A 114,381-nucleotide genomic window follows, 5' to 3' on the forward strand; every position below is an offset into this window, starting at 1 on the left:
GGTGAGTAATCATTCTTATTTCAAAATTCTATAATTGAGATAAACCTTGAATTCAAATTAAGGTAATTTTAATCATGATTCATATCATATGCAATACATCACATAAAAAGCATAAGTATTGCATGCATTATTTTAGCAACAAATCATAGCATTTCATCACATGGCAATATATCATCAAGTAAAATTACGATACAAGTTCTTGATATCTTAACATGATGCAAACATGGCATATGGCAATCATAGCATTTCGATTATCAGTTTACCATATATTTCGATACAAGCTTCTTTTGATATCTTAACATAATTCAAATTCAAATATGACACTTATAGCATTAATTCATATATTTCTCATTCAAATATGGCACTTATAGTATCAATTCATATATTTCTCTCCCTTTGTCATCAACAAAAGGAGAAGTAGCTCTAGCTATTTTAAAAGATATGTAAGTTTTTGTAACATGAAGCTAGATTTTCATCACAGCATATAAGCACAAAAGCATAGCAATATTCTTAAGTTCAATCATGGCAATTCAACACTTGCTTCTTATGCAAGATTGCACTTTTCTTTTCTTTGCATGTTCTAACTAGCAAAAGCTTTCTCCCCTTTGTTTTTGTCGAAAAGAAGGGAAGAGTACAAGCTAGCCAGCATTTGCCTTGAGCTAGCAATCTTTCTCCCCCTATGTCATTACCGAAAAGAAGGGAGAAATCAATGGCCAAAAAATTTTAATCATTATACAGGCCATATTACAAAATCATGTCATGATATCAAGGAAATTCAAGAAGGACATGATTCATTCGACAAATCATTTTAATAGAGCAAACAAATTATACAACCAAGGATCATGATTAAGATATATCAATATCATAGATCAAGTCATGATTCGTGATTCATCATAAAGCAAATTAATTTTCAGTCATCACATAAGGCATTTAAAGAATTTTTGAAACATAGAAGAATGATTAATTTAAGCATGCAATGTTTCAATCAAATTCAAGTCATGAATATGTTGAATCTCGGATTTTGATTATAAAATCAATTGATGGGTTAATTGATCTAATCCATATTATTGAATTAAGTGTGCAGGATGAACTACGATAACCAGAAAACACAAAGCAAGGATACCGGAGTCAAGTTCGACGGACGTTTAAGAGTCCGACGAATCGTCGGAGATGCTGCCGGAACCAACCGAGAAGAAATCGGGAACCTGTCGGAATTTTCGGAAGTTCACCGAAGAGATCGTCGGAGGTTCACGGAGATCACCGAGAAGGCTCGGCTACTCATTAAAGTCATCACAAGTTCGGGAGCTTGCTAGGAGCCTGTCGGAAGAAGTTCGTCGGAAAGCTCGCCGGAACAAGACTCGACGTTCGCAGTTGAAAAATTGCTTAGGATGTGTTTTGTTATGTAGTTCACTTGTAATTAGGATTAGGATTAAGAAATAATCCTATATCCTAGTTAGGGGTCAACTAGGCCCAAAATTAGACTTGGTTTGGACAAAATTTGATGCCCAAACAAGTGAACCGAAGAGTCTAGCGGTTGCACTACCAGATTGGGCGGTTGCATCGCCTAGCACCCGAGAGCTGGGCGGTGGCACTGCCCAGTGCCCGAGAGCTGGGCGGTGGCACTGCCCAGCACTGTCAGCGTTAGAAACTGACAGGCAATGGCACTGCCACTGATAGGCGGTGGCACCGCCAACATCGGGAACCCAACGAAATTTCAAATTTGGAGCCCAAATTTGAATCCTCTTGAGGCCTATAAATAACCCTCAAATCTCAACTGAGATTACAACTTTTTTAGCAGCAAGTGTTTGAGAGAAAGGCCTTAGAAAAGTGTTAGCTTGTCTTGTTTTCAATTTGCTAGTGTTCACCTCCTCTTTTCTTGCTGAAAATCTGTAAGAGAGTGAACCGCTTGTAAAAGTTGTAAGAGGCGTATTCACCCATCACTTTCAAGAGACTTGCTAGTGGAAGGTGGGAGCCTCATCGAAGAGGGGCCTCGTAAGTGGATGTAGGTCACTTGACCGAACCACTTAAAAAACGACGTAATCTCTGGTTTGCATTTCTTATTGTCATTTACATTACTACAAACTTTCTTACTTGCTTTGTTTCATCATTATCTTTGCTGCTCAACTTTGCGAATATGCTTTCAAGTTAATCACTTCCGATTCCGATTTTTATCGTACGAAAGATTTATCGAAATCAACGTTTTAATCTGCTGCACTAATTCACCCCCCCCCCCCCTCTTAGTGCCGCTCCAATCCTAACAGAATACTAATACTTTCATATTGTGAGTATAATTCATGAATACCAAAAGATATTATTTGTAATTCCAATTTTGCAAGATCAAGATTATGATTTAGATAAAACTCATTCAAATCAAATCGTTAACTTGAAACTCATAATCAAGTCATCAAAATCAATTTTGAGATTCATAAAATATCATGAAATTATTAATCTCGATCAGATGGGAAAAGCATTTTTTAAGTGATTCTTTTTCATCTAAGTATGCCTTAGTCTTTATATGCCAAATCAAGATAAGCATAAAAGTTCAAGACGTAAAGGCAAAATCTTATAAAATAACTCATCAAGTAAGATTTTAAACATCCATTTTCAAGCCATATAAAGAGTAAGTCAAGGATTCAATTATCTCATGTCATGAATTCCAATAGGCATCTCAAAATATCAATATCACATTAAAAAAATATTTTAAAAAGATATATCAATAAGTGATTCATTTGTATCATTTCATTCATTCGGAAGATTCTCCTCTTTGGTAAATAAATGTAGGAGAACAAATTGAATTAAGGAGATGTAACATGATTGAAGCATTGAACATGATTCATATTTAAAATGTGTCTCATGTCATAAGTATGAATCAAGCATTTGTAAAATCCGAAATCATCCTCAAAGTCACATTCAATAAATTCATACATGATAAGCATAGATTTATTGAAAAGACGATAAGATAGAGGATCACATTTCATTTTTATAAATTTATATTCATGTGATTTGCTTCTTATAAGTATGCCTTTACCTTTAATAAAACAAGTGTCAACATTTAATACGGAAAGGTAAAAAACAAATCATCAAGTATGATTCCATGATAACATCCTTTTAATATCTTGATATTCATCATCAAGTATGATTTCAAAAAGTATGTTAAAGAGAAATCATTAAGACCAAATGCATGATACACTCATTTATTTTCAAAATATTCATCATGTTTATTTTTATGAGATTCACAAGATTGGTAAAATATATTCATTAATCTCAATATGATAGAAAATTATTTCCATTTCATACAATTGATTTCATGTGAGAATATTCAAGTCTTTTGTGAAAACATGTATCATCATTTAAAATCGAAACATAAGTTTCGTCATGAAGCCGTCAAGACCAAACACATCATGATATCACATCTATCATCAAAAGACTATCAAGAAATTATTACATAGATGTACATGCAATATGTCATCTTAATATGTTATGAGAATGTCATCTTAATTCGTCATAGAAACGATTAGACCAAAAACATATTAATCTAAAATGAGAGTTTCAAATCAACATTTACTTCAAAAACTCATGCATGATACAAAATCATCAAGATACACATACATGGATTAATCCTAAGCATTATCACATATCATATTATCATCCCTAATGTTAAATACATCATTCAACATTTCCAAACATAACATGCATGAAACCTTAGCAATATACTTTTCATGATCAAATTTTTAATTTTTCAAAGATGCTAAAAAGAAAAACATGATATAATTTTTGAAAAACAATTTATTTATTTCCTATTCCTACTATCTAAATTAAGCACTAATGAAGGACTTCAAGTAATTTCAAAATAATTCAAGAGAGTTGAGTTACTTATTTTGTAGTCGAAGCTCGTCAAAGCCCAATTCGTCGTTTCACCTTTGGAAGTTCTTGATTCATCCTTTTGCCTTCCTCTTCTTTGGCCTCTTCCTCTATTCAAGTTCATTGTTTATTTTAGATTTTTGTTTAATAAACTTATTAAGATTTAGTGTTCGAAGTTCAAATTCATCATTGTCCTCATCACTTGAGTCATCACTAAAGTGGTATTCATTTGTCCAGGATTCCAAATCCTTCATGGTTTTTGGAAGCTTGTTTTGTTCATCATGTTCATCATATGCATTGTGCACCATTTCATATGTCATCAACGAACCAATTAGTTCTTCAAGTGGTAAGTTGTTTAGGTTTTTAGCTTCTTGTATTGCAGTTACTTTTGAATCCCACTTCTTAGAAAGAGAACGTAAAATCTTGTTTACGAGTTCAAAATCTGAAAAACATTTGCCAAGAGCTCTTAGATTATTGACGACATCCGTGAAACGGGTGTACATGTCACCTATAGTCTCGCTTGGTTGCATTCAAAAAAGCTCAAAATCATGCAATAAAATGTTAACTTTCGAGTCTTTGACTCTACTAGTTCCCTCGTGCGTGATTTCAAGTGTTCGCCAAATATCAAACGTCATTTCACATGTAGAAATCCGATTGAATTTATTTTTATCCAAAGCGCAAAATAAGGCATTCATAGCCTTTGCGTTTAGAGAAAAATACTTCTTCTCCAAATCCGACCATTCATCCATTGGTTTAGAGGGAAGTTGACAACCGTTTTCAACAATATTCCATAGATCCAAATTCATAGAAATCAAGAAAACTCTCATTCGAGTTTTCCAATAAGTGTAGTCCAATCCATTAAACAACGGTGGACGAACAACCGAAAAACTCTATTGAAAGTCATGAAGAGCCATTTCTCTCGGGTGTAAATACGAAATGAGAAATACCGGGCTCTGATACCAATTGTTAGGATCAAGAGCACTAAGAGGGGGGGGGGATTAGTGCAGTGGAAAACTTTCAATGATTAAAATTGCGTTCGTACGTTGAAATCCGATTCTGACGTAAAAGTCATTTCGTGCAGATAATAACTTTGAAAGCTTACAGAAACATATTTGAAGTAAAGTAAGGAAGGCAGTTTGCAGTTAAGATAGAAATCAGAATGTAAGCGCAAACTGAAATATGATGTTCGTACGATAAAACTGATTTTCGTCTTAACGCTGATTCGGAAAATACTTAACTAAGAAACATATTTATAAATGAGCAGAAGGCAGTAAGCTATTGAGGAGGTTTGCAGTAAAGATAAGATGCTCAAAATAAATGCAAACCAGAGAAGACGAGAGTTTATAGTGGTTCAATCAATCGTGACCTACATCCACTCTTCCGATTTCTCTTCCGTCGAGGCCACCGGCATCCACTAACGATCTTCCTTTACTATGCGAAGATCAATCTCCTTCTTACACCCCTCTTCTCCTTTTACCGGGTTTAGGAGACAACCCTTACAAGCACTCACTCTCCTCTCTTAAATAGAATTCTAACACTTAAGCTAGAGGAGAGAAATTCTAGAGATTGCAGTAGCGTTTCTCTCTTTTAATCTCTCTATGCTTGTATATTTTACCCAGGGATGGGAGGGGTATTTATAGGCTCCAAACCAGTTTGAATTCTGAAATTAAAACTGTCATCTCCCGGAATTCCGGGGTATGGCGGTTGCACCGCTTGACTAGGGCGGTTGCACCGCCTGGCAGAGCTCGGAGACTGAGCCTTTGGGCGGTGCCACTGCTTGGCAGAGCTCGAAGACTGAGCCTCTAGGCGGTACCACCGCCTGACAAGGGTCGTTGCACCGCCCAATCTCGCTCGAAGACTAAGCCCTGGCGGTGCCACCGCTTGTCAAGGGCGGTTACACCGCCTAGTCTCGCTCGGAGACTGAGCCCAAGCGGTGCCACCGCCTGCTTGGGGCGGTTGCACCGCCCACTTTTCCTAGGAGACCCTCTCCTGGGCTGTGCCACTACCTAGTTGGAATTCTAGTCCGAATGAGTTGATCCATTCGACTCAATTTAGGTCTGTCAAGGGCCCAATTGCCCCCAGATTAAGTTAATGGGATCACCTCCTATTCATAACTTAATCTACATGCTAACTACGATAATTCTTAAGACATTTACTATAGCTTGCTCTGGTGCGTCAATCGCTTCTTCCGGCGAGCTTCCGACGAACTTCCGGCAAACATCTGACGAACCTCCGGCGATGCTCCGACGGACTTCCGGCAAACTCTTGGACTTGCGATGATCCACTTGGCGAGTTCCGACGAGCTTCTTTTGGCAAGCTCCTGGACTTCTCGGATTTATTCCCGCAGAACCTCTAACAACCGTCCGGACTTCCGTCGAGCTCTCGAACTCCCAACGTGATGATAGTCTTGACTCCGGCGCAACTCCTACTGCATGTCTTTCTTTCATCGTAGTTAATCCTGTACACTTAAAACAAAACTTCGATCGAGACAATTAATCCTAAGCAATTAACTAAGTTGTCCGGCATGTCATTGGTCCCTCGACGCTTTGTCCGATTCTTCGGCGCATCGTCCACTCCTTCGGCCTATTCCCCAATCGGCCAATTGACTCCGCAACTCCGATATGCTTGGGGCAATACTCGCTCTTCTTGGCTCGATGCACAAGTCCACGGCTCGAAGCCTTCTATCGATACGTCGACCGATCCATCGGCCCGACGTCTAATCTTCTGATATGTTCCTACGACACAACATGATTTTTCCTGCTTTAATTGTCTCATCCTGATCGAAGCATCCTGCATCACTCAAAATGCAAATTAAAACATAAACACATATCAAATGATTTCATCGTAGATTCAATAGTATTCATCTTATATCCAAATGGGTTGGTAGAGTTAAATAATGGATATAAAAATTTATATTACTTCATTTAACATAAATTACTAATCAAATTATTTAAGTTAAGATTGATAATATTATATACTCTTATAAGTGAATATTAATCTTTTTCACTTTTATGATACTAATCAAAATATTATATTAAATGATAAAAGAAGTTAAATCATATTTTTACAGTAAAAATAGAACACCAATTATTACCACCACATGACACTAATCAACAAAAGATAGAACACCACTTATTGCATTAATCAAGAATAGGTTATTTGGTTCTTTAACCTCACCACCTTTTACTCTATCAAAATAAATTATTCCCTTTATCTTATTTTTAAGCACACTACTCAGATTCGTCTTATGACTATGTGAAAAATGCGTAAAGTTTGATCATGAACAGTTAATTAGCATTAGGTGGCGTTAAAAGTAATAAGCATACATCCCTGATAGTCAAAGCCAAATGAAATACCAATAACACAAATAACATGCATATGTCACTTTATACAAGTGGCTCTAATTGCAATGTCATTTTGCTTACGGATTGTTGTCCAGCTATATGAATTGGGAACGATCCTCTTTGTAGGAGAGGAATTCCACACTATAAATCTGGATGGAAACCCCCTCTTATACCACCCCAAGCTCAACCAGTCTTCCTCGTCTCATAGTATTCCACCATCACGTGTTCTGCAAACTAGCTAGCTAGCTTGTAGTATGGCATCCACCAAGAGCATCCAGTAGCTGACGCTCGAGGAGGAGGCAGGCGCGTGTGCCTTACAGCTAGCGAGCAGCTGCACGCCCTCCCCTTCACCATCAAGGCCGCTATCGAGCTCCGGCAACTCGACATCATCGTCGAGGCCGGCCCGGGCGCCATGTTGAGCCCGGTTGAGATCGTTGCCCGGCTGCCGACCGAGAACCCGCAGGCGGCCACGATGGTGGACCGAATGCTCCGCTTGCTCGCCCCCGACACTGTCGTCAGCTGCACCGTCCAAACCGGAGCCGATGGCCGCCCTACGAGGAAGTACGGCGCACCTCCCATCTGCAAGTACCGGAACAAGAACGAGGATGGTGTGTCCATGGCTGCTTTGGCTTTGTTGCTGCAGGATAAGATATTTGTGGATACATGGTAATTTAGAAGTAGGAGGATAGATTTGAGATCTTCTAGGCACATTTACTGTAGCTTTTCTCCTAGTGATTGGTAGCAGCTAAGGCTAAGTAGTCATCATGCAAAAACACCAAAACAATCAATCTCAGGCACTATTTGAAGGATTCAGTCTCGAGGGCGGCTTCCCTTCTAAGGCTGCCTACGGGATGTTGGTATTCGATTACACGGGTTCTGATCCATGGTTCAGCAAGGTGTTCAATGAGGGCTTGAGAGGCCACCCCAGCAGTATCGTCAAGTATTTACTCCGTGTCTACAGTGGCTTTGACAACATGGAGGTGCTCGTCAATGTCGATGGCAATGACGGCGCATCATCCCTCCAAATGATCAAGCACCCACACATCAAGGGCATCAACTATGACCGCCCTCATGTTATCTCCGGTGCCCAACGCACGCCAGGTCCACCATGATCTTGTTCTTTGATCATAAGTAGCAACCTAGCCAGGAAGAAGAAGCATTATCTTATACGTTCATGGCATGGTTTGGTTGCAGGAGTTACATCAGTGGAGACATGTTTCAAACTGTTCATGGTGGTGCCGCCTTCTTGAAGGTCATGTCTCCGAATCACTGAATGCCCCACACTAATTGACATTATAAACTGGAAACTATAATGCAATCTTTTTTACTCTTTTTCTATATCTTATTAAATTAATAGTAATTACATGCCTCAATGGAGAAAAAATAATTAATCATCAATAACTACATTAGATATTGATAATGAATTTTTTTAGAGTGAGACGAATGTGATGGTAAGAAGAAACAGACCAGACATAATATCACAAAATTTACTTAATTTTGCACAAATCGAAATTATACTCATAGTGTAAAGAAATTGAAATTTTCTACTATGTCAGAATAATAAAATATATAAAAAAATCTCTCTCGATTGACTAAATCTATACACACTGACATATGCATGAATACTAACAAAAAAAAGGTTCTTCTCACATCTAACCTTAGTTATAAATAATACTTAAAAAGCAACCAACTTTTAATTTTAAAGGACCTTTTCTATAAAAAAAAAAAGTTATTTTCAAACATGAATCACTTATCCTCCAAGTAATTACCTTATCCTTTAAATAATATATTATTAAATTAAATATTTTTAAAAAAAATTCTTTTGAGAAAAAGGAGGAGATTGGTTTCTCTTTAGCTACCGTATACCCCTACACATCAATAATTATGACAAGAGAACTCATTCGGCAACGAATAGTCCTCTTCGAGAACAAGATTTCTCTACACAAAGGAACATATATAGTTTTATTAAAAGTAATTAATTACTCCATATGGCAGAAGGTTCAAAAAAAAAAAAATATATTGTGTTTCCAAAGCTAACAATGTCAGTGTTTTGTATGCTCACCATGATGTTTCATCAAAGGATACCAAGATGAAAATGAATCCTGACAAATTTATTGGGCAAAAGCAAAAGCAGAGTGGAAAAACCTGCAAATGCCCTAAAGCAGAGCCAAGCCAAGAGGGGCTAAGACAAGTTATACTCTATCTAAAGCCACATTTGAAAGTGCAAAAAACAAATTATCTCGAGTGGATGTTACATTGGTAAGGGTGACACGCCCAATTCTCCAAAGCATCATTTTCAGCAGAAAGAATGCCAGCATAATTCACCATTTGAGGGTCTTAACAAACATAGTAGCACAGGATTAAGATCACATAGCAACAGCTCTTCCCAAAGATGTTTGTCTAAGCTGACTGACAGTATTGACTGTTGTCTGGGACGCTCAGAGAAGGAAATAAATGTTCTCATGGAGGCAGCACCACAAGGTGATGGGATCCGTCATTTAGATGTGCCAGCTACATTTAGTGAAATTGACCAAATGCCAACTACATCAAATCAGTTTGGTCAGAGGCAGATTGACGCTAATTGTGAGAGTGACACCACTAAGCACTCCAAGGATATATTCAGGAAGATCTTTCCGGTGTAGGTATTGAAGACTATCGATGCACAGAACCGAATATTGAAAGTCACAGAGAAGCTAACAGCTTGAGCAGTAATGGATCTGCAATACAGAAGTGACTCCCAGTAGGGAGGAAAGATTTGATAGCTTCTGATATGGGCAATTTAGACTGGTTAAAGGTTTCTGTCATGGATGAAACAGTCTCTTGATCATTCATATCCAAAGACTGCTCAAGTGGAGGATGTGAATAAAGATGGAGATATCTCAAATTCTGAAGCTAAAAAGTTGGCTAACAAGTTGAGCACCTACCCAAATTCAACTGAAGTTGATGTACATGCTGTGATCAACTGCCAAACACACAAGACAGAAGAAGACAAGGAATTTATTGGTTTTGAGACCGATTTAGACAAGATAGTAGGAGCTGTTAAGGATGCCTATGAATTGCAAACTGGAGTAGAAAGTGTTCAACTGGTACCTGGCAGTCCGGTTGCTGACTTTGAGAAATTTCTTTTTTCTGCTGCTCCAGTTATTGGACAGAAGCTGCAACAGTTGTTCTCATGAACGACTCAAAGATAGCTGGCACGAGATTCCTAACATCTCCTTGAAAAGCATTTGGCAATGGTATGAAGAGCTTGGTTGCTTTGGGTTGGAAGTGAAGACACAAGCTTTTTACAATTCTACAAGGCTGCGGAATGGTTGTCATGAATTCACTGCATACTTTGCGCTGCTGTGCAATTATTTGGAATATCGAGGAGTACTAAATATTGCAATCTGAGTGGACAGTCAGCCAGAGATTATGAGGGGAACAAGACAGCAAAATCTGTGTCTTCTTTGGGTTCTCTCTCAATCTTCTCAATGTTACTGCCCCAACCTACCAAGGAAGGACAAAGGTGCATGCTTATCAGATTCATCGTCTTCTTCTGCTAAAGTTTTCTTTGATAAAGGCATCCACGTGGATCATGAGGAGATTATATTTGAATATTTTGAATCTGAACAACCTCCTTGGCGGCATCCATGATATGAGAAGTTAGTAATCGTTTCATTATCTTTTGTGTGTGTGTTTTTTTTTAATCTGCTAATTGATATATCTTGTTACTTGTTATATAATATGTGATTTTGGCTAAGCTTCCTTGGCTTCCTTAGAACTCTTTCTTATATCATCAGAATGCTTAACACTATGCTTCCTCTGACTTCCTCAGGATCAACTTATGAAGAAAATGATATTATTATCGTTTCCCGATGGAAAATTTTCCACTGAAGTTTTTTTTTTTTAACTAGGTGAGATTGGTCATTGATAGAAGATATATTTTTATAAAGTTTATTGATATGTTCTCCCTATTTATCTAAGTTAGGAGAGAGAATTTTTTTTAACAAAGCAGCGAGACTTGGTTATGTAGTTGAAAAAATCTTATCTACAATAATGCTCTCACAAGATGGTGCTCTTATCAAGGATCCCAATCTTGGACCAATGCAATGAAAATAGCTTACGGGCGAGGCTTCATAAATGAGTCTGTTAGTTGATCAACCATATATACATGAGAAATACATAGTCGATGTCGGACAACTTGATCTCATATAAAGTGAAAATTAATGATAATATGTTTCATGGGGGAGTAGAACACTAGATTGGTGCATAAGTAGGTAGCTCCAACATTATCACAATATATTGTAAAAGTAAGAGTGGAGTCGATGTTGAGTTCCTTGAGCCGATTCGTGACCCAATTGAGTTTTGCAATAATGGTGGCGATAGCACAATATTCAACTTCAGTTGTAGACCGTGTGACTATCTTTTGCTTCTTAGAACTTCAACTGATTGGATTAGCACTAAGGAAGACAATATACCCCGACGTGGATATTCTATCATCAAAGTTTCCTGCTCAATTAGCATTAGTAAAGGTATGAAAATAAAGTGGAGAGTGTTTGCGGAGAAATAGGTCATGATTGAAGGTCCCTTTAAGATATCGTAGGATTCATTTGATTGCAGACCAATGCGTAATAGATGGTCGATGCATGAATTATGATAATTTATTGCAAACCAATGCGTAATATTTGGTCAATGCATGAATTAAGATAATTTATTGACCACAAATAAGATATCTAGATGAGTAAGAGCTAAGTGCTATAAGGAGCTAACTACTTATTGGTATTAAGTGGGTTCCATAGTAGGACTTCCATCACATAATTTGAGTGATTCACTAGTAGAGAGGGGAGTTGTAACCTCTTTTGTGCCCTAGATTAATAATAAATCTTGAATATATTTTTTTTTGTGATAGGAAGAGGCCTAAAGATATATATATGTTGCTTCTACTTCTAAAAAGTAACTTCCTATATCTTTAAGGAAGAATCGATTTGTCAATTGCTTGATGAATGCTTGGATCTCTATAGGATTATTATTCATGACAATAGTGTCATCCACATGTACTAGAAGATATATTGTGTCTCTATTTTATCGTCAAAAAAAATAATAAGGTATTAGACTTGGAGTTGATAAAGCTAGTTAAAATAAAAAATGAACCAAATTTGGTGTTCTAGGCTCTTGGAGCCTAACGAAGTGCATAAATAACGTTTTGTAGTTTGCAAACATGCCTTGGACACTGAGAATGGATGAAACTAAGATGTTGCTATTGAATCTCAGATTTTGATGATAAAATCAATTGATGGATTAATTGATCTAATCCATATTATTGAGTTAAGTATGCAGGATTAACTACGATAGCCTAAAAACATAAAGCAAAGATACCGGAGTCAAGTTCGATGAGTGTTTTAGAATCCGAATATTCATCGGAGATGTAGTCGGAACCAACCGAGAAGAAATCAAGGACTTTCGGAAGTCCGCCGAAGAAATTATCGGAGGTTCGTGGAGATCACCGAGAAGGTTCGGCTACTCGCTGAACTTGCCATAAGATTGAGAACCTGTTGGGAGTCCATCGGAAGAAATCTGAGGGTGTATCGGAAGTCCGCCAGAAGATCACCGGATAGCTCGCCGAAAGGAGACTTGTCATTTGCTGGTTAAAAAACTTGCTTAGGACTATGTTTCCAGTTGCATAGTTTGTATGTAATTAGGGTTAGGGTTAAGGGATAATCCTATATCCTGGTTAGGGGCAACTGGGCCCAAATATGACTTGGTTTAGGTCGAATTTGAAACCTAACCAATGACCGGTAAGGTCGGGCGGTGGAACCGTCAGACTAGGTGGTGGCACCGCCCAGAACTTGAGGATCGAGTGGTGGTACTGCCAGATTGGGCGGTGGCATCACCAGTATACTGTTAGTGTCAGACATTAACAATCGGTGGCACCGCCACTGATAGGCGATGGCATTGCCAACATCGGGAACCCAAGAGAATTCAAAATTTGGAGTCCAAATTTGAATCTTCTTAGGGCCTATAAATATCCCTCAATTCTCAGTAGAGAATACAACTTTTTGAGTAGTAATAGATTGAGACAAAAGCCTTTGTAAAGTTTTTAGCAAGCCTTATTTTCAATTACTTGAGTGTTCACCTCCTTCCTTTTCGTTAAAAATTTATAAGAGTGTAAACCACTTGTAAAAGTTGTAAGAGGGGTATTTGTCCTTTCCCTTCAAAGTGATTTGCTAGTTGAAGTTGGGAGCCTCATTGAAGAAGGCTTCGCAAGTGAATGTAGGTCATTTGACTGAACCACTTTAAATTAGTGTGTTTCTTGAATGTATGAGTACTTACCTTTCTGAAATTATTATTTACACTACAACAAGCTTTCATTTTTATCTTCTCACTTTACTCAAGTTATTATCGAATCGAAATCTCCTCGCATTTACGAATTCGGTTTCAAACTTACAAGTTTTAATCCGCTGCACTAATTCAACCCCCTCCCCTCTTAGTGCCGCTCTGATCCTAACAATTGCTACATAAAAACATCTTCAATTAGAGTCCTATATAAAAAGGCATTGTTAACATCAAATTGTCATAATTGCCAGCCTTTAGTGGTGGCCAAACTCAAGATAAGTTAGATTGTTGTGGGTTTAACAATAGAACTAAATATCTTAGTAAAGTCAACACCAGGTCATTGATGAAACTCTTTGGCGACTAGATGTACTTTATATCTAGCAACAGATTTATTTAGGTTCTGCTTAACTCGAAAGATCCACTTACACCCGATGATATTGTGTGTGTGATGAAAAGGTACAAGGTTCCATGTTGAGTTATGGAGGAGTGCATCATATTCTTCATACATAGCTTTACACCAATATGGAGATTTTTGGGCTTGAGTAAATGTGGTGGATTCAATAGTCTTAAGTAAGGATTTTGTGATAGTATATAGGTTAAGGACTTGACATAGTTTAAAAGTATCACTTTTGGAATGTGTTGTCATTAGATGTTCAGATGCTATGGAATTGCAAGATTGTGTTATTAGTATAGGCAGTGGAGAGTCATTGACACGAGATAGGTTAGGCTGAGGTGCTTTAGTGTCATTGGGTCTAGAAGGAGGTCAAGACAATGGTTGTGTTTCTGAATGTATTATCTCATTAATGAGGGAAACTTAAGAATGGAGTGGAGAAAGAATTGAGAGAATGGGCAACTACTGAACTATAGTAGCAGTAGAGTGTGGATCTTGAGGGGAAGAACTGGACGGTGTCATGGGAGGCTCATCTGACAAGATCAGAGTTATACTCTAGTGCTGAATGTTTGTTGGAGTGGCTTGCACAGTAGGAGACTCATGATTTTAGGAAGGAAAGGTAGACTTGTGAAAGCATTATGTGTTGGGAAATCATGGGGGGCGACATCATATGCGCAGCGGAAGAACAAGAAAACAAAAATCCCCGATTCCCAAAAAGATGTTCGTCGTCGTGCGAAGATTGGTGCGCAAAATCCGCAAAACACAAAACTGCGTATAGAGATTGTGTTACCTAGGGAGATCGTATATCCCTGTTTCCTTGCAGATCCTCAGGAGAGGGTGAAGGAGGTCAAGCGTCCTCCTCTCTAGCGGTGATCCACACAGCAGGGTTGCGACGACGCTCCTCAAAACTCCAGGCCTACTCTGAGGTGGAGAGGGAGAGGAGAATAGGAAGGGCAAGCAAAGACTCTAGCCTATGAGGCTGTGAATCCCTCCTATTTATAGAGATCCCGTGTCAAAACCCTAATGGGTCCTTTTCCCTAGTGGGTATTGGATCTGCATCCAATAAGACAAGGGCTCCGTCGGATATCTCATATCCGAACCTCTACTCATCGCAATGCCTACCATATGTGTGTGACCCTCTAGGCCCAATATCGAGCTGGCCGTGAGTCATACCTGTCAGAACTCCTTCTAACTAAGTGAATTATTATCTCTGTAATAATTCACTCGACTCATCGACTACGGAAGTACTAGGCCACTACGCCGTAGTCCCCAGACGATACAGGGGAATCCAATCCATTGGACCTGTCTGTCCTCAGTTACCATGTACCTATAGTCCCTCATCCATCTAATATCCCAGAGACCGTATATCGAGCATGGTGCTGTCAGACCCATACGGTTTCTACTTGAGTCTCGCTCTAATTGGATTCTCCCGGAGAACTCTTTCTCTCTCAACCCGAATGACCCTGGCCAGGGATTTGTCTGAGCAAGAACACATGGGATATTCCTCTCATGATACCGAGAGTGGATGATCCTCTATCGACACTCAATAGCCCTCGTAAGGTCGACTACCACTCCCAATGACCAGCTGTACTAGATCTGGGAACAGCCAAACCTATAAGTCTGGTATCAAAGAGTGGAGCACTCATACAGGACATCCTTGGTGTCTCAAGTCTAAGAACCAGATACACCACTAGGACTACGGAATCGTTGTCTGACAATAAGGCATCATCAACCATCCAGCATTCCGTAAGCGGATCAATCAGTGAACTCATTCTCCAATGAGCACCTGTACTGTATCCCTAGTGTCCCTACACGAGCAGCTATGAGACCAACTGCATCCATCATATGGACGGGTATACAGCACACCAGTCTATCCGGTTATCACGATGTCCTTCTCGAGTAACCTATGACCGGGATTATTTAGGATATGTGTTTAAAGGTGAATCGATCTCATTATCGTGATCTCATCACGATCCGATTCCCATTGCACAAATCCAAGGACATCACTATACATATGCATTTATGCAATAGTTATAAAGTGATATACGCCAAAATATAATAAGCAAAAAGATTCTGTATCAAGTCACACGTGCCATCACTCACGTGATTGGCTTGCTGGGCACCTATGACTAGCAATCTCCCACTTGACCTAAAGCCAATCACCTATGTGTTTGATCCCCATCAGACTCCTGTGACGCTCAAAGACAATCTGAGACAACGGCTTTGTCCATGGATCTGCAATGTTATCTTCGGGTGGAACTCTTTCCACTGCTACATATCATCGGGTTACGATCTCTCTGATAAGCTGGAACCTCCTCAGAACACTTCTGATGAGACCCGGGTTCCCTTATTTGAGTAATCACCCCATAGTTGTCGCAATATAAGGAAGTCGACTTGTCGCTATCTGTATCGACTCCCAAATCTGTGATGAACTTCTTCACCCAGACTCCCTCCTTTGCTGCATCCGATGCAGCAATGTACTCCGTCTCTGTGGTCGAGTTAGCAGTGGTATCTTGCTTGGAACTCTTCCAGCACACTGCTCCTCCATTCAAGGTGTACACATACCCTGAATTCGACTTGCTATCATCGACATCAGACTGAAAACTTGAGTCAGTGTAGCCTTCAACCTTAAGGCTATTACCTCCATATACTAGTAAAAGATCCTTAGTCCTTCTCAAGTACTTAAGGATACACTTTACTGCTTTCCAGTGCTCCAAGCCTGGATCCGCCTGATACCTGCTCGTGACACTCAGAGCATGCGCTATATCAGGCCTAGTACATAGCATGGCATACATGATATACCATATTGCTAAGGCATAAGGTATCATATCCATGTTCGCCCTTTCTTAGAATTTTCAATGCCAAACATTTTGACAATGATTTCTATGTACCTGGACTGGGACAAGCCAAGCATCCTCTTGGATCTATCTCTATAGATTCTAATCCCCAAGATATAAGATGCTTCTCCTAAGTCCTTCATGGAGAAGTGTCTAGATAACCAAGCTTTTATTGTGGATAGCATTCCTATGTCATTCCCAATGATGAGGATGTCATCCACATATAACACCAAAAAGCTAATAGCGCTCCCACTTACCTTTCTGTATACACAAGGCTCATCTTCGTTCTTAACGAAGTCATAAGATCTGATTGCCTCATCAAATCTTATGTTCCAACTTCGGGAAGCTTGCTTTAGTCCATAAATGGATCTAAGCAACCTACACACCTTATCTGGGCAGTTCTTGGACACGAATCCCTCAGGTTGCATCATATACACCTCCTCCTCCAGGTTCCCGTTGAGGAATGCGGTTTTCACATCCATCTGCCAGATCTCATAATCATAGTGTGCTGCAATAGCCAATAGAATTCTGATGGATTTTAGCATTGCTACGGGTGAGAAAGTTTCGTCGTAGTCAACACCTTGCCTTTGACGATACCCCTTAGCCACTAGCCTTGCTTTATAGGTCTCTACCTTTCCATCTACTCCGATCTTTTTCTTAAAGATCCACTTGCAACCGATGGGTACAATACCTTCGGGTGCATCAACTAGGTTCCAAACCTTATTGGAGTACATAGAATCCATCTCAGAATTCATGGCTTCTTTCCACTTCCCGGAGTCTATACTCATAATAGCCTCCTCGTAGGTCTGAGGATCAATATCCTCTACATCCTCTGCTCTAATATGTCCCACATATCTCTCAGGAGGATGGGATACTCTATCAGACCTGCGTAAAGTTGAAACTTGTGTATTAGATACCTGAACAGACTCGGGCTGTAGAGTGGTGCTTGAGCTTGGTTCTCCAACCTCGCTCAATTCTATCATTCTCCCACTGTCTCCGTCAAGAATGTGTTCCTTCTCAAGGAACACTGCTCTCTTAGCTACAAAGACCTTTTGGTCCTCGAGATGATAGAAGTAATACCCACAAGTTTCCTTGGGGTATCCCACAAATTTACATCGCCCTGTCCTTGATTCTAACTTATCGGGGTTGTGTCTTTTAACATGGGCAGAGCAGCCCCAAATCTTAACTACTTTAAGATCAGGCTTCTTCCCTTTCCATATCTCATATAGTGTAGACACCACCGACTTAGTTGGAACTCTGTTCAGAAGGTAAGCTGCGGTTTCTAGGGCATATCCCCAGAATGAGATGGGTAGGTCAGCGAAACTCATCATGGACCGTACCATATCTAATAATGTACGATTTCTCCTTTCAGAGACACCATTGAGCTGAGGTGTATAAGGAGGTGTCCATTGGGATAATATCCCATGGTCCTTGAGGAAGTGAGTAAACTCTGTACTTAAGTACTCACCTCCTCGATCTGATCGAAGAGTTTTGATACTCTTTCCAGTCTGGTTCTCCACCTCATTCTTATACTCTCTGAATTTCTCAAAGGCCTCGGACTTGTACTTCATTAAGTACACATATCCATACCTTGAGAAATCATCAGTAAATGTAATGAAGTAGGAGTAACCTCCAATGGCATGAGTTGACATGGGTCCACATACATCACTATGTATGAGTTCCAACAACTCAGTGGCTCTCTCTCCAGTTCCACTAAATGGAGAGTTGGTCAGTTTTCCACGAATGCAAGGCTCACAAGTTGCATATGACACATAGTCGAATGGATCTAGATATCCATCATTTAGCAACTTTTGAATCCTTCTTTCATGGATGTGACCTAGCCTACAATGCCACAGGTATGCACTGTTCAACTCATCTCGTTTCCTTTTGGACATATTTATATTCATGATATGTGGAGTGGTGTCTAACATAAATAAACCATTATGCAATGTTCCTTTTGTGATGATCTTATCATCTAATAATATCGAACAACCATTGTTCTCAAAAACAAATTTATATCCACTAACTGTTAAACATGAAATGGAGATAATGTTTTTGATAATAGAAGGAACAAAATAACATGCATCTAATGCAATAAAAGCTCCACTAGGCAGATGTAGGGCGACCTCGCCAACAGCTAATACAGCAACTTTTGCTCCATTACCCATCTTGAGGTCCATCTCGCCTCTCTCTAGTCTCCTAGGCCTTGCCAGAACCTGCAACGAATTGCATATATGATAAGCACTACCGGTATCCAATACCCATGTGTTATCATAAGAGTCTGACAAATGGAGACTGATCATGAATGTACCTGAAGCTTCATCAAGCTTTTGTTTCGCCCTTTCTGCAAGGTACTCTTTGCAGTTTCTCTTCCAATGCCCATCTTTACCACAGTGGAAGCACTGGCCTTTGTCCTTTGCTGGGTCTTTCTTAGCAACCTTTGCTTTACCTTGTTTGCCCTTGCCCTTTCCCTTCTTAAGGGACCTTTCTGCTTTCCTTTTCTTTCTGGTCTCACCAGTGTAGAAAACTGGCTTCTCTTTCTTAATAGTACTCTCTGCCTCCCTCAACATATTGAGGAGCTCTGGGAGAGTCACCTCAAGCTTGTTCATATTAAAGTTCATTATGAACTGTGAAAAGGAATCTGGTAGGGACTGAAGCACAATGTCCACACACAAGTTATCCTCTAGGACCATTCCTAGACCTGTGAGTTTCTCTATCCACTCAATCATCTTTAGGACATGGTTCTGAACCGGTGTCCCCTCAGTCATCCTAGCGCGGAAAAGGCTCTTGGATATCTCATATCGTTGAGTCCTTCCCTGTTCCTCAAACAATTTACGGACATGTAGGAGAATGGATCTGGCATCCATCTTTTCATGTTGTCTCTGTAACTCTGGAGTCATAGAGCCCAACATATAGCACTGAGCAAGAGTGGAGTCATCAATGTACTTCACGTAGCGAGCGATCTCATCCTCGCTTGCCCCTTCTTCGGGCGTAGGCATCACTGTATCAAGGACGTACACGATTTTCTCCGCTGTGAGAACAATTCTCAAGTTACGGAGCCAGTCCGTATAATTTGGACCAGTGAGGCGGTTGACATCAAGTATGCCACGTAAGGGATTTGAAAGCGACATTTTCTGAAAATAAAGATGTAGCAAAAATGAATAACATGCAGATTTTGCAAGAAATAAACAATCAAGATATGGACTTCTATCTTAATATGCTCCCACTATTTTACTAACGAGTCACGCGACACCCTCAGCACGTGAAACGGAAGTCTCCGGCAGACTTCTAGTGGGGATCAGGATCCAATCAGCGTCTTAGTGTAACCTCGAGGGACTCGACCAATCACACTAAGCCTAAAAGGTAGACAACTCTTGCCGATCACAACTCCTTGTGATTCCCGTCTTGTTCGGCCTCCGAATCACCATGGCCTCGAGGGACTCGACCAACCATGATGCTCGGTTAAGTCAACACCTTCGTTACAAGATGAGTCTGATTTGATGATATACCCTCGAGGGACTCGACCAAGCATATCATGCCCTCAGGTCACCGGTGACATCTCTATGTCGTAAGCAAGATAGCGAATCGCGATATAGGTGAGTCTCGAGGGACTCGACCAACTCAACCTACACCGGGATTCGGTTCCTACTCATAACGATGGAAGGCCACGTGGGTCAATCTAATTGCCTCACGTTTACCGACTTAATATTATCGAGAGATGTTTCTATGATTTGGTCTCCTATTATGACATGTCACACATATACATATTTAATATATATCTACATCGCATGCAAATATATATACATATCTAGTATGTGTATAAGCAATCACACCAGATGATCATGGACCACAACCTAATATGATTAGGCCCGAGCCAGTAGGCCTAATCACTCACATCAAGATCTATGTGTGCAACGGTGCATCTCCATGCCTTGTGATCGTCCATCTCGTCCTCGTTGGTTCCGTCGACATCTTGATGCATCTTCATGCATCACGATCGTCCGTCTCGTGGGTCCCGCTATGGCTTCCACGCTCCCGCTGCGCCTCCTCATGTGATTACAACTTAATCATAGGCACGCAGGCCCGACAATAAACGAGAAATATAATGGAGGTTCGCAGACCTCAATAATAATAATCACAAGTACACACATCACACGGTCCATGATCATCCGTCCACTCATCATACATCACATGTATAAATAATCGTCATTATGTAGGACTACTAGATAATAAAAATAATAATCAACTAAACCTTTTAATTAATTAATATTTTCTGAAATCAGGGATATATAGGGAATTTCTCAATTCCTAAGGGTATTTTCGTAATTTGGACAAAAGACAGAAACTGGAATTTCTCAAATTCCGAGGGGCAAAACTGTCTTTTGCGTAGAAAACCCTAATACCCTTTCCCCTTTTCGCTGCTGCACCGCCGCCGCCGCCACCCTGCTGGTGGCGGCCTGTGCGGCGAGGGCGAGGGCATTGCCCTCGCCTGCAGGTGGCACGCCCGCTGGGGTCGCTGCCGCTGCAGGTGGGCGCCCCCGCGGGCGCCGCCGCCTTCGCGGGCGGTTCTGCCCGCGAGTTAGCGCCCGCAGGTGGTGCTGTCTCGCTGGCGGCCGCCCCTGCGGGGTTTCGCCCGCGGGAGCAGCGGCGGCAGGCGTCGCGCATCGCTGCCCTACGGCGGCAGGCGCCGCTTTCTTTCGGCGGCAAGCGCCGCTGCCCTGCGGCGCCTCTGCTCGTGGGTTGCCAGCCCCGCCAGCAGCAAGCCTGCTGCAAGCAGACCGTCGGCCGGCTGCTGCAGGCACAGCGCTTGCGCATGCGCCGGCGCTGTGCTGCCTGGCTGCGGCTGCGGCTGCCGCTGCAGGTGGCTGCAGGCATGCAGATCGAGGGCAGCAACTGTTGCTGCCCTTCCTCACTTTTGCGTCAACGATTTTGACGTCAATATTCTTCCTAAACACAACACACGCAGTTCAAAAACCAATCATTCGCACGAACAACCTGGCTCTGATACCACTGTTTGGGAAATCATGGGGGGCGACATCATATGCGCAGCGGAAGAACAAGAAAACAAAAATCCCCGATTCCCAAAAAGATGTTCGTCGTCGTGCGAAGATTGGTGCGCAAAATCCGCAAAACACAAAACTGCGTATAGAGATTGTGTTACCTAGGGAGATCGTATATCCCTGTTTCCTTGCAGATCCTCAGGAGAGGGTGAAGGAGGTCAAGCGTCCTCCTCTCTAGCGGTGATCCACACAGCAGGGTTGCGACGACGCTCCTCAAAACTCCAGGCCTACTCTGAGGTGGAGAGGGAGAGGAAAATAGGAAGGGCAAGCAAAGACTCTAGCCTATGAGGCTGTGAATCCCTCCTATTTATAGAGATCCCGTGTCAAAACCCTAATGGGTCCTTTTCCCTAGTGGGTATTGGATCTGCATCCAATAAGACAAGGGCTCCGTCGGATATCTCATATCCGAACCTCTACTCATCGCAATGCCTACCATATGTGTGTGACCCTCTAGGCCCAATATCGAGCTGGCCGTGAGTCATACCTGTCAGAACTCCTTCTAACTAAGTGAATTATTATCTCTGTAATGATTCACTCAACTCATCGACTACGGAAGTACTAGGCCACTACGCCGTAGTCCCCAGACGATACAGGGGAATCCAATCCATTGGACCTGTCTGTCCTCAGTTACCATGTACCTATAGTCCCTCATCCATCTAATATCCCAGAGACCGTATATCGAGCATGGTGCTGTCAGACCCATACAGTTTCTACGTGAGTCTCGCTCTAATCGGATTCTCCCGGAGAACTCTTTCTCTCTCAACCCGAATGACCCTGGCCAGGGATTTGTCTGAGCAAGAATACATGGGATATTCCTCTCATGATACCGAGAGTGGATGATCCTCTATCGACACTCAATAGCCCTCGTAATGTCGACTACCACTCCCAATGACCAACTGTACTAGATCTGGGAACAGCCAAACCTATAAGTCTGGTATCAAAGAGTGGAGCACTCATACAGGACATCCTTGGTGTCTCAAGTCTAAGAACCAGATACACCACTAGGACTACGGAATCGTTGTCTGACAATAAGGCATCATCAACCATCCAGCATTCCGTAAGCGGATCAATCAGTGAACTCATTCTCCAATGAGCACCTGTACTGTATCCCTAGTGTCCCTACACGAGCAGCTATGAGACCAACTGCATCCATCATATGGACGGGTATACAGCACACCAGTCTATCCGGTTATCACGATGTCCTTCTCGAGTAACCTATGACCGGGATTATTTAGGATATATGTTTAAAGGTGAATCGATCTCATTATCGTGATCTCATCACGATCCGATTCCCATTGCACAAATCCAAGGACATCACTATACATATGCATTTATGCAATAGTTATAAAGTGATATACGCCAAAATATAATAAGCAAAAATATTCTGTATCAAGTCACACGTGCCATCACTCACGTGATTGGCTTGCTGGGCACCTATGACTAGCATTATGAAGGTAGACTCATGGTTTGGGGGTTATAGCATCGGAAAGCATTATTCTCAAGAAAGTATCTTATGAAGACGCAAGGTTTAAATCTTGATGTTATATTATAGGAGGCATAGAAACGTAACCATGGATAACATAGACAACTAAATATTTGTAGTTTCTAAAGGTTTGGAGGTTTATGAAATAGTATTTCAAATGAAAATTGATATTGTAGGACTGAAGTAAGCATACGATTAATAAAATAGACATAGAGGCATAGAGGCATAAAGGCCTAATATAGAAGTGTGAGATCAGTTTCAATTATAAGCTAATGTTTATATTCGGTAGAGCCAATTAGTTGAGGAGTATATGGGAGTGACTTGAGATATTATATACTACAAGTTGAGAGACAAGATGTCAAGGCTTAATATTCACCTCCACCATTAGAGTAAACTATTTTGATTGTAAACTAAAAGTAGTTCTTGACCAACTTTCTAAAGTTGATAAAAATTATGAAAACTTTAGATTTATGGTGGAAAGGATATAGCATATGTACTTAATGAAATAATCTATAAAATTATTTAAAATCTAAATTTGTAAAATAAATGGTTGGGGCAAGGCCCCAAATATTAGTATAAATAATTTCAAATAGTTTAGAGTATGATATGAAAGATGTGCCAAAGGACAATCTATGACTTTTGTTGCTAAGACAAGCATCACAATGAGTTATAAAGCTACTTGATTTAAAAATGAGAAGAGAATAATGAAAAAGTAATTTCTACTGGATAAGAGACAAGGGATGAGCAATACAACAATGCCACACATCAATTGGAGTTGCAATCGAAGAATGAATAGTGGGTTGGTTTATTTGTGGAGTTGACAACTATTCATAAATATTGCCTCTATTCTGACCTTGGACCAAAGATGTCCCCCTACTCAAATTCGTGACAAGAAAAGAGTCAGGAAAGAATTCGATTGAAGTATTATTGTATTTGCAGAATTGAGAAACAAAAATGTCGTTTAATGTGAGGTACATATAAAACATCATCGAGTGTAAAAGTTATAGTATGTGAATTAAGTATTATAGAACCAGTATGAGTAATAGGAATTTCTTTATCATCATCGATGATGATACCTTCATTTCCGCCATAATTATTGTGGATGGACAAGTTTTAAAGATCAGAGGTGATGTGATGAGAGGCATTAGAGTCCACAATTCAACTAGATTAACTAGTAGTCGAAGTAGTCATGAGATTCGCCTAAGGCCACCGTGATAGAGTAGGGTGTCTAGGTCAAGATGGATGAACTTTCGTGGAGTGTCCGACTTTATCACACAACTGACAAACAAATATTTGCTGGCTTGTGAGGTCAGGACGCCAAGGTTTAAGGTTTTTGGAGTTTCCACCTTGATAGAAATGTTGATGATATGGATAAAGGAGGGTTTGTTTGGGACCCATAAAGTTAGGAGACATCTTGGACAAACCTTTGTTGACATCCTTATTGTATTGGTTGCTCTTCCACTTAGACTTTTGATTGACTTGAGTTGAGATGGTTAGTCCGGGCAACTTGTCCTCGCACTTCAAATACAATTTATAGTCAATCAACTTGTCATAGAGTTCTTAAAATGACATTGGTGAGTTGCGTGCTTGAATTGTGACTGACAATTCCTTGTACTCGTCTCGTAAGCCTTTAAGAGTATGGATTATGACTATTTCGTCACAAAAGGAATGGCTTATCAAAGCCAAGTCATCGATGATCTTTTATATTATGTAGATAATCAATGATGGTACTTCTTTCTTATTTTGTCTTCATTAGACTGGATAAAAGACTGAGCATGTGTGTACGCGAATGATTTGACAAGGTTGTTTACTGCTTGTGTCATGCTTCTATAGTAGTCACGCATGAAGATATCAATGGGGCGACAGATCTAGCAATTGACTCTTCTCGTAAGGGATGATGGCAGTGTTGTTCCTTGCTTCTCTTTACACTGAGGGAGAAGAAAGAGGGATGCAGCACTAAGGGGAAGGGGTCACCTTGTGCATGAACGCAGGTTATTGGTCATCTAACACCCACTTAGGAGAGGAGAGGAGAAGTTGGGGGAAAATCTTCTAGGGGAGGAGCCTTCGGCAGTGGAAGTGTTTGGCCGTAGTCCACCATGGCTATCACTGCAATCTATGAGAGATCTGTTGGGAAAAGCCTGTTAAAGCGAAATATTCTTTTCCCTCTTTATGTATCAAAATGGGTTACTCATCAAAATATCAACTTGATATCCAAATAAAATATCAACCAGCACAGCATAAACAATAGAGCATAAATCAATCACACAGTGAGACCAAATCTTTTTAACATGGAAAACCTAATGTGGGAAAAATCACGGGACCGTAGTCCACCTCAAACTTCCACTATCAATAGTAATGATAATAGGTTTACAATCGGTCTTCTCTAGAATAATCAGAAGATCACAATAACATCAAGATCATAGATCTTAGCTCAAGAATAGATATCTTCATCACATAGATGGATCTCCTCGTAAGGGAATTTTAGGTCTCACAAAATAGATATAGCAGGAAAGTACTTTAGAGAGGGTAAACTATAGATCGACACTATTAGGATTGTAGAGTTTGCTGCAAGGATTCTCCACATAAAATTTGGGCCAAAACTGAGAACATTTGACCACCGATCGTTAAGTAGAAATCTCTAAAACCTTACTTTCTCTCTCTCTTCTTTTCTCTATGTGCGCCGTCGCTTGTTGCACGCTCACACACGCACGCTGCACTCTCACCAAACCCTATCTCTCTCTCTTTTTAATTTTTGCCTTCAATTATTGATTTGGGCTTAATAAGCCCAATTGTCTAAGCCCACATATGGGTTGGACCCAACAATTCTCCCCCTCTCTGGACATTTCTTCTTTTGCTTTCTCTCTTGTAGGACATTGTTTCGAATGAAGCTTGAAATGACCTACAAGTGGAGAACAAACTGCTTTGGCTTTACTCATGTTGAATCTTTCAAGAACCTTTTCAATATAAGTCTCTTGAGATAGCCAAATCTTTCTTTTCTTCGTATAACGAAGAATCTTCATGCTAAGTATTTATTTCACCGATCCCAAGTCTTTTATGGTAAAAACCATACTTAGCTCTCTTTTAAGCTTTCCAATTTTTCCAACATCATGACCAACAATCAGCATATCATCCACATATAGCAGTAAAATAATAAAATCATCATTTGAAAATTTCTTCATATACACACAATGATCAGATGTGGTTCTATTATATCATTGGCTCATCAAAAAGGAATCAAACTTCTTGTACTAGTGTTTAGGTGCCTGTTTGAGTCCATATAAGCTTTTCTTAAGCTTACACACTAGATTTTCTTTTTCCTTGACTTTGAAACCTTCTGGTTGCTCCATGTAAATTTCTTCTTCCAAATAACCATGAAGAAATGTTGTTTTTACATCAAGTTGCTCAACTTCTAAATTCGAGCGGGCAGCTAAACCAAGAACAACTCGGATATAGGACATTTTCACAACTGGAGAAAATAATTCTTCAATGTCAATACCTTTCTTTTGACTGAATCCTTTCATAACTAGTCGTGCCTTGTATCTTTGTTGTGAGCTAATAGTTTTCAGTCTTCAATTTGTAAACTCACTTATTCTTGAGAGCTTTCTTCTCTTTAGGTAACTTTACCAAGTCATAGGTGTGATTCTCAAGCAAGGATCTCATCTCTTCTTGCATGGCTTTAACCCACTCATTCTTATTCTCATGTAGAATAGCTTGGTAAGTTCCTAGCTCTCCCCCGTCAGTAAGCATAACATACTCATGTGGAGGATATCTATTAGATGGTTGTCGCTCTCTAGTGGATCTTCTCAATAGAATCTCAACTGGTGTTGGAAGTGCTTGTTCAGTTGGTTCAACATCATCAACAATAGGTGTATCATCACTAGTATTCTCACCACAATCTTCTTGTTCATCTCCCCAATGATCATCATGAACTACAGGTGAAGGAATTGGACCCAGACTCTAAGGATTTTTACTATAACTTCTTCCACGTCTTTCTTATTTTTCAATAACGAATGCCCTAGAAGAAGATTCAACCTGTTCTTTCCTTCTAGCATCTTCATTTAGCAAACTGTCTTTAACCATATCTATAGTTAGAGTTCCCTCTGGCGTGGAGTTGCAAATAGTCACCACATACGTTTCCCAACTTTCTGGTAAAGAGTTGAGAAGTAATAATCCTTGCATATCATCATCTATATTCATTTTCAAAGCAACCAACTTGTTTGCAAGATTCTGAAATCGGCTTATGTGCTCAATAATGTTACCACCACCATCTTTATACTTCAAATTTACAAGCCTTCTAAGGAGAGAAATTCTATTTCCCACAGTCTTTTTCGCAAAGAGATTTTCTAACCTTTGCCAAACAACATCAGCTCTTGTTTCATCTGAAATATGGTCATGCAAGTTTATATTCATCCATCTTCTAATATAGGCAATAGCTTTTCTATGTTGAACTTCTCATTCTTCATTGTCCATAGCAGAAGGTTTGTCTTTAACCTTGATGGGCTTATACAAATCTTTGCAATAAAGCAAATCTTCCATTATACGCCTCCAAGTGGAATAATTTGATGAGTTCAATTTAATCATATCATCTGACTGCTCCATTTCAATTACACAAGAAAAACTAGCACCAAATAACCTAATGCTCTTATACCACTTGTTGGGAAAAACCTATTAAAGCGGAATATTCTTTTCCCTCTTTATGTATCAAAATGGGTTCCTCATCAAAATATCAACTTGATATCTAAATAAAATATCAACCAGCACACAGCATAAATAATAGAGTATAAATCAATCACACAGTGAGACCAAATCTTTTTAACGTGGACAACCCAATGTGAAAAAAACCATAGGACCGTAGTCCACCTCAAACTTCTATTATCAATAGTAATGATAACAGGTTTACAATCGGTCTTCTCTAGAATAATCAGAGGATCACAATAACATCAAGATCATAGATCTTAGCTCAGGAATAGATATCTTCATCACATAGATGGATCTCCTCGTTAGGGAATTTTAGGTCTCACAAAGTAGATATAGTAGGAAAGTACCTTAGAGAGGGTAAACTATAGATCAACACCATTAGGATTGTAGAGTTTGCTGCAAGTATTCTCTAAATAAAATTTGGGCCAAAACTGATAATATTTGGCCACCGATCGTCAAGTAGAAATCTCTAAAACCTTACTTTCTCTCTCTATTTCTCTCTCTCTTCTTTTCTCTATGTGCGTCGTTGCTCGCTGCATGCTCACACATGCACGCTGCACTCTCACCAAACCCTATCTCTCTCTCTTTTTTTAATTTATGTCTTCTATTATTGATTTGGGCTCAATAAGCCCAATTGTCTAAGCCCACATAGGGCTGGACCCAATAATTCTCCCCCTCCAACACATATGGTGGGTTGTACCAAGCCCGCTCTTCGCCTACATGCTTCAAGCTTCTCCTTAGGCAAAGACTTTGTCAACATATCTGAACCATTCTCATTGGTATGCATTTTTTCCAACTATAATTCTTTCAACTCAAGCACATCACGAATCCAATGATATCTCACATCAATATGCTTGGATATAGAATGGTATGTTGAATTCTTGGAGAGGTGAATGGCGCTCTAACAGTCACAGTAAACAGTATATCCTTCCTATTTCAAGCCTAATTATTGTAGAAACTTTTTTATCCATAAAGCTTCCTTGCAAGCTTCAGTAATTGCTATGTATTCTGCTTCTGTGGTTGATAGAGCAACACACTTCTGTAACTTAGATTGCCAAGAGACCGCTCCTCCTGCAAATGTCATCAAAAATCCCGAAGTGGATTTCGTGGAATCAGTATCACCTGCCATGTCTGCATCTGTGTAACCTTCTAACACAGGTTCATCACTGCCAAAACATAAACACAACCTGGAAGTACCTCTTAGATATCTTAATATCTATTTCACTGCTGCCTAATGTTCCTTTCCATGATTAGAGAGAAATCGGCTGACAACTCCAACTGCATGAGCTATATCTGGCCTAGTACAAACCATAACATACATCAAACTACCTACTGCAAATTAGTAAGGCACTCTGGACATTTCTTCTTTTGCTTTCTCTCTTGTAGGACATTGTTTCGAATTAAGCTTGAAATGACCTACAAGTGGAGAACAAACTGCTTTGGCTTTACTCATGTTGAATCTTTCAAGAACCTTTTCAATATAAGTCTCTTGAGATAGCCAAATCTTTCTTTTCTTCCTATGACGAAGAATCTTCATGCTAAGTATTTGTTTCACCGATCCCAAGTCTTTTATGGTAAAAACCATACTTAGCTTTCTTTTAAGCTTTCCAATTTTTCCAACATCATGACCAACAATCAGTATATCATCCACATATAGCAGTAAAATAATAAAATCATCATCTGAAAATTTTTTCATAAACAGACAATGATTAGATGTGGTTCTATTATATCATTGGCTCATCATAAAGGAATCAAACTTCTTGTACTAGTGTCTAGGTGCCTGTTTGAGTCCATTAAAGCTTTTCTTAAGCTTACACACTAGATTTTCTTTTTCCTTGACTTTGAAACCTTCTGGTTGCTCCATGTAAATTTCTTCTTCTAAATCACCATGAAGAAATATTGTTTTTACATCAAGTTGCTCAACTTCTAAATTCAAGCGGGCAGCTAAACCAAGAACAACTCGGATAGAGGACACATTTTCACAATTGGAGAAAATATTTCTTCAAACTCAATACCTTTCTTTTGAATGAATCCTTTCACAACTAGTCGTGCCTTGTATCTTTGTTGTGAGCTATTGTTTTCAGTCTTTAATTTATAAACCCACTTATTCTTGAGAGCTTTCTTCTCTTTAGGCAACTTTACCAAGTCATATGTGTGGTTCTCAAGCAAGGATCTCATCTCTTCTTGCATGGCTTTAACCCACTCATTCTTATTCTCATGTAGAATAGCTTCTTGGTAAGTTCCTGGCTCTCCCCTGTCAGTAAGCATAACATACTCATGTGGAGGATATCTGGTAGATGGTTGTCGCTCTCTAGTGGATCTTCTCAATGGAATCTCAACTGGTGGTGGAGGTGCTTGTTCAGTTGGTTCAACATCATTAACTGTAGGTGTATCATCACTAGTATTCTCACCACAATCTTCTTGTTCATCTCCCCAATGATCATCATGAACTACAGGTGAAGGAATTGGACCCAGACTCTAAGGAATATAAACAGAAGTTTCTGACTTCTCAATATTAGCACCATCATCAAACAATTGGTCTTTAAGAAACACAACATCTCTTCTTCTAATAATCTTCTTGTTCACTGGATCCCATAATCTGTACCCAAACTCTTCATGACCATATCCCAAGAAGATACATGCTTTTGCTTTACTATCAAGCTTGGACCTCTCATCTTTAGGAATATGAACAAATGTTTTACACCCAAAGACTCTTAAGTGATTATAAGATATATCTTTTCCTTTCCATACTCTTTTTGGAATATCACCTTTCAGAGAAACTGATGGAGAAAGATTTATCATATCAACTGTAGTTCTTATAGCCTCCCCCCAAAATGACTTTGGTAACTTGGCGTGGGAAAGCATACACCTAATCCTTTCTTCAATGGTTTTGTTCATCCTTTCTATTATACCGTTCTATTGAGGAGTTTTAGGAACTGTTTTCTCAAGCCTGATACCATAGAACCTGTAATAATTCTCAAAAGGACCCCTATACTCGCCACCATTATTTGATTGGATACACTTTAGCTTTCTGCCAGTTTCTCTTTCAACACTAACATGAAACTCTTTAAAAACATCGAGTACCTGGTCTTTAGATTTCAAAGCAAAAGCCCACACTTTTCTAGAATGGTCATTAATAAAAGTAACAAAATAAAGAGCACCTTCAAGAGTTCTAGTTTGCATAGTATAAAAATCAGTATGAACTAAATCAATAACATTTGATCTTCTAGATAATGGATATGTCTGAAATGCAACTCTATGTATTTTTCCAACTGAGCAATGATCATAAGATTTAAGAGATGTACCTTGCAACTTTAGTAAGAACTGTTTTCTAGCAAGAGTTTGAAGTCTCTTCTCGCTGATATGTCCAAGCCTCTTATGCCAAAGATCTATAATTTCACCTTTTTGAATTGCATTAATCTCTCCTTTATGTAGTTTAGCTTCCATGACCTAAAATGAGTTAAGTTTCTTTTCTCTTATCACAATCAGAGAACCTTTATTGAGTTTTCATTTGCTTTAACCAAAATAGTGTGCAAAGCCCTCATCATCAAGTCTACTTGTAGATATCAAGTTAAGACAAATATCTGGAACATGTCTTACATCTTTGAGTATCAATTTGCTCCCAATACTGGTCTCTAAGCAAATATCTCAAATACCCACAATCTTAGATGTACCACTATTTCCCATTCTGACATTACCAAAATCACCAGCAATGTAAGATCTAATGAAATCACCATAAGAAGTAACATGAAATGAAGCACCATAATCAATTATCCAATTACTCTCTTGAGCTACAAGACTAACACAACCTTCATCACAAACAATAATGATATTACCTTCAGCAGCAACTGTATTTGTCTCTTTCTCATTTTTCTTTATTTCATTCTGTTCTCGCTTCTAAAACCTACACTCTTTCTTCATGTAACCTGGCCTGTTATAGTGAAAACATTTGATATCTCTTCTAGACTTGGATCTTCCTCTATAACCATGTGAATTTCTGCTATGACTTCTTCCACGTCTTTCTTGTTTTTCAGTAACAAATGCCCTAGAAGAAGATTCTCCCTATTCTTTCCTTTTGGCATCTTCATTTAGCAAACTATCTTTAACCAAATCTATAGTTAGAGTTCCCTCTGGCGTGGAGTTGTAAATAGTCACCACATACGTTTCCCAACTTTCTGATAAAGAGTTGAGAAGTAATAATCCTTGCATCTCATCATCTATATTCATTTTCATAGCAACCAACTTGTTTGCAAGACTCTGAAATAGGCTTATGTGCTCAACAATGTTACCACTATTGAATCTCGGATTTTGATGATAAAATCAATTGATGGGTTAATTGATCTAATCCATATTATTGAGTTAAGTGTGCAGGATTAACTATGATAACCAGAAAACACAAAGCAAGGATACCGGAGTCAAGTTCGATGGACGTTTAAAAGTCATAAGAATCGTCGGAGATGCTGCCGGAACCAACCGAGAAGAAATCGGGAACCTGTCGGAATTTTCGGAAGTTCGCCGAAGAGATCGTCGGAGGTTCACGGAGATCACCGAGAAGGCTCGGCTACTCATTAAAGTCATCACAAGTTCGGGAGCTTGCTGGGAGCCCGTAGGAAGAAGTTCGTCGGAAAGCTCGCCGGAACAAGACTCGACGTTTGCGGTTGAAAACTTGCTTAGGATGTGTTTTGTTATGTAGTTCACTTTTAATTAGGATTAGGATTAAGAGATAATCCTATATCTTGGTTTTGGGCCAACTGGGCCCAAAATTAGACTTGGTTTGGGCTAAGTTTGAAGCCCAACCAGTGAACCGAAGGGTCTGGCGGTGGCACTGCCAGACTGGGCGGTTGCACCGCCCAGCACCCAAGAGCTGGGCGGTGGCACCGCCCAGCGCCAGAGAGCAGGGCGGTGGGATCACCCAGCACTGTTAGTGTCCGATAGTGACAGGCGATGGCACCGCCAGCATCGGGAACCCAAAGAGAATTCAAATTTTGGAGCCCAAATTTGAATCCTCTTGAGGCCTATAAATATCCCTCAAATCTCAGCTTAGATTACAACTTTTTGAGCAGTAATTGTTTGAGAGAAAGGCCTTAGAAAAGTCTTAGCTAGTCTTGTTTTCAATTTGCTAGTGTTCACCTCCTTCTTTCTTGCTGAAAATCTATAAGAGATTGAACCGCTTGTAAAAAGTTGCAAGAGGGGTATTCACCCTTCCCTTTCAAGAGATTTGCTAGTGGAAGGTGGTAGCCTCATCGAAGAGGGGGCCTCGCAAGTGGATGTAGGTCACTTGACCGAACCACTTTAAAAACGGCGTAATCTCTGGTTTGCTTTTCATTACTGTAATTTACATTACTGCAAACCTTCTTACTTGCTTCATTTCATCATTACCTTTGCTGCATAACTTTGCAAATACGCTTTCAAGTTAAGCACTTCCGATTCCGATTTTTATCGTACGAAAGATTTGTCAAAAACTAACGTTTTAATCCGCTGCACTAATTCACCCCCCCCCCCCCCCCCCCTCTTAGTGCCGCTCCGATCCTAACAATTGGTATCAGAGCAAGGCTCACTCTCATATTTGGTTTAATACCCAAGAGAGATGGCTTACTCCGGCATGCATGAGGGTCATTCTATCACATGTCCACCTTTCTTTAATGGGTCAGATTATACTTATTGGAAGACTCGTATGAGGATCTTCCTCATTTCCATGGATTTCGAGCTTTGGACTATTGTTGAAAATGGATTTCAAAAATCTTCTCTTCCGATGAGCGAGTGGAATGAATCGGAGAAGGTTTTTGCTTTAAACGCAAAGGCTATGAATGCCTTGTTTTGTGCACTAGACAAAAATGAATTTAATCGTATTTCAATTTGTGATTCAGCTTTTGATATTTAGAGAACACTTGAGGTCACTCATGAAGGCATTAGCCGAGTGAAAGAGTCCAAAATCAACATCCTTGTGCACTCTTACGAACTTTTCCGAATAAAACCAAGTGAGTCCATCGGAGACATGTACACCCGGTTCACGGATGTCATCAATAAACTCAAAGCTCTTGGTAAAGATTTTACTAACTTTGAACTAGTAACTAAAATCTTAAGATCCTTCCCTAAAAGTTGGGATCCAAAAGTTACGACAATTCAAGAGGCCAAAGACCTTAAAACATTCCCTCTTGAAGAACTTATTGGGTCTCTAATGACCTATGAAATGACATGTCAAGCTCATGATGAGCTTGAGAACCCCCTTCCAAAGAACAGGAAGGATATGTGTTAGAACCCTTGTAGATTCTAAACTTTGGGTTGATCTCTTTAGGGGATCGGCCTTCTTGGAACTCTATAGGGGTTCCTCCCTCTAAGTTGCTGCTCAAAGGCAGGTGTTAGAACCCTTGCAGATTCTAACTTGGGGTTGATCTCTTTAGGGGATCGGCCTCCTTGGAACTCTATAGGGGTTCCTCCCTCCAAGTTGTTGCTCAAAGGCTGCAGAAAAGATTCATCTATTGCTTATGAAAAGAGGAGGAATACATGGCTATTTATAGGGTTTCTAAACCCTAACTCCTAATAGGACTCCTACTCAAGACTCATACTTCAAGACTCCGTCTAACCAACTCCTAATAGAACTTCTAATCAAGACTCCTACTTAAGACTCCTTCTTCTAACCAACTCCTAATAGAACTTCTAATCAAGACTTCTATTTCTTTACAACTCCTAATTTATCTCTAAGAAACAATCTCCTAACCCTAGCCGGCCTCTTCACCTCTTTAATAGGGGTCGGCTTAGGTAGGTTTTACATGAATGTCCCTCTCAATTAGGACTCTCCTAGCTAGAGTCCTAACAGACCCGCCCTCTTCAAATCAGCCTTGTACTTGAGGCTGATGATTCATGAATTTTGGGAATTTGATCTTCAAGTCGTCATAGTTCTCCCAAGTGGAATCTTCTGTTGGTAGGTTCAGCCACTGTATTAGCACTTTAGTAGTGGGTCGTTGTCGTCGAGTCACGATTCGTCGATCAATAATGGCACTTGGTTGGGTCTGGAGTTCTTCTTGGATAATCATATTTGGTGGATGGCTTTGGGCTGTCTCCAAGCACCTATTTACAACTTTTGTCTGACCATTGATTTGTGGGTGATATGCCATACTCCTTTTCAATTTAGTACCCTGCATATGGAATAACTTTATCCAAAATCTGCTCGTGAAGATGCAAGTAGAATTTATCACAAGCACAATGCGTCCTTTATAGTATAATTTTTTTGAGTCCCAATTGTAATGAGCCGCGGAGCTAGGTGCTTCCTCCAAATTTTTTATAATCTTACTAGTCTCTGAATCTTCTTGGCATTCCATCTTAATATCCTTAAGAAGTTGCTGGTCGGAAGTGAAACGGCCGAAACTTCACCTTGCTCTGGTAGTTGCGAAAGTGCATCTACAAGAATATTCTCTTTTCCCTTTTTGTAAGTTATTTCATAATCAAATCCAAGAAGTTTTGTTACCCATTTTTGCTGCTCAGGGGATGATATCTTTCGCTCCAAAAAGTACTTGAGGCTTTTATGGTCTGTTTAAAATCATCTACCAATCAAGTAGAGTCTCCACCTCGTTGTTGCGCGCACAATGGCAAGCATCTCCTTATCATATGTTGACTTATTTTGATGGGAGGGAGATAATGCCTTAATAGTGTATGCGAGTGGTCGACCATCTTGCATGAGAACAGCTCCAATTCCGACTCCAGATGTGTCGGCCTCAATGATGAAGGGTCTATTGAAATCTGGTAGTGCAAGCACCGGCGTCGTTATCATGGCTGCTTTAAGTTTGTCGAAGGCAGTAGAGGCTTTGTCCAACCATTGGAAAGCATCTTTTTTCAGTAAAGAAGTGAGTGGTGCACTGATCTTCCCATAGTCCTTAACAAATTTTTGATAGTAGCCCATTAGTCCAAGGAACCCCCGTAGTAATTTCACGTTTGTAGGTTTCGGCCAGCCTTGTATTACCTCAATTTTTGTTGGGTCTACCGCCACTCATTCTTCTGATATTGTATGCCCAAGGTACTCTACTTTTTGCTGAAGAAAGCTGCACTTTGGTTGGTTTACAAAAAGAGTATTCTCCCGAAGGATTGTCAAAACAATCCATAATTGCTAAAAGTGAGTCTCAAGAGAAGGGCTGTAAACGAGAATATCATCGAGAAATACCAGCACAAATTTACGAAGAAAGATTCGAAGAATATCGTTCATGAGACTTTGAAAGGTTGAAGGAGCATTAGTGAGTCCAAAAGGCATTACCAAGAATTCATAATGGCCATTATGTGTGCGAAATGCAGTTTTTAGAATGTCATCGTCACATACCCGAATTTGGTGGTAACCGGATCGGAGGTCCAACTTCGTAAAGACTCGAGCTCCTTTTAATTCATCAAGAAGTTCATCCACCACTAGTATTGGGTACTTGTCCTTGACAGTGATGTCATTTAAAGCTCGGTTGTCAATGCACATCCGCCAAGTTCCGTCCTTCTTGCATACAAGTAGCACCGGTGAGGAATAGAGGCTACAACTTGGCCGAATAACTCCTGTTTCAAGCATCTCTTTTATAATCCTTTCTATTTCATCCATCTGGAGATGTAGATACTGATATGGCTGAGCATTTGCTGAAGATTTGCCTGGAAGGATCGTTATACAATGATCATACCGATGGGTAAGAGGTAGGTTGCGTGGTTCGTCAAATATATTTGAAAATTCAGCAAGCAAAGGAAGTAGATTTGGATCTTCAAATTCTGTTGTCTCTCCCTTAGTTTGCTGCTCAAGTTGTGCCAAAAAGCTGCTGCATACTTTATGCAAAACCTTCTACATTTGTTGTGTGCAAATCGTTGTTATGTCGCTCCCACGTTTCCCGTGCAATGTCACCTGTTTCTCCTTACTGTAAAATTTCATAATTAGTTTCATAAAATTCCAGGAAATATCACCTAATGTTGTCAACTATTTAATTCTAAGCATGGCCTCATGATTGTAAAGAGGGAGAAGGAAGAAATCTGCAATTATCTCTCGTTCCTCCAGCAATAGTTTCTCCTACGGGCGCCTACGATCATAATTCAAAATCTGTCCATCGGTGACCTTAACGTCAAACCTACTGCAATTCTCGATATGTAAAGCCATCTGGACAGCAACCTTACTGTTTAGAAAGTTATTAGTACTGCCCATGTCGATGAGAACATTGATCGGTTGTTGTTTGAGAAGGCCTCCAACTTTCATCGTTTGCGGGTTTGAGTAGCCGGCTAGTGTATGTACCGTAACTTCAGTCGGTTGTGGCTCTTCTTCTGCATCTTTTTCTTCATGTTCAAGGCTCTCTTCTGGATATTCAATAACCTCTTCTTCTATTGGTTCAATCATAAGAAGTCTCCCTTTACCACAGCGATGCTCAAGGCTCCACGGCTCGTCACAATGCCAACATAACCCCTTCGCATATCGCTCCCGAAGCTCTTCTCTTGTTAACCTCTTTGGTGTAGGGACTTGGTTGATAGTAGAGGGGGTTGAGGGCTTCAATATTGCTGGTTGAGGAGTAACCCTAGTCCTCCAAGCTTCATAGTTCAATTGCTCCTCTTGATGTCGTGCGAAAGAGATGGCTGCCATAAGCGTATACGGTTGTCGCGCTTTAACTTCTCCTCGGATCTCCAGTTTCAAGCCCTTAATAAAGGTCCTCAATAGCTGTTTTTGAGACCAATCATGAGTTTGATTAGATAACCTTTCAAACCTGGTTTGGTACTCCTGAATGGTGGAGGTTTGTCGGATCTTTGCTAGTTGTCCGTCAATATTCTCGTAATCGGTTGGTCTGAAGCGGATCAGCAGTCCTTCTTTGAATTGTCGCCATGAAAGGACTCCATAAGTATGTTCAAACTAGTCAAACCACTGTATAGCATCCCCTTCAAGATGTATAGCTACAATTTTCACCATAGATGCATCCTCGGTTTTGTGGTACCGAAAATATCTCTCCACACGCGAGATCTAACCAATCGGGTCTCCTTCTTCCCATCTAGGGAAGTCCACTCTCATGCATGGATAGTTGAGGTTAGTCATAGAGCTTCCCCTCTCTTGGAAGTCATATCTTTGGGCTTGGTGCGATTGGGCAAAGCTCTCTCCTTGATGTGATTTCTTCGGGCTTAGTGGTCGGCCCAATCTGAGTTCGGTAAAGAGCGTCCGAATCTTATCCTCCATTCGCACCTCCAAGGCTTCGAATTTAGCATTGATTACCTCCTCAGATGCCATAGTATAAGCCCCCAAATCTATGATGTTAAGATCTCTCTTTTGTTATCGGGTTAAAGGCGTGTATAGGTTGAGAGAGATGATGGTCGAAAGGGTTGGTGGATTGGTAGATGTAGGCTACGGTTTAGGCTTGTTTTGTGGCTATTTTGGGTGCAATTTGAGGGTGTGGTTTGGTGGAGTTTTAGGGCTGTAGATGAAAGTTTTGGATTTGTGGTAGATGGTAGCAAAGGTTTGATAAAAACAGTGGAAGTTGCAGCAAGTATGTGCTGTCTTGTAAGAGTAGAATTGTCATCGAAGAAACAAAGGTTTCTCGATGTAATTTCCACCAAAAACTTGAGAGAATTGAGGAGGGAATTGATAGCAAAATCACAGTTTATATGACAGCAAGGATATCTAATTTAATCAAGAAAATTTTGGCAGTATAACAGCAAGGAAATTGGTGCAAGTTGCAATTGCAGAATTCTCGTCGAAAAATTTCAGCAGGATACGATGAAAATTTGCAGCAACATAAAATCATTTTTTGAGATAAATTTTCTTAATAGATCAATCTTAGATCAAAGCCAAGATGATCTATGAAGTGTATAAGAAATTTCATTAAAAAAGGATTGCAAATAGATGGGTTAAGGAAACAATATGTGGCTGAAATTTTCTGCAACACAGATTTTTAAGTATAGCAGATTGGACGTAAAAGATCAGTGTTTTATATTAAGAATTTTTCGATGAAACTAAAGGGAAATCCACTGTTAGGAAGTGTCAAAGATGTCATAAAAATTTCATAGAAATTTGGATAGAAAAAACACAGTAGCAAGATTAAACAGACGGTGCTATACGGTTGGAATTCTGCAATGTATCTTTTGTCGTAGAGATGAAATCTTTATGACGAAAAGTATATGCAGCAGTATAGGAATAAATTTTTTGGGATTTTCAAATAAGGATAACTAAATTGCAGCAGCAGTAAGGTAGGAAACCAGAACCTGTTGCAATTCACGGGGAGATAAAAGGATGATCCGCGGTGGTGGAGATGATGGCGGAATTCGGCGACGATCTTTTAAGCAATTGTGGGAATTGCTTTGGATGGTTGTGGAGGGTTGATAGATGGCTGTAGAAGGGCAGCGAGACGCCAAGAATGCTGCTCTAATATTAGGTGTTAGAACCCTTGTAGATTTTAAACTTGGGGTTGATCTCTTTAGGGGATCGACCTCCTTGGAACTCTATAGGGGTTCCTCCCTCCAAGTTGCTGCTCAAAGGCAGGTGTTAGAACCCTTGCATATTCTAACTTGGGGTTGATCTCTTTAGGGGATCGACCTCCTTGGAACTCTATAGGGGTTCCTCCTTCCATGTTGTTGCTCAAAGGCTGTAGAAAAGATTCATCTATTGCTTATGAAAAGAGGAGGAATACATGGCTATTTATAGGGTTTCTAAACCCTAACTCCTAATAGGACTCCTACTCAAGACTCCTACTTCAAGACTCCGTCTAACCAACTCCTAATAGAACTTCTAATCAAGACTCCTACTCAAGACTCCTTCTTCTAACCAACTCCTAATAGAACTTCTAATCAAGACTCCTATTTCTTTACAACTCCTAATTTATCTCTAAGAAACAATCTCCTAACCCTAGCCGGCCTATTCACCTCTTTAATAGGGGTCGGCTTAGGTAGGTTTTACATGAATGTCCCTCTCAATTAGGACTCTCCTAGCTCGAGTCCTAACAATATGACACTCACATCACAAGAAGACCACTTGAAAGGAACATCAAGTGATGAGGATAGTGACAATGACATTGCACTTTTGACTCAAAAATTTAAAAAATATTTAAGAAAGAACAAATTTAAAAATAATACAAAAAATAAGTTCAAACACAAGAAGGACCAAGTGATTTGCTATGAATGCAAAAAATTGGGACACTACAAGAACGATTGCCCTCAAGTCAAAAAGAGAACATCAAAGAAGAAGGCGTTCAAGGCAACGTGGGATGATTCAAGCGCATCCGAAAAAGAGGAGTCCAATACCGAGCAAGTTGCTCATTATGCGCTAATGGCTTTAAGAGAAGAGGTATGTGATTTATTTAATGAAGATTTATCTTTTGAAGAACTCTCTATTGCTTTTCATGAATTATTTGATGAATGTAGAAATGTTAGCAAGAAGTTAAGTATCTTAAAGAAAGAGCATGCTTTGCTACAAGATAAGTTTGATAGTCTTCAAACTCCTCCATGCTCTAAGTATGAGCATTTAGAAGCAATAAAAAATAAAAATTTGCTTCTTAAAGAAACCTTAAACAAGTTTAAGGTTGGTAGCAAAGGATTAAATATGATCCTTGCACATAAGGGTCACGTCACAAATAGAAATAGAATTGGATTTGTAAAAGGATTACATCAAAATCCTACCACTTTCATAAAAGGACCTACATTACATGTTTCCTCTTATATGAAATGCAACTTCTGTTGCAAATCCGGACATATCGCCTATAAATGTCCATTTAGGAAAATTAGTTCACAAAAATTAATATGGGTTCCTAAAGGAACTATAAAGGATTCAATAATAAACAACAAAGTTAGTGGATCAATTTTTGAGGCACCCAAAATCAAATGGGTACCTAAAAGTCATCCTCTTTTGTAGACAAACCCACAAGCTAGGAGCAAGAGATGGTATCTCGATAGTGGATGCTCAAGACATATGATTGGAGATCCATCTCATTTCTCTATGCTCACTAGCAAAGAAGAAGGGTACGTCACCTTCGGAGACAACAACCAAGGAAAAATCATTGGCAAGGGAACCGTAGGTAACAAATTAAAATTTTCTATTGATGATGTCTTACTAGTTGATGGATTGAAACATAATCTCTTGAGTGTTAGTCAATTATGCGATAAAGGTTATATCGTTAGATTTAAATCAAATGTATGTATTATTGAAAAACCAAACCATAACATGACTATGATTGCATTAAAACAAAATAATGTCTACACCATCAACCTTGATGAACTAAGTAATGAAATGTGCTTCTCTGCTTTAAATGATGATGCTTGGCTTTGGCATAGGAGACTAGGCCATTTAAGCATTAAACTAATATCTAAGATCTCATCTAGAGAATTAGTGCGAGGAATTCCAAATATAAAGTTTATTAAGGACAAAGTATGCGATACATGTCAACTAAGTAAACAAATAAAAACTAGTTTCAAATCAAAAACTCAAATTAGCACCACTAGACCATTACAATTGATTCATTTGGACTTATTTGGACCAATTGATACGACAAGTCTAGGAGGAAGCAAATATGCATTTGTAATTGTGGATGACTATACTAGATACACTTGGACCTATTTCTTAGCTCACAAAAGTGATTGTTTCAAGTGTTTCTCTAAATTTTGTAAACTCACTCAAAACGAAAAAGGTTTCATGATTTCATTAATTCGGAGTGATCACGGTGGTGAATTTCAAAACCGTGACTTTCAAAATTTTTGTGAAGTTAATGGATACAATCACAACTTCTTCACTCCGAGGAATCCCCAACAAAATGGAGTAGTTGAAAGAAAAAATAGAAACCTATAAGAAATGGCAAGAACTATGTTAAATGAACATAGTTTACCTAAGTATTTTTGGGCCGAAGCCGTAAACACGGCTTGCTACATCATGAATAGAGTCCTAATAAGACCATCCTTATCAAAAACTCCCTATGAATTATGGAATAACAAAAAATAAAATATTTCCTATTTTAAAGTTTTCGGTTGTAAATGCTTTATTTTAAATGAAAGGGATGCCTTAGGAAAATTTGATGCTAAATCCAATGAAGGCATCTTTCTTGGTTACTCTTCCGTTTCTAAGGCTTTTCGAGTTTTTAACAAAAGAACCTTAGTGATAGAAGAGTCTATTCATGTAGTTTTTAATGAAATTTCAAATTTAAAGAAAAATGATTTTGATGATGATCTTGGTTTTGATAATTTGAATTTAAATGAACCCCCTCCTCAAAATAGCAACTTGGATGCACCTTCTTCCGAAATTTCCTTACCTAAGGAATGGAAGTATATAGATTCTCATCTAAAGGAGCTAATTATAGGGGATACATCAAAATGGGTTCAAACTTGTTGCTCTTTCAAGAATTTTTGTGCTAACGCCGCTTTCCTTTCTCAAATCGAACCTAAATGCATTGATGAGGCCATAAAAGATGATTTTTGGGTTATTGCAATGCAAGAGGAATTGAATCAATTTGAGAGGAATAAGGTATGGAAGCTTGTTCCTAGACCTAGTAACCATTTAGTCATTGGTACTAAATGGGTCTTTAGAAACAAGCAAGACGAAAATGGTATCGTGGTTAGAAACAAGGCTAGATTAGTGGCCAAAGGTTTCAACCAAGAAGAAGGTATCGATTACGAAGAAACCTTCACTCCTGTGGCTCGATTAGAAGCCATAAGGATGCTCCTTGCCTATGCTAGTAGTAATAATTTTAAACTGTTTCAAATGGATGTCAAAAGTGCTTTCTTGAATGGTTTTATTTCCGAAGAAGTATATGTTGAACAACCTCCCGGATTTGAAAATTCTCTTCTTCCTAATCATGTATTCAAATTGACTAAGGCTCTCTATGGCTTGAAACAAGCTCCTAGAGCTTGGTATGAAAGGCTTAGTTCCTTTCTTATTTTAAATAATTTTACCAAAGGCAAGGTTGATACTACATTGTTTATTAAACATTTTGAAAATAATTTTCTTATTGTGTAAATTTATGTTGACGATATTATTTTTGGCTCTTCGGATGAATCACTATGTGAATCATTTGCCAAATGTATGAGTCATGAATTTGAAATGAGTTTAATGGGTGAATTAACTTTCTTTTTAGGATTACAAATCAAACAACTTAGTGATGGTATATTTCTTAATCAATCTAAATATACATTAGAATTGTTAAAACGATTTAACATGGATAATTCAAAAGCAATAAACACCCCTATGAGTACTTCGACTAAGTTAGATATGGATGAAAATAGTAAAAAATTCGATCAAAAAACATATAGGAGAATGATAGGTAGTCTACTCTACCTCACCGTGACTAGACCGGATATTATGTTTAGTGTAGGACTTTGCGCTAGGTTTCAATCAAATCCTAAATTATCTCATAAAAGAATATTTAGGTATCTTAAAGGAACTCCAAATTTAGGATTGTGGTATCCAAAATCTGAAAATTTTGATTTAATAGCTTATGCAGATGCCGATTTTGGCGGATGTAGGATAGATAGAAAAAGTACATCCGGAACATGCCAATTTTTAGGACATGCACTTGTTTCTTGGACTTCCAAGAAACAAAATTCAGTTGCACTATCTACGGCGGAAGTCGAATACATTGTTGCAAGTGCATGCTGTGCACAAGTTGTTTGGATGAAAAATATATTAGAAGACTATGGAATTCACTTCAAAAATATTCCCATAAAATGTGATAATACTAGTGCCATATGTCTTACTAAAAGTCCAATTCAGCACTCTAGAACTAAGCACATCGATGTTAGGCATCATTTCATACGCGATCATGTCCTTAACAATGATGTTGTTCTAGAATTCATTAACACAAAGCATCAATTAGCAGATATATTTACAAAAGCTTTGAATGAATACCAATTTGAATTCATTAGAAGGGAATTAGGTATGTTAAATTGTCCCTAAACAATAAATTTGTTTGATGGATTTTCTGTAAAGTTTTTCATCTTCTCTCTATTCCTCGGTGAATCTAATCCTTCTCCTTCAATTCTAAATAACATGTTAAATTATCTTATCCTACCTTGAGTCAAACACCGCTCCAATCTACTCAAGATTAATGATTTTATGACATTTTGTGAATCTCGAAATTGATTTTTTGATTATGAGTTTCAAGTTGACGATTTGAATTTGAATGAGTTTGTATTCGAATTATGATATTGACTTATTGAAGTTACTACTTGAATTTTTTTTTTATCCCAATCTCTTCCTTGTACATATACAATTTTTGTTATTTATAGAAAGAAGAGATTCGATAATATGGATGAATGCTGAATTTTCCTTTAAGATGAACTCTGCGTAAATATTTTAGCATACTTAATTTTGAATGATAAAATCTTTGTGCTTCAAGTCTCATTCCCTTTTTATTGATGACAAAGGGGGAGAAAAGTGATGACTTGTATCATTTTAATAGCATGACTTATTTGAATTGCAAAAGCTTTTCAAATTCTTGAGAATATGCCTTGCAAAATCTTTGAAAAGTGATCGATCGATGAATGTCTTATATGCCTTGCAAAATCTTTGAGAATATCGCAAGATCGATTGATCATATTGAAAGCATGTCTAACATGTATATCATGAAATTCATGTTGAAAATCTTTATCTCCTGTCATAGTAAAAATTGTCTCTTATCATTCGACTTGAAAAGAATTTTCATCGAAGTTTTGCATTTACATTATGCTTAATGAGAATAACGATAAGTTCTACGGTTAAAACTTATCGGTTTATGCTTGAATTCAATGGAATAGAATTCAAGTGTTTTTACCTTCTCATAATATGGCATATAGATAGGGGGAGTTATGTTTAACTCCGTCATCAATTGATTGTCATCATCAAAAAGGGGGAGATTGTTGAATCTCGGATTTTGATGATAAAATCAATTGATGGGTTAATTGATCTAATCCATATTATTGAGTTAAGTGTGCAGGATTAACTATGATAACCAAAAAACACAAAGCAAGGATACCGGAGTCAAGTTCGATGGACGTTTAAGAGTTTGAAGAATCGTCGGAGATACTGCCGGAACCAACCGAGAAGAAATCGGGAACCTGTCAGAATTTTCGGAAGTTCGCCGAAGAGATCGTCGAAGGTTCACGAAGATCACCGAGAAGGCTCCGCTACTCATTAAAGTCATCACAAGTTCGGGAGCTTGCTGGGAGCCCATCGGAAGAAGTTCGTCGGAAAGCTCGCCGGAACAAGACTCGATGTTCGCGGTTGAAAACTTGCTTAGAATGTGTTTTGTTATGTAGTTCACTTGTAATTAGGATTAGGATTAAGAGATAATCCTATATCCTGGTTAGGGGCCAACGGGGCCCAAAATTAGACTTGGTTTGGGCTAAGTTTGAAGCCCAACTAGTGAACCGAAGGGTCTGGCGGTGGCACTGCCAAACTAAGCGGTTGCACCGCCCAGCACCCGAGAGCTGGGCGGTGGCACCGCCCAGCGCCCAAGAACAGGGCGGTGGCACCGCCCAGCACTGTCAATGTCCGATAGTGACAGGCGGTGGCACCGCCAGCATCGGGAACCCAAAGAGAATTCAAATTTTGGAGCCCAAATTTGAATCCTCTTGAGGCCTATAAATACCCCTCAAATCTCAGCTGAGATTACAACTTTTTGAGCAACAATTGTTTGAGAGAAAGGCCTTAGAAAAGTCTAAGCTAGTCTTGTTTTCAATTTGCTAGTGTTCACCTCCTTCTTTCTTGCTGAAAATCTGTAAGAGAATGAACCGCTTGTAAAAATTTGTAAGAGGGGTATTCACCCTTCCCTTTCAAGAGATTTGCTAGTGGAAGGTGGGAGCCTCATCGAAGAGGGGGCCTCGCAAGTGGATGTAGGTCACTTGACCGAACCACTTTAAAAACGGCGTAATCTCTGGTTTGCTTTTCATTACTACAATTTACATTACTGCAAACCTTCTTACTTGCTTCATTTCATCATTACCTTTGCTGCACAACTTTGCAAATATGCTTTCAAGTTAAGCACTTTCGATTCCGATTTTTATCGTACGAAAGATTTGTCAAAAACCAACGTTTTAATCCGCTGCACTAATTTACCCCCCCCCCCCCTCTTAGTGTCGCTCCGATCCTAACAACCACCACCATCTTTATACTTCAAATTTACAAGCCTTCTGAGGAGAGAAATTCTATTTCCCACAATCTTTTTCGCAAAGAGATTTTCTAACCTTTGTCAAACAACATTAGCTCTGGTTTCATCTGAAATATGCTTATGCAAGTTTATATCCATCCATCTTCTAATATAGGCAATGGCTTTTTTATGTTGAACTTCTCATTCTTCATTGTCCATAGTAGAAGGTTTATCTTTAACCTTGATGGGCTTATACAAATTTTTGCAATAAAGCAAATCTTCCATCATACGCCTCCAAGTGGAATAATTTGATGAGTTCAATTTAATCATACCATCTGACTACTCCATTTCAATTACACAAGAAAAACTAGCACCAAATAACCTGATGCTCTTATACCACTTGTTGGGAAAAACCTGTTAAAGCGGAATATTCTTTTCCCTCTTTATGTATCAAAATGGGTTCCTCATCAAAATATCAACTTGATATCCAAATAAAATATCAACCAGCACAGCATAAACAATAGAGCATAAATCAATCACACAATGAGACCAAATCTTTTTAACGTAGAAAACCCAATGTGGGAAAAACCATGAGACCGTAGTCCACCTCAAACTTCCACTATCAATTGTAATGATAACAGGTTTACAATCAGTCTTCTCTAGAATAATCAAAGGATCACAATAACATCAAAATCATATATCATAGCTCAGGAATAGATATCTTCATCACATAGATGGATCTCCTCGTTAGGGAATTTAGGTCTCACAAAGTGGATATAGCAGGAAAGTACCTTAGATATGGTAAATTATAGATCAACACCGTTAAGATTGTAGAGTTTGCTGCAAGGATTCTCCACATAAAATTTGGGCCAAAACTGATAACATTTGGCTACCGATCGTCAAGTTGAAATCTCTAAAATCTTACTTTCTCTCTTTATTTCTCTCTCTCTTCTTTTCTCTATGTGCGTCGCCGCTTGCTGCACGCTCACACACGCACACTGCACTCTCACCAAACCCTATCTCTCTCTTTTTAATTTCTGCCTTCAATTATTGATTTGGGCTCAATAAGCTAATTGTCTAAGCCCACATACGGGCTAGACCCATCTACAGTTTGTCATAGATTTGTAAGAGATCTATAGTTTTACATAGGGTTTTCAGGCAAATCTGTGAGAGATCTGTAGTTCTTGTCAATCTGCAATTCTTGTTACAGATATGTGAGAGATCTACAGTTCTTGCCACAAATATATGAGAGATCACAACATAGTATTGTGGCTGCGACTTCAGGTTGTCACAGTGAGGAGGGTTAGCAGTAACAAATGCCACCGAAGGGTTGCTTCTTGGTGTTTGTCGGGCCAAAGTAGGAGCGGTTCGTGGTCTACACCAAGTGCGTCAACCACTCACTATTCCGGATGTTGCTCGACGAGATGGAGGAGTTCGAGTACACTATTGCTAGGCCGCTTGAGCTCCCTTGCGACGTTGAGCTCTTCCAAAGGGTGTTGTGCCAGGTGGAGTAGGACGCAATGGAGCTGCACTCGCCTCGGTGCAACTTTGCTAAAGGCCACGCTTGTAGCGCTGTTGCAGAGCAAATTGGGCCCAGCATACACTTGGCAAGGATGGCTGACCCCGGCAGCGCGGTAGTGATCGGGAATCAGCGCAATGAGTAAGAAGGGAGCATAGGGAAGAGATTCTGTTCGTCACCAGAGCATGGGCAGCGGCTCCTCAAATGAGTTGCTTACGCCGGATCCAGGGTGTGATGGGGATATAAATAGGAATAACCTTTGTATATGAACAAATACTAGCAGGCCATGATATTGAGTGGAATTAAATGGAACCACAATCAAATAGAACACCAAGATATACGTGAAAAATCCCTCCAAAGTGAAGGGTAAAAACCACGGGGCAAACTAGAGATAATCTACTATGAGAATAATAAATATACAAATCTCAATCTCTTGCCCTAAACCCTAGCAACAATCACAAAAGAATAACTGGGATACAAGTATCACGTCACTGCCTACAATATCTAAAACCTCCCCAAGTAATCACAACAAGAGTCTACTATAGATTTGATCTAACCTAAGATGAGAATACTACTAGATGATTGAGAACAGCTTCTCTACGTTGTCTTTGTCTTCTTCCCTTTCTTTCTCTTCCTTTTCTGCCTTGTTTTCTTCCTTTTCTTTGGAATCCCGTAGCTCTTTTCTTCTCCCACGTTGCTGCCCTATTTATGCCTTTTTCTGCCTCCAAAACATAGCCACCACAACCCTCCTAAAGTTAATTAGGGTTAGGTTAAGAGGGGGTGTGGGCTGTGGGCTACCCAAGCCCACTATGGGCTGAATCTATGGGCTGCCAACCTAACAACCTCCCCCTTCAGCCCATAAGGGAGGCTGTCCCATGACTCCTCAATGTGAAGTCATGTCGACCAGTTGTCGGCATATCTCCTACCTTTCTTTTGGTAAGGTCTTCATTCTATTTGGTAGCAGTACCAAATCATAAGTGTGGTTCTTCTGAAGAGCATTCATCTCTTTCTACATAGCAACTAACCACTTCTCTTTCTGCTCACTTTCAACTGCTTTTTGGTAACTCTCTGGTTCACCTGCATTAGTAAGCATCACATACTCATCTTTAGAGTATCTTCTAGAAGGTTGACGTTGTCTAGAAAATTTTCTCAATTGAGGTTCTGCTAGAACTTGCTCTCCTACTTCTTCTTGCTCAACATGTCCTACAGGTAGATCAACATCAGGCTCTACACCATCTTCATGCACATCTCCCCCATCATCCTGATTTACTGGAGGAATAATTTGGTCATAATCTGCTAATCCTTCTGCATAAGTATTGGCTTATGCCTTTTTCTTCAAATCTTCAAAAGTTTGATCCTAAAAAAAGACTACATCTCTGCTTCTAAACACCTTCTGCTTTTCTAGATCCCAAAGCCTGTAACCAAAATGATCATGTGAGTAACCAAGAAAAATACATTCTTTAGTCTTACCATCCAGCTTTGACCTCTCATTATCTAGAACATGTGCAAATGCACGACAACCAAACACTCTCAAATGCTTGTAGGAAACATCTTTCCCTGACCATACATGCTCTGCAACATCACCATCTAGGGTTGTATATGGTGATAAGTTGATCACATCAACTGCAGTCCTCAAAGCCTCATCCCAAAACCTTTTGGGTAGCTTGGCATGTGAAAGCATACATCTGATATTTTCCATGATGGTGTGGTTCATCCTCTCTGTAATTGCATTATGTTGAGGTGTACCAGGAACTGTCATCTCATGTTGGATCCCATGTGACCTGCAATAGTCATTAAACAATCTTTTATACTCACCACCATTATCTGATCTTATACATTTCAATTTCCTTTCTGTCTCCCTTTCAACCCTAGCATGAAACTCTTTAAAGACATTAATCACCTGATCTTTAGTCTTCAAAGCAAAGGCCCAAACTTTCCGAGAAAAATCATCTATAAAAGTGACAAAATAAAGTGCACCACTTATACCAAGAACATCTACAGATCTACCAAGAGTTTTTATCCTCAAAGGACCACATACATCTGTATAAACATGGTCTAAGGCATGCATTTTTCTAGATAAAGTAGAACTAGAAAATGAAACTCTATGTTGTTTACCTGCCAAACAATCAATACAAGGGTTCAAATGTATACCTCTGAGGTCTGGTAATACCTCTATCTTGGAAAGAGCTTGCAACCCCTTCTCGCTCATTTGTCCCAGTCGCCTATGCCACAATTCCATGCTGAAGTCTTTTTCTATAGCATTTAACTGCTCACCATAAGCTTTTAGTCTACAACCTGTACAAAGTATAACATTTCTTTCCATTAGCTATAACAAGAGAACCCTTATTGAGCTTCCATTGCCCTTTGTGAAATCTACTAACATAGTCTTCATCATCTAGCCTTCCAACTGAAATTAGAATCAGCCTTAAGTCAACCACACATTCTTAAGCACCAACTTGCAGCCAAGGTTGGTCTTTAAATGGATATCACTCATACCTATGATGTTTGTTGTGCCATAGTTGTCCATCTTGACAACACCAAAATTTTCAGACCTATATGCAGTAAAAAACTACCTCCATGGTGTAGCATGATAAGAAGCACTTGTATCAATCACCCACTCAAGATCCTAACACACACAAGAAAAAATATCATCAAAAGGAGACAAAATCAAATAATCACCACCTTGCATTTTAGCTGTAGTATTATCCTTTGATTCTGTAGACTCCACTTCTTTTCTCTTTTTCTTGTTCTTCTTAGGTTGCTTACATTGGTTCTTGTAATGTCCTTTCTCACCATAGTTATAGCAAACAATATCTTTTCTTGATCTTGACTTGCTTCTACCCAAGCGTGAACTGCTTCTAGACTTTGACCTATTGGGAAATCTTAGGGGGCGACATCACATGCGCAGCGGAAGATCAAGAAAACAAAATCCCCGATTCCCAAAGAGATGTTTGTCGTCGTGCAAAGATTGGTATGCAAAAATCTGCGAAACATGAAACTGCGTATAGAGTAGATTGTGTTACCTAGGGAGATCGTATATCCCTATTTCCTTGCAGATCCTTAGGAGAGGGTGAAGGAGGTCAAGCATCCTCCTCTCTAGCGGTGATCCACACAGCAGGGTTGCGACGATGCTCCTCAATACTGCAGGCCTCTTTTGAGGTGGAGAGGGAGAGGAGAATACGAAAAACAAGCAAGAGCTCTCTAGCCTATGGGGCTCTGAATTCCTCCTATTTATAGAGGTCCCCTGTCAAACCCTAATGGGTCCTCCCCTAGTGGGTATTGGATCTGCATCCAATAAGACAAGGGCTCCGTCGGATATCTCATATCCGAACCTCTACTCATCATAATGCCTACCATATGTGTGTGACCTTCTAGGCCCAATATCGAGCTGGCCGTGAGTCATACCTGTCAGAACTCCTTCTAACTTAGTGAATTATTATCTTTGTAATAATTCACTCGACTCATCGACTACGGACGTACTATGCCACTACGTCGTAGTCCTCAAACGATACAGGGGAATCCAATCCATTGGACCTGTCTGTCCTCAGGTACCGTGTACCTATAGTCCCTCATCCATCTAATATCCCAGAGACTGTATATCGAGCATGGTGTTGTCAGACCCATATGGTTTCTACTCGAGTCTCGCTCTAATCGGATTCTCCCGGAGAACTCTTTTTCCCTCAACCCGAATGACCCTGGCCAAGGATTTGTCTGAGCAAGAACATATGGGATATTCCTCTCATGACGCCGAGAGTGGATGATTCTCTATCGACACTCAATAGCCCTCGTAAGGTCGACTACCACTCCCAATGACCAGCTGTACTAGATCTGGGACAGCCAAACCTATAAGTCTGGTATCAAAGAGTGGAGCACTCATACAGGACATCCTTGGCGTCTCAAGTCTAAGGACCAGATACACCACTAGGACTACGGAATCGCTGTCTAACAATTAGGCATCATCAACCATCCAACATTCCGTAAGCGGATCAATCAGTGAACTCATTCTCCAATGAGCACCTGTACTGTATCCCTAGTGTCCCTACACAAGCAGCTATGAGACCAACTGCATCCATCATATGGACGGGTATACAGCACACCAGTCTGTCCGGTTATCACGATATCCCACTCGAGTAACCTATGACCGGGATTATTTAGGATATGTGTTTAAAGGTGAATCGATCTCACTATCATAATTTCATCACGATCCGATTCCCATTGCACAAATCCAAGGATATCACAATATATGTATGCATTTATGCAATGGTTATAAAGTGATATACGCCAAAATATAAGAAGCAAAAATATTCTATATCAAGTCACACGTGCCATTACTCATGTGATTGGCTTGCTGGGCACCTATGACTAGCAATCTCCCACTTGACCTAAAGCCAATCACCTATGTGTCTGATCCCCATCAGACCCCTGTGACACTCAAAACAAATCTGAGACAATGGCTTTGTCAGTGGATCTACAATGTTATCTTCGGATGGAACTCTTTCCACTACTACATCTCCTCGGGTTACGATCTCTCTGATAAGGTGGAACCTCCTCAGAACATGCTTAGATTTTTTATGAGACCTAGGTTCCTTTGCTTGAGCAGTTGCCCCGTTGTTGTCGCAATATAGGGAGATCGGCTCCTCGCTACCCGGCACGACTCCCAAATCTGTGATGAATTTCTTCAACTAGACTCCCTCCTTTGTTGCATCTGATGTAGCAATGTACTCCGCCTCTGTGGTCAAGTCAGCACTAGTATCTTGCTTGGAACTCTTCCAGCACACTGCTCCTCCATTCAAGGTGTACACATACCCTGAATTCGACTTGCTATCATCGACATCAAACTAAAAACTTGAGTTAGTGTAGCCTTCAACCTTAAGGCTATTACCTCCATATACTAGTAAAAGATCCTTAGTCCTTCTCATGTACTTAAGGATACACTTTATTGCTTTCCAGTGCACCAAGCCTGGATCCGCCTGATACCTGCTCGTGACACTCAAAGCATACGCTATATCAGGCCTAGTACATAGCATGGCATACATGATAGACCCTATTGCTGAGGCATAAGGTATCATATCCATGTTCTGTTAGGATCGGAGCGACACTAAGAGGGGGGGGGGGGTAAATTAGTGCAGCGGATTAAAACGTTGATTTCGACAAAACTTTCGTACGAAAAGAACGAAACTTGAAAAGCTTAACTTGAAAGCGTATTCTTAAAGTTGTGCAGCAAAGGTAATAAGGAACTAAAGCATGTAAGAAGGTTTGCAATAATGTAAATGGCAATAATGAAATGCAAACCAAGGATCACGCCGATTTTAGAGCGGTTTGGTCAAATGACCTACTCCACTTGTGAGGCCCCTCTTCGATGAGGCTCTCACCTTCCACTAGCAAATCTCTTGAAATGGAAGGGTAAATACCTCTCTTACAACCTTTTACAAGCAGTTCAACCTCTTACAAAATTTCAGCAAGAAAGAATGAGGAGAACTCTCTAGCAAAATGAAAACAAGACTTGCTAAGACTTTCTAAGACTTTTCTCTCAATCAAATTGCTTCTCAAAAGTTGTAATCTCAGCTGAGATTTGAGGGGTATTTATAGGCCTCAAGAGGATTCAAATTTGGGCTCCAAATTTGAATTCTCGTTGGGTTCCCAATGCTGGCGGTGCCATCGCCTGTCAGTGGCGGTGCCATCGCCTGTCAGCTTTTTGACGTTGACAATGCTGGGCGGTGCCACCGCCCAGCGCTTGAGTGCTGGACGGTGCAACCGCCCAGCTCTCGGGTGCTGGGCGGTGCCACTGCTTGGCTTTCCGGTTCACTAGTTTGGCTTAATTTTAGCCCAAACCAAATCTGACTTTGGACCCAATTGTCCCCTAACCAGGATATAGGATTATCTCTTAATCCTAATCCTAATTACAAGTGAACTACATAACAAAACACATCCTAAGCAAGTTTTCAACCGCGAACGTCGAGTCTTGTTCCGACGAGCTTTCTGACGAACTTTCTTCCGACGGGCTCCTAGCAAGCTCCCGAACTTGTGATGACTTTAATGAGTAGCTGAGCCTTCTCGGTGATCTCCGTGAACCTCCGACGATCTCTTCGGTGAACTTCCAAAAATTCCGACAGGTTCCCGATTTCTTTTCGGTTGGTTCCGGCAGCATCTCCAACGATTCTTCGGACTCTTAAACGTCCATCGAACTTGACTCCAGTATCCTTGCTTTGTGTTTTCTGGTTATCGTAGTTCATCCTGCACACTTAACTCAATAATATGGATTAGATCAATTAACCCATCAATTGATTATTATCATCAAAATCCGAGATTCAACAATCTCCCCCTTTTTGATGATGACAATCAATTGATGACGGAGTTAAACATAACTCCCCCTATCTATATGCCATATTATGAGAAGATAAAAATACTTGAATTCCATCCCTTGAATTCAAGCATAAACCGATAAGTTCTAACCGTAGAACTTATCGTTATTCTCATTAAGCATAATGTAAATTCGAAACTTCGATGAAAATCCTTTTCAAGTCGAATGATAAGAGACAATTTTTTCTACGATAGGAGAAAAAGATTTTCAACATGAATTTAATGATATACATGTTAGACATGCTTTCAATATAATCAATCGATCTTGCGATATTCTTAAAGATTTTGCAAGGCATATAAGACATGCTATTGAAATGATACAAGTCATCACTTTTCTCCCCCTTTGTCATCAACAAAAAGGGAATGCGACTTGAAGCACATAAAGAAGCACATAAAGTATTGATCAGAAAAATTTTATCATTCAAAGTTAAGTATGCTAAATTCTTCTTAAAAGAAAATTCAGCATTCATTCATTTTATCAAATCTCTTCTATAAAGAACAAAGATTGTTGATGTACAAGGAAGAGATAGTGATAAAAAAATCTTCACATAGTAACTCCGATAAGTCAAGATCATAATTCGAATACAAACCCATTCAAAATCAAATTGTCAACTTGAAACTCATAATCAAAAAATCAATTTCGAGATTCACAGAATGTCATAAAATTATTAATCTTGAGCACATGTCATTTATAATTGAAAGAGATAGATTAGATTCATCGAGGAACGGAGAGAAGATGAAAAACTTTACGGAAAATCCATTCAAACAGGTTTAATTTTCAGGGACAATTTAACATACCTAATTCCCTTCTAATGAATTCAAATTGGTTTTCATTCAAAGCTTTTGTAAATATATCTGCTAATTGATGCTTTGTGTCAATGAATTCTAGAACAACATCATTGTTAAGGACATGATCGCGTATGAAATGATGCCTAACGTCGATGTGCTTAGTTCTAGAGTGCTGAATTGGATTTTTAGTAAGACATATGGCACTAGTATTATCACATTTTATAGGAATATTCTTAAAGTGAATTCCATAGTCTTCTAATGTATTTTTCATCCAAACAACTTGTGCACAGCATTCATTTGCAGCAATGTATTCGGCTTCTGCCGTAGATAGTGCAACTGAATTTTGTTTCTTGAAAGTCCAAGAAACAAGTGCATGTCCTAAAAATTGGCATGTTCCGGATGTACTTTTTCTATCTATCCTGCATCCGCCAAAATTGGCATCGGCATAAGCTATTAAATCAAAATTTTCAGATTTTGGATACCACAATCCTAAATTTGGAGTTCCTTTAAGATACCTAAATATTCTTTTAACACTTTTAAGATGAGATAATTTTGGATTTGATTGAAATCTAGCACAAAGTCCTACACTAAACATAATATCCGGTCTAGTCGCGGTAAGGTAGAGTAGACTACCTATCATTCCCCTATATGTTTTTTGGTCGAAATGTTCACTATTTTCATCCATATTTAACTTAGTTGCAGTACTCATAGGGGTGTTTATTACTTTTGAATTATCCATGTTAAATCGTTTTAACAATTCTAATGTGTATTTAGATTGGTTAAGAAATATACCATCCTTAAGTTGTTTGATTTGTAATCCTAAAAAGAAGGTTAATTCACCCATTAAACTCATTTCAAATTCATGACTCATGGATTTGGCAAATGATTCACATAGTGATTCATCCAAAGAGCCAAAAATGATATCGTCAACATAAATTTGCACAATAAGAAAATTCTTTTCAAAATGTTTAATAAACAATGTAGTATTAACCTTGTCTTTGGTAAAATTATTTAAAATAAGAAAGGAACTAAGCCTTTCATACCAAGCTCTAGGGGCTTGTTTCAAGCCATAGAGAGCCTTAGTCAATTTGAATACATGATTAGGAAGAAGAGAATTTTCAAATCCGGGAGGTTGTTCGACATATACTTCTTCGAAAATAAAACCATTCAAAAAGGCACTTTTGACATCCATTTGAAATAGTTTAAAATTATAACTACTAGCATAGGCAAGGAGCATCCTTATGGCTTCTAATCGAGCCATGGGAGCGAAGGTTTCTTCGTAATCGATACCTTCTTCTTGGTTGAAACCTTTGGCCACTAATCTAGCCTTGTTTCTAACTACGATACCATTGTCGTCTTGCTTGTTTCTAAAGACCCATTTAGTACCAATGACTAAATGGTCACTAGGTTTAGGAACAAGCTCCCATACCTTATTCCTCTCAAATTGATTCAATTCCTCTTACATTGCAATAACCCAAAAATCATCTTTTATGGCCTCATCAATGCACTTAGGTTCGATTTAAGAAAGGAAGGCGGCATTAGCACAAAAATTCTTGAAAGAGGAACGAGTTTGAACCCCTTTAGATGTATCCCCTATAATTAGCTCCTGTGGATAAGCATCTATATACTTCCATTCCTTAGGTAAGGAAATTTCGGAAGAAGGTGCATCCAAGTTGCTATTTTGAGGAGGGGGTTCATTCAAATTCAAATAATCAAAACCAAGATCATCATCAAAATCATTTTTCTTTAAATTTGAAACTTCATTAAAAACTACATGAATAGACTTTTCAATTACTAAAGTTCTTTTATTAAAAACCCAAAAAGCTTTAGAAACGGAAGAGTAACCAAGAAAGATGCCTTCATCGGATTTAGCATCAAATTTTCCTAAGGCATCCCTTTCATTTAAAATAAAGTATTTACAACCGAAAACTTTAAAATAGGAGATATTTGGTTTTTTGTTATTCCATAATTCATAGGGAGTTTTTGATAAGGATGGTCTTATTAGGACTCTATTCATGATGTAGCAAGTCGTATTTACGGCTTCGGCCCAAAAGTACTTAGGTAAGCTATGTTCATTCAACATAGTTCTTGCCATTTCTTGTAGGTTTCTATTTTTTCTTTCAACTACTCCATTTTGTTGGGGATTTCTTGGAGTGGAGAAGTTGTGATTGTATCCATTAACTTCACAAAAATTTTGAAAGTCATGGTTTTGAAATTCGCCACCATGATCACTCCAGATTGATGAAATCATGAAACCTTTTTCGTTTTGAGTGAGTTTACAAAATTTAGAGAAACACTTGAAACAATCGCTTTTGTGAGTTAAGAAATAGGTCCAAGTGTATCTAGAGTAGTCATCCACAATCACAAAAGCATATTTGCTTCCACCTAGACTTGTTATATCAATTGGTCCAAATAAGTCCAAATGGATCAATTGTAATGGTCTAGTGGTGCTAATTTGATTTTTTGATTTGAAGCTTGTTTTTATTTGTTTCCCTAGTTGACATGCATCGCATACCTTATCCTTAATAAACTTCATATTCGGAATCCCTCGGACTAATTCTTGAGATGAGATTTTAGATATTGTTTTCATGCTTGCATGGCCTAATCTCCTATGCCAAAGCCAAGCATCATCATTTACGGCGGAGAAACACATTTCATTTCTTAGTTCATCAAGATTGATGGTATAGACATTATTTTGTTTTAAAGCAATCATAGTCATGTTAAGATTTGGTTTTTCAATAATGCACATATTTGATTCAAATCTAACGATATAGCCTTTATCGCATAATTGACTAATGCTCAATAGATTATGTTTCAATCCATCAACTAGTAACACATCATCAATTGAAAAACTTGATTTGTTACCTATGGTTCCCTTGCCAATGATTTTGCCTTTGTTGTTGTCTCCGAAGGTGACATAGCCTTCGTCTATGCTAGTGAGCTTGGAGAATTGGGATGGATCTCCGGTCATATGCCTTGAGCATCCACTATCAAGATACCATCTCTTGCTCCTAGCATGTGATGGTGTATGTTTCTACAAGAAGGAATTATTTTTATGTACCCATTTACTTTTGGGTGCCTCAAAAACTAATCTAACTTGTTTATCATGTTGCATAGACTTGATCATGGTTCCTTTAGGAACTCAAATCAATTTGTTCGGACTAATTTTCCTGAATGGACATTGGTAAGTTATATGTCCATATTTGCAACAAAAGTTGCAATTGCTTTGGTGTTGAACATGTAAGATAGGACCTTTAATAAAGGTGGTTGGATTTTGGTGAGTACTTCTCACAAATCCGATTCCACTCCTTTTAGGAACGTGACCCTTATTTGTAAGGATCATGTTTAAGGACTTGCTACCGACCTCGAATTTCTTCAAGGTGTCTTTAAGTACTAGGTTCTCATTTTGGAGAGTTTCTAGATCATGGCATTTAGCACATGGAGCTATACTATCATGATATTCAGTTTTTAATTTATCAAAATCACAAGTAAGGCTATCATGCTCCTTTTTTAGCATTTTGTACTTTCTACTAATTGTCTTACATTCATCAAATAACTCATGGAAGGCATTTAATAATTCATGATACGGTAAATCTGCATTAATTAAATCCATTACCTCTTCTTCGAAGGCCATTAGGGCGTAATGAGCAACTTGCTCGGTGTTGGACTCCTCTTCTTCGGACGTGCTTGAATTATCCCATGTTGCCTTGAGCGCCTTCTTCTTTGATGCTTTCTTTTTGGCTTGTGGACAATCGTTCTTGTAGTGTCCCGGTTTCTTGCACTCATAGCAAATTACTTGGTCCTTCTTGTGTTCGAATTTATTTTTTGTATTATTTTTAAATTTGTTCTTTCTTAAATATTTTTTAAATTTTTGAGTCAAAAGTGCAATGTCATTGTCACTGTCCTCATCACTTGATGTTCCTTTTAAGTGATCTTCTTGTGATGTGAGTGCCATATCCTTCCTGTTCTTTGGAAGGGGGTTCTCAAGCTCGTCATGAGCTTGACATGTTATTTCGTAGGTCATTATAGACCCAATGAGTTCTTCAAGAGGGAATGTTTTAAGGTCTTTGGCCTCTTGAATGGCCGTAACTTTTGGATCCCAACTTTTAGGGAGGGATCTTAAGATTTTAGTTACTAGTTCAAAGTTAGTAAAATCTTTACCAAGAGCTTTGAGTCCATTGATGACATCCGTAAACCGGGTGTACATGTCTCCGATGGACTCACTTGGTTTCATTCGGAAAAGTTCGTAAGAGTGCACAAGAATGTTGATTTTGGACTCTTTCACTCGGCTAGTGCCTTCATGAGTGACCTCAAGAGTTCTCCAAATATCAAAAGCCGAATCACAAATTGAAACACGATTAAATTCATTTTTGTCTAGTGCACAAAACAAGGCATTCATAGCCTTTGCATTTAAAGCAAAAACCTTCTTCTCCAATTCATTCCATTCGCTCATCGGAAGAGAAGATTTTTGAAATCCGTTTTCAACAATAGTCCAAAGCTCGAAATCCATCGAAATGAGGAAGATCCTCATCCGAGTGTTCCAATATGTGTAATCCGACCCATTAAACATAGGTGGACGTGTGATAGAGTGTCCCTCATGCATGCCGGAGTAAGCCATCTCTCTTGGGTATTAAACTAAATATGAGAGTGAGCCTTGCTCTGATACCAATTGTTAGGATCGGAGCGGCACTAAGAGGGGGGGGGTGAATTAGTGCAGCGGATTAAAACGTTGATTTCGATAAAACTTTCGTACGAAAAGAACGAAACTTGAAAAGCTTAACTTGAAAGCGTATTCTTAAAGTTGTGCAGTAAAGGTAATAAGGAACTAAAGCATGTAAGAAGGTTTGCAATAATGTAAATGGCAATAATGAAATGCAAACCAAGGATCACGCCGATTTTAGAGTGGTTCGGTCAAATGACCTACTCCACTTGCGAGGCCCCTCTTCGATGAGGCTCCCACCTTCCACTAGCAAATCTCTTGAAATGGAAGGGTAAATACCCCTCTTACAACCTTTTACAAGCAGTTCAACCTCTTACAAAATTTCAGCAAGAAAGAATGAGGAGAACTCTCTAGCAAAATGAAAACAAGACTTGCTAAGACTTTCTAAGACTTTTCTCTCAATCAAATTGCTTCTCAAAAGTTGTAATCTCAGCTGAGATTTGAGGGGTATTTATAGGCCTCAAGAGGATTCAAATTTGAGCTCCAAATTTGAATTCTCGTTGGGTTCCCGATGCTGGCGGTGCCACCGCCTGTCAGCTTTTTGACGCTGACAATGTTGGGCGGTGCCACCGCCCAGCGCTTGAGTGCTGGACGGTGCAACCGCTGAGCCCAGGAGGTGTCACCGCCCAGCTCTCGGGTGCTGGGCGGTGACACCGCCTGGCTCTCCGGTTCACTGGTTTGGCTTAATTTTAGCCCAAACCAAATCTGACTTTGGACCCAGTTGTCCCCTAACCAGGATATAGGATTATCTCTTAATCCTAATCCTAATTACAAGTGAACTACATAACAAAACACATCCTAAGCAAGTTTTCAACCGCGAACGTCGAGTCTTATTCCGGCGAGCTTTCCGACGAACTTTCTTCTGACGGGCTCCTAGCAAGCTCCCGAACTTGTGATGACTTTAATGAGTAGCCGAGCCTTCTCGGTGATCTCCGTGAACCTCCGACGATCTCTTCGGTGAACTTTCAAAAATTCCGACAGGTTCCCGATTTCTTTTCGGTTGGTTCCGGCAGCATCTCCAACGATTCTTCGGACTCTTAAACGTCCATCGAACTTGACTCCGGTATCCTTGCTTTGTGTTTTCTGGTTATCGTAGTTCATCCTGCACACTTAACTCAATAATATGGATTAGATCAATTAACCCATCAATTGATTATTATCATCAAAATCTGAGATTCAACATGTTCGCCCTTTCTTCTGGAGTCTTTGGGGACATACTCATAGAAAGCGATATCTCATGTCTCATCGGTATGAGACCTCTCTTGGAATTTTTCCATGCCAAACCTGTTGACTAAGGTTTCTATATACCTGGAATGGGACAAGCCAAGCATCCTTTTGGATCTATCTCTATAGATTCTAATCCCCAAAATATATGATGCTTCCCCTAAGTCCTTCATGGAGAAGTGTCTGGATAACCAAGCCTTTACTGTGGATAGCATTCCTACGTCATTCCCAATGATCAGGATGTCATCCACATATAATACCAAAAAGGTGATAGTGCTGCCACTTACTTTTCTGTATACACAAGGCTCATCTTCGTTCTTAACGAAGTCATAAGATCTGATTGCCTCATCAAATCTTATGTTCCAACTTCGGGAAGCTTGCTTTAATCTACAAATTGATCTAAGCAACCTACAAACCTTATATGGGCAGTTCTTGGACATGAATCCCTCAAGTTGCATCATATACACCTCCTCCTCGAGGTATCCATTGAGGAATGCGGTTTTCACATCCATCTACCAGATCTCATAATCATAGTGTGCTGCAATAGCCAATAGAATTCTGATGGATTTTAGCATTGCTACGGGTGAGAAGGTTTCATCATAGTCAACACCTTACCTTTGACGATACCCCTTAGCCACTAGCCTTGCTTTATAGGTCTCTACCTTTCCATCTACTCCGATCTTTTTCTTAAAGATCCACTTGCAACCGATGGGTACAATACCTTCGGGCGCATCAACTAGGTTCCAAACCTTATTGGAGTATATAGAATCCATCTCAGAATTCATGGCTTCTTGCCACTTCCCGGAGTCTATACTCATAATAGCCTCCTCGTAGGTCTGAGGATCAATATCCTCTACATCCTCTCCTCTAATATGTCCCACATATCTCTCAGGAGGATGGGATACTCTATCAGACCTGTGTAAAGTTGAAACTTGTGTATTAGGTACCTGAATAGACTTGGGCTGTAGAGTGGTGCTTGAGCTTGGTTCTCCAACCTCGCTCAATTCTATCATTCTCCCACTGTCTCCGCCAAGAATGTGTTCCTTCTCAAGGAACACTGCTCTCTTAGCTACAAAGACCTTTTGGTCCTCGAGATGATAGAAATAATACCCACAAGTTTCCTTGGGGTATCCCACAAATTTGCATCGCTCTGTCCTTGATTCTAACTTATCGGGGTTGTGTCTTTTAACATGGGCAGGGCAACCCCAAATCTTAACAACCTTAAGATCAGGCTTCTTCTCTTTTCATATCTCATATGGTGTATACACTACCGACTTAGTTGGAACTCTGTTCAAAAGGTAAGCTGTGGTTTCTAGGGCATATCCCCAGAATGAGATGGGTAGGTCAGTGAAACTCATCATGGACCATACCATATCTAATAATGTACGATTTCTCCTTTCAGAGACACCATTGAGCTGAGGTATATAAGGAGCTGTCCATTGGGATAATATCCCATGGTCCTTGAGGAACTGAGTGAACTCTGTACTTAAGTACTCAACTCCTCGATTTGATCGAAGAGTTTTGATACTCTTTCCAGTCTGGTTCTCCACCTCATTCTTATACTCTCTGAATTTCTCAAAGGCCTCAGACTTGTAATTCATTAAGTACACATATCCATACCTTGAGAAATCATCAGTAAATATAATAAGTAGGAGTAACCTCCAATGGCATGAGTTGACATGGGTCCACATACATCACTATGTATGAGTTCCAACAACTTAGTGGCTCTCTCTCCAGTTCCATTAAATAGAGAGTTGGTCAGTTTTCCACGAATGCAGGGGTCACAAGTTGCATATGACACATAGTCGAATAGATCTAGATATCCATCATTTAGCAACTTTTGAATCCTTCTTTCATGGATGTGACCTAGCCTACAATGCCACAGGTATGCACTGTTCAACTCATCTCATTTCCTTTTGGACACATTTACATTCATGATATGTGAAGTGGTGTCTAACATAAATAAACTATTATGCAATGTTCCTTTCGTGATGATCTTATCATCTAATAATATCGAACAACCATTGTTCTCAAAAACAAATTTATATCCACTAACTATTAAACATAAAATGGAGATAATATTTTTGATAATAGAAGGAACAAAATAACATGCATCTAATGCAATAATAGCTCCACCAGGCAGATGTAGGGCGACCTCGCCAACAGCTACTACAGCAACTTTTGGTCCATTACCCATCTTGAGGTCCATCTCGCCTCTCTCTAGTCTCCTAGGCCTCGCTAGAACCTGCAACGAATTGCATATATGATAAGCACTACCGGTATCCAATACCCATATGTTATCATAAGAGTCTGACAAATGGAGACTGATCATGAATGTACCTGAAGCTTCATCAAGTTTTTGTTTCGGCCTTTCTGCAAGGTACTCTTTGCAGGTTCTCTTCCAGTGCCCATCTTTACTACAGTGGAAGCACTGGCCTTTGTCCTTTGCTGGGTCTTTCTTAGCAACCTTTGCTTTACCTGGTTTACCCTTGCCCTTTCCCTTCTTAAGGGACCTTTTTGCTTTTCTTTTCTTTTTGGTCTCACTAGTGTAGAGAACTGACTTTTCTTTCTTGATAGTACTCTCTACCTCCCTCAACATATTGAGAAGCTCTGGCAGAGTCACTTCAAGCTTGTTCATATTAAAATTCATTATGAACTGTGAAAAGAAATCTGGTAGGGACTGAAGCACAATGTCCACACACAAGTTATCCTCAAGGACCATTCCTAGACCTGTGAGTTTCTCTATCCACTCAATCATCTTTAGGACATGGTTCTGAACCGGTGTCCCCTCAGTCATCCTAGCGCGGAAGAGGCTCTTAGATATCTCATATCGCTGAGTCCTTCCCTGTTCCTCAAACAATTTACGGACATGTAAGAGAATGGATCTGGCATCCATCTTTTCATGTTGTCTTTGTAACTCAGGAGTCATAGAGCCCAACATATAGCACTGAGCAAGAGTGGAGTCATCAATGTACTTCACGTAGTGAGCGATCTCATCCTCGTTTGCCCCTTCTTCGGGTGCAGGCATCATTGTATCAAGGACGTACACGATTTTCTCTGTTGTGAGAACAATTCTCAAGTTACGGAGCCAATCCGTATAATTTAGACCAGTGAGGCGGTTCACATCAAGTATGCCACGTAAGGGATTTGAAAGCGACATTTTCTGAAAATAAAGATGTAGCAGAAATGAATAACATGCAGATTTTGCAAGAAATAAACTATTAAGATATGGACTTCTATCTTAATATGCTCCCACTATTTTACTAACGAGTCACGCGACACCCTCAGTACGTGAAACGGAAGTCTCCGGCAAACTTCTAGTGGTGATCAGGATCCAATCAGCGTCTTAGTGTAACCTCGAGGGACTCGACCAATCACACTAAGCCTAAAAGGTAGGCAACTCTTGTCGATCACAACTCCTTGTGATTCCTGTCGTGTTCGGCCTCCTAATCACCATGGCCTCGAGGGACTCGACCAACCATGATGCTCGGTTAAGTACACACCTTCGTTACAAGATGAGTCTGATTTGATGATATACCCTCGAGGGACTCGACAAAGTATACCATGCCCTCAGGTCACCGGTGATATCTCTATGTCATAAGCAAGATAGCGAATCGCGATATAGGTGAGTCTCTAGGGACTCGATCAACTCAACCTACACCGGGAATCGGTTCTTACTTATAACGATAGAAGGCCACGTGGGTCAATCTAATTGCCTCACGTTTATCGACTTAAAATTATCGAGAGATGTTTCTATGATTTAGTCTCCTAATATGACATGTCACACATATACATATTTAATATATATCTACATCGCATGCAAATATATATACATATCTAGTATGTGTATAAGTAATTACACCAGATGATCATGGACCACAACCTAATATGATTAGGCCCGAGCCAGTAGGCCTAATCACTCACAACAATATCTATGTGTGCAACGGTGCATCTCCATGCCCTGTGATCGTCCATTTCGTCCTCGTCAGTTCCGTCGACATCTTGATGCATCTTCATGCATCACGATCGTCCGTCTCGTGGGTCCCGCTATCGCATCCACGCTCCCGCTGCGCCTCCTCATGTGATTACAACTTAATCATAGGCACGCAGGCCCGACAATAAATAAAAAATTTAATGAAGGCTCGCAGACCTCAATAATAATAATCACAGGTACACACATCACACGGTCCATGATCATCCGTCCACACATCACACATCACATGTATAAATAATCATCATCATGTAGGATTACTAGATAATAATAAAAAATAATAATCAACTAAACCTTTTTATTAATTAATTTTTTTCTGAAATCAGGGACATTAAAGGGAAATTCTGAATTCATAGGGGTATTTTTGTAATTTGGACAAAAGACAGAAACTAAAATTTCTCAAATTCCGAGGGGCAAAACTGTCTTTTGCCCAAAAAACCCTAATGCCCTTTCCCCTTTTCACTGCTGCCGCCGCCGCCACCCTGCCGGCGGGGGCCTGTGCGGCGGGGCGAGGGCACTGCCCTCGCCTGCAGGCGGCACGCCCGCTGGCGGCAGCGTGCCCTCGCCTGCAGGCGGCACGCCCGCTGGCGGCGCTGCCGCTATGGGTGGGTGCCCCCTTCGGGCGCCGCCGCCTCCCTGCCGGCGACGGCCTATGCGGCGGGGCGAGGGCACTGCCCTCGCCTTCAAGCGGTACACCCGCTGGCGGCGCTGCCGCTGCAGGTGGGCGCCCCCATCGGGCGCCGCCGCCTCCGAAGGCGGTGCTGTCCTGCCGGGCAACTGCCCTTGTGGGGGGGTTTTGCCCGCGGGAGCAGCGGCGGCAGGCGCCGCTGCCCTGTAGCACCTCTGCCCATGGGTTGCCAACCCCGCCGGTAGCAAGCCTGCTGCAAGCAGGCCGCCGGTCGGCTGCAGCAGATGCAGCCCCTGTGCTGCCCGCCTTCGGCTGCGCTGCACTCACGCAGGCTGCCCGCTTGCCCTTTCAGGCGGGGGCATTGCCCTCGCCTGCAAGCGGCACGCCCGCTGGCGACGCTGCCGTTGCGAGTGGGCGCCCCTTTCGGGCGCCGTCGCCTCTGCCCGTAGGCTGCCCGCCTTTCACTACGCTACACGCACGCAGATCGAGGGCAACAACTATTGCTGCCCTTCCTTGTTTTTGCGTCAACAATTTTGACGTCAAAATTCTCCCTAAACACAACACACGCAGTTCAAAACCAATCATTCGCACAAGCTACCTGGCTCTGATACCAGTGTTGGGAAATCTAAGGGGGCGACATCACATGCGCGGCGGAAGATCAAGAAAACAAAATCCCCGATTCCCAAAGAGATGTTCATCGTCGTGCGAAGATTGGTACGCAAAAATCCGCGAAACATGAAACTGCGTATATAGTAGATTGTGTTACCTAGGGAGATCGTATATCCCTGTTTCCTTGCAGATCCTTAGGAGAGGGTGAAGGAGGTCAAGCGTCCTCCTCTCTAGCGGTGATCCACACAGAAGGGTTGCGACGACGCTCCTCAAAACTCCAGGCCTCTTTTGAGGTGGAGAGGGAGAGGAGAATAGGAAAAACAAGCAAGAGCTCTCTAGCCTATGGGGCTCTGAATTCCTCATATTTATAGAGGTCCCCTGTCAAACCCTAATGGGTCCTCCCCTAGTGGGTATTGGATCTGTATCCAATAAGACAAGGGCTCCGTCGGATATCTCATATTCGAACCTCTACTCATCGCAATGCCTACCATATGTGTGTGACCCTCTAGGCCCAATATCGAGCTGGCCGTGAGTCATACCAATCAGAACTCCTTCTAACTTAGTGAATTATTATCTCTGTAATAATTCACTCGACTCATCGACTACAGACGTACTAGGCCACTACGTCATAGTCTCCAGACGATATAGGAGAATCCAATCCATAGGACCTGTCTGTCCTCAATTACAGTGTACCTATAGTCCCTCATCCATCTAATATCCTAGAGTCCATATATCGAGCATGGTGTTGTCAGACCCATAAGGTTTCTACTCGAGTCTCGCTCTAATCGGATTCTCCCAGAGAACTCTTTCTCCCTTAACCCGAATGACCCTGGCTAGGGATTTGTCTGAGCAAGAACATATGGGATATTCCTCTCATGACGCTGAGAGTGGATGATCCTCTATCGACATTCAATAGCCCTTGTAAGGTCAACTACCACTCCCAATGACCAGCTGTACTAGATCTGGGACAGCCAAACCTATAAGTCTGGTATCAAAGAGTGGAGCACTCATACAGGACATCCTTGGTGTCTCAAGTCTAAGGACCAGATACACCACTAGGACTACGAAATCGCTGTTTGACAATTAGGCATCATCAACCATCCAGCATTCCATAAGCGGATCAATCAGTGAACTCATTCTCCAATGAGCACATGTACTGTATCCCTAGTGTCCCTACACAAGCAGCTATGAGACCAGCTGCATCTATCATATGGACGGGTATACAGCACACCAGTCTATCCGGTTATCAGGATATCCCACTCGAGTAACCTATGACCGGGATTATTTAGGATATGTGTTTAAAGGTGAATCGATCTCACTATCGTGATCTCATCACGATCCGATTCCCATTGCACAAATCCAAGGACATCACAATATATGTATGCATTTATGCAATGGTTATAAAGTGATATATGCCAAAATATAATAAGCAAAAAGATTCTGTATCAAGTCACACGTGCCATCACTCATGTGATTGGCTTGTTGGGCACCTATGACTAGCATGACCTTCCTCTGTTCTCTGAGATAAGTGTCTGTGAATCATTCTGAGATGTTGCTGAACTCTTTCTTCTCAACTCCTTATTCAACAAACTACTTGTTACTTGACTCATAGTGACAACACCACCTGGCGCAGAATTACTAAGGGAAACCCACTAGTGTCTCCCAACTTTCTGGTAATGAACTGAGAAGTAACAATGCCTGCAACTCATCATTAAGAGACATATTCATAGAGGATAACTAGTTAGTAATACTTTGCATTTCATTCAAATGTTCAACAAAAGAAGCACCTTCTTTATATTTTAGGTTCATAAGTTTTCTGATAAAAAAACCTTTATTGCCAGTTGTTTTTCTTTCATAGAGACATTCCAACTTTTTCCAAAGAGAATATGTAGAAATTTCAGTAGAAACATGGTGAAAGACACTATCATCAAGCCACTATCAAATAATTCTAATTGTTTTTTGATCTAACCTCTTCCACTCATCATTTGTCATAGTTATGGGTTTTGCACTATCCCCTTGCAAAGATCCATACAAATTTTTAAAATACAAGAGATTTTCCATTCTTGGTTTTCATATCATCCAATTGTTTCCATTTAAACTAATCATGCGAGAAACATTACTAACCTCCATGTTAAAATACAAAATTTAAATCACCAAAATCCCTTACTCTGATACCAGTTAATGGGGATATAAACAAGAATAACCATTGTATATGAACAAATACTAGTAGGCCATGATATGCAACGAAATTAAATGGAATCACAATCAAATATAACACCAAGATATACGTGGAAAACCCTTCCAATGTGAAGGGTAAAATCCACGAGGCAAATTAGAGATAATCTACTATGAGAATAATAAATATACAAATCTTAATCTCTTGCCCTAAACCCTAGCAACAATCACAAGAGAATAACTGGGATACAAGGATCACGTCACTGCCTACATTATCTAAAACCTCCCCAAGTAATCATAACAAGAGTCTACTATAGATTTGATCTAACCTGAGATGAGAACACTACTAGATGATTGAGAACAACATCTCTACATTGTCCTTGTCTTCTTCCCTTTCTTTCTCTTCCTTTTCTGTCTTGTTTTCTTCCTTTTCTTTGGAATCCCGTAGCTCTTTTCTTCTCCCATGTTGCTACCCTATTTATGCCTTTTTCTGCCTCCAAAACACATGCCCCACACCCCTCCTAATGTTAATTAGGGTTAGGTTAAGAGGGGGTGTGGGCTGTGGGCTGCTCAAGCCCACTATGGGCTGAATCTATGGGCTGCTAGCCCAACAGGATGAAGTCGGGGGGTCCATTCCCAGTCTAGTTGTACAGTTTCTGTCGAAAATTGGTGCAATACAACTGCTTAGTTGTGTGGCTACCGGAGAGTGCAACAAGATCATAGGAGGAGGGTCGTTGAAGAAGAACTGCAATCAGTGTAGTTCAGAGAGCAATGACAGAGGGTTGTAACTACGCACTCGTTGCTAGTGAGGAGGAGGGTCGACTGCAATCAATGTAAATCATAGCGTTCGGCTGGTTACCGAGGGAAAGGAAGAAGTGTGAAAGATCGTCGAGAGGACGATCGGGAGTCTCACTCATTGCTCTGATACCATGATAAAAGATATATTTTTATAAAGTTTATTGATATATTCTCTTTATTTATACATGTTAGGAGAAGGAATTTTCCTTAATAAAGTAGATAGATTTCCTCGTGTAGTTGAAAAAAATATATCTACTATTAGTAATATCATTTTGAGCAATATAGTGCATCAACTAATCAACTCAATAATATTATTATCGTGAAACAATGTTGAGTGCTTTAATGACTTAGCTCGGTTGTTTTCTAAACAATGTTGAATATCAATGGGGCATTGCCAGTTTATTTTTGCTGGATTTGGCTCATTAATATCTGTTCCGGGATACCTGATTCACTATGGATGTGGATTTTGTTATCCTTAAAGGCTGACCGAGAAAAGTCAAATGGTTAGTTTATTTATAAAAATTACTACTGCAAGAAATGTCTAAAGAATCATATGACTTCTTTTGCCTGAAACTTTTGTAGATAGTATCAGTGTGGTTGTGCCTGGTCATATATGAGATGTGAACAAAGATATGAGTAGAAGCAGACGGTTTTCTTATCTATAATTTTCGTGATCTCTACAGTCATTCTTTAGATCAGACAGCCAAGTTGTAGGTAGTAGTCTATGACTCATACAAGTGAGGTGCTTAACCTTTTTTGTCTCACATTCTTCCTTTAATCTAATGCAGGATCAAGGAGCTGGTAGCCAGTGGTTCATCATCTGATAGCCGCATATTTGGTGATCCATCGAAGCTGGAATCTGTTAAACTGCATGACCTTCATCCTGCATCTTGGTATGTTCCGTAATTAATACTCTTATGTGAACTTTATTGAATAGATTTATGGAAGTTTGCTTCTCATGTTATATGCTTATTGCATATACAGTTGTGATTCTCTTTTTTTGTTTTCAGGTACTGACTGCGTCGCGTGGTACCCTATATATCGTATACCTGATGGTAGTTTTCATGCTGCTTTTTTATCGTATCACTCTCTCGGCCATTTTGTTCATAGTGGCCATTGTCTTTCAGAAGATGTAGTTTCTCCAGTTGTAGGTCTGCAGACATACAATCATAAGGTACATCTGCTCCAAGTATTTTTTCATAATTTTCACATTGTTCCTCTGACATTTCCAGATATATCTGCTATTGTAGCAGTAGGATGCATTAATAACAGGAAGCAGATAAACCAAAAGTTAACATCAGGTTTGAAATTCTTGTATCAGAAAGATACTGATAGCATAGCATAACACATCCTCTGGATTATCTTTCTAAATTCTTCTATCTCCATCTGATCTTGAAGATAAGTAAAACAAGTGGTAGATGCTTCCAAAAAGCTGGGAGCTTGACAGCGAGATATAGACAATGCAGTTGACGAAGGCTAGATTTTATGTTGTGAATGACTTTCCTCATTCTTCATACATAAAGACTATGGCATTTAATATATAACCAACATGCCTCTACATCTTTTGGAGGATTTATGAAATCTCATATGTTCCCTGTCCTAGCTAGTAGTTGTCCTGGTCATGTCAGTCTCCTCTGTTGGCAGAGATATCTTGTCGGTAGGTAACCCGGGATTGTGATGAGCATGTAGATAGCTTGAGTTGCACTGACTTATCATGCTTATGCCACTTGCTCCATATACCTTGCATTTGACAATGGTTAGATAGACTGGTGACTTCAACACTATAATTAACATTACTCGAGGCATCAAAGCTCTACAGTAGTGTTGCATGGTTGTAATGATTGGCGTAGTCGTCATGTACGTGGTCACTATAGTTTTGCTTATGTTGCTGTAAAAAAATTGTTCTCAGCTGGAGATACATGGTCTGAGTGCAGGGAGAGTCTTGGTTTCAACTATGGGACATGAATTCAAAGGTCGTCCAGTCTGAAGATGTCAATCATTCAGATACCTCGGAATTTATAAAGGAGAGGTTGAGGACGCTCAGGCAAACTGCATCTGCAGTAGTTTCGATGGGCAATCAGAGATATGTGAACCGGCATCCAGACTACAACTTCTTTGTATCACGGAGTGGGTAGAGGGTCCTTGATTAGAAGATTATCATCCCAGCTTCCAGTAATTTTGTGACAATGCTGATGCTAATTGTTATAGGTAACACATAATTTTACTCCTTTTTCTAGTGTTTCCAACCAAGGCAGGATACCAGGCAAAAAGCAACTTCTTGACTTGCTTCTTTTGTTTGTGTGTGTCGTCCCTCTGTAATTTACTTTTGACATCGACTCTGTTTATGCTTTGATGGTTTGTGAAACTCAGGATTCTGTCCTAATGTATGTAAGCAGATACAAGGTGAATTATTCAGAGGGAAAATGAGATCTCAGCATTTCAACCTGTTTATATGTTTCTTTTAGATACTACCACATGAAATTAAGTGTGATCTTGCAAAGGAATATATATATATATATATATATATATATATTCCTTTGCAAAAGCTTGATAAAGCCGCACGTCAGCTTTGCGAGAGACAGCAACTCTATCCCGACTACAATAATATATAAATTATATATTGTTGAAAAATCTTGGGGGCAACATCAGATGTGTAGTAGAAGAACAAGAAAACAAAATCTTCGATTCTCAAAGAGATGTTCGTCGTCATGCGAAGATTGATGCGCAAAATTTGTGAAACTGAAAAAACTACGTATATAGTAGATTGTGTTACCTAGGGAGATCGTATATGCTTGTTTCCTTGCAGGTCTTTATGAGAGGGTGAAGGAGGTCAAGCGTCCTCCTCTCTAGCAGTGATCCACACAGCAGGGCTGCGACGACGCTTCTCAAAACTCAAAGCATGCTCATCGACTACCACTCCCAATGACGAGTTGTACTAGATTAGGGACAGTCAAACATATAAGTTTGGTATCAAAGAGTGGAGCACTCATATAGGACATTCTTTGTATCTTAAGTCTAAGGACCAGATATACCCCTAGGACTACGGATCGTTGTCTAACAATAAGGCATCATCAACCATCCAGTATTCCGTAAGCGGATCAATTAGTGAACTCATTCTCCAATGAGCACCTGTATTGTATCCCTAGTGTCCCTACATGAGCAGCTATGAGACCAGTTGCATCCATCATATGGACGGGTATACAACACACCAGTCTGTCTGGTTATCATGAAGTCCCTCTCGAGTAACCTATGATCGGGATTATTTAGGATATATGTTTAAAGGTGAATCGATCTCATTTTTCTGATCTCATCATGATCCGATTCCCATTGCACAAATCCAAAGACATCACAATATATATGTGCATATATTCAATAGTTATAAAGTGATATATGCCAAAATATAATAAGCAAAAAGATTTTGTATCAAGTCATACGTGCCATCATTCACGTGATTGACTTGCTGGGCACCTATTACTAACAATCTCCTACTTGACCTAAAGTCAATCACTTATGTGTCTGATCCCCATCAGACCCTTGTGACGCTCAAAGACAATATGAGACAATGGCTTTGTTAGTGGATCTGCAATGTTATCTTCGGATGGAACTCTTTCCACTACTACATCTCCTTAGGTTACGATCTCTCTAATAAGGTGGAACCTCCTCAGAACATGCTTAGATTTTTTATGAAACCTAGGTTCCTTCGCTTAAGCAATCGCCCTGTTGTTGTCGCATTATAAGGAGATCGGCTCCTCGCTACCCGGCACGACTCCCAAATCTGTGATGAACTTCTTCAACCAGACTCCCTCCTTTGTTGCATCTGATGCAGAAATGTACTCCGCCTCTGTAGTCGAGTCAGCAGTAGTATCTTGCTTGGAACTCTTCTGGCACACTGCTCCTCCATTCAAGGTGTACACGTACCCCAAGTTAGTCTTGCTTTCATCGATATTAGACTGAAAACTTGAGTTTGTGTAGCCTTCAACCTTAAGGCTACTACCTCCATATACTAGTAAAAGATTTTTAGTCCTTCTCAAGTACTTAAGGATACACTTTACTGCTTTCCAGTGCTCCAAGCCTGGATCCGCCTGATACCTGCTCGTGACACTCAGAGCATGAGCTATATCAAGCCTAGTACATAGCATGATATACATGATAGACCCTATTGCTAAGGCATAAGGTATCATATCCATATTCGTCCTTTCTTCTAGAGTCTTTGGGGACATACTCGTAGAAAGCGGTATCCCATGTCTCATTGGTATGAGACCTTTCTTGGAATTTTTCATGCCAAACCTTTTGACAATGGTTTCTATATACCTTGATTGGGAGAAGCCAAACATCCTCTTAGATTTATCTCTATAGATTCTAATCCCTAAGATATAGGATGCTTCCCCTAAGTCCTTCATGGAGAAGTGTCTAGATAACTAAGCCTTTATTGTGGATAGCATTCCTACGTCATTCCCAATGATCAGGATGTCATCCATATATAACACCAAAAAGGTGATAGCACTCCCACTTACCTTCCTGTACACATAAGGCTCATCTTCGTTCTTAACAAAGTCATAAGATTTGATTGCCTCATCAAATCTTATGTTCCAACTTCGGGAAGCTTGCTTTAGTCCATAAATGGATCTAAGCAACCTAAACACCTTATCTAGGCAATTCTTGGACACGAATCCCTCAGGTTGCATCATACACACCTCCTCGAGGTTCCCATTGAGGAATGCGGTTTTCACATCCATTTGACAAATCTCATAATCATAGTGTGCTGTAATAGCCGATAGAATTCTAATAGATTTCAGCATTACTACGGGTGAGAAGGTTTTATCGTAATCAACACATTGCCTTTGACGATGCCCCTTAGCCACTAGCCTTGCTTTATAGGTCTCTACCTTTCCATTTACTCCGATCTTTTTCTTAAAGATTCACTTGCAACCGATGAGTACAATACCTTCGGGCTTATCAACTAGGTTCCAAACCTTGTTGGAGTACATAGAATCCAGCTCAGAATTCATGGCTTCTTACCACTTCCCGGAGTCTATACTCATAATAGCCTCCTCGTAGGTCTGAGGATCAATATCCTTAACATCCTCTCCTCTAATATGTCCCATGTTAGGATCGAGAGCACTAAGAGGGGGGGGGGGTGAATTAGTGCAGCGGAAATCTTACAGCGATTAAAAACCAAAAGCTGCGTTCGTTCAATAAAAGCTATTATGATGCAAAAGCTAATTCTCAGTTTGTATCTAAGTGCAGTTTGCGTCTAAGCGCAGATTGCGTCTAAGCGCAGTTTGCGTCTAAACACAGTTTGCGTCTAAGCACAGTTTGCGTCTAAGCGCAGTTTGCGTCTAAACACAGTTTGCGTCTAAGCACAGTTTTGCGTCTAAGCGCAGTTTACGTCTAAACTCAGATTTACGTCTAAACGCAGTTTTACGTCTAAACGCAGATTTACGTCTAAACGCAGATTTACGTCTAAACTTTGAAACTCGTTTGTATACTCGCAGAAGGCAGTATGCAGTTGAAATCAAGACGTAAACGTGAACTGAGAACTGATGATTGTGAGAGGAAAGCCGATTTACGTCTAAATGCAGTTTTACGTCTAAATGTTGAAACTCGTTCGTAAAATTGTAGAGGACAGTTTGCAGTTATCAATAGGATCAAAATGTAAGTGTAAACTGCAAAGAAACTCTTTCGTAAAAGCACGGAAGACAGTTCTGCAGAATCAAACGTAAACGTAAACTGTAATGTACGAAAATACGAATTTACGTCTGAATGCAGATTCGGAAGAACAGCACTTAGAACTTGTTCATGAGAGCGCAGAGAGCAGTAGTAATGGAGGAGGTTTGCAGTAATGATAAAGTGCTCAAAAATAAACGCAAACCAGAGATTTAGAGTGGTTCGGTCAACCTTGACCTACTCCACTTTTGGCTTCCTCCACCGACGAGGTTGCCGACGTCAACTAGGGGCCTTCCTTCAATAGGCGAAGGCCAAACTTCCCTTTTACAGTTTCTCTCCTTTTGACAGGCTCAGGAGACAACCTTTACAGACCTTTCTCTCCTCACTTTACAACTGAAAACTTGAAGAACAGAAGGAGGAGACTTAAAGGCTTTACAACACTTTTGAGCTCTTAGAATCACAGAAAAGATCAAGATTTCGGTGTAGGTCTGTATCTTTTCAGTGCTGAATGGGTGGGGTATTTATAGGCCCCAATCCAATTCAAATTTCGAGCTCAAAACGATCAAATCCCGGAATTCCGGGATCAGGCGGTTGCACCTCTTGACTGGAGAGGTGGCACCGCCTGGCAGAGCTCGAAGTCTGAGCTCAGGCGGTTGCACCTCTCGACTGGAGAGGTGGCACCGCCTGGCAGAGCTCGAAGACTGAGCTCGGACGGTTCCACCTTCTCTGTCAGGGGTGGTTGCACCTTCCTGCCAGAGCTCGAAGACCGAGCTCAGGCGGTGCATCTCCTGACCAGAGAAGTTTCTCTTCTCTGCCAGAGGTGGTTGCACCTCTTTGCCAGAGGTGGTTGCACCTCTCTGCCAGACGTGGTTGCACCACTCTGCCAGAGCTCGAAGACCGAGCTCAGGCGGTGCATCTCCTGTCCAGAGAGGTTGCAGCTCTCTGCTAGAGCTCGAAGACCGAGCTCGGTGGTTGCATCGCCTGCCAGAGCTCGGAACTTGAGCTCTGGCGGTGCTACCTCTCGACAGAGGAGGTTGCACCGCCCAGTCTCGCTTGGAGACTGAGCCCTGGGCGGTTGCACCTCTTGGCTGGGGCGGTTGCACCGCCCAGTCTCGCTGGGAGACTTAGCCTGGGCGGTGGCACCTCCCTGCCTGGGCGGTTGCACCTCCCACAGCTACTTGGGTTCGAATGGGTTGAACCATTCGACCCAACTTGAGTTCTTCAGGGGCCCAATTGCCCCAGGATTAAGCTAATGGGATCACCTCCCATTTCTAACTTAATCACCGTGCTAACTACGATTAAATCTAAGACAATTTCTGCAGCTTTGCTTCGGTACGTCAATCGCTTCTTCCGGCGAGTTTCCGGCGAACTTCCGTCGATCATCCGATGAACCCTCGGTGATGCTTCTGCGGACTTCCAGCAAACTCCTGGACTTTGCGACGATCCACTTGGCGAGTTCCGACGAGCTTCGCTTGGCAAGCTTCTGGACTTCTCGGATCTGTTCTCGCAGAACCTCCGACGACCGTCCGTACTTCCGTCGAACTCTCGAACTCCCAACGTGATCATGAACTTGACTCCGGCGCAACTCCTGCTGCTTGTCTATCTTTCATCATAGTTAATCCTGCACACTTAAAACAAAACTTCGATCGAGACAATTAATCCTAAGCAATTAACCAAGTTGTCCGGCATGTCATTGGTCCCTCGACGCTTCGTCTGATTCTTCGGCGCATCGTCCTCTCCTGCGGCCTATTGCCCAATCGGCCAGTTGACTCCGCAACTCCGATATCCTTGGCACAATACCCGCTCTACTTGGCCCGATGCCCGAGTCCACGGCCCGAAGCCTTCTGTCGATACGTCGACCGATCCACCGGCCCGACGTCCAATCTTCTGACATGTTCCTCCGGCACAACATGATTTTCCTGCTTTAATTGTCTCATCCTGATCAAAGCATCCTGCGTCACTCAAAACGCAGATTAAATCATAAACATATATCAAGTAGTTTCATCATCAAAATACGAGATTCAACAATCTCCCCCTTTTTGATGATGACAACCACTTGATGACGGAGTTAAACTTAACTCCCGGAGTTTAAACAAACTCCCCCTATCAATATGCCATATTGATAGAACCTTGAATTCAACCTGAATTCAAGTCATTGCAATATTCATCATGAATACTTGCAACACGTCAACATGAACATATGCATAAACTTATGCATCACATGTCATGTCATCAACATACTTCTCCCCCTTTGTCATCAACAAAAAGGAGAAGTACCACAATCAAGTGTTTGTGATATTGGTTCAATTCATTGCATGAAAAACATAGTATCAAGTTTTATCATAATGCAATCTTTGGAGCTAGAAGATTTAGCAAGTATTTCATCATGCTTAGAACATTCATGCTATCAAGTTTTAGATATGCAAGTTTTATAGCATATAAGATAGCAAGTTCTACATCATGTAAGCTAGCAAATTAGAGATGTTCAAGAAGGCAACTCTTGCTTCTTGAAAATTTTGCTCACTTTGCTAGATGCGCAAGTTAGCATTTTTGCCTCTTTTGAGATAGCAACTTTTTGCTTCTCTTTAGACCAACAAGCTAGCAATTTTTACGATATACAAGTTTCACAATATATAAGCTAGCAAAAATTTCGAAAGCAAATACAAGATAGCTTTCTTGTGTAAGCTCATGATTCTTGCTTCCTATTGCAATGTGCAAATTGCAAGTTTTGCTTCAACTAAGATATTCAAGATAGTGATGTTCAAGAAGACAATTTTTCTTCTTGAAATGAGCAAGTTAGCAATCTTTGCTACTTAAGATAGGCAAGCAAGCAGTCAAGTTTTTGCATCTTCTTGACTTGTACAAGCTAGCTATCTCCCCCTTTGTCATTGTAAAAAAGGAAGAGAGAATACAGTTTTGTACTTCTTTTTTCCTTTTACAACGATTTCAAAATCATGACAAAGGATGAATAATCAAGTTATGAATGTCAAGACAATTTTTCATCATGAATATTTTATCATTGCATGCATCATTATCATAAGTTGAAGTATTACATGCATGATATCATATCACCATTCATAATTACATTAATGTTTCAATATAGCAATTTCTTCTCAAAATGTGTAACTTGGCACTCATAGCATTTTAGATCATGATTTACATCATATGCAATACATCACATCATAATTAGAAAGCAAGTATTGCATGCATAATTGCACATCATAAATGTTTCATATCTTGATGGTATCAATTTTGTCAAATTATATCCTACCATGCATGATCAAAACTTCTCCCCATTTTATCATTGAAAACAAGAAGAAAGTAGGGGGTAGAGCATAAAAGTATTAAATATTTTAATCATTTCAAGGCATCATAGATCAAGTTATGATTCGTGATTCATCATAAAGCAAGTTAGTTTTCAATCATCACATAAGGCATTTAAGGAATTTTTGAAACATAGGAGAATGATTAATTTAAGCATACAATATTTCAATCCAATTCAAGTCATGAATATCAATGCTTTCATATTGTGAGTATCAATTCATGAATACCACAGGATATTATTTGTGACTTCAATTTTGCAAGATCAAGATTATGATTCAAATCAAATCATTAACTTGAAATTCATAATCAAGTCATTAAAATTAATTTCGAGATTCACAAAATATCATGAAATCATTAATCTCGATCAGATGGGAAAAGCATTTTCTTTTTAAGTGATTCTTTTAACGCATCAAAAAAAACTCATTCATAATTCAAGTGATTTACAAGATATCATAAATGAATTTATCACTTGTATTTCATCAAAATCGAGAACTCTAGAGATAGAAAATGATTGAAGCATTTAACATGATTGATGCATGATTCATATTTAAAGTGTATCTTATATCGTAAATACGAATCAAGCATTTGTCAAATCTGAAATCATCCTCAAAATTACATTCAATAAATTCATGTATGACAAGCATAGATTTATTGAAAAATCAATAAGATAGAGGATTACATTTCAAGTGTTCATCAATTGTAGCATTTCATCATATGGTAAGATATCAATGCGTAAAACTGTGAAGCAAGATTTTGTTTGATATCTTGATACAGGGCATATAGCAATGATAGCAATCATATATTTCTTGGTGATGCAAGCATGGGATAATCATAGCATAGTGTTTATAGCATCAATTCATATATTTCTCCCCTTTTTTAAGTGTTTCATCTTAAGTGATCGATTTCATGTTAGCATGCCTTTTCATTTATGTCAAATGAAAACATGCATCAACGTTTAGGATCGTAAAATGAATTTCATCATAAAACCATCAATCACAAAAATCATCATGTATATCTCATGCATGAAATTGTCAATCGAAATATTTAATTTCATCATTATGCATTTCTTCAAATCAAACATGATCTTTAATCAAAATCGAGAAATAACAATGGAAATTAACGTAATGCACATTATTACTTCTTAACCATGATTTCATATTTTCAATCAAGATCATTTTATTTGTTTATCATAAAATATGCAATATTATCATTTTTGAAATTACTTAGTATGATCATAATAATTTTTTTTTTTTTTTTAACATGTAATTTTTAAGAAAATTAATTCTAAACTAAAAGAGAAAGATACATTATGAAAGCATCAAGTAATTTCAAAATAAATTAGGGGGATTTCGATTACCTCATCATTGTAGGCTGTTAAGGCGTAGTTTGCCGCCTTGCTTTTGTTGACTTTCTCTTCTTCGGAGGAGCTCGATTCATCCCAGTTTTTGTTCTTCTTCTTGCGTTTAAAGTAAGTAGTTTGATTCTTTTTGCTTTTTAATTTTCGTTTCATTTGTAGTTTAAGTTCACCATCACTTGAGCTTATGCTCGAGTGGTCTTCAAATGTTCTATGTCCCAAATCCTTCCTGTTCTTTGGAAGGTGGTTCTCAAGTTCTTCACGTGCATTGCACGTCATTTCATATGTGATCAATGAACCAATTAGTTCTTCAAGTGGAAATTGGTTCAAGTTTTTCGATTCTTGAATAGCAGTTACTTTTGAATCCCAAGTTTTAGAAAGTGAGCGCAAAACTTTGTTAACGAGTTCAAAATCCGAAAAGCTTTTACCAAGTGAATTTAAACCATTGACGACATCCGTAAAACGGGTGTACATGTCAACAATGGTTTCGCTTGGTTTCATATGAAAAAGCTCGAAATCATGCAGTAAAATATTAACTTTCGAGTCTTTGACTCTACTAGTTCCCTCATGCGTGATTTCAAGAGTGCGCCAAATATCGAAAGCCGTTTCGCACAAAGAAACCCGATTGAACTCATTTTTGTCCAAAGCGCAAAATAAGGCATTCATAGCCTTTGCGTTTAAAGAAAAATACTTCTTCTCTAAATCCGACCATTCGTTCGTCGGTTTAGAGGGAAGTTGAAAACCATTTTCAACGATATTCCATAAATCCAGATTTAGAGAAATCAAGAAAACTCTCATTCGAGTTTTCCAGTAAGTGTAGTCCAATCCGTTAAAGAACGGTGGACGAAAGACCGAAAAGCCCTCTTGAAGAGCCATTTCTCTCGGGTGTAAATCCGAAATGAGAGATACCCCGCTCTGATACCAATTGTTAGGATCGAGAGCACTAAGAGGGGGGGGGGGTGAATTAGTGCAGCGGAAATCTTACAGCGATTAAAAACCAAAAGCTGCGTTCGTTCAATAAAAGCTATTATGATGCAAAAGCTAATTCTCAGTTTGTATCTAAGTGCAGTTTGCGTCTAAGCGCAGATTGCGTCTAAGCGCAGTTTGCGTCTAAACACAGTTTGCGTCTAAGCGCAGTTTGCGTCTAAGCGCAGTTTGCGTCTAAACACAGTTTGCGTCTAAGCGCAGTTTTGCGTCTAAGCGCAGTTTACGTCTAAACTCAGATTTACGTCTAAACGCAGTTTTACGTCTAAACGTAGATTTACGTCTAAACGCAGATTTACGTCTAAACTTTGAAACTCGTTTGTATACTCGCAGAAGGCAGTATGCAGTTGAAATCAAGACGTAAACGTGAACTGAGAACTGATGATTGTGAGAGGAAAGCCGATTTACGTCTAAATGCAGTTTTACGTCTAAATGTTGAAACTCGTTCATAAAATTGTAGAGGACAGTTTGCAGTTATCAATAGGATCAAAATGTAAGTGTAAACTGCAAAGAAACTCTTTCGTAAAAGCACGGAAGACAGTTCTGCAGAATCAAACGTAAACGTAAACTGTAATGTACGAAAATACGAATTTACGTCTGAATGCAGATTCGGAAGAACAGCACTTAGAATTTGTTCGTGAGAGCGCAGAGAGCAGTAGTAATGGAGGAGGTTTGCAGTAATGATAAAGTGCTCAAAAATAAACGCAAACCAGAGATTTAGAGTGGTTCGGTCAACCTTGACCTACTCCACTTTTGGCTTCCTCCACCGACGAGGTTGCCGACGTCAACTAGGGGCCTTCCTTCAATAGGCGAAGGCCAAACTTCCCTTTTACAGTTTCTCTCCTTTTGACAGGCTCAGGAGACAACCTTTACAGACCTTTCTCTCCTCACTTTACAACTGAAAACTTGAAGAACAGAAGGAGGAGACTTAAAGGCTTTACAACACTTTTGAGCTCTTAGAATCACAGAAAAGATCAAGATTTCGGTGTAGGTCTGTATCTTTTCAGTGCTGAATGGGTGGGGTATTTATAGGCCCCAACCCAATTCAAATTTCGAGCTCAAAACGATCAAATCCCGGAATTCCGGGATCAGGCGGTTGCACCTCTTGACTGGAGAGGTGGCACCGCCTGGCAGAGCTCGAAGTCTGAGCTCAGGCGGTTGCACCTCTCGACTGGAGAGGTGGCACCGCCTGGCAGAGCTCGAAGACTGAGCTCGGACGGTTCCACCTTCTCTGTCAGGGGTGGTTGCACCTTCCTGCCAGAGCTCGAAGACCGAGCTCAGGCGGTGCATCTCCTGACCAGAGAAGTTTCTCTTCTCTGCCAGAGGTGGTTGCACCTCTCTGCCAGAGGTGGTTGCACCACTCTGCCAGAGCTCGAAGACCGAGCTCAGGCGGTGCATCTCCTGTCCAGAGAGGTTGCAGCTCTCTGCTAGAGCTCGAAGACCGAGCTCGGTGGTTGCATCGCCTGCCAGAGCTCGGAACTTGAGCTCTGGCGGTGCTACCTCTCGACAGAGGAGGTTGCACCGCCCAGTCTCGCTTGGAGACTGAGCCCTGGGCGGTTGCACCTCTTGGCTGGGGCGGTTGCACCGCCCAGTCTCGCTGGGAGACTTAGCCTGGGCGGTGGCACCTCCCTGCCTGGGCGGTTGCACCTCCCACAGCTACTTGGGTTCGAATGGGTTGAACCATTCGACCCAACTTGAGTTCTTCAGGGGCCCAATTGCCCCAGGATTAAGCTAATGGGATCACCTCCCATTTCTAACTTAATCACCGTGCTAACTACGATTAAATCTAAGACAATTTCTGCAGCTTTGCTTCGGTACGTCAATCGCTTCTTCCGGCGAGTTTCCGGCGAACTTCCGTCGATCATCCGATGAACCCTCGGTGATGCTTCTGCGGACTTCCGGCAAACTCCTGGACTTTGCGACGATCCACTTGGCGAGTTCCGACGAGCTTCGCTTGGCAAGCTTCTGGACTTCTCGGATCTGTTCTCGCAGAACCTCCGACGACCGTCCGTACTTCCGTCGAACTCTCGAACTCCCAACGTGATCATGAACTTGACTCCGGCGCAACTCCTGCTGCTTGTCTATCTTTCATCGTAGTTAATCCTGCACACTTAAAACAAAACTTCGATCGAGACAATTAATCCTAAGCAATTAACCAAGTTGTCCGGCATGTCATTGGTCCCTCGACGCTTCGTCTGATTCTTCGGCGCATCGTCCTCTCCTGCGGCCTATTGCCCAATCGGCCAGTTGACTCCGCAACTCCGATATCCTTGGCACAATACCCGCTCTACTTGGCCCGATGCCCGAGTCCACGGCCCGAAGCCTTCTGTCGATACGTCGACCGATCCACCAGCCCGACGTCCAATCTTCTGACATGTTCCTCCGGCACAACATGATTTTCCTGCTTTAATTGTCTCATCCTGATCAAAGCATCCTGCGTCACTCAAAACGCAGATTAAATCATAAACATATATCAAGTAGTTTCATCATCAAAATACGAGATTCAACAATCTCCCCCTTTTTGATGATGACAACCACTTGATGACGGAGTTAAACTTAACTCCCGGAGTTTAAACAAACTCCCCCTATCAATATGCCATATTGATAGAACCTTGAATTCAACCTGAATTCAAGTCATTGCAATATTCATCATGAATACTTGCAACACGTCAACATGAACATATGCATAAACTTATGCATCACATGTCATGTCATCAACATACTTCTCCCCCTTTGTCATCAACAAAAAGGAGAAGTACCACAATCAAGTGTTTGTGATATTGGTTCAATTCATTGCATGAAAAACATAGTATCAAGTTTTATCATAATGCAATCTTTGGAGCTAGAAGATTTAGCAAGTATTTCATCATGCTTAGAACATTCATGCTATCAAGTTTTAGATATGCAAGTTTTATAGCATATAAGATAGCAAGTTCTACATCATGTAAGCTAGCAAATTAGAGATGTTCAAGAAGGCAACTCTTGCTTCTTGAAAATTTTGCTCACTTTGCTAGATGCGCAAGTTAGCATTTTTGCCTCTTTTGAGATAGCAACTTTTTGCTTCTCTTTAGACCAACAAGCTAGCAATTTTTACGATATACAAGTTTCACAATATATAAGCTAGCAAAAATTTCGAAAGCAAATACAAGATAGCTTTCTTGTGTAAGCTCATGATTCTTGCTTCCTATTGCAATGTGCAAATTGCAAGTTTTGCTTCAACTAAGATATTCAAGATAGTGATGTTCAAGAAGACAATTTTTCTTCTTGAAATGAGCAAGTTAGCAATCTTTGCTACTTAAGATAGGCAAGCAAGCAGTCAAGTTTTTGCATCTTCTTGACTTGTACAAGCTAGCTATCTCCCCCTTTGTCATTGTAAAAAAGGAAGAGAGAATACAGTTTTATACTTCTTTTTTCCTTTTACAACGATTTCAAAATCATGACAAAGGATGAATAATCAAGTTATGAATGTCAAGACAATTTTTCATCATGAATATTTTATCATTGCATGCATCATTATCATAAGTTGAAGTATTACATGCATGATATCATATCACCATTCATAATTACATTAATGTTTCAATATAGCAATTTCTTCTCAAAATGTGTAACTTGGCACTCATAGCATTTTAGATCATGATTTACATCATATGCAATACATCACATCATAATTAGAAAGCAAGTATTGCATGCATAATTGCACATCATAAATGTTTCATATCATGATGGTATCAATTTTGTCAAATTATATCCTACCATGCATGATCAAAACTTCTCCCCATTTTATCATTGAAAACAAGAAGAAAGTAGGGGGTAGAGCATAAAAGTATTAAATATTTTAATCATTTCAAGGCATCATAGATCAAGTTATGATTCGTGATTCATCATAAAGCAAGTTAGTTTTCAATCATCACATAAGGCATTTAAGGAATTTTTGAAACATAGGAGAATGATTAATTTAAGCATACAATGCTTCAATCCAATTCAAGTCATGAATATCAATGCTTTCATATTGTGAGTATCAATTCATGAATACCACAGGATATTATTTGTGACTTCAATTTTGCAAGATCAAGATTATGATTCAAATCAAATCATTAACTTGAAATTCATAATCAAGTCATTAAAATTAATTTCGAGATTCACAAAATATCATGAAATCATTAATCTCGATCAGATGGGAAAAGCATTTTCTTTTTAAGTGATTCTTTTAACGCATCAAAAAAAACTCATTCATAATTCAAGTGATTTACAAGATATCATAAATGAATTTATCACTTGTATTTCATCAAAATCGAGAACTCTAGAGATAGAAAATGATTGAAGCATTTAACATGATTGATGCATGATTCATATTTAAAGTGTATCTTATATCGTAAATACGAATCAAGCATTTGTCAAATCTGAAATCATCCTCAAAATTACATTCAATAAATTCATGTATGACAAGCATAGATTTATTGAAAAATCAATAAGATAGAGGATTACATTTCAAGTGTTCATCAATTGTAGCATTTCATCATATGGTAAGATATCAATGCGTAAAACTGTGAAGCAAGATTTTGTTTGATATCTTGATACAGGGCATATAGCAATGATAGCAATCATATATTTCTTGGTGATGCAAGCATGGGATAATCATAGCATAGTGTTTATAGCATCAATTCATATATTTCTCCCCTTTTTTAAGTGTTTCATCTTAAGTGATCGATTTCATGTTAGCATGCCTTTTCATTTATGTCAAATGAAAACATGCATCAACGTTTAGGATCGTAAAATGAATTTCATCATAAAACCATCAATCACAAAAATCATCATGTATATCTCATGCATGAAATTGTCAATCGAAATATTTAATTTCATCATTATGCATTTCTTCAAATCAAACATGATCTTTAATCAAAATCGAGAAATAACAATGGAAATTAACGTAATGCACATTATTACTTCTTAACCATGATTTCATATTTTCAATCAAGATCATTTTATTTGTTTATCATAAAATATGCAATATTATCATTTTTGAAATTACTTAGTATGATCATAATAATTTTTTTTTTTTTTTTAACATGTAATTTTTAAGAAAATTAATTCTAAACTAAAAGAGAAAGATACATCATGAAAGCATCAAGTAATTTCAAAATAAATTAGGGGGATTTCGATTACCTCATCATTGTAGGCTGTTAAGGCGTAGTTTGCCGCCTTGCTTTTGTTGACTTTCTCTTCTTCGGAGGAGCTCGATTCATCCCAGTTTTTGTTCTTCTTCTTGCGTTTAAAGTAAGTAGTTTGATTCTTTTTGCTTTTTAATTTTCGTTTCATTTGTAGTTTAAGTTCACCATCACTTGAGCTTATGCTCGAGTGGTCTTCAAATGTTCTATGTCCCAAATCCTTCCTGTTCTTTGGAAGGTGGTTCTCAAGTTCTTCACGTGCATTGCACGTCATTTCATATGTGATCAATGAACCAATTAGTTCTTCAAGTGGAAATTGGTTCAAGTTTTTCGATTCTTGAATAGCAGTTACTTTTGAATCCCAAGTTTTAGAAAGTGAGCGCAAAACTTTGTTAACGAGTTCAAAATCCGAAAAGCTTTTACCAAGTGAATTTAAACCATTGACGACATCCGTAAAACGGGTGTACATGTCAACAATGGTTTCGCTTGGTTTCATATGAAAAAGCTCGAAATCATGCAGTAAAATATTAACTTTCGAGTCTTTGACTCTACTAGTTCCCTCATGCGTGATTTCAAGAGTGCGCCAAATATCGAAAGCCGTTTCGCACAAAGAAACCCGATTGAACTCATTTTTGTCCAAAGCGCAAAATAAGGCATTCATAGCCTTTGCGTTTAAAGAAAAATACTTCTTCTCTAAATCCGACCATTCGTTCGTCGGTTTAGAGGGAAGTTGAAAACCATTTTCAACGATATTCCATAAATCCAGATTTAGAGAAATCAAGAAAACTCTCATTCGAGTTTTCCAGTAAGTGTAGTCCAATCCGTTAAAGAACGGTGGACGAAAGACCGAAAAGCCCTCTTGAAGAGCCATTTCTCTCGGGTGTAAATCCGAAATGAGAGATACCCCGCTCTGATACCAATTGTTAGGATCGAGAGCACTAAGAGGGGGGGGGGGTGAATTAGTGCAGCGGAAATCTTACAGCGATTAAAAACCAAAAGCTGCGTTCGTTCAATAAAAGCTATTATGATGCAAAAGCTAATTCTCAGTTTGTATCTAAGTGCAGTTTGCGTCTAAGCGCAGATTGCGTCTAAGCGCAGTTTGCGTCTAAACACAGTTTGCGTCTAAGCGCAGTTTGCGTCTAAGCGCAGTTTGCGTCTAAACACAGTTTGCGTCTAAGCGCAGTTTTGCGTCTAAGCGCAGTTTACGTCTAAACTCAGATTTACGTCTAAACGCAGTTTTACGTCTAAACGTAGATTTACGTCTAAACGCAGATTTACGTCTAAACTTTGAAACTCGTTTGTATACTCGCAGAAGGCAGTATGCAGTTGAAATCAAGACGTAAACGTGAACTGAGAACTGATGATTGTGAGAGGAAAGCCGATTTACGTCTAAATGCAGTTTTACGTCTAAATGTTGAAACTCGTTCATAAAATTGTAGAGGACAGTTTGCAGTTATCAATAGGATCAAAATGTAAGTGTAAACTGCAAAGAAACTCTTTCGTAAAAGCACGGAAGACAGTTCTGCAGAATCAAACGTAAACGTAAACTGTAATGTACGAAAATACGAATTTACGTCTGAATGCAGATTCGGAAGAACAGCACTTAGAATTTGTTCGTGAGAGCGCAGAGAGCAGTAGTAATGGAGGAGGTTTGCAGTAATGATAAAGTGCTCAAAAATAAACGCAAACCAGAGATTTAGAGTGGTTCGGTCAACCTTGACCTACTCCACTTTTGGCTTCCTCCACCGACGAGGTTGCCGACGTCAACTAGGGGCCTTCCTTCAATAGGCGAAGGCCAAACTTCCCTTTTACAGTTTCTCTCCTTTTGACAGGCTCAGGAGACAACCTTTACAGACCTTTCTCTCCTCACTTTACAACTGAAAACTTGAAGAACAGAAGGAGGAGACTTAAAGGCTTTACAACACTTTTGAGCTCTTAGAATCACAGAAAAGATCAAGATTTCGGTGTAGGTCTGTATCTTTTCAGTGCTGAATGGGTGGGGTATTTATAGGCCCCAACCCAATTCAAATTTCGAGCTCAAAACGATCAAATCCCGGAATTCCGGGATCAGGCGGTTGCACCTCTTGACTGGAGAGGTGGCACCGCCTGGCAGAGCTCGAAGTCTGAGCTCAGGCGGTTGCACCTCTCGACTGGAGAGGTGGCACCGCCTGGCAGAGCTCGAAGACTGAGCTCGGACGGTTCCACCTTCTCTGTCAGGGGTGGTTGCACCTTCCTGCCAGAGCTCGAAGACCGAGCTCAGGCGGTGCATCTCCTGACCAGAGAAGTTTCTCTTCTCTGCCAGAGGTGGTTGCACCTCTCTGCCAGAGGTGGTTGCACCACTCTGCCAGAGCTCGAAGACCGAGCTCAGGCGGTGCATCTCCTGTCCAGAGAGGTTGCAGCTCTCTGCTAGAGCTCGAAGACCGAGCTCGGTGGTTGCATCGCCTGCCAGAGCTCGGAACTTGAGCTCTGGCGGTGCTACCTCTCGACAGAGGAGGTTGCACCGCCCAGTCTCGCTTGGAGACTGAGCCCTGGGCGGTTGCACCTCTTGGCTGGGGCGGTTGCACCGCCCAGTCTCGCTGGGAGACTTAGCCTGGGCGGTGGCACCTCCCTGCCTGGGCGGTTGCACCTCCCACAGCTACTTGGGTTCGAATGGGTTGAACCATTCGACCCAACTTGAGTTCTTCAGGGGCCCAATTGCCCCAGGATTAAGCTAATGGGATCACCTCCCATTTCTAACTTAATCACCGTGCTAACTACGATTAAATCTAAGACAATTTCTGCAGCTTTGCTTCGGTACGTCAATCGCTTCTTCCGGCGAGTTTCCGGCGAACTTCCGTCGATCATCCGATGAACCCTCGGTGATGCTTCTGCGGACTTCCGGCAAACTCCTGGACTTTGCGACGATCCACTTGGCGAGTTCCGACGAGCTTCGCTTGGCAAGCTTCTGGACTTCTCGGATCTGTTCTCGCAGAACCTCCGACGACCGTCCGTACTTCCGTCGAACTCTCGAACTCCCAACGTGATCATGAACTTGACTCCGGCGCAACTCCTGCTGCTTGTCTATCTTTCATCGTAGTTAATCCTGCACACTTAAAACAAAACTTCGATCGAGACAATTAATCCTAAGCAATTAACCAAGTTGTCCGGCATGTCATTGGTCCCTCGACGCTTCGTCTGATTCTTCGGCGCATCGTCCTCTCCTGCGGCCTATTGCCCAATCGGCCAGTTGACTCCGCAACTCCGATATCCTTGGCACAATACCCGCTCTACTTGGCCCGATGCCCGAGTCCACGGCCCGAAGCCTTCTGTCGATACGTCGACCGATCCACCAGCCCGACGTCCAATCTTCTGACATGTTCCTCCGGCACAACATGATTTTCCTGCTTTAATTGTCTCATCCTGATCAAAGCATCCTGCGTCACTCAAAACGCAGATTAAATCATAAACATATATCAAGTAGTTTCATCATCAAAATACGAGATTCAACAATCTCCCCCTTTTTGATGATGACAACCACTTGATGACGGAGTTAAACTTAACTCCCGGAGTTTAAACAAACTCCCCCTATCAATATGCCATATTGATAGAACCTTGAATTCAACCTGAATTCAAGTCATTGCAATATTCATCATGAATACTTGCAACACGTCAACATGAACATATGCATAAACTTATGCATCACATGTCATGTCATCAACATACTTCTCCCCCTTTGTCATCAACAAAAAGGAGAAGTACCACAATCAAGTGTTTGTGATATTGGTTCAATTCATTGCATGAAAAACATAGTATCAAGTTTTATCATAATGCAATCTTTGGAGCTAGAAGATTTAGCAAGTATTTCATCATGCTTAGAACATTCATGCTATCAAGTTTTAGATATGCAAGTTTTATAGCATATAAGATAGCAAGTTCTACATCATGTAAGCTAGCAAATTAGAGATGTTCAAGAAGGCAACTCTTGCTTCTTGAAAATTTTGCTCACTTTGCTAGATGCGCAAGTTAGCATTTTTGCCTCTTTTGAGATAGCAACTTTTTGCTTCTCTTTAGACCAACAAGCTAGCAATTTTTACGATATACAAGTTTCACAATATATAAGCTAGCAAAAATTTCGAAAGCAAATACAAGATAGCTTTCTTGTGTAAGCTCATGATTCTTGCTTCCTATTGCAATGTGCAAATTGCAAGTTTTGCTTCAACTAAGATATTCAAGATAGTGATGTTCAAGAAGACAATTTTTCTTCTTGAAATGAGCAAGTTAGCAATCTTTGCTACTTAAGATAGGCAAGCAAGCAGTCAAGTTTTTGCATCTTCTTGACTTGTACAAGCTAGCTATCTCCCCCTTTGTCATTGTAAAAAAGGAAGAGAGAATACAGTTTTGTACTTCTTTTTTCCTTTTACAACGATTTCAAAATCATGACAAAGGATGAATAATCAAGTTATGAATGTCAAGATAATTTTTCATCATGAATATTTTATCATTGCATGCATCATTATCATAAGTTGAAGTATTACATGCATGATATCATATCACCATTCATAATTACATTAATGTTTCAATATAGCAATTTCTTCTCAAAATGTGTAACTTGGCACTCATAGCATTTTAGATCATGATTTACATCATATGCAATACATCACATCATAATTAGAAAGCAAGTATTGCATGCATAATTGCACATCATAAATGTTTCATATCATGATGGTATCAATTTTGTCAAATTATATCCTACCATGCATGATCAAAACTTCTCCCCATTTTATCATTGAAAACAAGAAGAAAGTAGGGGGTAGAGCATAAAAGTATTAAATATTTTAATCATTTCAAGGCATCATAGATCAAGTTATGATTCGTGATTCATCATAAAGCAAGTTAGTTTTCAATCATCACATAAGGCATTTAAGGAATTTTTGAAACATAGGAGAATGATTAATTTAAGCATACAATGTTTCAATCCAATTCAAGTCATGAATATCAATGCTTTCATATTGTGAGTATCAATTCATGAATACCACAGGATATTATTTGTGACTTCAATTTTGCAAGATCAAGATTATGATTCAAATCAAATCATTAACTTGAAATTCATAATCAAGTCATTAAAATTAATTTCGAGATTCACAAAATATCATGAAATCATTAATCTCGATCAGATGGGAAAAGCATTTTCTTTTTAAGTGATTCTTTTAACGCATCAAAAAAAACTCATTCATAATTCAAGTGATTTACAAGATATCATAAATGAATTTATCACTTGTATTTCATCAAAATCGAGAACTCTAGAGATAGAAAATGATTGAAGCATTTAACATGATTGATGCATGATTCATATTTAAAGTGTATCTTATATCGTAAATACGAATCAAGCATTTGTCAAATCTGAAATCATCCTCAAAATTACATTCAATAAATTCATGTATGACAAGCATAGATTTATTGAAAAATCAATAAGATAGAGGATTACATTTCAAGTGTTCATCAATTGTAGCATTTCATCATATGGTAAGATATCAATGCGTAAAACTGTGAAGCAAGATTTTGTTTGATATCTTGATACAGGGCATATAGCAATGATAGCAATCATATATTTCTTGGTGATGCAAGCATGGGATAATCATAGCATAGTGTTTATAGCATCAATTCATATATTTCTCCCCTTTTTTAAGTGTTTCATCTTAAGTGATCGATTTCATGTTAGCATGCCTTTTCATTTATGTCAAATGAAAACATGCATCAACGTTTAGGATCGTAAAATGAATTTCATCATAAAACCATCAATCACAAAAATCATCATGTATATCTCATGCATGAAATTGTCAATCGAAATATTTAATTTCATCATTATGCATTTCTTCAAATCAAACATGATCTTTAATCAAAATCGAGAAATAACAATGGAAATTAACGTAATGCACATTATTACTTCTTAACCATGATTTCATATTTTCAATCAAGATCATTTTATTTGTTTATCATAAAATATGCAATATTATCATTTTTGAAATTACTTAGTATGATCATAATAATTTTTTTTTTTTTTTTAACATGTAATTTTTAAGAAAATTAATTCTAAACTAAAAGAGAAAGATACATCATGAAAGCATCAAGTAATTTCAAAATAAATTAGGGGGATTTCGATTACCTCATCATTGTAGGCTGTTAAGGCGTAGTTTGCCGCCTTGCTTTTGTTGACTTTCTCTTCTTCGGAGGAGCTCGATTCATCCCAGTTTTTGTTCTTCTTCTTGCGTTTAAAGTAAGTAGTTTGATTCTTTTTGCTTTTTAATTTTCGTTTCATTTGTAGTTTAAGTTCACCATCACTTGAGCTTATGCTCGAGTGGTCTTCAAATGTTCTATGTCCCAAATCCTTCCTGTTCTTTGGAAGGTGGTTCTCAAGTTCTTCACGTGCATTGCACGTCATTTCATATGTGATCAATGAACCAATTAGTTCTTCAAGTGGAAATTGGTTCAAGTTTTTCGATTCTTGAATAGCAGTTACTTTTGAATCCCAAGTTTTAGAAAGTGAGCGCAAAACTTTGTTAACGAGTTCAAAATCCGAAAAGCTTTTACCAAGTGAATTTAAACCATTGACGACATCCGTAAAACGGGTGTACATGTCAACAATGGTTTCGCTTGGTTTCATATGAAAAAGCTCGAAATCATGCAGTAAAATATTAACTTTCGAGTCTTTGACTCTACTAGTTCCCTCATGCGTGATTTCAAGAGTGCGCCAAATATCGAAAGCCGTTTCGCACAAAGAAACCCGATTGAACTCATTTTTGTCCAAAGCGCAAAATAAGGCATTCATAGCCTTTGCGTTTAAAGAAAAATACTTCTTCTCTAAATCCGACCATTCGTTCGTCGGTTTAGAGGGAAGTTGAAAACCATTTTCAACGATATTCCATAAATCCAGATTTAGAGAAATCAAGAAAACTCTCATTCGAGTTTTCCAGTAAGTGTAGTCCAATCCGTTAAAGAACGGTGGACGAAAGACCGAAAAGCCCTCTTGAAGAGCCATTTCTCTCGGGTGTAAATCCGAAATGAGAGATACCCCGCTCTGATACCAATTGTTAGGATCGAGAGCACTAAGAGGGGGGGGGGGTGAATTAGTGCAGCGGAAATCTTACAGCGATTAAAAACCAAAAGCTGCGTTCGTTCAATAAAAGCTATTATGATGCAAAAGCTAATTCTCAGTTTGTATCTAAGTGCAGTTTGCGTCTAAGCGCAGATTGCGTCTAAGCGCAGTTTGCGTCTAAACACAGTTTGCGTCTAAGCGCAGTTTGCGTCTAAGCGCAGTTTGCGTCTAAACACAGTTTGCGTCTAAGCGCAGTTTTGCGTCTAAGCGCAGTTTACGTCTAAACTCAGATTTACGTCTAAACGCAGTTTTACGTCTAAACGTAGATTTACGTCTAAACGCAGATTTACGTCTAAACTTTGAAACTCGTTTGTATACTCGCAGAAGGCAGTATGCAGTTGAAATCAAGACGTAAACGTGAACTGAGAACTGATGATTGTGAGAGGAAAGCCGATTTACGTCTAAATGCAGTTTTACGTCTAAATGTTGAAACTCGTTCATAAAATTGTAGAGGACAGTTTGCAGTTATCAATAGGATCAAAATGTAAGTGTAAACTGCAAAGAAACTCTTTCGTAAAAGCACGGAAGACAGTTCTGCAGAATCAAACGTAAACGTAAACTGTAATGTACGAAAATACGAATTTACGTCTGAATGCAGATTCGGAAGAACAGCACTTAGAATTTGTTCGTGAGAGCGCAGAGAGCAGTAGTAATGGAGGAGGTTTGCAGTAATGATAAAGTGCTCAAAAATAAACGCAAACCAGAGATTTAGAGTGGTTCGGTCAACCTTGACCTACTCCACTTTTGGCTTCCTCCACCGACGAGGTTGCCGACGTCAACTAGGGGCCTTCCTTCAATAGGCGAAGGCCAAACTTCCCTTTTACAGTTTCTCTCCTTTTGACAGGCTCAGGAGACAACCTTTACAGACCTTTCTCTCCTCACTTTACAACTGAAAACTTGAAGAACAGAAGGAGGAGACTTAAAGGCTTTACAACACTTTTGAGCTCTTAGAATCACAGAAAAGATCAAGATTTCGGTGTAGGTCTGTATCTTTTCAGTGCTGAATGGGTGGGGTATTTATAGGCCCCAACCCAATTCAAATTTCGAGCTCAAAACGATCAAATCCCGGAATTCCGGGATCAGGCGGTTGCACCTCTTGACTGGAGAGGTGGCACCGCCTGGCAGAGCTCGAAGTCTGAGCTCAGGCGGTTGCACCTCTCGACTGGAGAGGTGGCACCGCCTGGCAGAGCTCGAAGACTGAGCTCGGACGGTTCCACCTTCTCTGTCAGGGGTGGTTGCACCTTCCTGCCAGAGCTCGAAGACCGAGCTCAGGCGGTGCATCTCCTGACCAGAGAAGTTTCTCTTCTCTGCCAGAGGTGGTTGCACCTCTCTGCCAGAGGTGGTTGCACCACTCTGCCAGAGCTCGAAGACCGAGCTCAGGCGGTGCATCTCCTGTCCAGAGAGGTTGCAGCTCTCTGCTAGAGCTCGAAGACCGAGCTCGGTGGTTGCATCGCCTGCCAGAGCTCGGAACTTGAGCTCTGGCGGTGCTACCTCTCGACAGAGGAGGTTGCACCGCCCAGTCTCGCTTGGAGACTGAGCCCTGGGCGGTTGCACCTCTTGGCTGGGGCGGTTGCACCGCCCAGTCTCGCTGGGAGACTTAGCCTGGGCGGTGGCACCTCCCTGCCTGGGCGGTTGCACCTCCCACAGCTACTTGGGTTCGAATGGGTTGAACCATTCGACCCAACTTGAGTTCTTCAGGGGCCCAATTGCCCCAGGATTAAGCTAATGGGATCACCTCCCATTTCTAACTTAATCACCGTGCTAACTACGATTAAATCTAAGACAATTTCTGCAGCTTTGCTTCGGTACGTCAATCGCTTCTTCCGGCGAGTTTCCGGCGAACTTCCGTCGATCATCCGATGAACCCTCGGTGATGCTTCTGCGGACTTCCGGCAAACTCCTGGACTTTGCGACGATCCACTTGGCGAGTTCCGACGAGCTTCGCTTGGCAAGCTTCTGGACTTCTCGGATCTGTTCTCGCAGAACCTCCGACGACCGTCCGTACTTCCGTCGAACTCTCGAACTCCCAACGTGATCATGAACTTGACTCCGGCGCAACTCCTGCTGCTTGTCTATCTTTCATCGTAGTTAATCCTGCACACTTAAAACAAAACTTCGATCGAGACAATTAATCCTAAGCAATTAACCAAGTTGTCCGGCATGTCATTGGTCCCTCGACGCTTCGTCTGATTCTTCGGCGCATCGTCCTCTCCTGCGGCCTATTGCCCAATCGGCCAGTTGACTCCGCAACTCCGATATCCTTGGCACAATACCCGCTCTACTTGGCCCGATGCCCGAGTCCACGGCCCGAAGCCTTCTGTCGATACGTCGACCGATCCACCAGCCCGACGTCCAATCTTCTGACATGTTCCTCCGGCACAACATGATTTTCCTGCTTTAATTGTCTCATCCTGATCAAAGCATCCTGCGTCACTCAAAACGCAGATTAAATCATAAACATATATCAAGTAGTTTCATCATCAAAATACGAGATTCAACATCCCACATATCTCTTAGGAGGATGGGATACTCTATCAGACCTACGTAAAGTTGAAACTTGTGTATTAGGTACCTGAATTGACTCGGGCTGTAGAGTGGTGCTTGAGCTTGGTTCTCCAACCTTGCTCAACTCTATCATTCTCCCACTATCTCCGCCAAGAATATATTCCTTCTCAAGGAACACTGCTCTCTTAGCTACAAAGATCTTTTGGTCATCGAGATGATAGAAATAATACCCACAAGTTTCCTTGAGGTATCCCACAAATTTGCATTGCTCTGTCCTTGATTTTAACTTATCGGGGTTGTGTCTTTTAACGTGGACAGGGTAGCTCTAAATCTTAACAACCTTAAGATCAGGCTTCTTCCCTTTCGATATCTTATATGGTGTAGACACTACCGACTTAGTTGGAACTCTGTTCAGAAGGTAAACTATGGTTTCTAGGGCATATCCCCAAAATGAGATGGGTAGGTTAGCGAAACTCATCATGGACTGTACCATGTCTAATAGCGTATGGTTTATCCTTTTAGAGACACCATAGATCTGAGGGGTATAAAGAGGTGTCCATTGGGATAATATCCCAATGAGGTTCCCATTGAGGAATGCAATTTTCACATCCATCTGACAAATCTCATAATCATAGTGTGTTGTAATAGCCAAAAGAATTCTAATGGATTTCAGCATTACTACGGGTGAGAAGGTTTTGTCGTAGTCAACACCTTGTCTTTGACAATATCCCTTAGCCACTAGCCTTGCTTTATAGGTCTCTACCTTTCCATCTACTCCGATCTTTTTCTTAAAGATCCACTTGCAACCGATGGGTACAATACCTTCGAGCTCATCAACTAGGTTCCAAACCTTGTTGGAGTACATAGAATCCGTCTCAGAATTCATGGCTTATTACCACTTCCCGGAGTCTATACTCATAATAGCCTCCTCATAGGTCAGAGGATCAATATCCTTAACATCCTCTCCACTAATATGTCTCACATATCTTTTAGGATGATGGGATACTCTATCAGACCTACGTAAAGTTGAAACTTGTGTATTAGGTACCTGAACAGACTCGGGCTGTAGAGTGGTGCTTGAGCTTGGTTCTCCAACCTTGCTCAACCTTATCATTCTCTCACTATCTCCGCTAAGAATGTGTTCCTTCTCAAGGAATACTGCTCTCTTAGCTACAAAGTCCTTTTGGATATCGAGATGATAGAAATAATACCCACAAGTTTCCTTGGGGTATCCCACAAATTTGTATTGCTCTGTCCTTTATTTTAACTTATCGGGGTTGTGTCTTTTAACGTGGACAAGGCAGCCCTAAATCTTAAAAACCTTAAGATCAGGTTTCTTCCCTTTCCATATCTCACATGGTGTAGACACTACCGACTTAGTTGGAACTCTGTTCAAAAGGTAAACTACGGTTTTTAGGGCATATCCCCAAAATGAGATGGGTAGGTCAGCGAAACTCATCATGAACTATACCATATCTAATAGCGTATGATTTATCCTTTCAGAGACACCATTTATCTGTGGTGTATAAAGAGGTGTCCATTGGGATAATATCCCAATGAGGTTCCCATTGAGGAATGCGGTTTTCACATCAATCTATCAAATCTCATAATCATAGTGTGCTGTAATAGCCAATAGAATTCTAATGGATTGCAGCATTACTATGGGTGAAAATTTTTTTTGTAGTCAACACCTTGCCTTTGACGATACCCCTTAGCCACTAGTCTTGCTTTATAGGTCTCTACCTTTTCATCTACACCGATCTTTTTCTTAAAGATCCACTTGCAACCGTTTGGGACAATACCTTCGGGCTCATCAACTAGGTTGCAAACCTTGTTGGAGTACATAGAATCCATCTCAGAATTCATGGCTTATTACCAATTCCAGGAGTCTATACTCATAATAGCCTCCTCATAGGTCTGAGTATCAATATCCTTAACATCCTCTCCTCTAATATGTCCCACATATCTCTTAGGAGGATGGGATACTCTATCAGACCTACGTAAAGTTGAAACTTGTGTATTAGGTACCTGAATAAACTCGGGCTGTAGAGTGGTGCTTGAGTTTGGTTCTCCAACCATGCTCAACTCTATCATTCTCCCACTATCTCCGCCAAGAATGTGTTCCTTCTCAAGGAACACTGCTCTCTTAGCTACAAAGACCTTTTGGTCATCGAGATGATAGAAATAATACCCACAAGTTTCCTTAGGGTATCCCACAAATTTGCATTGCTCTGTCCTTGATTTTAACTTATCGGGGTTGTGTCTTTTAATGTGGATAGGGCAGCTCTAAATCTTCACAACCTTAAGATCAAGCTTCGTCCCTTTCTATATCTCATATGGTGTAGACACTACCAACTTAGTTGGAACTCTGTTCAGAAGGTAAACTATAGTTTCTAGGGCATATCCCCAAAATGAGATGGGTAGGTCAGGGAAACTCATCATGGACTGTACCATGTCTAATAACATATGATTTATCCTTTTAGAGACACCATTGATCTGAGGTTTATAAAAAGGTGTCCATTGGGATAATATCCCAATGAGGTTCCCATTGAGGAATGCGGTTTTCACATCCATCTGACAAATCTCATAATCATAGTGTGTTGTAATAGCAAATAAAATTCTAATGGATTTCAGCATTACTACGGGTGAGAAGGTTTTGTCGTAGTCAACACCTTGCCTTTGACAATACCCCTTAGCCACTAGCCTTGCTTTATAGGTCTCTACCTTTCAATCCACTTGCAACCGATGGGTACAATACCTTCGGGCTCATCAACTATGTTCCAAACCTTGTTGGACTATATAGAATCCATCTCAGAATTCATGGCTTCTTACCACTTCCCGGAGTCTATACTCATAATAGCCTCCTCGTAGGTCTGAGGATCAATATCCTTAACATCCTCTCCTCTAATATGTCTCACATATCTCTTAGGAGGATGGGATACTCTATCAGACCTGCGTAAAGTTGAAACTTGTGTATTAGGTACCTGAACAAACTCGGGCTGTAGAGTGGTGCTTGAGCTTGGTTCTCCAACCTTGCTCAACTCTATCATTCTCCCACTATCTCCACCAAGAATGTGTTCCTTCTCAAGGAACACTGCTCTCTAAGCTACAAAGACCTTTTAGTCATCTAGATGATAGAAATAATACCCACAAGTTTCCTTGGGGTATCCCACAAATTTGTATTGCTCTGTCCTTTATTTTAACTTATCGGGGTTGTGTCTTTTAACGTGGACAGGGCAGCCCTAAATCTTAAAAACCTTAAGATCAGGCTTCTTCCCTTTCCATATCTCACATAGTGTAGACACTACCGACTTAGTTGGAACTCTTTTCAGAATGTAAACTACGGTTTCTAGGACATATCCCCAAAATGAGATGGGTAGGTCAGCGAAACTCATCATGAACTATACCATGTCTAATAGCGTATGATTTATCCTTTCAGAGACACCATTGATCTGAGGTGTATAAAGAGGTGTCCATTGGGATAATATCCCAATGAGGTTCTCATTGAGGAATGCGATTTTCACATTCATCTGACAAATCTCGTAATCATAGTGTGATATAATAGCCAATAGAATTCTAATGGATTTCAGCATTACTATGGGTGAGAAGGTTTTTTCGTAGTCAACACCTTGCCTTTGACGATACCCCTTAGCCACTAGTCTTGCTTTATAGGTCTCTACCTTTTCATCTACTCCGATCTTTTTCTTAAAGATCCACTTGCAACCGATGGGGACAATACCTTCGGGCTCATCAACTAGGTTCCAAACCTTGTTAGAGTACATAGAATCAATCTCAGAATTCATGGCTTCTTACCATTTCCCGGAGTCTATACTCATAATAGCCTCCTCATAGGTTTGAGGATCAATATCCTTAACATCCTCTTCTCTAATATGTCCCACATATCTCTTAGGAGGATGGGATACTCTATCAGACCTACGTAAAGTTGAAACTTGTGTATTAGGTACCTAAATTGACTCGGGCTGTAGAGTGGTGCTTGAGTTTAGTTCTCCAACCTTGCTCAACTCTATCATTCTCCCACTATCTCCGCCAAGAATGTGTTCCTTCTCAAGGAACACTGCTCTCTTAGCTACAAAGTCCTTTTGGTCATCGAGATGATAGAAATAATACCCACAAGTTTCCTTGTGGTATCCCACAAATTTGCATTGCTCTGTCCTTGATTTTAACTTATCGGGGTTGTGTCTTTTAACGTGGACAGGGCAGCCCTAAATCTTAACAACCTTAAGATCAGGCTTCTTCCATTTCCATATCTCATATGGTGTAGACACTACCGACTTAGTTGGAACTCTATTCAGAATGTAAACTACGGTTTCTAGGGCATATTCCCAAAATGAGATGGGTAGGTCAGCGAAACTCATCATGGACTATACCATGTCTAATAGTATATGATTTATCCTTTCAGAGACACCATTGATCTAAGGTGTATAAAGAGGTATCCATTGGGTTAATATCCCATGGTCCTTGAGGAATTGAGTAAACTCTGTACTTAAGTACTCAACTCCTCGATCTGATCGAAGAGATTTGATATTTTTTCTAGTCTAGTTCTCCACCTTATTCTTATACTATCCAAATTTATCAAAAGCCTCGGACTTGTACTTTATTAAATATACATATCCATACCTTGAGAAATCATCAATAAAGGTAATGAAGTAGGAGTATCCACCAATGGCATGAGTTGACATGGGTACACATACATCACTATGTATAAGTTCCAACAGCTCAGTGGCTCTCTCTCCAGTTCCACTAAATGGAGAGTTGGTCAGTTTTTCACGAAGGCAAGGCTCGCAAGTTGCATATGACACATAGTCGAATGGATCTAGATATCTATAATTTAGTAACTTTTGAATTCTTTTTTCATTAATGTGACCTAGCCTACAATGCCACAAGTATGCACTATTTATCTTATCTCATTTCCTCTTGGATACATTTACATTCATAATATATGGAGTAGTGTCTAACATAAATAAACCATTATGCAATGTTTCTTTCATAATGATCTTATCATCTAATAATATCGAATAACCATTGTTCTCAAAAACTAATTTATATGCACTAACTGTCAAACATGAAATAGAGATAATATTTTTTATAATAGAAGGAACAAAATAACATACATCTAATGCAATAAAAGCTCCACTAGGTAGATGTAGGGTGACCTCGCCAATAGCTACTACAGCAACTTTTGGTCCATTACCCATCATGAGGTCTATCTCGCTTCTCTCTAGTCTCCTAGACCTTGCCAGAACCTGCAACGAATTGCATATATGATAAGTACTACCGATATCCAATACCCATATGTTATCATAAGAGTTTGACAAATGGAGACCGATCATGAATGTACCTGAAGCTTCATCAAGCTTTTGTTTCGCCCTTTCTACAAGGTACTCTTTGCAGTTCCTCTTCCAATGCCCATCTTTGTCATAGTGGAAGCACTGGCCTTTGTCCTTTGTTGGGTCTTTCTTAGCAACCTTTACTTTACTTGGTCTGCCTTTGCCCTTTCCCTTCTTAAGGGACCTTTCTGCTTTCCTTTTCTTTCTAGTCTCACCAATGTAGAAAACTGGCTTCTCTTTCTTAATAGTACTCTCTACCTCCCTCAACATATTGAGGAGCTCTAGGAGAGTCACCTTAAGCTTGTTCATATTAAAATTTATTATGAATTGTTAAAAGGAATCTGGTAGGGACTGAAGCACAATGTCCACACAAAAGTTATCCTCTATGACCATTCCTAGACCTGTGAGTTTCTCTATCCACTCAATCATCTTTAGGATATAGTTCTGAACTAGTGTCCCCTCAGTCATCCTAGTGCGGAAGAGGCTCTTGGATATCTCATATCGCTGAGTCCTTCCCTGATCCTCAAACAATTTACGGACATGTAGGAGAATGGATCTGGCATCCATCTTTTCATATTGTCTCTGTAATTCAGGAGTCATAGAGCCCAACATATAGCACTGAGCAAGAGTGGAGTCATTAATGTACTTCACGTAACGAGTGATCTCATCCTTGCTTGCCCCTTCTTTGGGCGTAGGCATCACTGTATCAAGGACGTACACGATTTTCTCCACTGTGAGAACAATTCTCAAGTTACGGAGCCAATCCATATAATTTGGACCAGTAAGGCGGTTGACATCAAGTATGCCATGTAAGGGATTTGAAAGCGACATTTTCTGAAAATAAAGATGTAGTAGAAATGAATAACATGCAGATTTTGTAAGAAATAAACTATCAAGATATGGACTTCTATCTTAATATGCTCCCACTATTTTACTAACGAGTCACGCGACACCCTCAACATGTGAAACGGAAGTCTCCGGTAGACTTCTAGTGGGGATCAGGATCCAATCAACATCTTAGTGTAACCTCGAGGGACTCGACCAATCACACTAAGCCTAAAAGGTAGGCAACTCTTGTCAATCAAAACTCCTTATGATTCCCGTCCTGTTCGGCCTCCGAATCACCATGGTCTCGAGGGACTCGACCAACCATGATGCTCGGTTAAGTCAATACCTTCGTTACAAGATGAGTCTGATTTGATGATACACCCTTGAGGGACTCGACCGAGCATACCATGTCTTCAGGTCACCGGTGACATCTCTATGTCATAAGAAAGATAGCGAATCGCGAAATAAGTGAGTCTCGAGGGACTTGACCAACTCAATCTACACTAGGAATCGGTTCCTACTTATAACGATGGAAGGCCACATGGGTTAATCTAATTGCCTCACATTTACCGACTTAATATTATCGAGGGAGATGTTTCTATGATTTGGTCTCCTAATATGACATGTCACACATATACATATTTAATATATATCTACATCGCATGCAAATATATATACATATATAGTATGTGTATAAGCAATCACACCAGATGATCATGGCCCACAACCTAATGTGATTAGGCCCGAGCTAATAGGCCTAATCACTCACATCAAAATCTATGTGTGCAACGGTGCATCTCTGTGCCCTGTGATTGTCCATCTCGTCCTCGTCGGTTCCGTCGACATCTCGATGCATCTTCATGCATCGCGATCGTCCATCTCGTGGGTCTCGCTATCGCATCCATGCTCCTGCTGCACCTCCTCATGTGATTACAACTTAATCATAGGCACGCAAGCCCGACAATAAATGAGAAATATAATGGAGGCTCGCAGACCCCAATAATAATAATCACCATCACATAGTCCATGATCATCCGTCCACACATCATACATCACATGTATAAATAATCATCATTATATAGGACTACTAGATAATGATAAAAATAATAATCAACTAAATATTTTAATTAATTAGTATTTTATGAAATTAGGGATATATAGGGAATTTCTAAATTCATAGGGGTATTTTTGAAATTTGGACAAAAGACATAAATTGGAATTTCTCAAATTCACATAGGCAAAATTGTCTTTTTGCCATAAAAAACCTAAGCCCCTCTCCCTTTTCGCTGCTGCTGCCGCCATCGCCACCCTACCGGCAGTGGTAGGTGCAACGGGCTCGGGGCGCCGCCCTTGCTAGTGGGCGCCCCTATGGGTAGCGCTGCCCCCGCGGGCGAGTGCCCCTGTGGGCGCCACCCCTTCCGTGGGCGGTTCTGCCCGCGAGGCAATGCACGCAGGCGGTGTTGCCTCGCTGGGGTTTTTGCCCGCGGGAACAGCGGCCACAGGTGCCGCTACCCTGTGGGGCGTCATCTCGCGTGAGCAACGACTACAAGCGCCGCTACCCTACGGTACCTCTACCCACTGGCTACCAGCCTCGCCGGCCATAAACCTGCTGCAGGCACAGTGCTTGCACATGCGCTAGTGCTGTGCTGCCTGGCTGCGACTGTAGTTGCAGGCGGCTACATGCACGCAGATCGAGGGCAGCAACTATTGCTGCCCTTCCTTGTTTTTGCGTCAACGATTTTGATGTCAAAATTCTTCCTAAACACAACACACACAGTTCAAAACCAATCATTCACATAAACAACCTAGCTTTGATACCACTATTGGGAAATCTTGGGGGCGACATCAGATGCGCAGTGGAAGAATAAGAAAACAAAATCCTCGATTCCCAAAAAGATATTAGTCGTGCGAAGATTGATGCGCAAAATCCGCGAAACTGAAAAAACTACGTATATAGTAGATTGTATTACCTAAGGAGATCGTATATCCCTGTTTCCTTACAGATTTTTAGGAGAGGGTGAAGGAGGTCAAGCGTCCTCCTCTCTAGCGGTGATCCACATAGCAGGGCTGTGACGACGCTCCTCAAAACTCAAAGCCTGCTCTGAGGTGGAGAGGGGAAGGAGAATAGAAGAGGCAAGTAAAAGCTCTACCCTTTGAGGCTCTGAATCCCTCCTATTTTTAGAGGTCCCCTGTCAAACCCTAATGGATCCTCCCCTAGTGGGTATTGGATCTACATCCAATAACCCAAGCCTTTTAGATTAGTGGATCTCTATCCAATAATCTCTCATGGGCTCTTATTGGATCTCGTCCATGGGATTCAATAATTCAGGGGCTTATTGGATATCCAATAAGACAAGAGCTTCGTCGGATATCTCATATCCGAACCTCTACTCATCGCAATGCCTACCATATGTATGTGACCCTCTAGGCCCAATATCGAGCTGGCCGTGAGTCATACCTGCCAGAACTCCTTCTAACTCAGTGAATTATTATCTCTGTAATAATTTACTCGACTCATCGACAATAGATGTACTAGCCACTACGCCGTAGTCCCTAGACGATACAGGGGAATCCAATCCATTGGACCTGTCTATCCTCAGTTACCATGTACCTATAGTTCCTCATCCATCTAATATCTCAGAGATCGTATATTGAGCATGGTGCTATCAGACCCATACGGTTTCTACTCGAGTCTCGCTCTAATCGAATTCTCCCGAAGAACTCTTTTTCTCTCAACCCGAATGACCCTAGCCAGGGATTTGTCTGAGCAAGAACACATGGGAAATTTCTCTTATGACGCCAAGAGTGGATGATCCTTTATCGACACTCAATAGCCCTCGTAAGGTCGACTATCACTCCCAATAACCAGATGTACTAGATCTGGGATAGCCAAACATATAAGTCTGGTATCAAAGAATGGAGCACTCATACAGGACATCCTTGGTGTCTCAAGTCTAAGGACCAGATATACCACTAGGACTATGAAATCGCTGTCTGACAATAAGGCATCATCAACCATCCAACATTTCGTAAGAGGATCAATCAGTAAACTTATTCTCCAATGAGCACTTGTACTGTATCCCTAGTTTCCCTACACGAGCAGCTATGAGACCAGTTGCATCCATCATATGGACGGGTATACAGCACACTAGTCTATCCAGTTATCACGATGTCTCTCTCGAGTAATCTATGACCGGGATTATTTAGGATATGTGTTTAAATGTGAATCGATCTCATATTTGTGATCTCATCACTATCCGATTCCCATTGCCCAAATCCTAGGACATCACAATATATATGTGTATATATGCAATAGTTATAAAGTGATATATGTCAAAATATAATAAGTAAAAAGATTCTGTATCAAGTCACACGTGTCATCACTCACGTGATTGACTTGTTGGGCACATATGATTAGCATATTTAATATATAATATTTTATATATTATATAATAACATTTTTTAAAAGGTATATATATCAACATATAGAAGTCGTAGGTTCAAATTGGTGGGTTTTGTCAAAGGTTCTACGTGGTCTCACGTAATGTTTGGATATATTCAGATTTATCATCACCATACCTAAGTTAGATAACACAAATCAATTAAACTATTCCAAAATATTCTTAGATTATTTAGATCATTAGCATCATCTTAATGCTCCCTCGTAATACTAATATTTATAATTTTTAATTTTTCTAATAAATTAAAAGCATCTTCAAAGATTAGAAATTCATAAAAATATCTACAAGGTGCTCCGTGTTAGGATCAAGAGCGACACTAAGAGAGGGGGTGAATTAGTGCAGTGGAAAACTTTCGTGATTTCAAAAGTTTATATTTCGATTAAGACCGACTTCGACGAAAATCCTTTCGTAAGGAGTTTAACTTGAAAGCATACGTGAGTGTAGAGAAGGCAGTAAGAGGGTAATGTAGCTTGTAGTAATGAAACTTGCATGAATTAAAAATCAAACAGGATTTAGAGTAGTTTGGTCAATGTGACCTACATCCACTTTCAGATTCCTTCTTCGACGAGGTCTTCGGAGTCCACTAAAGGCCTTCCTTCAATAGGTGAAGACCAACTACCTCTTTTACCACATTTTTTCCTTTTCATGGGTTTAGGAGAGAACCCTTACAAGTCTCACTCCTCTCTTTGAATAATCTCAAAACTTAGAAAGGGAGGAGGAGAACTCTAGCACTTGTTTACAATACTTTTACACCCCAACAACTCAAGATTATCTCAATGTTTTCATGTCATTTCATGCAGAAAAGGGTAAGGTTTTTATTGGCATTAATGGCTTCAAAATTGGAGCAAAAAAGTATCACATCCTCGGAATCCTATGTACTAGCCGTACTATCATCGTTACTGGGCGGTACTACTGTCGTTGATTTGACTCTGGGCGGTACCATCGCCGAACAAGGGTAGCACCAGCACTGGCAGCACTATTACCAGTGGTACCACCACCCAGATATCCTAGGGCACTATCTTCCAAGCGGTGTCACCATCAGCCAATAATTTAGGAGTTGAATTGGGTGCTCAATTCGGCCCAATTCAGCCTTGATAAAGGGCCCAGTTGGCCCATAATTAAGTTAGTATAATTATCTCCTAATACTAACTTAAATTATGCTATAAATATGATAATTAAGATAATTTACAGCACATCTTCTTCTGATACATCAATAGTTCTTCTGCTAAGCTTCCGGCGTACTTACGGCGAACATCCGACGAACTCTCGACAATATTCTGGTAGACTCCCAGCACACTCTTCAACTTTACAATGATCTTCTTGGCGAGTTCCGACGAGCTTCTATGGCAAGCTCCTGGACTTCTCGGTTAGTTCCTGCAGAACTTCCGACGAACATCCAAACTTCCGTCGAACTCTCGAACTACCAATGAGATCTCGATCTTGACTCTGGCACAACACCTGTTTTATGTCTTACGGCCATTGTAGTTAATTCTATACTCTTTTCTCAACATATAGATTAGATCAAACAACTTACAATTGATTTCATCATCAAAATCCGAGATTTAATAATCTTTCTCTTTTTTATGATGACAATCAATTAATGACAAAGTTAACCTTAACTCCCCCTATCTATATGCCATACTTGAGAAAAGATATTCTTGAATTCAAGGCCTTTGAATTCAATAAACAAATTGATAAGTTAAGTTTATTTAAACTTATCAATACACACATCATGATTCCTATCATAATCTAATATTCTCAAAATGATGTCTAGGCATGATATCCATTTTCAAATATGATATTTCAAATATGAAAGATAACAAAGATAGCAATTGTAAAATAGTAAGTTAAGCTCTAGATATCTTATCATTAGGAAGAAAATTTATCAAGCAAATATTTCAAGTATATCTGATGAAATACATTGCGTACATTTGTCATTAATTTATCATATTTTGGTATTATTTCTCCCCTTTTGTCATCAACAAAAAGGAGAACGATTCAACAATTTAAGTGTGGTAAAAATTCATGCTACATTTCAATTTGTATATCAATCATATTTCAAGCATTCATGATATGGTATCATTAATAAATTCTCAATATTAAAAGTTATAAATATTAAAGAGATAGCTTCCTCTAACTTTTCTTGTTTTATTTTTCATCAAAACTTCGCATGAAGAAGGAAAGTAAGGAGGAAAATTCATTGAGAACCAACTTTGTGAAATGATTTGAATCAAATAAAAAAAGATAAAAGAGTTTCATTAAATCATACTTCAATTTTCATAAGGATCAAAATATTCATGTGAAATCAAATCCTCATTCTTGCAAGTGTTCATCTCATACAAAAAAAACAAATCATAAAATTTTTTCCTTTATTAAGAAATAATTCATGTGAAAGAATCATCATATAAAGGATAAATGAAATTCTATGAATAAACCTTCATAATGAGAGGAGCATCACATCAAATCCATTTCTCATTAAAAATTTATAAGAGATAAATCGATAAGAGATGCATTTATCAATTAATTTCATGTATCAAAAATCATTAAGTGATGGAACAAGAGTATGAAGTAAACTTGATACTAAGGATGATAAAAATGAAATAGGTTCATGAAAGCTCCATTCAAGGAATACATTAAGTAAAAGATAGTCCGGAAAAGTTATACATCAAATTCATGCATTTGGACAAATTAACATTCCTAACTCTCTTCTAATAAAATCATATTGTTCTTCACTTAAAGGTTTTGTAAATATATCAGCTAATTGATGTTTCGTATCAATAAATTCTAAGATTACATCATGATTAGTGACATGATCTCATATAAAGTGATGCCTAATATCAATATATTTTGTTATAGAGTGTTGAATATGATTCTTTGTTAAACATATTATACTTGTGTTATCACATTTTATGAGGATATTTTTTAGATGAATCTTATAATATTCTAAAGTATTTTTCATCCACATAACTTGTGCACAACATACACTAGCTGCAATATACTCGGCTTCGGTTGTAGATAGTATAACCGAATTTTGTTTCTTGGAAGACCAAGAAACAAGTGCATGTACTAAAAATTGACATGTTCTGGATGTGTTTTTTCTATCTAATCTACATTCAGCAAAATCCGCATCAGCATATGCAATTAGTTCAAAGTTTTCATATTTTAGATACTATAATTCTATATTAGTGGTACCTTTAAGATATCTAAGAATTATCTTAACTGCTTTAAGATGAGATATCCTAGGATTAGATTGAAACCTAGCACAAAGACCTATACTAAATATGCTATCTGGTGTAGTTGTGGTGAGGTAAAGTAAACTTTCGATCATACCCCTATAAGTTTTTTGATCAAAGTTTTCTCCACTTTCATCAATTTCTAACTTAGTAGAGGTGCTCATAGGAGTATTGATAGCCTTTGAGCTATCCATATTAAACCTTTCTAGCAAATCTAAAGCATATTTTATTTGACTAAGAAATATACCATTACTTAGTTATTTGATTTGTAAGCCCAAAAAGAAAGTTAATTCCCCCATCAAATTTATTTTAAATTCAAGACTCATACTTTTAGCAAATGACTCATATAGAGTTTTATTCGTAAAACTAAAAATAATATCATTAACATAAATTTGAACAATAAAAAAATTATTTTTAAAATTTTTGATAAATAATGTAGTATCAACCTTGCCTTTAGAAAAATTATTTTTGATAAAAAATGAGCTAAGTCTCTCATATCAAGCCCTTGGAGCTTGTTTCAATCCATAGAGAGCTTTAGTCAATTTAAACACATGATTAGGGAGATTATCATTTTCAAATCCGGGAGGTTGTTCAACATAAACTTCTTCGGAAATAAAGCCATTAAGAAAAGCACTTTTAACATTTATTTGAATTAACTTTTTTTTTATTACTACTAGCATAGGCAAATAGCATCCTTATGGCTTCTAATCGTCCTACAAGAGCGAAAGTTTCTTCATAATCGATCCCTTCTTCTTAGTTGAAACATTTGGCTACTAATCTAGCTTTGTTTCTGACCACAATACCAAATTCATCTTACTTATTTCTAAAGATCATTTAGTACCAATAACTAAATGGTCATTTGGTCTAGAAACAAGCTTTCACACCTCATTTCTCTCAAATTGATTTAACTCTTCTTGCATTGTAATGACCCATGAATCATCTTTCATGGCCTTATCAATGTATTTAGATTCAATGTGGGAGAGAAAAGCGACGTTAGCACAAAAATTTTTAAGAGAAAAATGAGTTTGAACCCCTTTAGATGTATCTCCTATGATTAGCTCCTTAGGATGAGCATCTACATACTTCCAATCCTTGGGTAAGGATATTTCAGAAGTAAATGCATCCAAGTTGCTAGATGGAGAAAGAGTTTTATTTAAATGCAAAACATCAAAATTTACATCAACATCAAAATCATTTTTCTTAACTTCGGAAACCTCATTAAAAACAACATGAATAAACAACATGAATAAGTTCTTTTATTAAAGATAGGAAATGCTTTAGAAATAGAAGAATAGCTAAGAAAATTTTCTTCATCGGATTTAGCATCAAATTTTCTTAAGGCATCTTTTTCATTCAAGATAAAAAAAATTATACCAAAAAACTTTAAAATATAAAATATTGGGTTTTTTGTTGTTCCACAACTCATAAGGAGTTTTGGTGAGTAAAGGTATTACAAGAACTCTATTCATGACATAGCATGCTATGTTTATGGCGTCGGCCCAAAAATATTTGGGTAGGCTATGTTCATTCAACATGGTTCTTATTATTTCTTGTAAGTTTCTATTCTTTCTTTATACTACTCCATTTTGTTGAGGATTTATTGGAGTAGAGAAGTTATAGTTGTATCCATTAGATTTACAAAATTCTTGAAAATCATGGTTTTGAAATTCACCACCATGATCACTTTGAATTAACGAAATCATAAAATCCTTTTCATTTTAAACAAGTTTACAAAACTTAGCGAAATATCTAAAGCATTTACTTTTGTGTGCCAAAAAATAAGCCCATGTGTATCTACTATAATCATCCCATTTGACCTTGGGTGCCTCAAAAATCAATCGGCTTAACTTATCATTTTGTATAGAATTATTTATGATTCCTTTATGAACCCAAATCAATTTATGTGGGCTACACTTCTTAAATGAATAATAATAAGCTACATGTCCAAGTTTGTAACAAAAGTTACATTTGTTTTGGGGTGAAATATGCAAGATAGGGCCTTTAACAAAAGTGGTTGGATTTTTGTGAGAGCTACTCACAAATCCGATTCTACTTCTTTTATGAACGTGATCCTTATTGGCAAGGATCATATTCAAGGACTTGCTACCAACCTCAAATTTTTCTAATGTTTCTTTGAGTAGCAAGTTTTTGTATTTTTACTTCATGGCATTTCATATATGGAGCTAAACTATTATTATATTCAACTTTTAATATATTATAATCACTAATAAGAGAATTATACTTATTTTTTAATAATTTATATTTTTTACTAATTGATTTGTATTCATCAAATAAATCATGAAAAGCATTTAACAGTTCATCAAATGATAAATTTGCATCAATTGAACTTGTTACCTCATCTTCAATGGTCATTAGTACATAGTGAGCAACTTGCTTAGTGTTTGTTGGCTCCTCTTCTTCGGATTTACTTTAGTCGTCCCATGTTGCTTTCAGAACTTTCTTCTTTGGTGTCCTCTTCTTGGCTTGGGGACATTCGCTCTTGTAGTGTCCCGGCTTCTTACATTCATAGCATATTACTTGATCTTTCATGAGTTTAAATTTATTTTTAGTATCATTTTTTAATTTATTTTTTTTTATAAATCTTTTGAACTTTCTTGTTAAGAGTGTCAAATCATCATCAAAGTCATCATCACTTGAGTTTTCTTTTAAGTGGTGTTCTTGTGTTCTCAGTGTCATATCATTTTTGTTCTTTGGAAGGGTATCCTTAAGCTCTTCATGAGCTTTACATATCATTTCATAGGTCATTAGTGACCCAATTAGTTCTTCAAGAGAAAAGTTATTTAAATCTTTGGCCTTTTGAATGGTCATGACTTTAGGGTCTTAACTCTTTGGATGGGATCTTAAAACTTTATTAATGAATTCAAAATTCAAAAAATCATTATCAAGTCTTTTTAGACCATTGACGACATCTGTAAATCGGGTGTACATGTCTCCAATGGTCTCACTCGGTTTCATTCAAAACAACATATAAAAATGCACCAAAAGATTAATTTTTGACTCCTTCACTCTACTAGTGCCTTTATGAGTCACTTCGAGTGTGTTCCAAAAGTCAAAAATCATTTCACAAATCAATACTCGATTAAACTTGTTTTTATCTAATGCACAAAACAAGGCATTCAGAGTCTTTGCATTTAAAGCAAAAGTCTTCTTCTCCAAATCATTCCAATCATTCATTGGAAGTGAAGACTTTTGAAAGTCATTTTCTATAATATTCTATAATTCAAAATCTATTGAAATTAGGAAGATCATCATTCTAGTCTTCTAATATGTATAATCCATCCCATTGAATATGGACGGACGTGTAATTAAATGGCCCTCTAGATTGTTAGAAAATGCTATCTCTCTTGGGTTTAAAATCAAATAAGAGTAAACCTCGCTTTGATACTAATTATTAGGATCAAGAGCGGCACTAAGAAGGGGAGGGGTGAATTAGTGCAACGAAAAACTTTCACGATTTCAAAAGTCTACGTTTCAATTCAAACTGACTTCGACAAAAATTGTTTCATAAAGAGTTAACTTGAAAGCATACGTGAGTGTAGAGAAGGCAGTAAGAAGGTAATGTAGCTTGCAGTAATAAAACTTGCACAAATTGAAAAGCAAACTATGATTTAGAGTGGTTCGGTCAACGTGATCTACATCTACTTTCGGATTCCTCCTCCGACGAGTCTCCGGCATCACTAAAGACCTTCCTTCAATAGGTGAATACCAACCACCTATTTTACAATACTTTTTCTTTTTCACGGGTTTAGGAGAGAACCCTTATAAGTCTCACTCCTCTCTTGAATGATCTCAAAACTTAGAAAGGGAGAGGGAGAATTCTAGCACTTGTTTATAATACTTTTACACCCCAACAACTCAAGATTATCTCGATGTTTTCATATCATTTTATGCAAAAAAGGGTAGGATTTTTATAGGCCCTAATGGCTTCAAAATTAGAGCAAAAAATTATTACATCCCCAGAATCCGGGGTACTGACGGTACCACCGCTTTTACTGGGTGGTACTACCATCGTTGATTTGACTCTAGGTAGTACCATCATCGAACATGGGTGGTACCATCGTTGGTAGTACTACTGCCGTCAGTACCACCGCCCAGATATCCTGGGGCCTTGTCTTCTAGTGTTCAAGGGTTGGGTGCTCAATTCTGCTTAATTCAGCCCTGTTAAAGGGCCCAATTGGCCCATAATTAAATTAGTGAGATTATATCTCAATCCTAACTTAATTTACACTATAACTATGATAATTAAGATAATTTACAATGTATCTTGTTCCGGTACATCAATTACTCTTTCGGCAAGCTTCCTGCGTTCTTCTGGCAAACATCCGACGAACTCTCGGCAATGTTCCGACGAACTCCCAACAAGCTCCTAGACTTTACGATGATCTTCTTGGTGAGTTCCGACGAGCTTCTATGACAATCTCCTAGACTTCTCGATTAGTTCTCGCAAAACTTCCGACGAACGTCCGGACTTTCGTCGAACTCTCGAACTCCCAATGAGATCTCGATCTTGACTCCGACACAACAGCTACTTTATGTCTTACTACCATCGTAGTTAATCCTACACATTTTTCTCAATATATATATTAGATCAAACAACTTACAATTGACTTTATCATCAAAATCCGGGATTCAACACTCTGTTGTATTCAATAGTCCAACTTGATATTGTTATTGATTTATTATTAAATGAAGTGATCTCGTAGCTTAATATTCTTTGTTCAACTATGGTGGATTCCGTTATTCCTCATAGCAATTATAGCATAAAATTATAATTGGTTTTCTTTGATCGTGCTTTAAATTTCTTAGTAATTATAATATTTCAGATAAAAGTGATAGGACATTTATCCAAATGAATCATAACTTAAGCTAAATTTTAGATATTTTTTATATAATTTGATACTCATGATCTCAACGATGTAAATCTCATATTTTTTACGATGGCATAGATAATAAGAGTTTTGTTAAATCCTCGATATCAATTAGTTTTTATCATAAAAAAGAGAAAGATTATTGAATCTTAAATTTTGATAATTAAATTACTTAATGAGTTTGATGAACTAATGTGCTATTGAGATTGGTGACGTAGAAAATACTAGACTCAGATCAATAAATGACTAAATGTCAAGGTAGAGAGTGAAACATTATTTTGAAAAATTATTTTATGTATATGTTATTTAGATTATCATATTATATACTCTTAAAGAGTTATTCAATTTATTGAATAATGATAAATGTTATACGAGTAGATTGATTTAAATTAAAATATTTGATAAATGTTACATAAAATTTATTTGTTTAAAATTTTGCCTAATTTATGGGACATTAATGTTATATCACTTGCGACTTTCTATTCAGTTTGGGACAAATATGATGTATACTAATTTTGAGTAGTAATTATTAGTTAAAAGTTTTAGTTTTAATATCTTTCAAATATCTTCAATTTAAACTGCTTAAAAGTCCTTTCGGTTCAAGATAAATAGAAACTAAATAACATTGAAGAGTCATTTACTGTAACACATCCTAAAGGGCACAAAAAGATCATGCCCCGTTGGCGTACGGAGCCATTTAATGCAGCACAACCCACCAAACCATAACTCTTTGTAGGAGTTATTTATTTAAAATATATATATAAAGTTTGAGGGAGTGCAATAAATAATCAATAACTACCATTTTTAAATAAATATAATTATGCAATGAGTACAGACGTTGTACCATTTTATTTCACACATGAGTACATACCAATAAGTTTCATCATTTTCTAAGATACAATTTACAAATTTTTTAAATCCAAATCAGAGTTGTGCAATTGTTATCCTACCGATTTAAAAGAGCATGAATCTGATTTATGAGGTTGAGATAGATGTAGAGACGTGGAGTAATTGGACCCATTTTCATTGTTACTCAATAATGATGTTCTTCTTACCACATTGTATAGTAGAAATGATAAACTTTCATAGACGTTTAAAGCTTTGTCCATCTGTGATATATTTTTTGTTAAACGATGTGATTTCTCATAAATTTATATAATTAGAAAATTATAATATATTCAGCTTCTATGTATGAAAGTGATGAGATATTTATCCTAATAAATCATGACTTAAGATAGATTTTAGCTATTTTTGAGACAATTTGAGACTCATGATCTCAATAAACTAAATATTATATTTTTTAAGATGGCATAGATAAGGAGAGTCTTGTTAAGTCCTCCATATTAATTAATTATCATCATTAAAAAGAGAAAAATTATTGAATCTCAAAATTTGATAATTAAATCACTTAATGAGTTTGATGAACTAATGTGAAATTAAGAATGATGATATAGAAAATACTTCGTTGATAGACTCAGTTCACTAAATGACTAAATGTCTATGTAGAGAGTTTGTTCTAAAAAATTATTTTATGCATATGCTATTTAGATTATAAATTTATGAACGCTTAAAGAGTTATTCAATTAATTGAATGATGATGAATGTTATGTGAGTAGAATGATTATGAATTGAAATATTTGATAAATGTTACATAAAATTTATTTGT

At 39.4% G+C, this 114,381-nt stretch overlaps 1 protein-coding gene and 1 pseudogene across 1 annotated transcript; both read left to right on the forward strand.

Moving 5' to 3' along the window:
* Window positions 1-7,617: 7,617 nt before the first annotated feature.
* Window positions 7,618-9,847, forward strand: LOC135649057 (flavone O-methyltransferase 1-like). Its single transcript, XM_065167155.1, has 3 exons — window positions 7,618-7,871; window positions 8,098-8,306; window positions 9,648-9,847. The coding sequence occupies exons 1-3, from the start codon at window positions 7,618-7,620 to the stop codon at window positions 9,845-9,847; spliced, it is 663 nt and encodes a 220-aa protein (XP_065023227.1).
* On the forward strand, window positions 9,458-71,045 carry LOC103998359 (uncharacterized; annotated as a pseudogene).
* Window positions 71,046-114,381: the final 43,336 nt, after the last annotated feature.

This window comes from Musa acuminata, chromosome BXJ3-9 (assembly GCF_036884655.1).
Source record: "Musa acuminata AAA Group cultivar baxijiao chromosome BXJ3-9, Cavendish_Baxijiao_AAA, whole genome shotgun sequence".
Taxonomy (NCBI): Eukaryota; Viridiplantae; Streptophyta; class Magnoliopsida; order Zingiberales; family Musaceae; genus Musa; species Musa acuminata.

Bases quoted from the DNA above. Each gene is read 5' to 3' on its own strand.
- LOC135649057 (XM_065167155.1), top strand. From the start codon at position 7,618: ATGTTGAGCCCGGTTGAGATCGTTGCCCGGCTGCCGACCGAGAACCCG. The intron at 7,872-8,097 runs GTAATTTAGAAG...TCCATGGTTCAG, and splicing joins AAGATATTTGTGGATACATG to CAAGGTGTTCAATGAGGGCT. The intron at 8,307-9,647 runs GTCCACCATGAT...TGGGACGCTCAG, and splicing joins CGGTGCCCAACGCACGCCAG to AGAAGGAAATAAATGTTCTC.